This window comes from Phoca vitulina, unplaced genomic scaffold (genome assembly GCF_004348235.1).
Source record: "Phoca vitulina isolate PV1807 unplaced genomic scaffold, GSC_HSeal_1.0 scaffold26, whole genome shotgun sequence".
NCBI classification, from domain to species: Eukaryota; Metazoa; Chordata; class Mammalia; order Carnivora; family Phocidae; genus Phoca; species Phoca vitulina.
This window is the reverse complement of record NW_022589729.1, coordinates 21,145,591-21,256,897: the sequence shown is the minus strand read 5'-3', so window position 1 is coordinate 21,256,897 and position 111,307 is coordinate 21,145,591. Positions and strand designations below refer to the sequence as shown.

Sequence of the window (111,307 nt, the reverse complement as noted above, 5' to 3'; positions counted from 1 at the left end):
GGGGCTCGATCCCAGGACCCTGGGACCATGACCTGAGCCGAAGGCAGACGCTTAACGACTGAGCCACCCAGGCGCCCCCCTCAAATTTTAAATTTTAGTTAACATATTTCATACTAAAATCCACTTAACTTTTAGATATTGCATAGAAATTTGGTTTTTTTAAAGATTTTATTTATTTGACAGTGAGAGACACAGCGAGAGAGGGAACACAAGCAGGGGGAGTGGGAGAGGGAGAAGCAGCCTCCAGGGAGCCCAATGCGGGCTCCATCCCAGGACTCTGGGATCATGACCTGAGCCGAAGGCAGATGTTTAATGACTGAGCCACCCAGGCGCCCCTAGATATTGCACAGAAATGTTTTTAATACAGAAGACATTAACTCATTTGATGGGGCAGAAAAAAAAAAGAAACATGAATAAAGTTAAATATCATACAATCCAGGGCAGTGATGACCCCAGCATGATTCTCAGAAAAATGATTTTCTCCAACAAATACTCTACCTGTAAGAGCACTCTGGAACTGTGGGTGAAACCAAAAGACTTCAGTGTTTCTATTTATCCCAGGTTGGTGTGTGGAATTGAATGGGAAAATTTCCCGGAGGCAGAACTCAGCCAAATTTTGAGAGGGGGTAACAGGAGGTGACTCTCCAGAAATCTCTGTGTGTGTGTGTGTGTAGTAATATTCAGTCTGGAGTTCTGTGATTTTTATTTTTTTAAAAGATTTTATTTATTTGATAGAGAGGGAGCGCACAAGCTGGAGAGAGCGGCAGAGGGAGAAGCAGACATGGAGTTTCAATCCCAGGACGCTAGGATCATGACCTGAGCCAAAGGCAGATACTTCACCGACTGAGCCACCCAGGCGCCCCTGGAGTTCTGTGATTTTTAAAATGTAATAATAATCATTTCTTATTTGGAAAGAAAAAATTATACAATCCACCTAATATCTTAGGTTTAAATTAAAAATAAAAAACCCTCGTCTCCATTCTGACTGGTGTCTCCAAAAGGCCAGTGAAGGCCAACTCCTCCAGGAAGCTGATTAAGCGGACTGTAATTACTTACTCCCCATGCAATGAACAAAACAATAAATAAAACGGAGTCAAATAAAACTCTTAAATACAACAGAATGAGGAGGAGGGTGGAGAAGGACTTCCTATCTATAATTTTACACTCTAGAGGGGAGTCATTTTAATGTTTCCAGGACCATATCTGGCATATAAAAGAAATTCACAAAGTCACAAATAATAATCTCAGAATTTTATCAGATTCCAAGAACTAATGAATATCATGGGGACTTCATCTTTTCACATTCTTCTATCCCCTAATTTGTCTGAAAATGATTTCCCTTCTCAGATTCAAAGGGAGTAATAATTTTAGGGGTGCCTGGCTGGCTCAGAAGAGCGTGAGACTCAATCTTGGGGTCGTGAGTTTGAGCCCCACATTGGGTATAGAGATTATTTAAATAAATAAAACTTTAAAAAAACAGGGGCACCTGGGTGGCTCAGTCGTTAAGCGTCTGCCTTTGGCTCAGGTCATGGTCCCAGGGTCCTGGGATTGAGCCCTGCATTGGGCTCCCTGCTCTGTGGGAAGTCTGCTTCTCCCTCTCCCACTCCCCCTGCTTGTGTTCCTGTTCTCGCTGTCTCTCTCTTCGTTAAATAAATAAAATCTTTAAAAAAAGAAAAAAAAAGACTTTAAAAAAACAAAAAACAGAAGAAGTAATCATTTTAGCCACCAGAAGCGACTAGCCCTCCTTTCTCAGTGAAGGACCTGTCACACAACTTCACGTCCCAGGTAAGTTAGTCTGAGCGTTTTTTTCATTCCTCTAATAGAGAAGATGGTTCTTCTGATTAGTCTGCCCAATGTCCAAACTGCCTCCTTCTCCAGCCACTTCCCCTTACACTTTTAGTGAATCCAAAAAGAAGCAGGAGATGGTATACGCAGAGATGTGCTTGCTTTCTGGAATGTGAAGCATGAGTGGCTCAGAACTAGAAATCATACAAGGGTAGGATGTCTTTTCTTCCCAGGGAGTGAACATGGGCTTTAAAGCTACCCATCACTGGAGCACTTTGCTGGTTCAGCCGGCAAAGCATGTGACTTTCAATCTTGGGGACGGGAGTTGGAGCCCCCAGTCGGGGATAGAGTTTACTTCGAAGAAAAAAAAAAAACTTAAACCAAAAATAAAGCTACCCGTCATCGAGGGGATGGAAAACAAGTCAGTTGAAACACTTTCTAAATAATTAACCCTGGCCCTTTAATATCCCTGTGTCCATTAAAACCCTCCATAAATTAAGGCTGTATCACAGATCTGCCCTTGGGATGTGCCCTAGCTGTGGGAGGAAAGCACCAGAAGCCAGAGCAGAGGACATCTGGGGAAGAAGCTCTAGGATTGATATACTCTTTGCTTGGGTGTCCCAGGGCCATCTGCCACCCTCCTCTCACCAGTCTTCGGTGCAAACCTGGAGCAAAATCTTGTAAACTGCAGGCTCATTGACTCATTCATGTACTCATCAATCCAGTGGACAAAATTTTACCACCACTAAGGATATTGTCTGCCAGGCCCCCTGGTAGGGCTTGGCAATGTGGAAGTGAGTATCAAAGGAGTTCAGAGCCTAGTTAGGGAAGACAGGTGGGGAAATAAGCAGCCACAATGCAGGGAGTAAGACATGCGCACCCACAGAAGAGTGTATGGTGCATGGGGGCCGGAAAAAGCCACCGACTCAACAGGGTAGGAGGGCAAGAAATAACGGCAGGCTTCCCTGATGCGAGACCCTTCAGCTGCCTTCAGAGGAAGGGCTGGTTGTCCAGGTGGGCGATGAAGGGAAAGGCACTCCAGGCAGAGACAACAGTAGTAGGTTAAAGATACTGCACTCAGTGAAGATCTTCAAAGTCCGAGTCAGAAAGCCGTGACCTTGGGCACATTTCTTAACCTCTCTCTAAAGCCTCAATTTCTTTTTCTGTTAAGAGACTTTATCGCCTACCTTAAGGCCTTGTTGTGAAGATTAAATAATGTAATGTTTATAAGCACTGGGGAGGGCCTTAATGAAAGGTAGCGACTATTATTCTGCTTAGGGAAATGGAACTCGGTCCATGGGGGCTACAGAGTGAGGGTGCCTTTGGGGATTCATGAAAGATCAGAGGGGCAAAAGTAACATCATCATGGGTCCTGTAGATCAGGCTATTTGGATTTTCTTCAGAAGGCAACAGAAACCATGAAGGAACACAAGAAGAGCTGGATCAGTTTTATGTTTTGGAAAAACCACTCACACAGGGAGTTGGTTTAGAGGTCCTGTAAGGTCCCTTCCCCTGCTGGTTTCTCAAAAGAGGCTGTATGTGTCCTGCTTACAAGTTTGGCTTTGGGAGCCCAGTTGCCGGGATTCAAATCTCAACTCACCTCTCACATGCCCTTAGGATTAACTGAGGTGATCCAGTTCCTGGTACGGCGCCAGACACCCTAGAAAGTACTCAGTAGTAATTATGGGTCTGGCAATAGGAGGCAACAAGAGGAGTCTCCTTGTTTGCCCCAGAGCACTTAAGTAACTCCCAGGGAAATTCAGTAAGTCTAGAAGCCATGGGCTACCTGCCAGCCAGCTCAGGCTCAACCTACAGCATGGCTAGGGGAAGGTTCTAAAGGACTGAGCACCCCGAGCCACACTCTGGCTCCCTAGGGCACCGTATCACGTACCAGCTCCTGTCGGGACTGAAGAGGGCTCTGTGTGCATGCAGCTAAGCCCCACAAGCAACACAGGCCTGCTGGGTCTTTTATGTGGGCTAGGAGCCACTGACCACAGCTTCCCGTCCCACAAGGGCGGCTGACCTCGGGCCCGGTCCTCTTCCCGGTCAGGCCAGTCACCTGGAGGCTTTCCATACTTGTGCTTATGCAACTTTCATCACTAAAGGTCTTGGTTTTCTTGTACTGACTTGATCTTGTTGCCAGGAACACAATGAATCTGCCTGGCCTCAGTCGCAACTGAGGGGACTTGGCAAATGGCAGGCGGAGGTGCTGGGGAAGAGCTGAGGAGAGCCACTACGCAGCCCCAGGAGCTCCTGAGGGCGGGGTCCCTGCACACAGGGCTGTATGCCCGCACCGAGGCAGCAGATACTGGGGTATTAATGAGGCAGCTGAACACCCAAACCAGTTTAGGAAAGAGAAGAGTATTCACTCACTTCTCTAAAAATAAGGCTTCTATAAGCCTCAGCCTACTGGTGGTGGGAAGAAAACCTACAGCATTTAAGGGCAGCAGAAGGTTTGCTGGGGAATTTTTAGGAATGGCTGATTGCTTTGGAGAGCCAAAGGCTAGACTCAAGGGTACTCAGAGGCCTTCCATCTTGTTTTTATGGGTCCAGACCCTAGAAGCAGACTGTCTGGGTATGAATCCTGGCTCCTCTATATACCAGCTAGATGGCCTTCAGTCTTAACCCAAGTTCCAGTTTCTCATCTGTAAAATGGGTATGATAGTACCAAACTCACTGGGATGTTGTAAAGACTAAATGAGTTCATATATGCAAAGCACTCAGAAGAGTGCCTGGCACATACGAAGGGTTGTGTTGGCTTTTTAAATTATTATTATTATTATTATTAAGATTATTTATTTGACAGAGAGAGAGAGGCACAAACGAGAGAGGGAACACAGTAGGGGGGAGTGGGAGAGGGAGAAGCAGGCCTCCCGCTGAGCAGGGAGCCCAATGCGGGGCTCGATCCCAAGACCCTGGGATCCTGACCTGAGCTGAAGGGAGGCTTAACGACTGAGCCACCCAGGCGCCCCTGTTGGCTTTTATTATTTCTCATCATTGTACATGGCATTTCTTTGCCCAAAATGCCTTCTTCCTCAGGTTGCCCTAGACATACATCTTGTTCTGGTCACACTGTGAATCCTTGCAGGTGCTAAGCAAACTCACGGGACCATTTCCCTTCTTCTCCACTCACACAAGCAGAGAGTTTGTATCCAAGCGTCCCACTCTGAGGCAAGACCTGTTCCTACTCAGACGCTGAACAATTTGCTATCCCTGTCTGACTCACCTTCGGTGGTGCTTTAGGTAGCTGCTGTCAAACCAAACTTAGGGGGTGGGGGAGGGAGGATTGATGTCCCTGGGGATCTTGTAAACCAGTCTTAATTTTTTTATTTTTTAAAGAGTTTATTTGTCAGAGAGAGAGAGAGCACAAGTGGGGGAGGGGGGCGACAGGCAGAGGGAGAAGCAGACTCCCCACTGAGCAAGAAGCTGGATGTGGGACTTGATCCCAGGACCCCAGGATCATGACCTGAGTCGAAGGCAGACGCTTAATCGACTGAGCCACCCAGGCGTCCCAACCAGTCTTAATTTTAAATGTGCTAAGCCCTCATCCTCAGCAAGGCCACATGGCCAGTTTGGCAGGGACATAGTTCAAGTGTCAAATTTTCACTTTTCTGAAGCCTTGCTCTCCTCGGTTTCCATCACAACTGTGCATGCCCACTAGAGAAGAAACTTTGTTCACATAGATCCCTTGTACGCTAAACTTGGAGCTCCTTGGGTGCAGTGATCATATTCTATCCATCCCAAGTCTATAAACTTAGTGCAGGGCTAAGAATATAGGAGGCACTCAATAGCCAGCAGCTTAGGAATTTGCTCTGCCTTAGGTGGACCGAGGACTCAAAGCCTGGGCTTCGATCTTAAGTTTACAACTCGATCTCTTCCTAAACAGCGAGTTAGACAAAGAACTGAACTTTGTAAAGGGGTTAGCACTGCATTAGTCTGCGTCTGAAGGCAGGTTACAGAGAAGCAAAGACATGGAGAATGATCTTGGGTGTCTAAGCCTACCACCGCCTCCCCTCCCAGTGGGCTCCATACCAGCGCTGGGAATCAGGGAGGAAAGGAGCGCAATCCTGGTCCTCTGCTGCCCTCTCGTGTTGCTTACTAAGTAAGGGATGTTCTTGCAGGCTTGTCCTGAAGGTCCTGGCAAACACCCCCTTTCCTCTCCAGTTTCTCATGCTGCCCCACCCCATGGCTGCAGCGTATTAGAAGATTAATACTAGAAGCAAGAGAACTGCAACTGTCATTAGTTCAGACTAGGAAACAGACCACTATCTTCCTGGGCAAAAAGGCCGTAGCCTTACCCTTTAGGAACCCTGAATATCCCTCCTTCAAAGGATATGGCAGCTGTGGAGCAAGAGAAACACTGATGCGCTCCCTATTTCAAATTCTAAAGCTAACAATTAAGGGCACAATTTTGCATCAAACTCCAGTCACCCACCCATACCCAGAGGTAAATTTTACTTCGTATGTTAGCAGGTTTAAACAATAGATGTAAAGCCCCTAAGAATACTATCTGGCAGTTTGTGGTATATAAGCATTTTAAAAAGAACTTAGGAATGTGGTAGAGGTCACAGCACAATGCAAAAAGCCATGTATTAACAGGATATGGGTTTGAGGTCTGGCTCAGCAACTGGCTTCAAGCCTCATACAAATTCTATCCGTCGGGCGCCTGGATGGCTGTCGGTTAAGCGGCTGCCTCAGCTCCAGTCATGATCCCAGGGTCCTAGGATCGAGCTCCACATTGGGCTCCTTGCTCAGTGGGGAGCCTGCTTCTCCCTCTCCCTGCCGCTCTGCCTACTTGTGCTCGGTCAAATAAAATTTTTTTTAAAAAATTCTATCCGTATTCTAGCTCAGTTCAAGTCCTACACCCCGAACACCAACTTCCTCCGTACTCGGTCTATCACCATCCGGCAAAGATAATGATCAGCTCCTACATCTGCTTGCCTGAGGACCCAGACACTATGGATTCATAGAAAGCCCTCCATTATACATGTCGGTTTTGTTATGGTCCCCTCTCCCAATGAGGGTGGCCCTGAGGGAAGAAACTAACAGGTTTCCAGTCAGCTCACCTTAGCCCTCTGATCAGGGCCAGCCTTTCTCTGGGGTCGTCCCTTATATCGTAATCCCTGCACCGAGAGCCTTTGTTCTAATCTCTACCTCTCCCATTTTCTCTTGGACTTACAAACCTATTCAAAAACCAAAGTCAGGGAAGGTAGTGTGCAATAAAGGCCTGGAGCTTTATTAACTCCTAACAATATTAAAGATAGCCTAATTTGTTTCCCTCCTGGTCAATCTAAACAGGACAAACCTACATCAACATTGGCAGGAAGATCCGTGGCATTTATGGAAACCAAGTAGTGCCCTCTGGTGGCCAAGCCTGGAGTGACAGCCAGAGTTGCCTCTAGTAGTGGCTCCAGGGACATGTACCCGTGCAAAGAAGGGGACGCCGGACAGCTTCCATATCCAGCCATGCTTACTCCTTCTTCAAACTCTCCTCTGCTTTGCTTTCTGGACATCACTTCCCCTGGATTCAGTAAGAAGCCCCACTCTAAGCTGTTCATTCCCTCAAAGAATTTCTTCAGGTGGGGTGACAGGGGACTGGGACAGCGATGAAGAGAGCATGAACACAGGCTGGACACTCACATCCACCATGACCCCTGCTCGATCATCTTCCAAGGCATACATGACAAGGCTGAGAGGCCTGTGCCCACGATCTGCCTCCTCTCATCAAACTGCCTGAGGACACACAGAGGTATCTGGTAGCGCCAGCACTTTTATGGAACACACGTTATGGACCATGTGTTCTCACTCACGGTCTGTCGGGAAAAGGAAACTTGTTGAGAGCATTTTGCCCATTTGGGGGTGGCCACTTCAATGCTAGTGATGGCTGCTGGATTTCATGTCATCTCTAGAAAATAAAAGCCCCACACAATCAGAGCCACAATAAAACAAATGGCCCACTGGTGACTACGCCCCTAGGTCATATTTGCACACTCCTGCCCTACTGTTTGGAGACAAGAGGAAGGTGGGGGCTGAGGCAGAGAGTGAAGCAGGGTCACCAATGCCAGGGGCCAATATGCTGAATCCTTTGTGACTCAAAGAGCCCTGGACTAGGAACCAACAAACCACACTGAGGGATTGGTTCTTCCCAGATCAGTCTCCTCACATTCCAAAGTCCACCTGTCCTAGGACTGGCTCTCTCTTTAGTTTTCACACCTATGAAATTAGGGATACTTGCTACCTACACCTTGAAACGTCACCCTGAGGAAGAGTGACCATGACAGATAATCCCTTAGCGTTAAAGGAACAAAATTCTCAGTGTGCCGTAACTGGTCAGTGGATAGGGACAGCTCCTGAGGCTACAGCTCATCTTTAATAGCAGCCTTCTCCCAACAGCTTATAAAGTCTTGCAAGGGGGCACCTGGGTGGCTCAGTCAGTACAGCATGTGACTCTCGATCTCAAGGTTGTGAGTTTGAGTCCGATGTTGGGTGTAGAAGTGACTTTAAAAAAAAAAAAACCCTAGATTGAGTTGCTTATAAAACTTGCTATTAAATTAGATACAGGTGAAACTACAGACTGGAGAAAATGAGTAAATAATCTAGAATTCTGAAGTCCAATTCCTTCACAATGTCTAAATTCTTTATTCATTTTAAAAGAATTCCAAGCTAGTGTGCCTGGCTGGCTCACTCAGTAGAGCATACGACTCTTGTTCTTGGGGTATGGAGTTCAAGCCCCATGTTGGGGGTAGAGTTTACTTAAAAAAAAAAAAAAGTCCAGGGGTGCCTGGGTGGCTCAGTCGTTAAGCATCTGCCTTCAGCTCAGGTCATGATCCCGGGGTCCTGGGATCGAGTCCCACATCAGGCTCCCTGCTCAGCTGGAAGCCTGCTTCTCCCTCTCCCATTCCCCCTGCTTGTGTTCCTGCTCTCACTACCTCTCTCTGTGAAATAAATAAATAAAATCTTAAAAAAATAAAGTAAAAATAAAATCCACGCTTCAATTCAAAAAAAAAAAAAAAAGCATCTGCCTTCAGCTCAGGTCATGATCCCGGGCTCCTGGGATTGAGCCCCGCATCGGGCTCCCTGCTCGGCGGGAAGCCTGCTTCTCCCTCTCCCACTCCCCCTGCTTGTGTTCCCTCTCTCGCTGTGTCTCTGTCAAATAAATAAATAAAATCTTTAAAAAGAAAAAAAAGTCCAAGCTGAAAATCATAGATCATACATTGGATTATTGTGAATGAAGGTCCTTGCCTTCTAACTGTAATTTTCCTCAATTTTAGAGTTTACTAACTGAGCATACATGACAGGCTACTTAAATGTACAACTTTTTCATACTCAACTGACTTGTTAATTAAACGTCAAACTACCTGTCCCGATGATGTGTAAAAGGGGCTTTCTTTTGTTTAAATTCCTGCTAAAATTATGGTCAGTGAGAAACTGCTGGCACGGGGACAACAGGAGTCAGCGCTTGAAACTGCACTCCTCTCCGACTTTTTTTTTTTAATTTTTGGAGAGGGTGTCTTTGGGCATTTATCTTCGAAAAAATAACTTTTGTTTCCTCAGAAAGTCAACTTTTAATTTCTCGATTTTTCCATCCAAGGGGAAACAGAAAGAATAGTCCTTTGGCCTCCACTCACCTGGAACAGATCAAATGACATCACAATTCCATCCCTCGATGGCAATGCAGCAGGTTACCCTGAAAATAAAAGACATATCCAAACTCACCATGTCCCAGCCCTTCATCCTATACAACTAACCCAGAACCAGAACAGGGAGTTGGATGACCTGTTGTTGGCTGGTTTTACACATTCCATTCAACTGACAAAAATGTAAAGATGTACTCCTATGTAAACACAGTCATGAAACATGAAAACTTTACATAAATTTGGAAGACGTGAAATATACACTTTACAAATTGATTCTTTATACTTTCAAAATGGATTTACAACAGCATTACTTTACACAAGTTCCTACTTTATACAATGTTTTGTTTAGGCAGCTTTTCAATAACATTTCTATTACAAGTTACACATGGAACCTCTCAGGAAGTTGGGAGGCTTGAGGAGCCACATGCAAGGGACTGATGACAGGGGCAAAAGGTGTGAGGCCATCACTCTGGTGCTCAACTAGGAGCTGAGAAAGGACTCCAACTCTCATATGGAGCTAAATCAAGGCACTGGGATCCTCACTGTTTTCCTCAGCTCTTCTTCCCAACAGGCAAACTTTCATCAGAAGAGGACTGTGTTTTCTACATCAATATGGCAAAGAAACCTTTTAATACAGGCTGACGCCTATCATAGACTAGCACAGTCAGGTACTGAATGGTGATGATTAGGTAATGACTCTTGAAATATTTGTTGTTCAATTCTATCTCCTGTTACAGGTATATAGCATCTATAATCCATTCCAGTCTGTGTTACATGGCAGGAAATCCAGGCAGGATTGAGCCCAGAACACCCATGGGCACTAAATATCAATCAGTGCCTGATCCAAGCCAGAGGCAGGTCTTAATAGACTGCCAAATACCCAGCAAGATTATAAATGAAAAAAAACAGAAGACGCAGAAACCCATTACAAAAGGGCCTTCAGAGTTCAACAAAAGGTACAAGGCAACACCAAGTTTTACCCCCTTCCTGGTAGGCATCCACTTTGTTCTCAGGGTTATCTTACACAAACACCCAAAGGGTCATGTTAATTTTAATAGCAAATTAAGTGAATCCCAGATACTTCTGCCAAAACAAAAGACCTAAAGTCTGAAGATCTTTATATATCATTTTTAAAAGCTCTGTATGGCAGAATGAAGCAGGGATTCTCAGGCTTTTACCAACCTCCACCACCACGGACGGTATCTCTGGCTTTAGGCTAACCAGATAGAAAAGGGAGTTCCACCTCCCAGGATGCTGAAATGAAATTGTAAAGAAGTCCATCTCCTTTACAGCTGATCAAATTACACAATCTTTCTCCAGCCTAGAGCCTACATAAGAAACAAGCCCTTTCTTAATTCTGCATAAGAAATCTTCTAGAGTCTGATCTGAAAGAAGGAAAAACAAAAACACAAGAGCCACTGGCATGAGGCAGGGGCACTCAACCACCCTCTAGTGCCGACTTCACTAGGCTCCTTCACCCTTCTGGCTCAGACTCCAACTAACAGTCCTTCCTTCTCACACCTCATGCAGCTGCAGGATTACTGAGATGAAGCATCAGTTTGTGTGTTTTCTCTTCTTTCTCCAGGTGCAGAAGTTTCTCTGGGACACAGGCCGGCTTCACAGCTAACACACAGTAAACAAGGTTTTTAGATAACATCACTTTGTAGTCGATCTGGGTACTTAACAGAAGGGATCAATTAGAAGGTAGATGCACCTTTGTTCATTTGCTGTGTTAGTGCACAAGGTAGGAGGAAAACCAGAGGAGACCTGCAAGACACCACCCAGGCTTTGTCATTCACCAGCAGTATCACTGGGCAGGTGACGCTTTCTCCAACTTCAATATCATCATATGTAAACACATCAGTGGCCCTCTCATGGGGGAGGGGGTGGCAAAAACATATCTTCTTGCCCTTCCCCCACTAACTCAGAGAGGCAGAGAATCCACCTCACCGGGAATGCTGTCGTCAGGGACTGTGGACAACCCATACGTGAGGAAGAACACGAGGAGGGGGCACAGGAGGTGCATACCAGATGGGCAAAAGCTCTCTAAAGGCAAAGGCTTTATTTCAGCTGCAGTGTCCCCTTTCAGTTATATTCTCAATGGAACTGGGACAGATGGCATCCTGTCCCAATGTCAGGGGGTTCTAAGAATTTGGGTGCTTAAAAAAGGCCAAACCACTATTATTCCAGATTGTACTCTGGAGACTCTTCTTCTCTTTTGGCCCCGGAACCCCCATCAGACAAGGAGAGACATCACAACAACTGTGGGAAAGCTGCAGACAATTACAAGTCATTCTTAAAGAGATTTAATTATTTGAATTGCATCAAAGGGGATATAGTACATTTAAATCTCTGCTACATCACAAACTGCTGTTTTTGTTGTTTTGTTTTATTAAAGACCCACTAGTTCTACCCATCTCCAGGTTTATGGCTACAGAATGGGGGGAAAATAAGTATTACCAACAGAAGAGGAAAAACCAAGCAAGAGTCTGTTCTGTTCACCAGAAGGTCTTCTCCACTGCAGAACAGAGCCCTTTAAAAAAGAAAGGAGGGGAAAGGCTGTGGACTATCGACAACCAGTAACAACAGCTAGAGTTAGAAAGCGACAGGAAGAAGTCACGGAGGCAGAGCCTGCCTGTTCACAAGCTGTCCCTCGACCCACACTTTCCTAGCCGTCCGCAAAGATCCATCTTCCTTAAATTTCCTTTTGACATCTTAACCCTAAACAAAGTTTCCCTGTTAATTCCAATATAATAGAGACACCATTTCCACAGGAGGACTGATTTGAGGATTGGAATGATTTGCCACCATTCTGAAAAGCTTATTTAAAAACAGCATGGCTTTAAAGATAAGTTCTATTCCGTGAAGAAGACTGGGTGGGGTTATTAGTAGAGATGGGAGGCATACGGCCCACCAAACAGAGCAGGATACAGAAGAACAATCCACTGCTACTGTAGCCTAGCTGGGCAGAGGCAAAAGCAAGCAACCCCCCCGTCTCGCTCTTCCAAGCCCACAAGGTAGAGGGGCATAAGAAGCTGTAGTCTAATGGCTCTAAATAACCAGCATTTAGTGTTAAATTAGGACCAAGGATTTATTCCACAATATAAACTGCAACAATTTGATACAAGCTACCAAAAAAATAGTAGGAGAGGAAGGGAGGGGCAGGGGAAAAGCGAAAATACAGCCGTGGCAATTACTTACAGAGCAGTCTCTTTTCTACATCACTAGTTCATCAGTGACACTAGAAACTAGACATTTGTGTTCTGTACATCAACCAAATGCTAAAGCACCAACACACTGTTTGGAAGTTTGTTTTGTTTTGTTTTAATTCCAGCCACTGAAACCAACACAGAAGTTATTGCTTTGATAAATAAACCTAGTCTACCAGGAAAAAGAAAAGTGGATAAAGAAACAAACAAAAACCCCAAAAGTGAAAAACTTAAGTTCCCCAATATGGTAACAGAGTAAACAAGAGAGAAATTCCTCAAATGAGGATTTACTGGAATTTCTGGTGCCCTTCTGGGCACTGAAACTGAGTTGGACTCGTAAGCCGGTAAATCCCAGACAGAGGTAAGATTTTAATGCTGTACATGGAAAGGTGCAAAAGCTCCGATGCCTTCCAAACTGGTGGAAACCCCTGCGGAAAAACCAGTCAGCATTTCAAACCTCAACAACCACAAACAGCTCTTAAGGAAAAAAATACAAAAAGTGTCAAAAATTTTTTTAGTTGTTTTTTCTTTTTTTCAAAGAGTTCTGGAAAAATGATCCCGTAAGGAATAGAAATAGCACCGTTTACAGGCTGGTTTGAATACCAGTCCTGCAGCTTTGCTGAGAAATTGAAGAAATCTTCTTGGTTGGAGTCCTGAATTACATTAAGTGGTTGGGGGTGGGGGGTGTTTATGTTTGTGTTTTTTATTTTCGGCTTGGTGCGTCCTTCACAGTACAGCGCACACAGATGTAGTCTTCCTTCTCGGCCATCTCTGGAGAAACACCAACACAGACCTGGTGAAACCACTGATTGCAGCTGCCATCACACTGGACCCAGTCCACCTGGTTACAAAGAGCAGGGAGACGGGGTTTTCAGAGGAAAAAATGTGATTCAAAATTGGGCAGGCCAGCCTCAAGATATTCAGGCCGTGTGCCACTACTGGCCACTGTCCCACCACCGGGACCTCGGGCACAACAGCTACGCCACATGAGTGCAGCTGGCCCACCAGCCAAAGCAACCAAGTCAAAGCCATTCTTCAAGTCGTGACTGCTTTGGGGTTAAGACAGCGCCGCCCTGTGGTAAGTAAGCAAAAGGGCATTACATCAGCATCCCTCCCACCTTCTTAGCGCCGGGACGGTGAAAGCTGGAAGAGCAGGAAGAGGAAAAAGGGAAGAATAAGAGTTTCTTCAAGAAAAGGGAGAAGACCCAGGAACGATGGTTAAGAGCAGAGATATCAGTGGGGGAGGGCTGAGCAATCCATTCAGATCAGCTCAAAGCAGATAAGCAGAAGAGAAAGACCCAGCGAGATGAGGTGTAGTTTACAGGGTTTCTGAGTTAAGGGAAAGCACGTCCTCTATGGCCCAAACCTCACTGACCTCATCTCCTTCTGGCTGCAGGCAGCTCACAGCTGGGCAGATGGCATCTTCATCCTCAGAGTCCTCCTGTTCGGAATAGGATGTGTCTGAGGGCAGGGAATGAGTTTCGGCAGAACGGACTAATTCATAGCTACGCTCTCTCTCTAACTTGAAACTGTTCATGTCCTTGGAGTGGCTCAGTTTGATTTTCTTCTTTTTGGGGGTCCGCATTTTTTTAACTCGATCCCACCGATCACTGGAGAGGCCTTCTCTTTCCAGGCGTCTCTTCAGTTTTCTCTCAAGACTGTTGATTCCATCTCGCTTCCCGCGGCAGCACTCATTCTGGGTGGAGGATAGGCAAAGTCAATTTTAGCCGACAGTTTTGCCTGTTACTCAAACTAGTGAAGTATTAGCTGTATGAGAGTTCGGATGATCTCTCATCAACATTTTAAAAATCCTGCAACCCGGGGCGCCTGGCTGGCTCAGTTGGAGAAGAGCGTGCGACTTGACCTCGGGGTGAGCTCGAGCCCCACATCAGGTGTAGAGAAGACTTATTAAAAAAAAAAAAATACTGGGGCGCCTGGGTGGCTCAGTCGTTAAGCATCTGCCTTCGGCACAGGTCATGATCCCAGGGTCCTGGGATCGAGCCCCACATCGGGCTCCCTGCTCAGCGGGAAGCCTGCTTCTCCCTCTGCCACTCCCCCTGCTTGTGTTCCCTCTCTCGCTATGTCTCTCTCTTCAAATAAATAAATAAAATCTTTAAAAAAAAAAAAAATACTGCCTCCTCACACCACTGCCACCACACGCCCTCATGTCCTCTGGGACACCCTGCTTGAGTTAAGCTAACCCAACTGTTAGTGCTGTCAAAAGAGATAGTGGAAAAAGGAAATGTTAAAGACATGATTAGCTTTCAAACTGGCACCAGAAGATGCGGAGATGCCTACATTCTCCTCTTCACCAACTACAGGAGTACAAGACTACCATGTAGTTTCTACCTAGGTGTGTATGCTTATCCTTTGACCTACAGACTTCTAAGGAACCGTGCTAATACCTTCCTTCTTTAAGGACATACATCCCCACCCCATACAGAAATAAGGTTCATTAATTGAACATAACCAATAATGGTGCTACACTACTATTTGGTATCACAATGAAAAATAAAATTCTAGGGGCGCCTGAGTGGCTCAGTTGGTTGAGCATCTGACTCTCGGTTTCGGCTCAGGTCATGATCTCAGGGTCATGGGATCGAGCTCCATGCTCAGTGGGGAGTCTGCTCTTCCTCTCCCTCTGCCCCTCACTCTACATTCTCTCTCTCAAATAAATAAATATTTTTTTAATTTAAAAATATTAAAAAAATAAAATTCTAAATGGTATTTGATAGTGAGATTCTTCCCTATCCTGACTATATTCTCAGGACTTTTGAATGTTATAGGTCAGTTAGCTTACTAAGAGAAAGTAGCAGCATCTTTAAGCTAAGACACAGAACACACATGGTATCTATCCCCTTCAAGTAAGTCAGCACTCAAAACAGGCACCCTCAGTCTGATGACCCAGTCCTCACACCAGCTGTCCTGTTAGGGTTAGAGCAATTAAAGCATTTGTTAAACGTTAACTCCAAGATGTTCTTTAGGTTTTGAAAGCTTTATACCAAAAGGCCTTCCCAACTATAATTAGATTTTCATCTCTACAGTATTTCTCTTACAAAAAAATAATCCTGCTTCTAGCTATTATCACTTTGGAATGATGAAAAGCACCATGCTAAAAGGAAAAAAAAATTCACGGTCACTTAAAAAACAGCACCGAACTCCAGGATGTGAGCCCAAAGTGATGCCTAGCACCCCTCTGCTCATTGACAGTCCTAGGAATGGGGTTGTGAATTAGACAGTTTGCATCCTTTTCATGATCGAACACAGCATCTCATTCACCGAACTATTTAGATGGAATGACCTAAAAATCATGCTCCCCACCCTAGACTATATTCCCCAGCTGCCTGTCAGACACTCACCTTCTCACTGCTGGGTCTAGCTGGTGAACTTCGGTCAGTTTGCTGAGCAGGGGTTGGCTTTGCAAGTAAAGTCTGGTAAAGTTCCTGAATTTCAGGAAGGGATACCTGGAGCAACTGGGCTTCCATCAACAGTTCATTCACTTCTGGACTAATACCTGTTAAAGACCACACCAAAGTGTAATGATAATAGAGCGTGTTTCACATGGACATTGAGACCTGCAAGCACAGCAGGACCACCCCTCATACCCCTCATACCACTGCCACCCTCGCCTTGTAAAATTATATTAGGTTCACGTAATGTGTCTAAAGCCATGATATAATACGAGCCCAAACTAAGATTTTCTCAGGCTTCTGATTATTAGGGAAGTACTAAGTCTACACTGAATCCCCTCTTCACTTAATTATTGCTAACACAGAAGAGGTCGTGCATCTGCCTTGATAGCTTCTGCTTTCAATAGAAAGCACAGAACAGGCCAAGATGTGGGCAATCTGGGTGGACTGAGTAGCTCCAACCCCATTACCAAACACATAGTGGGAGGGCATGACTAAGGATTAGGACTCCCACCACGGCTCCAGGCAGAACTCCTGGGGCAGTTAAGTATACGTAAGCACAGCTGACCCTTGAATAACGTGGGAGTTGGGGGTGCTGAATCCCTAAAACAGTGGAAAATCCATGGGTTACTTTTAACTCCCCCCAAAAACTTAAGTGCTAATAGCCTACTGTTGACCGGAAGCCTTACCAATAACATGAACAGCTGATTAACATATTTTGTATGCTTATGTATTATATACTATTCCTAGAATAAAGTAAGCTAAAGAGAAGAGACTGTTAAAATCATAAGGAAGAGAAAATACACATTTACTGTACTGTATTTATCGAGAAAACCTGTGTATAAGTGGACCTGTGTAGTTTGAGTCAACATAGAAAAAAGGAGGTAGGTTTCAAGTATAGATTATCTCTAAGATCCCAAAGAAGCCCATGACTTAGCATCTGACTGAAATGGCTGGTATTTTAAAGTCAGTTGGCATGGGATTAGCCCTTTCATCCCTGAAAGCAATGTATTAAAGCCTTTTCCTATTTGCTTTGCATTTATAAACCTTCAAGCATGATCCTCCTCCTACCTTGCAAATTCTTAGTAACCCATATCCGACATTTGAGGATAAAGTCTTTTCATGTATCTGAACAACAAAAACCTACTGCAAGATTACTCTTTACTACCCAGCCCTCCTCCTCCTCCTCAACGTAATAAATACAAACCATGGAGGGGGATACAACTTCGGCCAGTGGAGAAGGGAGAGTGTACGTATGAGGCTCTGCTGTCCCAGTCATCAGGCAAGGAAAAGGACGTTGTGCCGGTAGGCTGAGACACCTAATGGAAGGAAAACATTTTATAGGAAGGCTTTTTCAGATTAAAAATTCTCCCACCAGTCCAAGGAAAGTAGTTTGGGTTATCAAGCAGGCAAACAAGAAAGAAGGACTTCAATTCCCAACTGAAAGAAGTCTCCAAGTATTTTAGATTTAGCCAAATCAACTCATATCCACCAAGCCTTTAGTCTTCCTGGTTTTACTTGGACTGATTCCACAGAGGTCAAGAGCACCGTTGGGAAATAAGGTATTTTCTTTGCATGAGAACAGATCTTACAGCCTTTTTATACCCTATGTAATTCTCCTAATGAAGGTTATAACACAATGAACACAGACATGTGCCCCTTTGAGCAAACTGACTGAGGAACTGTCAGATCTCATGCATGTCCACCTTCCTCCCTTCCTTAGTGTTTATTAAAAAGTGCTAGGAGAAACACTCCTTTGACTCTGAACTAGTAAATAAGTAACAGTTGTGTCCCCTCCTTTTGTCAATAAAGGTGAACTTCTAGCCTATCTTGTGTAAAGAACATAAATGTCTCCCCTGTAGGCTACCCAAATGACGACAACTCACCCTATGCAACTAAAATTTAATTCATTTGCTAAGACCCAGACACTGACTGTATTTCACAAGCCTGGAAAGAAATGTAAAAGAAAACAAGGATACAAATATGATGGAAATCAATTTTTTGTCTTTTATCTTTGATCAGCTGAACACTTAACTCCTAATTCACTGTCTGTGTTAGGAGCTGCGAGATCTCAGCTAGAGAACTCTGTACGAGATCTGAAAATCAGGTCACACTCATATCAAGACTGAATACTGCCCTCTGATTGTACTTTTCTGATATTTTCACATTCTTTTCCTGCAGTCACCTTCTACGGAAGAAGACAAAAAACTCTGCCCATCCCAGGGATGGTCAGAAGAATCTTGCTTTTATAGCAGAAAGATCATGGATGGTATGAAACCCACTGCCTTTCCTCTGAAGCAACACAGTACTCAGACACTTCAGAACTTATTCTTTCCTCAAGGGGCAGTAAGAGACACAAGGCAGAAAGCACTTTCCCCTCTAGTCAGTGACTTACATGAGAGGAAGCAGGGGAAAAAAAGCAGTCAAATAAAAATTCTAAAACTTCATACATATTAAATATGTGTCTGGAATTCATACACATAAATGGGAAAACTATACGTATCTATGAAAAGGTGAAATCTGCTCTCCAGAAGCAGACTGCCTGAGAGACACCTTCGGAGTGCCAGGAACAGAGAAAACGAAAACAACACGGTAGGGACACAGAGCCCTCGAAGCGGGGAGCTTAAAAGTGAGCGCTGGTACCAGTCAAGCCATCACCAGAAACAGCAACAGTACCAGAGCGGAAGGTGCCGGGGAAAGGGACAGAGCTCGGCAGATTCCAGTAACCGGCAAAGAAAAGTCCAGACTCACCTTGTTTGTCTCAGACACCTGTCCTGCTGAAGCTTGCCATCTGCTATACCATAGTCCTGAGCCCACTCGATCTTGCACAGATTTGAGAGTCCCTGATGAAAGCAGCTGCTGGGCTCTGTGTTGCCAGTTCACGGTTCTTTCGATCATGTATCGAAGTGCATCTCCCTCAGGAAGGCGAACTCGGATACGCTGCAGGGAAGCCAGCAGGGGCAGAATTTTCTCTAATGGAGGTTTCTCTGACCTCCGACAATGGGGACAAAGCCAGATGCGGGGGCCTTGTGAAATACTGGGTACCGCCACACAGCTAGTGTGGAAAGCATCTCTGCAGAGTTCACACTGGATCATGGGGGCAGCTGGGGCCTTCTGACATAGGCAGACTTTCAGCTCCACATCTTGGACAGGTGACAGCAACTTCCCTTCATTGGCTAGTCTGAGAGACTGCAAGGCTTCCATTTCCCTTAGCCGAGCTTCCCCAAGTGTTGCCATCTAAAAAGGATTTAACAATCAAGGACAATGTCAGAGAGAATTCAGCCCTCTCCTAAATCTCAAGGGTCTCAGAGTAGATGATCTACATTTAAATCCTGGCTCCGTCTCACTGAGTTATATGAATGGCCCTGGGCAGCACGTTCCACTGTGGCTAAATGTTCACATGTATAAAATGGAGTTAATAGTACAGCCTACCTCCCAGGGCTGCAGTGATGATTACCTGAGAGCCCTGTGCCAGAGCACGCTCTGCCGGGCACACAGTGAACAATGTGAGCAATTACTGAGCACATACTACTTCTTAAAGTCCAACTTTCTTGCACATTTACTTCTCTTAAAAGATACAGGCTTTTCACATTCTACGTGCACTAATTCCTGGGGTTCTCCATGTTTTCGTAGTTCCATTAGCTTCTGTGTTCTTTTAGAGAGGTACTTTGGATAGAAAAGTCTCTAAAGCAGCCACTACACGATGGTAGTTTATGCCTCTTACTATCTTTAACATTAAGGCCTTATACGTGGGCTGGACACAGTAGATAATGAAACTGGATACCTCATGAGATAATTAAACAGAAAGCACTTTACCAGACTTTTCTTACACACACGTGTGCACGCACATGTGCATGCTTTATATAAAATAAGCTCATTAGGGCACAGACAAAAGCAAGCTGCTTTTCTGCAAAGTGGCAGGTTCTTTCCTCTCTAAACGAGAGCCATGTCCCACGAAAGTGGGGAGTTCAGTTAACCTGTATTAAGAGACTTGAAAATAACACATAAACAGAACCAACTTCACAGTAAAAAGCTGAAGTGACATTGAACATATTCCTGAACAATATTTACAAGACGTCCATTAAGTGGAACCTTTACATGAACGGACTAAGCATCTACTATACAAGGTATCCAATATATAAACAGGTCCAGGCATTACAGATCTATTCATTATGCACCATGAAATAAAAGCTATCTAAATGTGATAAACTAAAATCACTGGCTAAGTCGAGAGTTAACCACTACCACCTTGAAACTTAATACCCAGTTTCCCCAGTGAAAGGCTGGACCACCGAAGTCCTTCTCCAGCACTTCACTGATATAGAAATACAGATAAATGCGGGAGGGGGGAAGTGTAGATTTTTAAAACTGAGTTCTCCCCTCTAGAAACAAAAGCTACAAGCTGCAGGAACCACTCCTTTCCCCAATTCTATTCCCAAATCCTTAAAATGTTAATCTGTCACAGTTAAAACCATTCCCAGTTACCACACCCACCCACCATCAGACCTGTGATGATTCACCAGATGAGGTGCCCTGAGTCTTAAGGCCAGAATGAACTCTCCATTCTCTCTTTTTGGAATGGGAAAGAAAATGTATGAATGATTAAGGAAGAAACAAAAAGATCTAGAAGTAAATTAGGTAACAAACCTTTGGTATATTTTTTAAAAATCCACTTATTTCTGTAGACAAAAACAGTGTACAGGCAGTATATATGGGTTATGTGATAACAAGGTGCCTTCCTAGAACTCACAAATGGAGAGCAAACAGCTTATCTTGAAATCAACAGGTAATGTATGAGTTTTCTTAAGTCAGGGATTCATACACTAGATGGGCAGAGACTAGACTGAAAGATATAGCATGCAAAGTTCAAAACAGACAGTGGCTTTACAAAAATAGACCACAGAAGTAACAGTGGAAAGCAGCTCCTTAAAAAAACCAGAATGATGCTCAAGCAGCACAATCTGATTAGAAACTGACTCAATATACAAATATGCCCTAAGGAAGTATGTGTCAAAATACATAAATCAAGGCAATCCCATGTCAGTCACCATAGAAGTCAGGTAGCTACAAAGGAACGGACTGGGAAGAAGATGCCCTGACCAGAGATTAATCCCATCTAGTCCAGTCCTTGGAGCTGGGTTAGTCCAACTCTACAGTGAGCAACACTCTGTGCCACTTAAAGCACCCAGGTGGGACTACATCCAACTAAAAAGCTTTTGCTCAACAAAGGAAACCAATGAAATTAAAAGATGACCTACAGAATAGAAGAAAGTACTGGCAAAGCACACACCTGATAAGGGGTTAATATCCAAAATAGATAAAGAACACATACAACTTAATAGCAAAAAACAAACATAGGCAGAGGATAGGACTATTTTTCTAAAGAAGACATACAAAGACGACACAGGTACATGAAAAGATGGTCAACCACGAACTGCAAATCAAAATCACAATGCAAGATCACCTCACACCTAGCAGAATGGCTATTATCAAAAATGCCAAGAAGTAACACATGTTGGTGAGGATGTGGAAAAAAAGGGAACCCTGTGCACTGTTGGTGGGAATGTAAATCAGTACAGTCACTCTGGAAAACAATATGGAGGCTCCTCAAAAAATTAAAAATAGAAATACCAAATGATCCAGCAATTCCACTTCTGGGTATTTATCTGAAGAAAGAAAAACACTAACTTATTAAAAAGCTACCTGCACCCGCCATGTTCACTGCAACATTATTTACAGTAGCCAAGACATGGAAGCAACTTAAGTGTCCATCAGTGGATGAATGGATAAAAAGAAGATGTGGTGTATGTACATACAATAGAATATTATTCAGCCATTAAAAAAAAAAAAGGAAATCTCGCCACTTGCAACAATATAGATGGATTGTAATTGCGTTGGGCTAAGTGAAATAAGTCAAAGACAAATATTGTATGAATCCAAAAAAAAAAAAAACAAAAAACCCCCAAACCCACAGTTACAGAGAACAAATCAATGGCTGCCAGAGGCAGGGGGTAGGGAGTGGGCTAACTGGGTAAAGGCAGTCTAAAGGTACAAACTTCCTGTTATAAGTCCTGAGGATGTAAGGTATAGCATGTTGACTATAGTTAATACTGTACCGTATTGTATACTTGGACACGGCTAAGAGTAGATTTTTAAAGTTCTCACCATAAGAAAATGTTTGTAACTATGTGCGGTGATGGATGTTAACTAGACTTATTGTGGTGATCAATCAAATCACTATGCTGTACACTTGAAACTAACATGTTATATGCCAATTATAGCTCAATAAAAGAAAAAAATCTAAGCATCCAAATTACCTATCTTCTTTTGTTCTAATACTGTGGGGCTCACTGACCATGAGTTAGACTCTGCTTCAGCTTCTTATGATGATACCAGCTTTGAATCAACAGTGCTTACTAAATGAAGTCAGACTCAAAGGTATCCAATACACTTTTAAGTGTATTTTTTAAGCACGTGTGTTTGTGTATTTATTTATTTTACTTACTTACTTAGTAAGCTCTATGCCCAACGTGGGGCTTGAACTCACAACCCTGAGATCAAGAGTCACACGCTCCACCCACTGAGCCAGCCAGGCACCCCTTATGTGTATTTCCTGTTGTAAATTAGTAAGTTGGCAGTACAGTTTCACTTATCTGTTAACCTTGATATCTGCAGTCAGCATCGCGGGATGAACCCACAGGCAATTACAAGACGGAGTCTGCAGAACTCAGACTGGGAGGCCCTCCATGTACCTGCTGCACCTCTATGTATCTTCTACTCAAAACGTTTACATCTGACAATTTTCAGAAAGTCTTTTTGGTAAAACGGAGTACTCTTAAGGTTATCCTTTTACATACCTTACCAATATCCCTGTGAACAAGAAAGGGTTAGAAATCATCCCCCCTAAGCAACAGAGAAAGAAGAAAAAGCCCCACTACGTACAGCTGAAGCAGTCTCCTTGCTTTCACTTAAAGCTCTCTCCAGGTCACTCAGACTCTCTAGTTTGGTGCTTTTCTTCTTTCCACTTGGCAAGGGCTCCTTGAACTTTCTCTGCTTCCTCTTCAATCCCCAAAGGCCAATGTCACATCGAGGACACAGCACCTAATGTGGGGCAAAGCACAACTACCGGTAAGATGGATTTCAGATAAAGCCTTAGGAAGCCCCACAGTAAAAGCCTAAGCAGTGGGAAGGATGTAAATTTTCTCTGTCACATGCCACTCTAAAGCCAGAAAACTCTTCTCTGTAAAGGGAAGGAGGGAGGGAATGAATTTCACAAAACACTGACTTTGATTATAGATTGGATGAGACAGTAAGTTCAATGTGATATATACCAATTCCAGTCATAATGTACTACCAGTATCAGCTTACAAAAAATACACAAAGTGCAACTCTAGCACTTTACGAGAGGTGGAGAAGACCATTTACCAGGCTTATTAAATGCAAATGGTGCAGCATGGCCAAGGTTAAAAAAAAGTCCAATTTCAACCCAGACTGAGGAACTTCAATGAGAAAAATGTTCTTCTTTAGATATTGAATGCTATCCCTAAATGTATCCAGGTAACACTTAAAGGTTATTTCACTGGCAGTTTAGAAGAATTTCCCTGGCTCTACTGAAAAAAATAACTCCCAGAATGTAGATCAGTCAGCGACGCCACCTTTGTGAGGGAAGGGACTGCATGTTCTACAAGCTAAGAGATCCTAAGGTCTTGTAGATGGGCTGGTTGCAAACTTACCTCTAAGAGAGAATATGGAGAATTCTCAGTCAAGAATGTATTAGCAGCACATTCCTTCCAAGCCTGAACCTCAGCTACTAGTAATTCCAGTCTTGGTAAAGAATTCAGATGTACTGGGATAGATCGGCCTCGGGTAACAAGTTCTATGAGCGTGTCTAACACTGGCACGCGTCCTCCAACCTAACGAGTCAAGAAAAATTGTAGCAACTTAGAAAAAAAGAGTACTTCTCTGCAAAGTGGGAAAAGCACAATTCAGAGTAGACCTACTCCATTATTTCAACATGTTAATTTCATAGAGATGGACAAAATTTGCCAGCTGACCAATGGTAGTGGGGGTGTGGGTGACATGTCTTCCTTCACTTAACAAATACTTTAAAAGAACCTAGTTTGTGCTAGTCCCCAAGGATACAACTATGAACAGGACATACACTGTGATCTCTTTGTTGACTTTTTATGCCCTTCTAAATTCACTTGTCATCTTGATCCCTATAGATGAAAAAAATTAAAGAGAAATGTAGATCTGCAATAACTGAGAAGGTTTTCACACTGACTTATGTTAACAAAAGCAACAATATTTTACTCCAACCCACCCAATGATGAAGTAACTCAGTATAAATTATTCAGAAAACTAAAATGAGGAAAAAGTCCCACTGGTTCTCAAACTTTCATATGCATTAAGAATAATCTGGAACGCTTATTTAAACAAGTTTCCTGGGCCCCACCCCCAGATATTCTGATTCAGGTCACCAGGGAAGAATCCATGAATTTACATTTCTTAACAAGTTTCCAGATGATGCTGATGCTTTTGGTACTGGGATCACATTTAAGGTGTTATTTATTTATCTGAGTGAGAGAGAGAGTGAGCACAAGCAGGGAGAGGGGCAGAGGGGCAGAGAGGAGCAGACTCCCCACTGGGCAGGGAGCCCAATGCAGGGCTCTATCCCAGGATCCTGGGATCATGACCTGAGCCAAAGGCAGAGGCTTAACCAACTGAGCCACCCAGGCGCCCCTGGCACCACATTTTGAGAATGAGAGACCCAAACTGGAAGAAGAATAAAAACATTAGGTTGGGTGTGGGGAGCACTGGTGTCCCTCTAACACAATGGTAAATCTTAGCTTCACTAAGCAGGTCATCAAAATGTGTCTCCTGATGTGAAGCCATACAAAGTATATAGTATCACCTGATATTTTGTTATTATTCTAAGTAAAAAATATTTAACTTCAATCCATCAACTCTTTGAAACTAACTTCCAATTTAGAGGGAACACCGAAGATAGAACATACCACAAGGAAATAACCAGACAAATCCAGAAGGTAGAACTTACCACGGGGTAACTATTCTAGACAGTGACATGAAAGAAAGTAGGGTAGGGAAGAAAACACCACAAGATTCAAAGAAACTTAAAGACATATGTCAATAAGGTACAACATGTGGTGGTGGACTAGATAAACAACCAGAAGGGAAATTTTTGGGAAAATTGGGGAAAACTGAATATAGACTAGGAACTTGATGTTTCACTCCTTTGGTATTTATTCTTTTTTTTTTTTTTTTTTTTTAAAGATTTTATTTATTTGAGAGAGAGAGAGAGCACATGAGAGGGGGGAGGGTCAGAGGGAGAAGCAGGCTTCCCGTCAAGCAGGGAGCCTGATGTGGGACTCGATCCCGGGACTCCAGGATCATGACCTGAGCCGAAGGCAGTCGCTTAACCAACTGAGCCACCCAGGCGCCCCTTTGGTATTTATTCTTACAGGATTGGAACTGTAAGTGTGTAAATGTTCTGCGAGACACTTAAAGTGACTCACAAAATACATGCTGTCTTTAATATTTAATTTAGAAATAAATGGAATGCTACCTATGTGTAAAGCAGAATACTGAGTAACATTGTAAAATACATAATCCACTAAATATGAAGAGGCTCCTTGTTGTTAGTCACATCTCTCCATTAGTCCTTAAGTATATGATGCAAGTAAAGGCCAGGCTATTATTTCAGGAATGGAGCAAAACTTGCTTTTTGTCCTTGTGGGCACTATTGAAAACACAGTACTAAGTAGTATACACATTACAAAATATAAATAGAGCAAGCCTACCCAGAAATATGTCCTCTTTCTGACTTCACATGCTCATCTCTCCTTATTGCAATGATCTCACCTTGCCTTTCTGGCTGCCACCAATCATAAGTAAAAAGGGGGACTGCGATTAAAACTAATCAACTATAGTTCCAACCATCATTAACAAGAGCCTGCATCTAAAACTCCCATTAAGGAAGTTTATGTACACAGTAAATACTTCCCTTGGTTTTTTCTTTGGCTAGCTGGGGTCACCCCTTAATTAAGTAATAATATTTATCAAACAACAGCATATTCTCTCTTCCCTCTTAACTAGAATTGATGACCAGATGTTTTGTTGCAAACATTTGGCTAAATCTGCCTGGTTTGGCATTTCTTGTTAGCAAAATTAATCAATTAGCACGACTTAAAATTAGACAAATATTCAGAAAACCAGATAGTATTTTTTATTCTTAGAATCTGATGGCTTCAACAAAACAGAACTTGAGACTCAAGAATGAGATAAATTTTTAAAAACCTAGCACATTAAATAATTCAAAGATCTTTTTTTCTCAATAGGTCCATAAGACCTACTGATTTACAAAGATTACGAAGATAAAGGAAGACACTCCCCACCAACCACTTTTCAAATGAAGTTATCCAGCTGCAATTGTGTAAATCACAGAATGCCTTTTGTCTGTACCTTAATAATGCTACAAGTGAATTTAACTGTTTTTTATTTAATTTCTTTTTAAAGATTTTATTTAGTTATTTGACAGAGAGGGGGAGAGAGAGAGAGAGAGCACAAGCAGGGGAGGAACAGAGGGAGAGGGAGAAGCACACTCCCCGCTGAGCAGGGAGCCCAACGCGGGGCTCAATCCCAGGACCCAGGGATCATGAACTAAGTCAAAGGCAGGTGCTCAACCGACTGAGCCACCCAGGAGCCCCTGAATCTAACTCTTTTTTAACGTATAGGCAAGTCATTAAATATGACATCAAACATAGCACCATATATACTTAGTGCTAATTACTTTGGAACTTGTTAAGTTTCATTTCTTTTGTAGGGGTAGGGAGGCACTTTAAGTCACTACTTGGTGAGGGGCACCTGGGTGGCTCAGTTGGTTAAACAACTGCCTTTGGCTCAGGTCATGATTCTGGAGTCCCAGGACCAAGTCCTGCATCAGGATCCCTGCTCAGCAGGGAGTCCATTCTCCCTCTGACCCTCTGTCTCATGCTCTCTCTCTTTCTTATTCTCTCTCTCACAAATAAATAAATAAAATCTTTAAATTAAAAAAAAAAAGTCACTACTTGGTGAAAAATTCTAGGCCCCGGCCTACTTTCGCCTTATAATCATATAACCAGATTCATTAAATCTGCTACTCTTGATTGTCTGTACTTGAAGTTGTTAAAAAGCCAACAAGAGACAACTGTACTCAAAGATCAGAAACTACCTTTCCCCCACAACTTCCATTTTTAGCTTTCGCTTCGATCCTTTTTTTTTTAAGATTTTATTTATTTATTTGACAGAGAGAAGAGAGCGCACGCACAAGTAGGCAGAGCGGCAGGCAGAGGGAGAGGGAGGGAGAAGCAGGCTCTCCGCTGAGCAGGGAGCCCAACGCAGGGCTCAATCCCAGGACCCTGGGACCATGACCAAGCTGAAGGTAGCCACTTAACTGACTGAGCCACTCAGGCGCCCATACTTTATCTTCAATCCTTAACCAAGTACTCAAGTTTGTTAAGAGGATCCCAAGCTCCCAGAAAAAGTTGGTTGAATTATCTAAACTTTATTGAGCCAACTGGTCAGGACAATAGATGGGTAAGTACATTTACATAAGGTTGAATAAAATTATTAATCTGGTCAACCTAAAAGACTGAATCTGTATGGTGAAATCCAACATAGTACCCTTTATTAAATTACTACTCTTCATAGATGCACTTATACACTCAAGACATTTTTTTCTTTTTTCTTTTCTTTATTTATTTGACAGAGAAAGAGAGCACAAGCAGGGAGAGGGAGAAGCAGGCTCCCCGCTGAGCAGAGAGCCTGATGCGGGGCTCCATCCCAGGGCCCTGGGATCATGACCTGAGCCAAAGGCAGATGCTTAACCGACTGAGGCACCCAGGCGCCCCGAGACATTTTTTTCTTAAACCAACCTGCAGGGCCTCCACATCCTGAAGCCAGTCCCTGGCTCTCTGCACTGAGTCTTTCAGAGCTGCACCATTTGGCAGATATGCGGGGATCTCCTCAATTTCCTTAACTGCTGTAGCAAGGCTGTTCAATGAATGCCGAGGTCTACAAAAATGAAATGTAAGAACTACTTAACATTTTATATGGTGGTTCATTTTTCTTAAGGTTCACTAAATAAGCTAGAAAAACCATTTCAAAAGAAATTCAGTATAGCAAATAAATTTTTTTCAAACGTCAATAACTACTAGATACCAAATTGAGTTTCAAATGTCTGCATAAAACTTAAGAGCATCTAAGATAAAGGAAATGACCCAGTGAAACATTTAAGTTTTACTTATCCCTGATTTTATGCTGCTATAACCACAAACTTTTCATTTGCATTAGGTAACTTAATGATAATTTACTTGTTGAACTACATACACTGTCAAGATTCCTATCGTTTCACTAAGAAAATTTAAATTCTCTAGGGTATCAACATACCAAAAGCATAGGATCAAAAAATATGCTCTCTGCTCAATGACCACTATTTTAGGATTACAAAAGAATGTTGTAACCATGTATTTTTTTCTTGTACTTTATGTTATCAACTGGACCAATGAAGATCTGTTAGACAGAAAGCAAAATTAGGGAGGGGCTGATCTTTCTCCCCTCAGATGGTTTACTTGAGTCCAATCAAATCTCTCTAACACAGGCAAGGTGTCCTGAATTACTAAGGAACAGCAAAAATGTACATTCCTATTCCTATTAGTAATTACTGGCACTATCTTCATTTTACAGAACGGTGTCAGTAAGACTCCTTGGGAACTTATTTATTAACTGTGGGTTTAAATAGTTTTTCACTTTTTTGTAAAACTTTTTCTTCTCTCAAAGATGGTATCATTGGGGTCCAAAGAAATTTCATTAAAACAACTCTAGAAAAGGCAATTCCATTTGAATCATTCCTTTCTCAATCAGTAAAGAAAGAAGAAAATTAATACTCTTTTACTCAAGTTCCAAAGCAGCCCCAAACATCTCAACTATTTCTACATGTTTTCTACATGTACAACTGCAGCTTTTGAACATCGGTCACATGCCAATCGCTGTGCTCTACTGCTCTAAGATGAACATATTACCCAACCTTCCCCGAGAGAGAGGTGAGTTTGCTTTTTTACCTGGCCTTGAGAAGACTCTTGGCTTTGTCATCCCAGTGCTCTGACACTGTAAGCAGTTCCTGAAGCCGGGCCATTGCTTTCTCCACTGCTGAATATGGGGCCAGACCCACCCCTAGGTCTATGAGACGTCTCATATCATCTAATGTAAGGGAGCTGGGGTCTAGGCAAGCTTGCTGCACCTCTTCTAGCCAACGGGCCTGCTCCAGACGGATACGCATCTCAGCAAGCTGTGGAAGTTCAACATCAAATTCAAAGCTGACATCTAGCAAGTCTTGCAGCTCTGCAGCACTGGGCATTTCCTCAGAGAGCAATTTCTGGCTATGCTGTTGGAAATCCTCTACACGATTCAAGAGATCCTAAAAAAACACAGGTTGTTGTATCAAAATAGTAATTTCAGTAATTGGATTCTTTAGAATCTTCAATACATATTCAATGTGACTCTTCCATCTCATAGGATTTTAGCAATAGTATGGGCAAATGAGGTAATATATAAGCCAAATGACAGCTAAAAGAAGTGACTATAACAGACCTTTTACCAACTGCAAGGAGTAGCAGGTGGTTACTTTTAAGGTAAAAATTTCCAACTTTATCTCTCCTTTGTAGGCCTGTTATAATCTCTTTATACACACACACACACACACACCACTCAGTGGATTATTAAAAACATCTGCAAATAAATGTACAAATTAACCACCCAAGATGACTTAATCACGTCAACTGAATTTATTTACAAACTAGAGGATTACCAAAGTACTTCCCCACACACCCCTAAGTGTTACCTTTAGCAAAGGTGTTTGACTAAGGACACACGGAAGCGCATACAGCTGTGTCACAAACTGTCGGAGCTCATTCACTGTCAACTGATTTTGGGATTTTCCTCCACCAGATCGGTATCTATAAAGACAAAGTCCCAAAGAAGCCATGAGAATATGATATATTCACCATTCTCAGATTCAATGTCACAGGAATACTGAACAGAAGGAAAAACTACTCACAACAGGTTCCCAAGTTTAGTCACCAAAGAGTCCAAACTCAAACGGAAGTACATACCTAGTTTGCCTTTTGCCATTAAGCAGCTGCTGTGCAACAGAAGCACACTTCTCTGCATCCTGTGTGACTAAGCGAAGGTGACGCAAAAGATCATTGTCTGGGAATTTCTTCATTTCAGATTCTTCAATTAAAGCCTTAAAGCTGACAAGGCCTAGGAATAAAGAAAAGGTCATTTTTTCTGTGATCATTATGTTTATTAGGAGTGGTATGAAATACAAAAGGAGAGTTTGCTTTTATATTTGCAATGTTTTAGATCATTAATAAATTTGTTCATTTAAGGGATGGATGCCTGGGTGGCTCAGTTGGTTAAGCGTCTGCCTTCGGCTCAGGTCATGATTCCAAGGTCCTGGGATCGAGTCCCGCATCAGGCTCCTTGCTCAGCGGGGAGCCTGCTTCTCCCTCTCTCTCTGCTGCTCCCCCTGCTTGTGCTCTCTCTCTCTAACAAATAAATAAATAAAATCTTAAATTTGCTCATTTAATTTTTATTTTTTGGCTAAGGGTAGAGTGTTTTATTTTTATTTTTTAAGTTTTATTTTATTTTTAAATAATTTCTATACCCAATGTGGGGCTCGAACTCATGACCCTAAGATCAAGAGTCGCATGCTCTTCCAACTGAGCCAGCCAGGAGCCCCTTTAGAGTGTTTTAAACACAAGTGCCTAGAGCTGCTCTTCAGTGTGGAAATGTTTCCGGGGCACCTGGGTGGCTCTGTCGTTAAGCGTCTGCCTTCGGCTTAAGTCATGATCCCAGGGTCCTGGGATTGAGCCCTGCATCGGGCTCCCTGCTCAGCAGGAAGCCTGCTTCTCCCTCTCCCACTCTCCCTGCTTTTGTTCCCTCTCTTGCGGTCTCTCTCTCTGTCAAATAAATAAATAATTTTTAAAAATCTTTAAAAAAAAATATTTAAAAAAATGTGGAAATGTTTCAGAGATGGAAAACAATGGACTTGTCAAAACAAGGCAAATGTAGATCTCTTATTGTTGCAGAGACCAGTCCTTTCTCCTGCACTTTGTAAGTGATGGGAAAGGAAGTTGTGACTTTCAAGGTAATAACAAGAGACAGAAACTGTGACTTTGATTAGCACTGAAAAGTGATAAACCAGAAACTCCTAATTTAATAACATGCTTCCTTTGTGTTGGGCGTTGGTGGATTATATTAATTTTAAAAAACATTTAAAAAATGTTTTTCTAAGGTTCCATATAAAACGTGAAATTTTTGTTTCTGAGACAAGAGGTGTAAAGGTTATTCCATTTCCTAACAATATGATCTTTGTTAAAAACATGATCTTGTACAATTCATCTATCAAGATTTTCCTCTAAGGGCATCTGCCTAATCCACTCATGGCTTTAAAACTTTCTCTGCTTACACTCCATAAACCTGGTTAAACAGGGGAACTAAACAAGGACAAAGTCAGGTTATTTCAAGTAATCTGTTCATTGATAACTATGGTGGCTACATTACAATCAGTCCCAATTTGCCAATCAGCAAGCCACATTTTGTATAACACATACTTTTCTTTTTGTTAATCTTTGCCTCCAAAGCTTCATTCACATTCAGGGCCCATTCATTGTAAGATTCTGCTCGAAGCTTCAGTGCATTCATCATGGGGTAGAGATCATCCAGAGTGTATCTATACCTGGAAACAGAATAGCAGACTTAGTTTTGAGATATCTGGGTTTGGAGAAAATCTTACATTTTATATTCAGTATTTCAATCCTAGAACAGAAAGGTCACTGAGCTTTCATTAAGGATTTAGGGTTTTCCATAGAAAAAGACCATTCTTCCTACTCACCTCAGTTTATATTTATAAGGAGGACAGGAACACAATTCTTTTACATGATGGAGGCAAACAAGCAGGCCAGGTTTACAAGAACAGGAGATGGCAGACATGAAGCATGTGGTTTTACATTTTATACACTGACGCTCATCATCTGGCAACAGCTCAAAATCCATTCTTTCCGAATCAATTACTCCCTAGAATAAAGTGTACTTTAGAGATCTCCAAAGGATAATATAATCCACCAACCCCTAACACAAACACGCAATAGTTGAGTTTTAAAATTAAAAAAAAAAGGGGAGTAGGGGCAGCCTTACCAAAATAGAAGTGCATGATTTGAAATACGTAAAAGTAACAATGACCTAGCAAATATGGGCCAGGTAAACTACCTCACTTGTTTGGGGAAGAACCTCTTTTTGGACAAGGTAGATCCTTATGTTTGGCCATTCTGATCAGAGTATGAAAACATTTATTAATAGGACTGTAAACTATTGAGATTTGCTCTTTATTCTACTCCAAATTGGCTCTACCCATAGTTTGGGTATAGATGAAAGGAGTAAGGGTGCCTGGGTGGCTCAGTCTTTAAGCGTCTGCCTTCGGCTCAGGTCATGATCCCAGGGTGCTGGGATCGAGTCCTGCATCGGGCTACCTGCTCGGCAGGAAGCCTGCTTCTCCCTCTCCCACTCCCCCTGCTTGTGTTCCTGCTCTTGCTATCTCTCTGTCAAATAAATAAATAAAATCTTTAAAAAAAAAAAAAAAAGAAAGGAGTAAAAGAAATGTATATACTTTCTACTTCAGAGGAAATATTATACAGGATGTCAGAGTAATACCGGTAGCTAGAGAATCCATAAAAAGAACAAAAGTAAATAAAAAGGAAAGAAGATGAAAAGACTATCATGAAAGGATTATTGATGGGAAGATGCTGAATAGTCAATTAGCTTTCACATGCAAAGTTACCTAAAGGGATATTATTTATCTGAAAATGTTAGAAATATATACAAGACACTAAAGCCATAATAAATCATTTCCTAATTGAAACAGTGTCAAGAAAAATGAGGTCTTAAAAAGTAAATTTCAACTGCAGTTTGTAACACCTAGAGAGCCCTCCCTACAATATACCTTTTGTCACTGAAAGATCAAGCTCTGACCACCTTTTCTCCTTATCCAAAACTGGATCCAAATCCAACCATGAGAATGCCAGAATCTGATTAAGTCAATTTATGAACCATCTGTTTTATTCTGACCACTTCACTTCCTGCTGATTACATGGACCAACAAAGACAGAGGAGAGTAAGAAAACCACTAATGAATGAATTTTGGTTTTAAACCGGAACTGATCAGGGATGCCTGGGTGGCTCAGTTGGTTAAGCCTCTGCCTTTGGCTCAGGTCATGGTCCCAGGGTTCTGGGATCGACTCCTGCATCGGGCTCCTTGCTCAGAGGGGAGCCTACCTCTCCCTCTCCCTCTCCCTGCCGCTCCCCCTACTTGTGCTCTCTCACTCTGACAAAAATCTAAAAATAAATAAATAAATACACTGGAACTGATCATTAAAAAGGACTTCGAGATAAAAATGGTTGCAATTTTTACTTAAAATGAGATTAAGGACCAACTTTATGGATCTTAGTTGAGAATGAATCATATACAGTTCGCCCAATTTTAATTTGTCAGTTTCCATATCTGGAAAAAAAATGTAAATTCTCAAAGTTCCACAAATTGAGTTACCATTATTTATTTATTTATTTTTAAAGATTTTGTTTATTTATTTGACAGAGAGAGACACAGCGAGAGAGGGAACACAAGCAGGGGGAGTAGGAGAGGGAGAAGCAGGCTTCCCACGGAGCAGGGAGCCCAATGTGGGGCTCGATCCCAGGACCCTGGGATCATGACCTAAGCCGAAGGCAGACGCTTAACGACTGAGCCACTGAGTTACCATTATTGATGTAAGACCTTAGTAAGGCACTTAAACCCTCTGGGCATTGTTTTCCCTAACTGTAAAATATCAGGGGAAGGTGAATAAGCTTGCTGTTGGTCCATAACAGGCTTCAGAGAGCCAACATTCAAGGATTCTATCTAAAAAGTCACATAAAAAAAAAAAAGTTAATGTGACTCTATTTGCAGATACCACTGTCCCAAAACAATCTAAAAAAGGCCAATAGAACAACTGAGTTTAGCAAGGCTGCAGGATATAAAAAGTCAATATACAGAAATCAATCATATTTATAAATACTAGCAATAAACCGTTTGAAATAAAAAAATTTTAAGGTATCATTTATAATAATATCAAAAACCAAAGTACATCATTTTAAACCCAAGAAAATATGTGTAAGATCTGTGTGCTGCAATCTACAAAATAATGAAAGAACTCAAGAAGACCTAAATAAATGGTTCATATACTATGTCCATGAATTGGAAGACTTAACATTGTTAAGATATCAATTCTCCCAACTATATTCATGGATTTAATGGCATCCCAATGAAATCCTAGCAAGATTTTTGGTAGAAATCTATAAGCCAATTCTCAAATTCATATGGAAAGCAAAGGAACTAAAATAGCCAAACCAATTTTTAAAATGAACAAAGCTGGAGGACTCACACTACCTCATTTCAAGACTTATTACAAAGTTAGAGTAATCAAAACCATATGGTTAAGAGCAAGAGAATAAATGCATAGGTTAAGAGAATAAAACAAAGTCTAGCAATAGACCCATATATATACATGTGGTGAACTGATTTCAAAACAAAGGTGCCAGGGCATTTCAATGGAAAAAGAATATTATTCTCAAGAAATGGTGCTGGAACAATGAGAAATCCATATGCAAAAAAAGTAATTTCAACCCACACCTTGCACCATAAATAAAAATTACCTGAGATGGATTAAAGATTTACATGTAAAACCTAAAACTAAAAATTCTAGATGACTAACAGGAGAAGGTCTTTGTGACTTTGGGTTAAGTAAGATTTCTTAAGGACATAAAGACAAAGGGGTGGCTTAGTCGGTCAAACATCTGACTCGTCAGTTCAGGTTGTGATCTCAGGGTGGTGAGATCCAGGCCCACCTCAGCGGCGAGTCTGCTTCAGATTCTCTCCCTTTCCCTCTGCCCTCCCCCTCCCACAAAAAAGATGTGTAAAAGAAACTGCTTAATTGAACTTCATCAAAATAAGAAACTTCTGCTATTAGAAAGACAGTGCTCTGAGACTGAAAAAATAAGCCACTGACTGGAAAAAATATTTGCAGAACACTTATCTGATAAAGGACTGGTATACAGAATGAATAGAAATCTCACAATAATCCAATAAAAAAGGGGGTGGGGGAAAATATCTGCACAGATAGTTCACCAAAGAGATACATGTACAAAGAGTAAATATGTACATACATGATAGGATGTTCAGTAAATGAGTGGCCATTAGAGAAAATTAAAACCACAATGAGATATTAACACACATCTATCAGAATGGATCTTAAAAGAAATTAGCCTAAGAAAAGACTTTTAAAATGGAATTAACATGTGTAAGAATTTTACTAAGTAATACCCAGAGACATGCAATTGGGATTCCAGAAACCTTACCAATTTACGGACAGTTTCTCTTAAAGCCTTCTCATCCTCAATCATAATGGCCATGTCTTTCTGAACAGTTGAAGCCACTACGACATCTAGTACATCAGCCTTGGAAGCCATCTTGCAAATCATCTCGTCATGGGAAAATACACAATAGCGGTGAAGCAAGCGATAATGCTCCACACACTGTCGGCCTAATGGTAGCTGTGTCAAAAGACAGAGGATAATACGTGACATTCACCTTTCTCCTTCCTATTTCCAAAGACTCCTGACCATTATCAAATTACCAAAGATCATATTCTGGGTCATAATACATATATCAACCCTATAGCCAGATTCTAAGAGGTCTTGGGCCTTTTTTAATCTTTGCATCTCAAGGATCTGGCATATTAGGTACCTTAATTAAAAGGCAGTTTAAAAAACCCAATGTACGGTGGGTGGTGCCTGGCTGGCTCAGTCAAAAGAGCATGCAACTCTTGATCTTGGGATTGTGAGTTCCAGCCCCACAATGCGTGTGGAGATTAATTAAATAAATAAAGACATTTTTTAAAAACCCAATATATTAACAATGTATTAATGTCCAGAACAACGTACAATCTAAATGGACATGTGAATTTATACATTTCCTGAAACAACTATGCTGAACTGGTGTGGTTAAACCTACTTCAGGGAACAATGATGCTCCAAACTACATAATGGAAAATAATTTTAGATACAGGTAGTACTATTACTTAGTAAAGCACTGAAACAAGGTTATAATTCATTAGATTTAACATCACACACTTAAACTAAATCTTTTTATGTAAATGAAAAGTATTAATACTAATATAAAAATTCTACTTTACAACTAAAACCAAATACATCATTAAAAATTGCTGTGTTGTAGATAATTTAAGCTAGTGTTGTGTAGTCTTAAGATAGAACTCTTTGTTATGAGTTTGCAACAATACTGAATTTTGCCCAAAATGTAAATCAACACTCATTTATTCATCAAGTCAAACTTTTACAGAAGAAAAACTTATCAGCTGAACCGAGCAGTGTGCTTAGTTAGTATAGGCTTGATTTACAGTGTGGTGCCAAGTGCTTTATCCCACTGTAGATGGTAAACAATTTGTAGACCAGCCATTTGAGGAGCAACAGATTTAAGCAACCACACATGAAAGCTTTTAAAGTATTATATGCCATTTCTGCAGGAAAACAATACATTTGAAAAGGCTCACTAAGTCATAATTACATACCCAATCAACAGTGCAGAAGTTAACAGCCTCAGCAAAATTAAAACCTTGATTAAAACCACTGTGGTAGGCTCTTGGAAATGTAATCACAAACTCCCCAGCACACTGATTAGTTCGGTAAACCTAAAGAGACAGAAATTGGGGATCTTTAGTGACATTCATGAAAGACAATCTGGACACAGACTATCAGATGATTCTCCAGAAAGAGAAGCTTTCTTCCAATTAAAAGTGAGCTAACAAAAAAGAATTACGGTAAAATAATCAGAGAGCTACTCAATTCTGCCACAAGATGGAGTAGCATCCCAGATTATGAGGGTTGATTAGTATCTGAAAACATGTGGCTTTTACTACAAAAATTTATCTATACTCAGGATTAGGACACATCTAAATATAACTATAATTAAGAATATTCTAATATTATTATACCAAAACAGCATCTCCTACCAACAATTAATGAAATTCCACTGTTCTTCAAGTACGTCATCCCATAAAGAGATCTTGATTTAGGCCTCAAACTTCCCTCCCTCTAACAAGTCCCCTTTTCCCACCACCCGCTCAAAAAACATCTGTAGTAAGGCAGCAATCTCTTGGATATTAGCCTTAGCAACATTTTCCTGGATATGTCTTAGGCAAGGGAAACAAGCAAAAATAAACTACTGGGACTACAGCAAGCTAAAAAGCTGTTGAACAGCAAAGGAAACCATCAATAAAAATGAAAAGACAAAAAAAAAGAAAAGGCAAGCTACTGAATGGGAGAAGACATTTGCAAATGATACATCCAATAGGGGATTAATATCCAGAATAAAGAACTCCTACAACCCAACACCAAATAAATAAATAAATAAATAATCCAATTAAAAAACAGACCTGAATAGACATGTTGCCAAAGAAGATAAACAGATGGCCAACAGGTACATGAAAAGATGCTCAACATCACTAATCATCAGGAAAATGCAAATCAAAACCACAGTGAGAGATCATCTCACATTAGAATGGCTAATATCAAAAAGACAAATAAGTCTTGGCGAGAATATGGAGAAAAGGGAACCTTTGTACACTGCTGGTGGGAATGTAAATCGGTGCAGCCACTGTGGAAATACGTGCACCCCTGTGTTCAATGCAGCAATATTTACAACAGCCAAGATACGGAAGTAACGTTAAGTGTCCACTGATAGATGAATGAATAAAGATGTGGTATAAATACGGAACGGAATATTACTCGGCCATTAAAAAAAGAAAGAAAGAAAGAAATCTTGCCATTCACAACAACATGGATGGACCCAGAGAGTGATTATATTATGCTAAGTGAAATATGGCAAAGAAAAATACCATGATTTCTAAGTGGAATCTACCACAACAAAACAAATAAACAAAACCAGAAACAGAGTAATAAACATAGAGAACAAACTGGTGGTTGCCAGAGGGGAGGGGGTGGGGGCATGGGCAGAAGGGGATTAAGGGGTACAAACTTCCAGTTATAAAAAAAATAATAAAAATAAGTAAGTCTCAAGGACAAAAGTAGAGCATAGGGAATATAATCATAATAACTCTGTATGGTGACAGATGGTAACTACACTTACTGTGGTGAGCATTTCGCAATGTATAGAATTGTCAAATCACTATGGTGTACAACTGAAACTAATGATATATGTCAACTATATTTCAATGAAGTTTTAATTTAAAAAAACTATACTGCTCTAGGCACACAAATCCTCAGACTGAACTTATGAAATAAGAAAATTAAATATCTTTTCAATATATCTCTCTCCATCAGTGGTTGTCCAAAATGTAGTTCCCGGACTACCAGTATCAACACCAACTGGGAACTTGTTGAAAATGCAAATTCTCGAGCACCACCCAGACCAACAGAACAAGAAACTCTGGGGGTGAAGATCGGCCACATGTGTTGTAACCTGCCATTCAGGGTTCAGATATAGTCAGAAGTTTGAAGACCACTACCCACACCACATGAGCACAATCCCTTCTACTGGAGTACTCCCTCCACCCCAAATCTGCCAAAAATATTCCTTATCAGAGCTCCAAGTTTTAGTTCAAACGGTCATTACGGGTCCTTTCTAATTCTCCACAGAGTTAATGGGTCAGTCTCCTAGTTGATACCACTGTCAAACCACACCACCGTGCCATTATCTGTATAAACATTCTCTGCCTTTCCCCTTAAACTATGAGTCCCCAAATGCACAGGTTCACTCATCTCTGTGGTCCAGAATCAAGCCCCAAAGGTTCCTCAATTTAATAACTGAGAACCATGGCCAGAGGTCCCATTTAGGGCAAGTTACTTACAACAAATCAGAAACATCAATCAATATGAGGGGGAAAAAAAATCAATGTGGAAAATACCAATGAGGAGATGGTGGCATTTTTGTATTTACTAGTCATTATTTTCTAAGCTATTGTCCATGAATAATTTATTATCCCTCAAAGAAAAATCCTTTCCATCTGCCCCCATTTACTAGCCTATGAACCCCAAAGCATGAAATTTAGGTCACAGCAACATTAGGTATTCACTTTAGCACAGTAAATGTATCATTTAAATTTGACTTAGCTAACTAAGATGGACCCCTCAACTTCATACATTTCAGTCTGGCCTCCCAAAATACCTTCAGAGCATTCTCCAACAGGAAGCCAGTATACAAGTAAGTGTCACTTTGTATAGCAACCTCCCAGGCAACATCACCAACAGCACCTTTCAGTCTAGATACCCTTAAATCCAAGCTGAAGAGCCTGAAATTAATTTTCTCTTTAGGAGCACCTGGATGCCTCAGTTGGTTAAGCGGCTGCCTTTGGCTCAGGTCATGATCTCAGGGTCCTGGGATGGAGCCCCCCATGTTGGGGCTCCCCACTCACTGGGGAATCTGCTTCTCCCTCTCCCTCGGCTCCCCCCCCCCCACTTGTGCGCTCTCTCTCTCTCTCAAATAAATAAATAAAATCTTAAAAGTAAAAAATAAATAAATAAATAAGCAAGCTTAATTAGGGGTGGAGGTATAATATAACCAATATCTACTAAGCATGTAAATCATTTCAGTTTATCATTCAAAATTAAGTTCATGTAGATTCCATAAATTATTTTTTAAGTATGGACAGAGTATGAAGGATTCTGACACTAGAGTTTAGATCTAATTGTAACAGAACCTAGACATTTTCATAGTAATTTATACAGACAAATAACATTAAGGTTTTTGTTTTGTTGCATTGAAAGATTGAAGTTATAAGGAAAAATTATAGTTTAGAAAGCCTAAATTAGACACTGAAAAAAAGAAAAGAAAGCATCACACATATTATTTGCAAAATATGGCTGCTTAGCAACCTAGTTATTAGCTGCAACAAATTAGTTTTTATGGTGTCTTGAGGATTCAGTCCTACTGGCTTATTGCAATACAGTATCAAATTCCACCTAACAGCTGTTTCTGCTATCCAGTTATGGTATGGAACACACATAACTAAAATCAACTTCATAAAAAACTGAGTAAACAGGGAAGAGAAGTGGTGAATTAAGCCTGAATACAAGAGGATTGACCCAGAACATACAGGCACTTCATGAGTCATCAGGGTATTGGGGTTCATGATGGTCACAAGCTGATGGAGAAGATCTGGCTGGGACACAAAGAGCTCTGGAGCTAGTTTCTTCATTACATTTTCTAGCTGCTCGGCAGCATACCCTGGGACTCCATACCAGGTTTTTGGCTCACCCCTGGAAAGAGATTGTAAAAATAAATCAATCTCAAGAAATACATAAACATGAAATTTCATTAGAAAAAAATCAGTCTGCAACACTAACACAAAATGGTTAACAAGTCATATTTTTCAGACCCTGCTTTGTAAGATTATGCTACAAAGGAATGTTCAAACTGAATTAAGTGTCATTAGAAATGTGATCTGAACATAGGTGATGCATTCTCCCCCTTTAAGTATGGAGTTTAAATACGAGACTTTCCATCTGAGGTCCCCCCTCCTCCCTCCCATTTTTATCTGACTTTTTAGAAAATGTAAATATCTAGAGTTTTTAAGAATATAAGACATCATGTTAGCTACAGGATATGTGGTTACCACAATTTCTTATAGCAACTGACAAGGAATGGCAACTCTCCATCTTCCTTTTCCCTTGTCCATTCTGACAGGCGAGGTTAAATCAAACACTAATAAGGCAATTAGCATTTCTAAAGAGCTCTTATTCTTCAAAGCACTTTAAACTGTCAACCAATTAATCTGTAACATCCCTGTGAGGTATGGTAAATATAATCCTCATTTTACAGCTGGGAGCAATTGCCTAGGGAGGCAGAACTGATGCTCCACATGTATTTCCCAACTCTCTCTTTCTTGTGGTATCATCCTCAAATTCCTTGTGTGGGGATTTAAGTGAGTTACAGATCTTCAAATATTTCTGTACTTAGAAAAGCAAAGGAAATGGACGGGGTAAAAACAGATGTGAAAGAAGAAATGGCTTTGGCTAAAGAGTTTAAAAAGTAAAAAAGTCTGAATATCTGCACCCTGCCTCCATGCACTCATGCACGGATGAAGCCCATTCTACTACGTGTAACGATGCCAAAATGCAGCACAATAAACCAGAAGCTGGCAATCCCAAGGTCCTGGAGGACACTCTGGGACCTATATTCCCCTACTCTTCCAAAAGGTATCTGGGCTGCCACTGCCACAGAATGGGATTTCTCCATAATAAAAGCAATGTTCAGTGCTTTTTAATCTTTCCATGAGTAAAGGCTTCTTTCACTAACAGCTGTCTATCCCCTCCCCAGAAACATGTTATACTTGAAAAATAGTGTGTGTGCAATTGTAGGGGATTTATGGATTTCCTAGGATCCTTAAGAACCAGTGCCTTAACTTGTTAAGATGCCTGATTCAACAGTAGTGAAAAAACAGTTTGTTACTCTTTAGACACATTTAAAAAGTTTCCAGCCCAGCTTGCATACTATTCATAGGTTATGTGGAACTTCTTACCAGTGCAGGTAGTTAATTGAATAGCTCCAGTGGTCTTCAATATGCCAACAGAATGAAGAAAAGCACATTCCCACGTACAACCAAGGAAGTTTCATGCCACATATATCAGCAGTAATGTGAGCAAGGACGGACTGCTCCATCACCGGCATATTGTTCAAATTCCAGCCACTATCAAGATACTCCTAGAAAGGAAACAAAAAAGGTATAAAGATTTAGCTACACATGCTAACATTTTAGATTCTCGATGTTTCAAAAAGCTGGCTGAAAACAGTCTCCTTCAAAATGAGAGGGTTGGGGTCAGAGAAAAGGAGAGACCACTATGCTAACTTCTTAGATGCCCATAGATTACTTCTGCTCAGTTTTGAGCTTTATACAAATAGATTCATATAGTATATACTTTTGTATCTCTATAGTTACCCCCTTGTGTTGGCTATAGAGAAAATATACAGTATGAGTCCATTTATATCAAGTTCAAAAACAGGCAAACTAATCTATGGTGTTATAAGTCAGGAAAGTGGTTGTCCTGGGGGTGGTAGTAGTGGTTGTCTTGAGACAGGGAAGGTAGTGAAATAGGGAGGACAAAGGGCGAACTTCTGGGGTAAGGTCTGGTAATAACTGGTTATGTCTTAATTCTTGTCCTAGTGCTGGTTACATGGGTGTATTCAGTTTGTGAAAATTCATCAAGGTATGCATATGATTATGTACTTTTCTATGTATATGTTAGATTTCAAAAAGATCTAAAAAAAAATCTGACTTCCTACTAGGATAGGAACAGAAACCTTCCTAGAAGTTTGCTATTATGGAAAATAATAGACTCATAAACACTAAAATTCAAAGATAAATTTAGGTCTGGTCCCAATCCCTCAAATTTTCTTCAGAAGGTAATACCACAGTTATAGAATGAAGGCAAAGGGAGGTTAAGTAATCTCCCCGTATCATCACAATGTAGTTGAACAGCTGGGACTAGAATTCTTCTGAGGGCTCTACTTTTCTTGAAATCATTAAAAATCTGGTAATCAGGAGTGCCTGGGTGGCTCATTCAGGTAAGTGTCCGACTCTTGGTTTTGACTCAGGTCATGATCTCAGGGTCCTGGGATCCTGACAAGAGCCCTGTGTCAGGCTTCCTGATCAGCGGGGAGTCTGCTTATCTCTCTCCCTCTGCCTCTCTCCCCTGCTCGTGCTCGCTCACCCTCTCTCTCAAATAAATAAAATTTTAAAAAAATCTGGTAATCAAAACTGTGCTGAAAGTAACCATAAATTATTTCAAGCCAACCAAATAGAATTTTAATTAATAATTCAAGTTCAGGGGCGCCTGGGTGGCTCAGTCTTTAAGCGTCTGCCTTTGGCTCAGGTCATGATCCCAGGGTCCTGGGATCGAGCCCCGCACTGGGCTCCCTGCTCCGCGGGAAGCCTGCCTCTCCCTCTCCCACTCCCCCTGCTTGTGCTCCCTTTCTCGCTGTGGCTCTGTCAAATAAAGAAATAAAATCTTTAAAAAAAAATAGTAATAATAATTCAAGTTCCAACTACATATAGGTTTGCAGTAAGGCTATTACTCCTGTACTACGCCCTTTAGATAAGGATATGCTGAACTATTAGCTTTAAACACAGGTCTCTGCTTGAGACAGAAGTGCCTCACAGAGCCTACCTCCTCCTCAGGTGAAAGTTTGATTTTCCCATCTCGGACAGGGAAGCCACTGCCAAATTCTTTTGAGGCAATATCGGCTCCATATTCTACTGTGACATCCTCTTCAATAGTGCTTACCAGTCGCCAAAATTCTTTCTCAACTAGTTCTGTGGGAACCATCTGGAAACAAAACAACGAGGAAGACAAAAAACTGAATTTTCAGACACTCACAAACTGCCCATGACCAATCTGAAGACATTAGCTAAGTGACGGGAATCACAGGACAACACCCTAAGGAAAATTATATCCATAATGTTCCACAATTGATCCCAGGCAGTTTAGACATGTATATTATTTTCTAAAAGCAATTTTATAACTAAAAAAGTAAGTACTGATTAAGAATTCATGTTCCTCTATCACCGACCTGGCCACTACACTAAAAGGAAGTCAAGGAAAAAGCAAAATTCTGACAACCAAAACCTGGAGATGTTTTTGTGTGTGAGAAATGTAAATATATAACTTGGTTGACCATTATACAGTAACAGCTGTGTTTGAATGACACTTCATCCATCGAGATGTGTTCAAACACATTACCTGAGTCCATCCTTTCACTCTTTGCACTAGACCCGGCTAAGAATAACGCAGGCAACCATGATGAAAAAGACAGTGCAAAATATGAACACAAAGAGCAATTACTTTGCAGCAGCATGCAGTAGTACAGCGAGTCACCAGACTGCGTGTCTAGATCTGTTAATCTGATGCAAGTCTAGAGAAAGGTAACTTAAATGCCTTAAATATGCACACCACCAGGACTGGATAAGCAAACATACCGGGAAATCATACAATGGATGAGGGGGTCAAAAGAACTGAAATTCAAATGGAGTATAACTTGAATTTAAGCCTCTTAAGTAAGCAAACATTTTAAGTAACTTAACAGCTTATGCTAGTGCTATCAGGGAAAAACAAGTTCACACATACATTGCTGGGTTCCCATAAATGATGCAGCCATTAAAGTGGGGGAAAAAATGGGTAAATACTCTCATCTGACCTCAGTAAGCACTCCGAGAAAATAATCCAACTAAAGAGGTCTACATGTGTGAAATGTCTGCCTTAGCACTTCGTTGGCAAGTGAGAAAAAACACAGCTTACATGTCCAGAATTAGGGCAGAAAACCATTTAATTCTGGTGGACTCACTTGACAGAATGTTAAATGCTGAATTAAATAGCCTTATGCTTCTAAGAGCATAAAGGAGAATTTAAAATGAACTCATCCTAAAGTTTACGATACTAACTTGCAACAATATATAAATGTGTTCTCAATGCATAGCATGATGACTGGCACATAGGAGTCAGTCAATAAACTGTGAAGTTTTCTTTAAATTACATTTGTTGAACTGAAAGCATTCCTGATGATTTCCTTTATTAACATCCTGCTATTGCTGCTGTATGATTTGTGTGGAAAAGGTCATCTTTAGAGAAATCACAAGTGAAAAATCAGAATGCATTTTAACATATTGTGGAATTTCGATACCATTAAACAAATTAAAGGGTTCACTGTGTATGATAATGTTTATCAAAAAAAAGTGCCAAGTGAAACTGTCTTCAGATTCTAAAAGTTATTAAAATCCCAAATCAAAGCAGTACATATGTACATACGTGGACTGGCATGTTGAAATAATCAGATTTGAACGCATCTGCCATTTCCCCAAAAGTACGGAGGGTATAGTCCCTGGCTGCTTGTTCAAAGCCAAATGCTTCTTGTGGCTTACTACACTCCTGCCAAAAAGAAAAAAAAAAAAAAAAAAGTAAAAAGAATATTTTTATTTATAGATACATAGTTATATTTTATTGATATTATTTTTAAAAAACAGATTAGTAAAATTACATATGCAGTGTTTAAAATACAAAACTGTCTGGATGGATATACATCAAAATAACTTGTCTAGCAATTATGAAATCATAACTCTGTTAAGTCATTCAGTCTAAGAATTTTTGCAAAGAACATGCAATGCTTTTTTAAATAAAAAAAAATTTACGTGTAGTTAAAAAATTTTTTTCTGCCTCTTAGCTCCTTGCATAGCTGTGGGCCTCACTGCCAAGACCTCCTTCCCAGTCAGGTCCAGCCCACTTTTTTTCATGAGCCTCACTGTCGTACCAATTGCTAATCTAAAACCCAAAAGCAAACAAAAAATATGCTGAAGGAAATTTTCTAATGCTATCTCTGCCATTAATTCTTACCTGAGCCAAACACTTAGGACACCTCCAGTCTCCCTTGGGAACATCATGGAGAGGGGGAATAAGGCAAAAGGTGTGGTAACTGTCATCACAGCCGTCACACAGGAGAAGCCGGTCTTCATCATTCCCACTGCCACATAAGAGGCAGACATACAGATCCACCTGCAGCAGTGAAAACAGGTACAGGACCAGGAGCGTGAGCTACATTCGATTTTGTTAAACTCTAAGAACGAAATGGACAGAGGCATAATCTAGTCTTTCCATCCTTCAAATGAAAATGAATAACCCCCCCATAAGAGGTATTTTATTTTATTTTTTTAAAGATTTTATTTATTTATTTGACAGAGAGAGAGACATACAGTGAGAGAGGGAACACAAGCAGGGGGAGTGGGAGAGGGAGAAGCAGGCTCCCCGCTGAGCAGGGAGCCCGACACGGGGCTCAATCCCAGGACCCCAAGATCATGACCTGAGCTGAAGGCAGACGTTTAACGACTGAGCCACCCAGGTGCCCCAAGAGGTATTTTAAATAAAAACGCTTCACCTTTTAGAAGAGATAACTTTACAATGCTTAATGCATTCCCAATACTAAAGTCTAATCTCAAAACCTTTTCAGCTGTTTCTGTGTGTGTGTTTAAAGATTTCTTTATTTAGGGGTGCCTGGGTGGCTGAGTCAGTTAGCGTCCAACTCTCGATTTTGGCTCAGGCCATGATCCCAGATCTCATGCCCCAATCTCTTTTAAAAGAAAAAAAAAAAAAAAAATATATATATATATATATATATATATATATATATGTTTGTTGGTTTATTTATTTATTTATTTATTTGAGAGAGAGAGAGTAGGCACGTGCACATACACAGGAGGGGCAGAGGGAGAAGAGAGAAAATTCCCAGCAGACTCCGGCTGAGCGGGTGGCCAGAAGTGGGGCTCCATCCCACAGCCCATGAGATCACGACCTGGGCCAAAATCAAGAGTCGGACACTCAACTGAGTGTGCTGCCCAGGCGCCCCTCAGCTATGTGTTTTAAAGTTTGTTACTAAGATATTTAGCTTCTAGTAGCTTAGAGAATGATAATCTTCTGGAAGAAGAACATGTTTGGTAATAAATTACCAGCTTAACCAAAAGTAGAACTTACAAAGAAAAAAATCAATTTTGCCATGTTTAAAAGGAAAGAAAAGTGTTTAAGTTCATTAACCACATTAAATTACTTTATACTCTAATTAAGGACTCATGGTTAAGAAGTTCCCCAAACACAGTGATAAAAATACATAGTTACTACCTGTTAATGGGCTGAACTCTGTTCCCCCAAAATTCGTATCTTGATGTCTTAACCCCCAGTACCTCAGAATGTGACTATATTTGGAACCAGGGACTTTAAAGAGATTAATTAAGGTAAAATGAGATCATAATGAGTGGGCTCTAATTCACTATGACTAGTATTCAAGAAGAAGAGATGAGGACATAGACAGGTACAGAGGAGCCACGTGAAGACAGTGAGGAGACAACCATCTATAAGCCAAGGAGAGAGGCCTCAGAAAAAAACCAACCCTACAGACACCTTGATCTTAGACTTCCAGCCTCCAGAACCATGAGAAAATAAATTCTGTTATTTAGGCCAGTTAGTCTGTGATACTTTGTTACAGCAGCCCTTGCAAACTAATACATTACCCAATAATATGGAAAGCTAAGAATTCAACTAATCAGGGAATCTCACTTCTTCTGTTGTAGCAAATAAAAACCTGGGTTCTGATCATTTTCTGATTGTATTTGGTGGTGGGGGAGAAGTGTTCTTTATGAAAAGAACACTTAATTGGAATAATTTCAAATTCCACAATAAAAAGCACTGTTGTCAAGCTATTCACTGAGCTCTCAGAAGGGGACAGAGAAGAAAAGCAACCAGATCCTCTGTAATCTCCTCAAGCTTTATTTTTAAGTTTCCATTTGAGTAAATGGCTGCCTAGTCCTCCAACTTTTGTTGGGTCCTCAGTTCCTCTCCACCCAACTCCTTTCCTTTTCTTTCCTTCCTTTTCCTACCTTCCTTTTCCTTCCCTGTTGTAAGGTTGGAAAACATCAACCTGATTTTTGATCTAGCTCTCAACTCACCTGGAGGTGATCTAGTGATTTATGAACATTTCATATATAATCCAACTCACCATTATTTGTCTCTAAACTGCATGTACTCCAAAAAATGGCTGTGAATGCCCCCCATATGTTACTATTACCTTCATAATGCATTTGTGTATTTCCTCAATTAGAAATTGATACTATGAATGGACATGAAAAGTTCTTTTAACTGTGACACTCTAAGCTAGCAGTCTTAAGTAAGGCACAAAAGTGGTAAAAGTGTTTAAACATGGCAACTCACAGCATTGGTGGTTTTTTTAGATCGGCTCTTGGGTTTTTCCTTCTCGCTTTCTACAATGTACTCTTTCTTCTCAATGGGTTCTTGCTTGACGATGCCTTTCATTTCTTTCTCTGTTAAGAGGCAATCAGAGTTAGCGCTTCACGTACTACACTTGGCTCACCTTGCTCCCTCACCTCTCACCTCTCCCTCCCCCAAGCTACACACAGGACACAAACACAATTTCCTTGTTTCTTTTCAATGCAGGAGCAGCAGCACCCAGTGTTACCATGTTCAAGGGCTAGGTGCTGACTGCTTACGGTAAAATGCAAACTCTCACACCATTTACATGTGGGCACTTCTGGATATGGGTACTTCTGGATATGTTGCTCAGGTTTGTAGGCTTTTAAAATAGGAGCTGAATATACAGTCTTCTTAACATGTTACCGAGACATGATATATAGTGATGAAAGCAGGTTCCTCCTGATCTTAACTGTAAGAGACTAACAATTCACCAACTGTATTCCTCCACATTATAGAGTATTCCTCCATAACCCATGATTACTTACTGCCCCAACTTCCTGGTTCCAAAGACTGAGAATTTCGGCTAAAACAGTAACTATCAATATGGTAGGTAGGTGCTGTGCTAAATGCTCTCCATAGATTATCTAACCTTTTGCAACAAATCCATTTCAAAGATAAGAAAACGGACACTAAAATAAATCAAGAAATATCTAAGGTCATACAACTACTTAGTGGTTAGGCCAGGATTCAGATTCAGATCTATATTTTTAAAAATCCACCTACTTTCCACTACATTGTGCTGCCTTTCCACTAAACTCACCAACCACTAAGAAGAACCAATTTTAATAACTTCTTCATTTGTATGTGCCTGCCCACATAGGATTTAGGACTTCTCTTTTTAGAGTCCTGAACAGGTTTACCTCTCAGTGACTGACATCAAGCAATGGCCAGCCAAGCAATTATCAACTAAAATTCAGATTCAGAAACCATGTCTGCCTGCCATGCCTGAAATAAACTTAACAGATATCCAGTCAAAGGCACCTATGCTACTCATAAAACACTTCTTTTCAATGAATGCCATTTAACCAAATTTCAGAATAGCACTTAGTGACAGTTGAGAAAAACTCAATCATATTTCTAATATGCATATCTGTTTACTTCTACTGGTCACTAACTATGAGAACAGGGACATTAACATATTAAGATTTTATTTCAAGATCCAACCCACTGACTAGTATTCAATAGTTGCTATAACGTTTCCTTAAAAAATGAATACTTATTTTTACTAATTTACTTTTACGTCTTTCCTACCCATGGATAAACATTTTCTTACCATTTTCACATTTTGGAGTTGGACAGCCCATCCGTCGTCTCAGGTTATGAGTTCTGGCTTCTGCTGTCTCTTCTGGTTCTATTTTAATATTCATGGCCTTTAAAAAAGTTGTCATATACATAAATATTTCCTCTTAAAAAAGAAATCTTCTAAAATGCAACTGAAATCTCAAGGTGACTATAATCTTATAAATTGTCTTATAAATAGACATTCAAAACATGCTTCTCTCTCCCCACAGAGGCAAGATCTACCCTTAAAATTACTATTATTTAAGGAAAGGAAAAAATCTTAGAATACTCTTAGAAAAAATCTTAGATACTCTTCTATCTCCACAGGTCAAAAAAATAGGGAAGAACCAAAGGATCAGGAACAAATTAGGGGAAGTGTCATTACCCCACTGGGAACAGATCTGATTTTCCTCCTAGAAGCTTCCCAGTTCTCATCTATTCACCTTATGCTTGATTCAGTCATCACTAAGCCAAATCCTTAGCAGTTATATAAATATCATAATTTCGTTAGCCTAGAAGAGTTTGCTGGTTTTTTCCAAAGTTGGCTCACATTTATAGAAAACTCAGCTTCCATAATAATTTTCCATTAATTCTTCTATTAAAAACTGTTATTATAAGCTACTCTTTTTTTTTTTTTTTTTTTAAAGATTTTATTTATTTATTTGAGAGAGAGAATGAGAGAGAGAGAGCATGAGAGGGGGAGGGCCAGAGGGAGAAGTAGACTCCCCGCTGAGCAGGGAACCCGATGTGGGACTCGATCCCGGGACTCCAGGATCATGACCTGAGCCGAAGGCAGTCGCTTAACCAACTGAGCCACCCAGGCGCCCCTATAAGCTACTCTTCTAACATCACTAAATTATTAAGGATTCTCCTATCATTAAGTCAGCCTCAATTTTCAATGTTTCTCAAAGTGGTAATACTTATTGATAAAGCAAACAACTTTGGGAAGTGTTTATGGAACTACACTTGATCATTTTTGCCCTTGTTCATTCATATGTATTCAGGATGTCCATTGCTGACAAAATTTCTCCCAGGATGCTATCACCACCCTGTGTGTCTCTCATCAAGGCAAACCTAGGCACCCACAGCACCAGGGCATGTCTTATACATTTAAAGATCAAGATGTGCTCAAACAAGAATTTTTTACACTAATGAAATCCAAGCATGCTTATGGGCTTCGAATAACCGTATTTTCCTATTCTGAGGCAATCTTAATTCAGAAAAATGGAGTCACTAAATTTTTTCCTCTCTAACTTACCTAAGTTAAAAATAATCCCCTTACTTATTTTTATTTTTATTTTTTTTTAAGATTTTATTTATTTATTTGACAGAGAGATAGAGAGCACAAGTAGGCAGAGAGGCAGGTGGAGGGAGAGGGAGAAGCAGGCTCCCTGCCAAGCAGGGAGCCCAATGTGGGACTTGATCCCAGGACCCCAGGATCATGACCTGAGCCAAAGGCAGCTGCTTAACCGACTGAGCCACCCAGGCGCCCGTAAAAATAATCCCCTTATTTATATCCATTTCCTCAGAAAACAAAATAGCTATTTTCTTTTTCATCTTGACCAATAATTACTAATAACCAGAGACTGATTTAGATACCTGATTAATGCAATGAGGCTTCCCAGTTCTAAGATGTTCCTAATACATTATCACTGATTCCTAACACTTATATGTCCATCAAGCTAGGCAAGAACCCCAAACCTTCACATCTCTGTATGGAAACAAGGCAACCAGGAAAATACACTTTTCCCTTTCCCAAGGGAAACCTCTCAGAGCAGAAAAATCTTGAAGCAAACTGTCTTTCTCATCCGTTCACTTCTCCTGATCATCCCTCATGTTCTTTCATTTCATCTTATATATTCAATGCCTCCACCCCCATGCTGCCTAATTATTTTCTGTCTTAGCATAAATGTCTCCCATAGATTCCATACTCCTTTTCAGGAACTCTGAGAAAAACAGCTTTCACTATCCTCTAACCTCTCTGTTCAAGAAGAAAAAAAAAAAAGTTCCCAGTTCTCTATTCCCTAGCCTCAACCCCCAATAAACACTGCCTAACTTCATGAGGGTAACAGGCAAACCAAACACCATCACAATGAACGCCTATTCTTCCTAACTCTGTTAATGAAGCAGCTGTCTGTCCAGGCAGCATAAACCTAGAAAGAATTCTTCAATCCCTTACTCCTTTGACAGTAGAGTCTCCCCAAACGTAAAAGCTAGAATATAAAAGCATCCTTCTCTGAAGTTAACAAGGTTCAAAACTATGAAGAGCACACACACGAGAGAAATCCAGTGTCAGACTGACAGTGGTCCAAGTGCTCAAGAATTCTGTCTCGTCAACCTCATGAGGCTCTCACCTCTGCTCTCATGCGTTTTGCTCGTCGGGCTGGGGGGCATGTTTCTGAGGGCTGCACAGACTGCCTCTGCGGAATATCGTGAGGTTTGTACTCCTTGTCCTTTGTGTCTGTGCTCAGGTTTGGCTTCTGCAAACACTAGAAATAAAACACAATTTATTAATCAATTTCCCTTCCTTTTTTAAGAATTTCAATGTATTTTGTAAGGTATATTTTACAGTTATTTACATAGATACATAAAAGGTCTGCAATTTTTAAGATCTAAATAAACACAAGTCTGCAGTTACCAATCATATACACACACACATATAAGAGTCTAAAAAAATCAGTGGCAGTATCATAGCCAATGACGTTTATTCGAGGCGCGATTATTGCTAATTGAAAAAATTTTTAGCAGGTGAATGGTGTTGCTTCAATTCATTTAACTGTACGTGACATCAGGTTACACGAGGCCACAGCAGGCTCAAGGCACTCCCCATGAGCCACTTGCAATTATCCCTGCTTGCGACTGTCAATTAATTGAAGGCTCAAACTGTTAGACAGGATCCTTTTAAGTTTCCAAAGTAACTTTCCATATTGAGAATATTTGATTTTTTATAGTGTTTAGAGTCATAAAATACGGAAACCAATAGGTTTTCTACGTTTTAGAATCCTGAAGTTTCAAATATAACTAGCAATGTTCTGTGATCAAAGATATCATCTGAATTGAGAAAACAGGTAATTTGACTGAAGTGTTCTCCCTTATTAGTGCTTTCACTTACTTCAACATATTCCTACAAGGTCTAACTCACAAGACAAAGGCTAATAGGTAGCCCACAGCAATAACTTCCAGTTCTGATCAGATAAGAGTTTCTTCTTGCTTTGATTATTTTTTAGTTTGATTCTAGGCTTGCTGATAGAGGGTATTTAATGCCAACACAACAAAACACGGTAACATCAAAATATTACCACTGAATCTAATATGAATTTCAAGTAAGTAACACTTCTTCGTAATAGGACCCACGAGTATCACAAGAAGCATTTTTAAAAGCAGGTTTGAAGTTATAACCACTTCAGGTATGATATATCATCTATGCTAGAGTAAGACACAGTAAAATAATACCCTTCTAGAACTCCTGGCTCTCCGGGTACCATTACTACTATATAGTCTCACTATTGGCTCCTTCCTCCTAACATTCGCAGAAAGAATTCAGAGAATTGGGGGGGGGGGGGGACAAGAATAACAAAAGCAGAGTAAACATCTACCAAAATCTATTTCTAACATTTAAAAAATAGAATACACTATAAAAAAACTGATACAGATTACTTGATATTTTAAACAAGTAAATAAATCTACAACTGGTACAACAACCTATATATATTAAATATTCTGCTCATTTTAATTAAACTCATACATTGATTTGTCTGGAAATGTTAACAAAATTAGTATGGAATACCACCCTCCATTCTGTAACAAGTCCTCAAATTAAGCATTTAGAGTATATTTAATGAAAGCATGCTGATGGCATGCTGATGGGAATAAAATCTATCATCTAAATTAACCTCTTTATGTTTTTTATAAACTTTCTATTTGAGACCTAAAAGTATGTGTGATCATGTAGATACGAACTGAACTAAATCAAGGAAATTTTATAAAGTGGATGGTCAGATATTCAGAGATTAGGAGCACCTGGCTGGCTCAGTCAGTTAAGCATCGTCTTGGTTTCAGCTCAGGTCATGATCTCAGGGTCATGAGATTGAACCCCACGAGGGGTCCTGCGCTCAGCAGGGAGTCTGTTTCTCTCCCTCTCCCCCTACCCCCGGCTCGTGCTCACTTACTCTCTCTCTCCCTAAAATAAATAAATCTTTTTTTTTTAAGGAAATTCAGAGACTATATATGTGGTCCCTATCTCTCACTAAGTCTAAGTAGTTCCACAAACTATGGTCTGCTTTGTTCTACAAGGACTTTAGAGATCTAAGGTAAAACCAAGCTCAGAAACTTTTAGAATATACATGAAGAGCTTTATTATTTGTTTAAGATTTTATTTATTTATTTGACAGAGAGAGAGAGAGAGCACAAGCAGGGGGAGAGGAGAAGCAGGCTCCCCACTGAGCAGGGAGCCCGAGGTGGGACTCAATCCCAGGACCCTGGGATCGTGACCTGAACCGAAGGCAGACGCTCAACCAACTGCGCCACCGAGGCGCCCCTTTTTAAGATTTTATTTGAGAGAGTGAGCAAGAGAGAGCACAAGCCGGGGGAGGGGCACAGAGAGAGGGACAAGCAGACTCCCTGCTGAGCAGGGAGCCTAATGCGGGACTCAATCCCAGGACCCTGGGATCATGACCTGAGCCAAAGGCAGATGTTTAACCGACTGAGCCACCCAGGTGCCCAAAAAAGCTTTATTATTTTGTTCCAAACCACAATTCCAAACACGTAACTTATGTGTTTGCTTTGTATCCACTCCTAGTACATGCAGACTAATTTTAACCTTTGAGAAAGTGGGATTGAGAGGTGACTGATTCCACAGCATGAGGACACCATCTTACAGACAGAGCAATCCGCTGAGGCACTCAGAAAACACAGGAATACAAGAGGGGCACATGGGTGGCACAGTCGGTTCAGCGTCCAACTCTTGCTTTTGGCTCAGGTTGTGATCTCAGGGTCGTGAGATCAAGCCTGGCACTGGGCTCCACACTCAGGGCAGAGTCTTAGAGTTTCTCTCTCCCTCTCCCTCCCCCACTGCTCTTTCTCTAAAATAAATAAACCTTAAAAAAAAAAAAGAAAAGCAGAAGAAAACACGGGACTACAGGAGTGGGGCCTCTGTCCCACTGCACCAGTACATCTCTGCTCAACTTTTCTTGTTTCCCAAAACCTACTCTAGGCTTCGGTTCACCCTTTTGCAACAATTCCTTTGTTGGCCATCACTTTTTTTCTTAATATTAAGACTTTATTTTTTTAGAGAAGTTTTAGGTTTACAGCATAGCTGAGATGAAGGTGGAGATTTACTATACACCCTGGACCCCCACATGCACAGCCTCCCCCATTGTCACCATCCCCCACCAGAGTAGTGATACATTTGTTACAAGTGATAAACCTACGAAGTCTATGGGTGACATTAGGATTCACTTGTGGTGTACATTCTATGGGTTTGGACAAATATATAATGCCATGTAAGATATTTTCACTGCTCTAACAATCCTCTGCTCTGAATATCACACCCCCCGTCCCCGCTCTCCCTCCTGCCCCAAAACCCCTGGCAACCACTGATCTTTTTTACTGTTTCTACAGTTTTGCCTTTTCTAGAATACTAAGTTTGGAATCACACAGTATAAGTAGCCTTCTCATGTTGGTTCTTTCACTTAGTGATATACATTTAAGGCTCCTCTCCTTGTCTTATCATGGCTTGAGACCTCTTTTTTCTTTTTTTACATCTCTTTTCTTTTTAATGCCTAATAATACTCCATTGTCTGGATATACCACCATTCATTTATCCATTTACCTATTGAAGGACAGCTTGGTTGCATTCAAGTCTTGGCAATTAAGAGCAATAAAGTTGCTAAAAAACATCTGTGTGCAGGTTCTGTGTGGACATGTTTTCAACTCCTTTGTGTAAATACCAAGGAACATGACTGCTGGATTGTACGGTAACAAAGTATGTTTAGTTTTCTAAGAAATGGCCAAGTGTCTTCCAGAGTAGCTGTGTCATTTTGCATTCCGGCCAGCAATGAATGAAAACTTCTGTTGTCCTTGCCAGACTTTGTGCTGTCAGTGTTCTGAATTTGGCCATTCTAATAGGTGTGTGGTAGTATTGCATTTCCACTCTTCTAAAATATATGTATTCTAGTTATCCTTTCTCTAAGAATTATTTTCAAAAATCAGAAATGAGCCAAAAATTAGGTACAAAAACTGGCCATCATGGTATAATAAATATAACATTCAACAATGAAGAAATCAAGGTCTGGCTATAAAAATGGAATGCCAGAGTCATTCAACTAGACCTTCAAAAATATTCAAGGACATGGCAAATGCTCATGATATATTAAGCAGAGAAAAGGCAGGTTATAATACTGTAAATGAATAATACAATCCCAGTGTGTACATATATGCATAAAAATAGCCTTGAAAGAAAAAACAGGTGAGAGGATTAAGAGTGATTTTATTTTCATCACACTTTCCTTTGTTTTTAAGCTTTCTGCAATGAATACCTATCAGTGCCTAGAACATACTTGACCCACAACGGGCCCCTCAAGAAGTATTTATCTGAGTTGTAAATGTAATGTTTGTAAAAGGTATCTTTAAATACCTATTCCTTTCAGATTACAATTGAATAAATGCTCACATGCTTTCCAACTATGAAACTTACACTACCTAAATATATAGATATTTTTTAAAATGTTGCAATCCATAAAGCAGGTAGACTCTTTCCTCTTACTCACTGTGACTTCCACACTGAAACAGAAAGGTTAACAAGGAGAAAATCTACTATAGGCAACTGTATGTAGATCTGACTATAAAACAGAGGCATAAAGGTTCCACACACAACCGTCTAAATAATTTCATCCCTGGGGTCATTAAACATTCATACATGTATATTTAAAAATGACAACTTTCTGAATATTAGACTGGTCATGTTCTTTTAAGCTGAAAAGAAAGCTCCCCTGGAATCAAGAAGGGAGAAGGGGTAGAAAAATGTGATGCTATAAAAATCTACAGGATTTGAGCATTACAGATGGTATGTCTATAATATCAAGACAGAGTTTTGATTAGTAGTTTACCCTCTGAAACTATGTTATTATCTTTCTACTTCGCTATAGCACAGTAACAATTCTTAAAATTATAGGGCTCACGGCTCTTGCCTTAGAATAACTCAAAGGGTGTAAACGGATTACGACATTATTCTTTCCATCAGGGTCTTGAAATAAGTAGGAAGATTTTATAATACGGTTTTACTTTAATTACAACAAAAGTTCCTATTTGAATAAGTTGGCAGATACCATCTTTATAAGGAAACAAACATGGCTACACAGAAACTATTAGAAGAGGGATCCATTAGCTATCTAGCATTATTAAGTCCCCTACCTTTCACCCATATCAGCGTTCTATCTGAAAATCTCCCTGGAAATCTCAGCTGCAAGAACAGGTAAGCAAGTTATTTCACAGGTCGTACTTTCATGTGACAACTAAGAATATGCTCTCCATAATATGTGAATGCAAAAGCATGAACCATAACAAGATAATAATCAACTTGTCATTTAAGGAAGACATAGCTTTAGTGAAGTTAAATACAGACTTCAGTTTAGGCTAATAGCAAAAGGCTATTTCCTCCACAACCTTATTCAATCCAAAAACAAACTTCTAAGTACAGCTGTTCTCAAAACAAAATGACACAAACATCGGAGGAAAAATTCACAAAACAGAGTCTTCTCAACAATGTCGTCCACACAGAATTATTATTATTTTTTAAAGATTTTATCTATTTATTTGACAGAGGGAGACACAGCGAGAGAGGGAACACAAGCAGGGGGAGTGGGAGAGGGAGAAGCAGGCTTCCCACGGAGCAGGGAGCCCACCGCAGGGCTCGATCCCAGGATCTGGGATCATGACCTGAGCCGAAGGCAGACGCCTAACGACTGAGCCACCCAGGCTCCCCCACACAGAATTAATTAAGGCCTCTTCATTCACCCTGAAAGACAACACACCAATAAGCTGTGAAATAAACAGGTTAAAGTTGTCCTCAATACTCACCCTCAAACTGTCTCCTGACAGGAACAAGTTGTAGGGATTGAGGATGCGTTCATAATGCCCTCTGATATGCGAACCCACAGCTTTGCCAGGAGCAAATCCCATCTTGGTGGCAATTTTGGTCCATTTCCTATCCTTGCAAACAACTGCAAATCCACCTTCTTCTGCAACTAACTGTTAATAGCAAAAGAAATTAGAAACGTCTATATGGAAATCACTTCTAATTCCCTCATACCTAGGTATGACTCCAAGAACAAATGTTCTTGGCTGTGTATTTTTTAAAAATACATCTCCCAAGTCAAATGAAAACATATATGCACTGCTAATTTCAAGCTAGAAAATTGATCGCTTTTGACAATGTAATTCATAAACATTTGTACCCCCAAAAGCTACTTCTCAGTTCCCCAGAACAATCAAGATTTTCAGGGAGGAAGAACTAGATCAACAATTAAATCTCAAACAAAGAACGAGCCCTAGCACTTGGTCCAACACAGTGACCCTCAAAATCTCCATAAACTAAGGAGGAGGAGAGATGGCACCATTTTGGGGGAAAGAATGTAGGCTTTACACTGAAGTGAACCTGAATTTCAGATACTGAATTATGACTCAGCCTTTAGAGCTTGGTCAATTTTCTCCCTAAGCCCCAGTTGTTTTAACCGTAATAAAACAGAAAGGAGTACCCTATAGAAATATTGTTAAGTTTTAAAATGACACACACAAAAGGTGGCAGCAAAATATTTCACAAGATAAGGCTTTCAGACCTGACAAGTAGAGCCCAATCATTGCTAAAGTGAATGGAGAATTTCACTTTACATATTTCAAACAATAAGTTTCTTTTTAAGATGAGGAAGATCAAATTCATGCTGGCAGAAAGGCACTAAAGTGAGGGAGATGGCCGTTAGCCTCTTACCTTATTGAGCTGAAACAAATCCAAGATCTTCCTCTCCACATGTGGAATTTTCAGAGTACTTCCCTGTAACTCCCAGTACTTTGCAATCTGGTCCAAGAAATTCAGTTTTACTCGAGTTTGAGCCTGAATGACAAAGAAATGAATTTTAATCTCACCTAGCTTATTTTAAAACCCCTTCTATTACCTATGTGTGTGGTATTTTCACTCTTAGAATATTACAGTAAGGGGCGCCTGGGTGGCTCAGTCAGTTGAGCATCCGACTTTTCCTTTCAGCTCAGGTCATGATCGCAGGGTCGTGAGATCAAACCCTGCATGGGGCTCTGCACTCAGTGCAGAGTCTGCTTGAGATTCTCTCCCTCTGCCCCTCCCACTCATGCTCTCCTTCTCTAAAATAAATAAAATCTTAAAAAAAAAAAAAAAGAATATTTAAGTGAAATATCACTTTCAAATTCAAAAGAGAAACTGCCAAAAAATATACAAAATAAAGCTGGTTAAATAATTATACATTAACTCAACAAAAATTTAATTCAGCCCCTACCATGTGTCAAGCAAGGAGTTAAACACTCAGTAAGCCTTTCCTTAAGTAGGCACTCTGAAAACGCCTTCACTTACAGAGTACTATAAGCACAATTTTGTTATTGGTTAAAATTATATGACAAGTAAGCTTCTATATGCCCCTCTTGGTCTTTTTACAATTGGGGTATTTTAAAGGTCTGTTCTTTCCAAGCGCAAATTTTCTTATTTTCTCAAACACAAATTCCAAAACAGATTTACAACAGTGATTCCATTATCAATTTTAATGAGTCCTGATAAGATAACAGAAAACCAGGAGATACTTTCTTAATTAAATGTTATTCCCTTAACAGATTATTACTGTTGTCTATAAGTCATTAAAAAAATTCTGTCATTTTTCTTTCCCCTCCTTGAAAATTAAGTTTAAGTCAGACAGTTTTAGGAGTTTTATCTTGCTCAAGAGCAAAACTGAGATTAATGTTCAGATGTTCCCAAACACAGTCTAAGACCTCAAAGTACCCATTTCCTATCTTTCAAGCTCAACTTGAAAACACAGACACTAGATACTACTACCACCAATGTCCAAAGAATCCCAGTGGACATGTGTTCCACTTAAGTTAAAAATGTCTGGTTTTGTATAGAAAAGCAAAACATGATTCAATGTTAAAATCAGGTTAGCGAAACGTTAATGTAAACATTACTTCTAGGTTATCAATACCCAAGCCTTATTCACCCTGTACTTTAGGGTTTCAGTAGCAAAGGGATTGAAGAAACATCACCTCTTCTCTAAAGAATACCCAAGTATTCCTCACCCCTCCTTAGGAAATTAAAGTGTGTTATTAAATCTAAGTGAAGATGTGTATTTGGAAGAAAATTAGAGCTGGAAATCTTTTCCAATAGATGGTTCTCAAAGCACATTCCTTTCAAGACCTAAATTCTTGTGGTTGTTACCTAAATTTAGAAGGATTTAAATGAATTAAGAGGCCAACAATGATTGACAAAAATCAGTGTTTTTAATGCTATCTGGCTTGCTACAAAGGCCTCACTGCCATTTGTTTTACCATGATTATCAATGACTGGCCATATTTTAGCTTCACTAAAACCACTAGATTTGTGACAGAGATTCTTCGAAGAAAGTCCCTCTGGAATACAGTCCACCAGAACAACAGTTAAGATATTACCTCCAATTCATTCAGCCTCTGGATACGTGGGGTAAAATGAAGTTTGTCAACATCACATGCAAATGGTGGCTGCCAATCCTAAGGGAGAAGCAAAGGCTTTGATTAGAAGAATTTATAATTCTGACATTTTAAAAATTCTGTTAAAACCCCAGTTAAGTAAAACACACTATCTCTAACCAGTCAAATAAAATAGAACATGGGTAATAGTTTCTTAACCTTTTCCCACCAGAACAGCAGAATATGTATGATTACCCTTCCCCATATAAATGATGCATCCTGTGCACACCCTTTTCACACCCTTTCAAATGAGTAAAGTCACTTAACCTCAAGCTGTTGAAAAACCCCTGACTTTAAAGTTTGTTTATTTTTAGTAATCTCTTACACCCAGCGTAGGGCTCGAACTCACGACCCCAAGATTAAGAGTCACACGCTCTTCGGACTGAGCCAGCCAGGCACCCCCCAAAAAATCAATGACTTTGAAAGAGATTTTGATTCCTCTACTCCATATAAGTTATCTTTTTACAAAATAGCTATTTAACGGGGCGCCTGAGTGGCTCAGTCGTTAAGCGTCTGCCTTCGGCTCAGGTCATGATCCCAGGGTCCTGGGATTGAGCCCCGCACTGGGCTCCCTGCTCAGCGGGAAGCCTGCTTCTCCCTCTCCCACTCCCACTCCCCCTACTTGTGTTCCTTCTCTCGCTTTGTCTCTGTCAAATAAATAAATAAAATCTTTAAAAAAAAAAATAGCTATTTAACATCAAAACATCCATAAACTATATTTTTATATGTAACCTCCTAGTTACCTTAATTTTTATTATAAAATTAAAGATAAGTCTGGGGGTGGTGGTGAAGACTGCCATTCAAGACTAATTTTAAAGAATTATCCTTAACATATCTACTGCTACAGATTCTTAGAAGAACTGCAATCATGAGGAAATAATCAGACAAGGAAAATATTATGCTACCTATAAGTAGAAAAAACTGCAAACAACTTAAATGTCTACAATAGGCGGGTGCCTGGGTGGCTCAGTTGGTTAAGCGACTGCCTTCAGCTCAGGTCATGATCCTGGAGTCCCGGGATCGAGTCCCGCATCGGGCTCCCTGCTCAGCAGGGAGTCCGCTTCTCCCTCTGACCCTCCCCCCTTTCATGCTCTCTCTCTGTCTCATTCTTTCTCTCTCAAATAAATAAATAAAATCTTTGAAAAAAAAAAAAAATGTCTACAATAGGAGAATAGTTAAAGGAATAAAAATTATGCTGTTATTAATGGGTACAGAGTTTCAGTTTGGAATAATGAAAAAGTTCTGGAGATGGATTAGTGTTAATGGTTATGAATGTACTTAATGTCATTGAATTGTACCCTTAAAATTATTACAATGGTAAGTTCTGTATTATACATATTATAATATTTTAACAAATTAAAAAAAGCAAAAAGACAAAAAATTATGCTGTGGTACAGCTCTATTTATTGACATTGAAAGATGTTCCCTATATTCGTTAAGGAGGAAAAGAAAAACAGGCTTTGCAACATAAAAATAAAACACTGGAAAGATATACAGCAAAACAGTTAACAGTGGTTGTCTTTGGTGGTAGGATTATAGGTGATTTTCTTTTACTTCCTTAGCCATTTGAAATACAATCTTAAATATATTACATACATTAAATAACATCTATTACATATTAAGTTACTTCAGATTAAGAAAATACAAGGAAGTTCACAGTCTTTTTACCCAACTTCATACCCAGAAGTTTGTTCTAAGAAAATAATTCACCCAGAATCAACAAAATACATGCATGAAATTAACTGCAGCATAATGTTAGAAAGATATGATTGATATTATAACAACACTGAATATTATACAGCATTTTAAAATTCTAGATTTATGAAGAACTCATACCAATAAATAAGAAAATATAGAAAAACGGACAAATTGTGTTAGTAGTTAGCAAGAAAAAATGGCTAGCTGTAAGAAGACTGGTGTCCAACTTCATTCAAAATTCAAGAAATACACAAGATCCCCTTGTTTTTACCTACCAGGTTAGCAATGATTTAAAATATACACACCACCAGTATTAGCAATATGGGAGGAAATGTGGACCCTGATGATTAGTACACTGTTTTTGGAGGTCAATTAGAAAGCATCAAATTTTTAAAGGTCTACTGACCCAGCAATTCCTTGGGTGACAATTTACAAATATCTGTTACCACTCACAAAGAAAAAAGGAAATTTATTGCAGAATTGTTTTAATTTAAAACCTTAATATTGGGGCACCTGGCTGGCTCAGTGGGTGGAACATGAGGCTTTTGATCTCAGGGTTTAAATTCAAGCCCCACATGGGGTGTAGAGATTACTTTAAAAAAATAATAAAATCTTAAAAAGAAAACCTTAGTATCTATCAGTGAATAGTAAGGTAAATAAATGTTGACACATCTGTAAATAGCAATAAAATACTCTGCAGCTGTAATAAAGAAAAAAAATCTACATGTTCTAAATATAGAAAGACAGCCAAGATTGAATGAGTAAAAAAAACTAAAATACAGGGACGCCTGGGTCGCTCAGTCATTGAGCATCTGCCTTCGGCTCAGGTCATGATCCCAGGATCCTGGGATCAAGTCCCACATCAGGCTCCTTGCTCAGTGAGGAGCCTGCTTCTCCCTCTCCCTCTGCTGCTTGCCCTACTTGTGCTCTCTCTCTCTGACAAATAAATAAATAAAAATCTTTAAAAAAAAAAAAATACTAAAATACGTAAAATCATGCAAACAGTATTACATGTATGTAAATTTTAAAGACTTTCATAATAGAAAAGAGATTACTGTTATTTCAAATCTATATTATTAGAATTTTTATTACTATTGATTGCTTTTAGTTTAAAAGTAAAACAAGGTCTGGGGCGCCTGGCTGGCTAGGTCCATGGAGCATGCAATTCTTGATCTTTGGGTCGTTAGTTCAGGCCCCACGCTGGGCATAGAGCTTACTTAAAAAAAGTAAAACAAGGTTTTGTTTTAGTGATAGGGAGACTTCAGTAAAAGTGCCCACCAGCAATGCCTGATAAACTATTATGTTAAAAAGATTACATTTTACCACAATTTATTTTTTTTTTTTTAATTTTTTAAAGATTTTTTACTTTTTTATCTGACAGAGAGAGACACAGCAAGAGAGGGAACACAAGCAGGGGGAGTGGGAGAGGGAGAAGCAGGCTTCCCGCTGAGCAGGCAGCCCGATGCGGGCCTCGATCCCAGGACCCTGGGATCATGACCTGAGCCGAAGGCAGACGCTTAACGACTGAGCCACCCAGGCGCCCCCACAATTTATTTTAATAAGAAAAAAAATGCAGATTACAAATTGGTACAAAGCTATTTACTACCAAAAAGAAGAAACAAAAAAAAAAAGGGAAAAAAATAAGGCTTTCAAGAAAACAGTAAAACAACTATTTTATGTTGTCATACTGCCTCTTCCACAAAGACTATGGTTCCTGTTTCAATGTCAGTTGTCAATTAAACAAATACTATACTTTGTTAATTAACTTAAAAATAACTGCCTACTCCATCCTGGGTCAGAAAGATGAAAGTGATTTATTTTTGTTTAGCTTGATAACTAAAGATAAGGAAAGCAATGTGTTTAATTGTACAGAACACAATGTAGTGGAAGAAAATCACATTGCTCAGTATTCTATCACAGGCTAACAGAAGACTTTCTGTTGCTCAGAGCTTTGCTCTCTAATACTTCATAAAAGCTGTAGGCTTTCTGAAATGAACTGATCTGGGTTGAAGGTTAGACCAAAAATGTATCAAAGATAATGTGTAAGAATATACAAGTAAATGATTAACATACTGTCCACATGGCCTGAGAATTTTATAAACTAAGACTTATGGGTAATGTATGACATCCCCTGGTTAATCAAGTAGGCATTTTTCTTTTCCAAACAGGCCTTCTAATCCCAAAACACAATGAATAGAGAAACTAATTTCATCTCATCTATATATTAAAGTTTTATATATTACAGTGAGCTATGTCTTTGTATGTATGTATGTATATGTATGTATTATATAATTTATGCTTATTTCATACTGCTTTTTCAAATAAAATGAATCCTAAAAATAAAGCATCAAGAGGAAAACAGTACATATCTATCACTAAGGAAGTTCACACAGTAGCTATGCTAAAAACGAAAACTCTTTCAGAAGATCAATCCTCCATTAAACACAGATCGCTGAAAACGGGCACCTCTTCTAGTTACAAAGAATGAGGGAAAATGGAGTAAATGCCATTTAGTTTCAAGACTTTCATTGTCAGCTGAAAGCTTTACTCCAATAAAAGAATTACATATTATTTGCAATGCTCACTGAAATATTAGAATTAAGATATCCTTGGCTGAGTCTGGCCTCGATGGGCTGTAACTTTTACATGAGAGAAAAAAGCCATCAGAGGAGGAAAGAGACCATTAAATAATAGTGTGATAATTTTGGGTTTGACACTTAGGTATCTAAATGGGATACTATACAATCCAGCCAAAACTTTTAGCCTCTAACAATAAAATGGTTCATAAATCATTTTTCTAACATAAAAACAGTATTTCCATACTAACTAGGTGTTGTAACAGTTCATAGATTGCAAGGCATCCCATATAAATTCCCTGCTAAGATTCACTCACTTTTAAAACTTTAAAATGGCTTTTAGAGGTACCTGGGTGGCTCAGTTAAGGGAGCAACTCTTGATTTAGGCTCAGGTCATGATCTCAGGATCATGGGATCGAGCCCCCTGTTGGGCTCCATGCTCAGCACAGAGTCTGCTTGAGTTTCTCTCTCCCTCCTCCTCTGCCCCTCCCTCCTTCTCTCTCTCTCACACTGAAATATATAAATTTTTTTAAAAAATAAAATAAAACAGCTTTTATTTTAAGCCTTCATTTTCAAAGTCTTATTTATTATTTATTATTATTTAACTATTATTTAAAAGTTCAATTATTATTAGATTTTATTTATTTGACAGAGAGAGAGACAGCGAGAGAGGGAACACAGCAGGGGGAGTGGGAGAAGGAGAAGCTGGCTTCCCACGGAGCAGGGAGCCCGATGCGGGGCTCGATCCCAGGACCCTGGGATCATGACCTGAGCCGAAGGCAGACGCTTAATGACTGAGCCGCCCCAAAGTTCAGTATTTTCCTAAGCCCTAAAAAAATATATTCCTTGGGAAGGCAATTAAGTAGGAAGTTGAAGCTTCAAAATCCTCAGAGGCCTGGGAAACATCAAGCAAACATTTTCCTTAGTCCCAGCACTAACTGAGCAACAACTTACAGTACATTTAACTGAGAGAAATGTGCAATAACATTGACCAGTGGGAGAATAACTTTCATAGGATGCTAAGGATTTTTCAAAAACTCCATGAAAATTCACTCTGTAAATGATCCACAATTAGCATCCACATATCAGAATATTCTTAATCTTTCTAAATACAGAGAAGCTATCACCATTTTGAAATCTAATACTCAGCAAAGAGAGAAAGTACTCTACAAAAGCTATTCCAAAAGTTGGTTCTCAGACTCCTGCAGACAAAACTAATTTTTAAAAAATCAATGTCAAAAGCTCATTCTGGTTAGTTTAAAAAAATAACATTAACTAAGGACCGATGTATTTTTTAATTGCGTTATGTTCTATTAAAGCCAGTCATCACAAAATAAATGACTCAAAGAAATTTTAATCCAATGCAGCAGAGCTAAACTTTGCTTTTGAATCCAGAGTCTTACTGTTTCTAGGTTATCAGTTTCTAGGTTATCAACACATTACCACGAAACTATGGTGCAAAATTTTAAGGAACCAAACAAAGAATTTATCTTAGTATTTTAAGGCAAGTCAGAATTTTCAGTTGAGTATGCCAAGATTTATCAACCTGAATAAAGATTTTTTTTTAAGAGCTATTTATTTGAAAGAGAGTTCAGTGGGGGGGGGGGGGGGTAGTGAGGGGGAAGGACAGAAGGAGAGGGAGACAGAGAATCCCAAGCAGGCACCACATGCAGAATGCAGCATGGAGCCCGACACAGGGCTCAATCCCACATCCCTGAGGCCATGACCCAAGCGGAAATCCAGAGTCAGATGCTTAACCAACTGAGCTACCCAGGCACCCTTCAACCTTAATAAAGATTTAGGTAACACACATATGAGGTACAATTTAAAAGACGACTTTTTCGGGGTGCCTAGGTGGCTCAGTCATTAAGCCTCTGTCTTCAGCTTGGGTCATGATCCCAGGGTCCTGGGATCAAGCCCTGCATTGGGTTCCCGGGCTCCCTGCTCTGCAGCAAGCCTGCTTCTCCCTCTCCCACTCCCCCCGCTTGTGTTCCCTCTCTCTCTGTCTCTCTCTGTCAAAAAAAAAAAAAAAAGACTACTTTTTCATCATGTTAATAGTTTTATGTCAATATGATATCCTTAAGACACCTGCACAAATCTAAGAGGTAGAACTGGGCACACCATAATCATTATAAATCCCCATTTAGAAATTAAAAGACAAGCAGAGTTACTATTTATGAGTCCCTCAGTGGAGTCCAATGACCACTCACTGATGGGCGCCTACCAGGAAAGTTCTGTAATACAAAGGACTTCAGTGTCTTCCCAACAGAAATAAAATGATCTGCTAACTTCTCCCTTTCTTCTTAATTCCCTCAAGGTAGGCCTGGCACCAAGCAGCTTTAATTAGCCACCCATTTGTTCAAAGTCTGTTTAAGATCTCCCATCCTTAGTGAGCCACTAGTAAGAAAACAAACAAAAACACTGAGAATTTTCTTTTTAGACTTTAGAATCACACTTTCTTTCCTTAAATCAGAGGTTCTTACATTGTACAGAATTGAGTGTATGTGGATTTTTGGGGTACTGTTCACAGCTTTCACCAGGGTTTCAATGGGGTCTGTAACCTTAAAAAAAAAAAAAGTCCTGGGAGTATGCTTCGCTTTCAAAAATTTTTGTACCTTGAAGTTCTTATCTGATTACCCCAAACTACTTTTTTCAGTCCCTTCTTGTATTTAACCAAGACATGATAATGGATAAGACACTTGGCTCCTCAGAATGTCAAGAGGTTGTATATATAGTACAGGACACAAAGAGCAATGCACTTAAAAGTCAGAAGACCTGGATTTGCATTTTGGTTCTTTAACCACCACTTGAAGGATCTTTTCTATTTGAAATGTACAAACAATAGCCACCTTCAGGACTATGGTGAAAATTAAAATTACAAATATAAAGGATTGTTTACTGTAAAATAAAAATAGCAAGTATTATACTTACATTAAGTTCTGACCACTGAAATATAATTTCTTCTAGCAAAAGTCACTGCAGCCTTAACTTTCAAGGAGCATCAGACCTCTAAGCTTTGTCTTTAAGGACTCTATCCTTCCAGCCTACCTCTAGTTGGCACCAGAGCAATTTCAACACAGGTTAAAGGGCTCCCTTGTATTTCCACACCCCCCTGCCCCCTGTTATTTCTCCAATGCTCATTTTTAAAGCACAATGACATCATTTCTCTTATTCTTGTAGAGTAAAAGAGATGTTAAAGAGGATACACTCTGGTGTCACACTGCCTGGGTTCAAATCCTGACTGTGTGGCTTTGTACTAATCTCCCTGTAGATTAGGTGCATGGATAAAGGGGAAACTGTGAGGTTTAATACATGTAATAGCCTTCAGACAGGTCCTGGCATTTACAAAGTAAATGGTCAAAAATGTTAGTCATGAGGAAATGTTTATGTTGCCAAGCCTTAGTTCCCAGGAAGCCCAATGCAACCTTGTTTTGTTTTATGATTGGTTATGTTTAACACAATGGTTTCAAGTCTCTAATCTTCAATATATAATGAAGTTGTTATAATATTCAAGGCCCATTAATCTGATTTTTTTGCTGTATTTTTTTCAGCTTTATTGAGATATATGCAACCTTTCTTTTTTTTTTTAAGATTTTATTTATTTATTTATTTGAGAGAGAGAGAGAACGCACAAGCAGGGGACGGGGAGGGCAGAGGGAGAGGGAAAAGCAGGCTCCCCACTGAGCAGGGAACCCAACACAGGGCTCGATCCCAGGACCCTGAGATCATGACCTGAGCCGAAGGCAGACGCTTAACCGACTGAGCCACCCAGGTACCCTTATGCAACCCTGCTTCTTAAAGGAGAATATACTGTCAGGTTTCCATGCTTAAAGAGCTTTTTCTAAGATTGTTTTAGGTATGTAATTCAAGGGTAGAGGCACTTAATGGATCTGCTAAGAGAGGAGCTGCTAGGGTGGCAGTAGAATTCAATTCCTTTAACACTGTAGTGGGCAAGTCTATGTATGGTTCCACAATATTAATGTTTCATATTAACAAAGCCATTTCCTGTATGTCCACTATATAAAACGTCCTAACTGCATATTTTCTTACTGGGGAAAAACTAAGCAACAGAATAGGTTTAAAATAATTTTCCCTAATGCAAAAGTAATGCTCATTACTGAAATATCAGAGAACACATATAAAGAAGAAAAAAATTAGCCATAATCCCAAAGAAAACCTACTACATTCTGGCACACGTTTCCAGTATTTTCTAAAATGCTTATCTTCATAATTTTCAAAAAATTTTACTAATCAGGGGTGCCTGAGTGGCTCAGTAATTAAGCGTCTGCTTTCGGCCCAGGGTCCTAGGATCCAGCCCCACGTCGCGTCGGACTCCCTGCTTGGCGGGGGGCCTGCTTCTCCCTCTCACACTCCCCCTGCTTGTGTTCCCTGTCTCTCTCTGTCAAATAAATAAATAAAATCTTTTAAAAGATTTTTTTAATAATCATAATTTAAAAATACATATATTTCCTTTTACTTACACTTCACTTATACCTTATTTTTACTTATGCTGTGAACGTTTAATATTTCATTATATTGATACTTTTTAAAATTTATTATTGGACATTTAGGTTATTTCCTTTACTTTCCAATGTTAATCATTATAAATAAAATACCCAGGGGCACCTGGGTGGCTCAGTCAGTTAAGCTTCTGACTTGATCTCAGCTCATGTCTTGATCTGGGGTCATGAGTTCAAGCCCCACATTGGTTTCCACACTGGGCATGGAGCCTACTTAAAAAAAAAAAAAAAAAAAAGTCCATACCTTGGTGCCTGGGTGGCTCAGTCGGTTAAGCCTCCGACTCTTGATTTCAGCTCAGGTCATAATCTCAGGGTCGTGGGATCGAGCCCTGCAGTGGGCTCCACACTCAGTGGAAAGCCTGCTTGATTTCTCTTTCTCTGCCTACTCCCCTCAAATAAATAATCTTAAAAAGAAAAAATTCCATACCTTTTAGAAGTTTGTTTTAGCCTCACTCAATGGTCATATTTTACACACTGCAGATACAGGAAAAAATAAATCAACTTGACCACAGTGATCATAGTAGCTTAAGACTCTTTTAAGAATGACAGTTTATGGGCACCTGGGTGGCGCAGTCCATTAAGCGAACCTCCAGCTCTCAGCGGGGAGTCTGCTTGAAGATTCTCTCCCTCTGCCCCTCCCCCTGGGTGCGCGCACTCTCTCTCTCTAGAATATATAAATCTTTAAAAAAAAATGAATGACAGCTGGGGAGCCTGGGTGGCTCAGTCAGTTAAGCATCTGCCTTCAGCTCAGGTCATGATCCGAGGGTCCTGGGATCAAGTCCCGCATCAGGCTCCATGCTCAGCGTGGAGCCTGCTTCTCCCTCTCCCTCTGCCTCTCCTGGCTTGCGCGCTCTCTCTCTCAAATAAATAAAATCTTAAAAAAAAAAAAAGAATGACAGCTTATTCTGGCTCTACAGATAGATACCAGCTACATATAAGTGTAAAAATTATTTTTAAGGAGGAATTTAAAATTAAAACTACCTTCACAGAACAGTACTAAGGATATTCAATAAATGTTACTGAACAAGTAAAAAAAATTCTAGTCACAAAAGTTATTGTTAAACGTCTCTACAAAACTAAAGATAAAAAGTATAAAGTCAAAAAGTCTGACTAGTAAAAATGTGCCAATGAAGAAAACTTGATGACAAGACTTTGTAAACAAAGAGAAGACTTTCGTAAAAATACATCATGCTCCTTACTGAGATATGGGTAAATCTATCAAGTGAGGTGAGGCTCAGGTTGTGGCACAGGGTTTACGTTATTTATGGTGATACAAAAATTCTCAGTTTTAAGTCCTCCATAGACAAGATTGCAAGAATAGATGTCCCCTTCAAAAAAAAAGTCACGGGTGGGACGCCTGGGTGGCTCAGTTGGTTGAGCGTCCTCAGCTCAGGTCATGATCTCAGGGTCCTGGGATCGAGCCCCGCATTGGGCTCCCTGCTCGGCGGGGAGCCTGCTTCCCCTTCTACCTGCTCTGTCTGCCGCTGCCCCTGCTTGTGCACGCTCTCTGACAAATGAAATCTTAAAAAAAAAAAATCAGGGGTGCATGGCTGGCTCAGTCAATGCAGCATGTGACTCTTGATCTCAGGCTTGTGAGTTTGAGCCCCCCACTGGGTGTAGAGATTACTGAAAAATGAAATCTTAAAAATAAACAAAAAATTTTAAAAAGATCAGTTTTCCATATATCCAGTCTCACCATGAGAAAAACAACATAAATTCCAATAATGGGATATCCTATAAAATTCCCAGTCAGTACTCCTCAAAACTGTCAAGTTCATCAGAAATAAAGTCTGAGAAACTGCAACAACTAAAAAAAGCCTAGGGCACCTGGGTGGCTCAGCTGGTTAAGTGACTGCCTTCGGCTCAGGTCATGATCCTGGAGTCCTGGGATCGAGTCCTGCATCGGGCTCCCTGCTCAGCGGGGAGTCTGCTTCTCCCTCTGACCCTCTTCCCTCTTGTGCTCTCTGTCTCTCATTCTCTCTTTCTCAAATAAATAAATAAAATCTATTAAAAAAAAATAAAAAAAATTTTAAAAAGCCTAAAGAGATACGACAGCTAAATATAATGTGTATCCTGGATGAGATCCTGGAACAAAAGAGGGATATTAGCTAAAAACTAAGGAAATATGAATAAAATGCATGGACTTTAGTTAATAACAGTATCAGTTTATTAATTATAGCAAATATGTCATACTAATGTAAGACGTTTATAAAAGGGGAAACTAGGTGAAGGAATATACGGGAACTCTATCTTCATAATTTTTCTATAAATCTAACAGTTCTTAAAAATACTAAGTAAATTTAAAAAATTACTTGGATCAATTTTTATGTTTTGTGTTCCAAACTTCTGACCCCAAAAGACAGCACTCAAGAAACAAAATACATGGTGGTGCCAGGCTGGCTCAGTCAGTGGAACATGCAACTCTTGATCTCGGAGTTGTGAGTTCAAATCCCACTTTGGATGTAGAGATTACTTAAAAATGAAATCTTTAAGGGGCGCCTGGGTGGCTCAATTGTTAAGCGTCTGCCTTCAGTTCAGGTCATGATCCCAGGGTACTGGGATCGAGCCCCGCATCGGGCTCCCTGCTCCGCGGGAAGCCTGCTTCTCCTCTCCCACTCCCCCTGCTTGTGTTCCCTCTCTCACTGTGTCTCTCTGTCAAATAAATAAATAGAAGCTTTAAAAATAAAATCTTTAAGAAAAGAAGCAAAAACAGGGACACCTGGGTGGCTCAGTCGGTTAAGTATATGCCTTTGACTCAGGTCATGATCTCCAGGTCCTGGGATCGAGTCCTGTACTGGGCTCATTGCTCAGCCGGCGTCGGCTTCTCCCTCTCCCTCTGCCCTTCCCCCCAACTCATGTGTGCATGCTTGTGCGCACATACACACTCTCTCTCTCAAATAAATAAATTCTTTAAAAAAAAATGCAAAAACATAATCATATCTGTTTATTATAAATGTTGTAAAACTAATAAAATGACAAAATTAGACAAAAAGGCCCACTTTCTTACATTTTAGTTGCTATTGGTTATATGGGAAAGCTTATTGTTTTCCCTTTAGGAAACACTTTTAAATTTTCATTTCACTTCACAAAAGCACAAATAAAGTTCTTACCAAACCCTCTACTGGTTTTGGAACGTCTTCTGCAATCAATGTATCTCTTACACATGCATAGATCCTAGATTTATTTCTATTGAGTCAGGCCTTTGCAGAACTAAGTTTCTCTTCTTATGACTACAACTCTCAAATTTTTGGTCTTAGGACCCCTTTATTTTTTATTTTTTTCAAGATTTTATTCATTTGTCAGAGAGAAAGAGAGAGAGCATGGCAGGCAGAGGGAGAAGCAGGCTCCCCACTGAGCAAGGAGCTTGATGTGGGACTCGATCCCAGGACTCTGGGATCATGACCTGAGCTGTAGGCAGATGCTTAACTGACTGAGCCATCCAGTCGTCCCGTGGACCTCTGTAAAAACTCTTGGGGGCCTGGGTGGCTCAGTCGTTAAGTGTCTGCCTTTGGCTCAGGTCATGATCCCGGGGTCCTGGGATCAAGCCCCGCGTCAGGCTCCTTGCTCAGTGGGAAGCCTGCTTCTCCCTCTCCCACTCCCCCTGCTTGTGTTCCCTCTCTCACAGTGTCTCTCTCTGTCAAATACATAAAATCTTTGGGCGCCTGGGTGGCTCAGTCGTTAAGCGTCTGCCTTCAGCTCAGGTCATGATCCCAGGGTCCTGGGATCAAGCCCCACATCGGGCTCCCTGCTCTGCGGGAAGCCTGCTTCTCCCTCTCCCACTCTCCCTGCTTGTGTTCCTGCTCTCGCTGTGTCTCTCTGTCAAATAAATAAATAAAATCTTTAAAAAAAAAAAAAATACATAAAATCTTTAAAAAATAATAATAAAAATACAAAAATAAAAACTCTTAAAATTGAGGCCTTCAAAGAGCTTTAGTCTATATAGTTTGTATCTATTCACTTTGATCACAACAGAAATTTAAACTATTTTATGGCCACCTGGCTGGCTCAGTTGGAAGAGCATGTGACTCTTGATCTTGGGGTCCAGAGTTTGAGCCCTACTTTGGGTGTAGAGATTACTTAAATAAATAAAAACTTAAAAAATAAAAATTTTTAAATCAATTCATTTAATCATAAGCAAAAAATAAAAGAATGGCATTGTTTTATATTGCATATATTTTGCAAATCTTTTTAATGTCTGGCTAAATAGAAATAAACTGGAGTTTCATATCTTCTTCTATAGTCAATCAGCTGTAGTATATTATTTGGTTTAAAGTATATCAAGAAAATCTGGTTACATATATTTAGTTGAAAAGAGGAAGTTCCCTTGGACTTGCTGAAGAGGTCTTGTGAACCCTCCAAGAGTCAGTCCTCAACCCAAACCCTGGAAACAACTCTTAATAATCCTAATCCCTATAGAATTCCCAACCAATCTGTCCTTCCAAGGAAATCTATCCAGGTTTTAAAAGCAGCCCCATTAAGTGTTTTCTCTATTCGCTAACAATGATTTCTTGACCTATTTGAGTAATGCCAACATTTTTAGAAAAAGTATACCAATGTCAACCCAGTATTCCCTAAAAGCCCTACCACCAAAAAGATCCAGAAACTACCAAAATAATCATATCTGCAAACATACAGGGACGATTAACAGTGGTACTAAAGGGGCACCTGAGTGGCTCTGTTGGTTAAGCGTCTGCCTTCGGCTCAGGTCATGATTCTGGGGTCCTAGGATGCAGCCCCGAGTTGGGCTCCCTGCTCAGTAGGGGAGTTTGCTTCTCACTCTGTCCCTCCCCTAGCTCATGCTCTTTCTTGCTCATTCTCAAATGAAAAAAAAAAACAGTTGTACTAAAACATTAAGGACCTTTGTTAAAATTGTAATGCCTATATAACTGGCAGGGCCTCGTAAAAGCCATCAGTTTTCAGTTTTACAGACACCTTATTTAAAAGAATATTAAGTGTCCAAAGCACTGTTTCTATAGAGGATCATCTTTTAGTAAATGAAAATACAGTGGTAAAAAAGGGACATGCCATGATACTTTTTAAGCATCAGTCCCAATAAGGTCCCCTTTCACTTATTTTTTATTTTATTTATTCGGGAGAGAGAGAGATAGGAGAGAGAGCACGAGGTGGGGCGGAGGGGCAGAGGGAGAGGGAGAAGTGGACTCACCACTGAGCAGGGAGTCCACCACAGGACTCAATCCTGGGACCCAGGGATCATGACTCGAACCGAAGGCAGATGCTTAACCAACTGAGCCACCCAGGCGCCCCTCTCTTTCACTTTTAATAAAACTTGGTAACAATATCTGTATTTGCAGGACCTCTAAATGACTTAAATTTATTATTGTCAAAACCATGTGAAAATACCACAGAAATGGTCCTCCCAAAACTTCAAAAAGATGGTTTCCTTTCCAGGCCACTTTATAGGAACAAGCTAAGTACCATCTTGTTTGTAAGCAATAAGAGTAAGGGAAAATAAGATCACATGAAGACCTTACTCCTTCTTTCAAAATGTCCCCAACAGATGTCTACCAAAGTTACCTACTGAAGTGATTCATACAAATTCTTAGCATATCCCCCAAAGTCTTATCTATATGCCTCTATATGGAAGCATCCTTTTAAAAATCACCCAGAAGGATCATAAGAAAGCTAAATCCCTAGTATAAATCATCTTCCACTCAAATGGGTTGACATCATGATAGGTCAATCATGAAAATTTAAGAAGAAAGCATTATTTCCTTCAGATCATTCATAGACATCTCATGACACAAAAGTCACCAAATGAAACCAGAAGAAATTTCAGATTCTTCCCCCCTACAGCAATTATAACTGGCGCAAATATTACTTCAATATGCCCCCAAGCCATGTTACAAGGAAGGAGCTACACTGCCAGAGTCTCTCCCCCAAGGAAATTTACTAAGTAGTTTTGATTCTGTTTTCTTTCATAAGTAGGATCCCAGTGAGGAAAAGGCAATCTCTGACAGAAATCTGAGGCTACCAAGGTTAAGAAAAGATGATATCCTTCAGAGAAAGGTTCCAGAAATGATTTGTCAGGGGAAGGGGTTGAGGAAAAAGGTTGGCCCCTCAGCAACACCCAAACCCACCTGGGCACCAAGGGCAGGAAAAGGTAAACAGCCCACACCGTAACTTTAAGGCCTCACTGAATCTGTAAACACATGTTCTACGACTTTAGTACTTTATAAACTGGACACTCCGAGATTCAAAATCAAGGTCACAAAAGGGACAGTAGTGACACTAAAAATCGGCCTGAGTCTCTGAGAAGATACTAAAAGACTACAAAATCTTTGTTTTGCTTGATGTTCCATTTGAAGACACATTTGGCAATTGTACTAAAAAAAAGAAACATAAATAGTAAGCCATTCATTTCACAGATGCAAATATTTAACAGCTATTTAGTCCTGCTACAATTAACTGCAAGCCTAATGTTAAAAGTGGAAATAATTTTAGAACCTGTATGATCCCTAACAGCCATATTTGAAGTAAAAGACTGAAGCCTGGACTTGAATAGGAATCGCTAGGAAGCTGCTCCATTCATCCCACTGCCAGATCACTTAATATTTATATAAGGGCAACATGCAATTCTACTCAGTATACTATAATTCTGACCATGTTTCAAGGCTAGATAGATCTCCTATGTGAAAGAGAAAAGGACGCACTAACACACAGGCATGCTCAACTTACAATGGTAGATAAATAGGTCTTATCTCCAAAGGTCTTAAATTTATCCTATGATAGATCTCAAACCATGCTCTGTTATTATTGTAGAGACAGCACCATCAACTGCCTTATTTATTTCACATTTATTGCCACATTTAATAATAATTTGATTTAAAAGATAACCCACTTTAACCTAAAATATGCAGAAATTGCAGCCTGATAAAACTGGTCCCCATTTGAACGGCTGCCTGGTATCAAAGGGGCAAACTCTATAAAAACTCTTCTATTATCTACTTTCCCAGGTTTTAAATAAAGGATTTTGCAGCTGTGTCTAGAGTTGAGACTTAAGAAAATCATTACCATAAGATCATAAAACTCTTAAATACTGACTCTCAACAAACCTGCTTTTCCCCTAGCACTTTTCCTGAAGCCCACAACTAGATCCTCTTCCTTCTGTAAATGTTGAGGTTTCTGGAGGTTCTGTTAGATTCTCATTCTCATTCTCCACCCCTACTTCCTCCCCTAACCTTGCCCTAATCCAAAGCCCTCCCACATATCCCAGGCAGCCTCCTTTCTCTATACTCTATCTACCTCCACATCCCCAACCCTAGTATCTTCAACCATACTATATACAGTTTCCATTACTTGCACACATCACACCATATAATCCAGTTGCAGATCTTTCTCAGCAGTAAGACTTCGAATTCCTTTAAATCAAAGCTGTTTAATTCATTTCTAAAACCTTAAAAATCTTAACACAATGCCTGGCACTTATTGATACATCAATAAATGTACTGAACTGGGGTGCCTGGGTGGCTCAGTTGGTTAAGTGTACAATCTTTGTTTAGGTTCAGGTCATGGTCTCAGGATCATGTCGGGCTCTGCTCAGCTCAGTGTGGAGTCAGCTTGTCCCTCTCCCTCCCCATCTGGCCCTCCCCTCACTCGTGCTCTTCTCTCTAAAAATGAATAAATAAAAATCTTTAAATGTACTGAACTGAACCCACAACCAAACCCAAAGACCCAATTCATTTCTTCATTCACCAGAGCTGACAAAAAGGATTCCCTAGTTTCTGGTAGCAGAGTTGAGAAATTCTGCTAATTCAAAGTCAACAGATAGAGAATTCCTTATATTAACAGCTGCCTAAACCTCATCAGGAAACTATCTAAAACCAATTCTTAAACCTAGATGGGTTTTAAAATGACCAGAGGAGGGCGGCTGGGTGGTTCAGTGGTTAAGCATCTGCCTTTGGCTCAGGTCATGATCCCAGGGTCCTGGGATCGAGTCCTGTGTCAGGCTCCCTGCTCAGCGGGCTGTCTGCTTCTCCCTCTGCCACCGCCCCCCATTCTCTCCCTCTCTCACTCAAAAATAAGTAAAATCTTTAATAAATAAATAAATAAATAAATATGACCAGAAGAGCTTCCTACAATTCAAACAAGAGGGCATCCCATGAGATTTCAATTCAGTTCTGGGGTGGAGCCCAAGATGATTTTGATGGGAGGTAGGGCTACATACAGGGGGCCTAAGGCTTAATGGATACTCTTCCACTGAATCTGGGTGGTCACTGAAATTGATGAGCCAGGAGTTTCCATACAAATGAGCCAAGCAACCAATAGTATATGAAATGCAAAGCTCATACATATTAATAAACTAAAAAAATGAGGATTAAAAAAAAGAATGGGGATATAAGATTTATTTAAATTTTCATAAATAAATTTTAGAGACAAACAGATGAAGCAAAATGGTTATCTTAGTATTATTTGATATCATTACTAATTTTGATTTCCCTTCAGTTGTGTTTGGATGGTGAGAAGGAAGCTAGGGAAAACCACTCTTCTTCCCAAAAAGCCTGTGAGGGGAGATGAGAAGTGGCTAATGTGTGGGATTTATTAAGGGAGCCACTGTGTATAAGAAGGAAGAACAGTGAACTTGGAAATAAAACCATGTTTGAAATTCTCTAATCTGTCCTTTAAAAGCTGTGTCACCTTAGGGGGCGCGCCTGGGTGGCTCAGTCCATCGACCATCTGACTCTTGATTTCGGCTTAGGTCATGTTCTCAGGGTCTTGAGATTGAGCCCAGCATTGGGCTCGACGCTCAGCTGGGAATCTGCTGAGTTTCTCCCTCGCCCTCTGCCCCTACCCCACTTGCACATGCTCACTCTCTCTCAAATAAATAAATCTTAAAAAAAAAAAAAAAGCTTTGTCACCTTAGACAAGTCACTTAACTTCTCTCAGCAGTTTCCTTATCTATAAAACTGTCATACCTTAGCAGCAAGAACTAAGTAACAAAAATGTTTTTTGCTGAGCCCATCAGAAAAAAAAGGGTAGCTGATACCAGAATAGAAAATGTATAAGCAAAAGAATACAAATAGATATTAAAACAATAACAAATAATAAAAGACTCATAATTTTCCATCAACTGTCTCATGTAATCACAACTGTATTGTTACTATGGACATATGAGGTAATATAAATAGTGGTTAAGTGCACTAACTCTAGGTTCCAATCCTTACTCCACCACATAATAGGTGACTTTGAGCAAGTTTACCCACCTCTTTTAGGCCTCACTATGTAAAGCAGGGCCAGCATTATCCCCATGTTATAGGCAAGTTTAATGGAATAAAAAACTCTGAAAATAGTCATGACCCTTTTAAAGCTAACACCTCAAGGATAACACATAAACAATAGAACACACACCAGAAGGCAAATGTTTTGATTCCTACTCTAGTATTCTTTCCATGAATCTGTTCTCTTCAAGTTTTCATTTCCTAGCTAACTAATGCCAACCTCCAAAAAAAAATTACCTTGGATCTTAAGTCAAATTCTAAACTCAGTTCCTCTCAAAAAAATCTTGATAGGCAATTATTATATAAGTCAAAGATATATTTTATAAATGGAAGAGGAGAAAAGCCACAAGATCAGCAGTGAAAAAAAAGTGGTGAGAGAAAGGAACCCAGTAGAATGGACTGCCATGAAGTCCAATTTTTAAAAACCCTAAACCCACACCCTACACAAATCCCTGAAGCCAACCTCCTGCTGGAAAATCTGGTGGCTTTTCTCAATTTATCCAAAATACATCATACCACTGGATAAGAGCCTCTCTGAGAGAAGAAAAAGCTTGAAATACTTAAAATTTTACAAAATGGAAATTATACTCCTAAGACTCTCTTCGTAGACCTCTCTCATCTCCACTCCCTGTCCCACAACTAAGATACCATAATACAAATCCTAAGAGATACTGCTCTCCCCATCTCTTCCCTCCAAGTTAAAGACTAGCAAAGATGAGACATTACCATCTGGTTTAAATATCACCAAATGATGAGCTGGTACAACCACACAGAAAATTGGGAGGATCTTGCCTTAAAGACCTTGTAACTGCATGGGTTTGATAAGGATTTGTTCTTTGTTTCTGGAGCGATGAGATTAGAGTAAAATGGTAACGTTTCAGTATCTAGTCTAGAGTATGTATGCCACATACGAATATGTGCTTAATAAAAGCTCTAACCAAGTGTTCAACACACACTAAGTTTTCGACTTTACTTCTCTGAACATTATAATCTGGTCAAGCCAGTGAGATGGCAAGAATTAGCACAGGAATGCACAAAAATCTGCCTAAGGTCACATAAAGAGCATAGCTCGGAAGAGAAATCTTAGGCGAGGTACATGCTCCCAACTAAAATACTCAACATTTAAGACTTAAAAGTTCTTTATACACCATTGGAGAGTGTTTTTAATACATCTAGAAAGCAATACTGAGTAAACTGCTTGATTCAAGATAAAAAAAAAAAACAAAAAAAAAAACAGGGGCACCTGGGTGGTGCAGTCCGTTGAGCCTCCGACTCTTGCTTTAGGCTCAGGTGGTGACCTCAGGGTCATGGGATCGAGCCCCGCAAGTGGCTCCACACTCAGCACAGTGTACACTCAGTGCAGAGTCTGCTTGAGATTTTCTCTCCCTGTCCCTCTGCCCCTCCCACACTTGTGCTCTCTCTCTCTTAAAACAAACAACAACAACAACAAAAAACCCACTAGTGGAAACAGTACATATGGGTCTATGTAAGAGGCAATGTTTTTTGCTTTTTTAAGGACTTTATTTATTTGACAGAGAGAGAGAGACAGTGAGAGAGGGAACATAGCAGGGGGAGTGGGAGAGGGAGAAGCAGGCTTCCTGCTGAGCAGGGAGCCCGATGAGGGGCTCGATCCCAGGACCCTGGGATCATGACCTGAGCTGAAGGCAGACGCTTAACGACAGAGCCACCCAGGTGCCCCTGTAAGAGGCAATGCTATGAGGTCATATAACAAGATATATTTGGACAAAAAACTGGGGAATTCAGGTTTGTATGGGAGTTCTCATCAGCTTTATTATTATTTTTTTTAAGTTTGCCTAATTGTTACTAAAGAATAACATACTATCTGGCTCTGTCCTGAGGATCAAAATAAACATTATCCCTGCCACCTTTTACTTTTCTCCCCACTTTACAAGAAGAATTGTGGAATATTATATTAAAGGCTCAATCTACTGACTCAATATACTAACTCAATTTCCTACCTAGCAAGAATTGGGGTTATTCAAATTGTTAGGTAAGATATAATGCCCTCCATGTGCAGGGCTTCAACAGCATCACAGCCATTTCATACTAGGAGAAATTTAAGTAATTCCAAACATTTCTTTTTTTTTTTTTTTTTTTAAAGATTTTATTTATTTATTCATGAGAGACAGAGAGAGAGAGAGGCAGAGGGAGAAGCAGGCTCCCAAGGAGCAGGGAGCCTGATGCGGGACTCGATCCCAGGACCCTGGGATCATGACCTGAGCCGAAGGCAGACACTCAACCATCTGAGCCACCCAGGCGCCCAATTTCAAACATTTCTTAACACAAAGCTCACCTAATACAAACTCTTGCCTGAATAGGCACACTACACAAGACACACATAACATATGCACCTGCAAATTTTCTGAAATAGTTTATAACAGCTCTACTTGAAAAAAGATTTTAATCTCACTAATTTTTTATATAATTTTTAAAAATATCTAGGAATAGACAAGCTTCATCTAGACCAACAGAAGAATTACATTCTGTATATTGTAGTTCTGATGCTGAGCTTTTGACTTTTCAAGTTTCACTTTTTAAAAATCCCCTCACTGTAGGGGAAAAGGGGGGATACATATTTGGCACTAACCCTTGTCTCACTAAATCTGTCCCCAGACTCTTCTTAGCAGTGAACAAATAAAGCTTTAGGATTTAAGCTCCTTGCAATCCATCAATTAATTAATCTGGACAGCAGCCCTAGGTCAGTGTCAGATCCCCTTATAGCAGATGAGAAGGCATACATTGGAGAAAAATGACATTGTCCAAGGTCATGACAAAATTAGACTCAGAACTCTACCCACTTACGCTCTAAAATCTAGAAACACCCGACTCCTTCCTTTTACATAATAAAGGAACAGACTTTAGGGGTGCCTGGGTGGCTCAGCTGGTTAAGTGTATGCCTTCAGTTCGGGTCATGGTCCTGGAGTCCTGGGATCAAGCCCCACTTGGGCTCCTTGCTCAGTGGGGAGTCTGCTTCTCCCTCTCCCTCTACTCCTCCCCGCTGCTCGTGCTCTCTCTCACTCACTCTCTCTTTCAAATAAAATCTTTAAAAAAAATAAAGGAACAGACTTTTAAAAAATAATCCACATACACTCCCCTTGATAAAGCTTATTTTTATTTATTTTTATTATTTTTTTTTATTATTTTTAATATTTTATTTATTTATTTGAGAGAGAGAGAATGAGAGAGAGCGAGTACATGAGAGGGGGGAGGGTCAGAGGGAGAAGCAGACTCCCTGCCGAGCAGGGAGCCCGATGCGGGACTCGATCCAGGGACTCCAGGATCATGACCTGAGCCGAAGGCAGTCGCTTAACCAACTGAGCCACCCAGGCGCCCTATTTTTATTTATTTTTAAAGATTTTATTTATTTATTTGACAGAGAGAGACACAGCGAGAGGGAACACAAGCAGTAGGAGTGGGAGAGGGAGAAGCAGGCTCCCTGCAGAGTAGGGAGTCCCACGCAGGGCTCGATCCCAGGACCCCAAAATCATGACCTGAGCCAAAGGCAGACGCCTAACGACTGAGCCACCCAGGCACCCCGTTAAAGCTTATTTCTACCCATGCAAAATATTCCTTAAATTTTACATCTATTGTAAAATAACACATTACCAAGTGAAATGGAATCAACCCGTTCTAAAAAACCATTCATTATGTGATCTTCTGCCTGGTGTTTCACTAGTTTCCTATCTGAGAAATTAAGTTATTCTTTTGGTGGGGAAAGCAATTAGATTTTAAGGGGTTATTGACAAAATATTTTTCAATGACCTGATTTTTAAACTGCTCTTTTTAAACTTTTGACACGACAGAAATGTTTATCAGCAATTCTGATGAAACAGAAACTGCACCATCAAGGCAAAGGCCAAACTACCACTCTTCACAGAAAAGTGAACCTAACAACCTAACCAACAACTCATTAGACCCCTTTGATTCTCATTTCCTTAAAACTCCTTTTCTAGAAGGAATTTCAGATTCTCTTCCCCTACAGCAATTGTAATTGGTGCAAATAGTACTTTAACATGCCTATCCCAAGCCATGTTACAAGGAAGGAGCTATACCGCCACAGTTGGCCCCCCAAGGGAGAGAACAGTTGAGATAGCCTGGCAGACAGGGAAATGGACAAAGAGAGTATGGAATGATGCTTGCAGAGAATACCCTCCAACCACCACCACCAAACTTCCGGGTGCCAAGAGTTGGCCTGAAGACGGTCAAATTTCTGCACAGTTGCCAGTAATGTGTAATAAAGCAACAAAGCCACTGATTAAAATTGAGAAATACAGGGGTGCCTGCTGGCTCAGTCAGGGGAGCGTGAGAGTCTTGATCTCTGGGCTGTAGGTTCGAGTCCTACATTGGATACAGAGATTACTTAAAAATAAAATCTTAAAAATGAGAAATACAATCCCCATTCTAATTGGGTAAAGTGACCATCACTCACTAAAGGCTAGATAGAAATCCCATTCCTAACTGCACAAATGTCACTCACACCCTTTAGAAGACAAAAGCTAAGCAAAACTGTTCTCTACAACTGAAGGTCACTAGCTTACTCTCAATCCCAACACTGCTAATCTGCTTTCTGCTCCTCTATATCCAGGAAAATAGCTAAAGGGACTACATTCTCTATGCTTTTGTGTATGCTTAAGTATTTTCATAATAAAAAAATTTTACTTTACACACTGGAAGTGACAGCCCTGGCAGAGCAAAGTAATCTTTCTGTCCAGAAAGAAAGTTTACATGATAAAAAAAGAAGAAAAAAAAAAAAAAGATAAACAGATGGGATGACTCTAGATCATGTCTAAAGGTATAAGGCAATGATAGACACTTTAAGAGGAATGGTCTACAATGAAAGATCTGAATGTTTAAAAAAAAAAAAAAGGATTTATAAGAATGCATTTAGTCAAATTCCACATCTTTGTTCCAAACATCAAACATTATGGAACAGAAATGTCTCAGTGCCCCGGCAGCAGATTTTCCTCATTAGTCTGGTTCATAAACTTGGGGGTTATAAAAAACACATTCACCATAGAAATCATCTAATAGTTAATGACATAAAAAGCAGCATTTTCGGAAGAATTTTTAGAGGTGTACGAAGGTAGCATCTCATTTAATTTTTTTCTTTAATCCCATGCTAAGACACAGCAGTTAACAAAAAAGTCCTTGTTATGCTGCATACAATTCTCATGTCTCAAACAAGTTTCTCACAAATTAGATTTTAAAAATCCAGTTATAAGTTTCTCAAACTTTTTTTTTTTTTTTTTTAAGATTTTATTTATTTATTTGAGAGAGAGAGAATGAGAGAGAGCATGAGAGGGAGGAGGGTCAGAGGGAGAAGCAGACTCCCTGCCGAGCAGGGAGCCCAATGTGGGACTCGATCCCGGGACTCCAGGATCATGACCTGAGCCGAAGGCAGTTGCCCAACCAACTGAGCCACCCAGGCGCCCTCAAACTTTATTTTTTTTAAAGATTTTATTTATTGGGGCGCCTGGGTGGCTCAGTTGTTAGGCATCTGCCTTCGGCTCAGGTTATGATCTCAGGGTCCTGGGTTCGAGCCCCACACTGGGCTCCCTGTTTGGCGGTAAACCTGCTTCTCCCTCTCCCACTCCCCCTGCTTGTGTTCCCGCTCTCGCTGTGTCTCTCTCTCTGTCAAATAAATAAATAAAATCTTTATTTATTTGACAGAGAGAGGGCACAAGCAGGGGGAGCAGCAAAGGGAGAGAGGGAAGCAGGCTCCCTGATGTGGGCCTCCATCCCAGGACCTGAGATCATGACCTGAGCCGAAGACAACTGCTTAGCCAACTGAGCCACCCAGGCGCCCCTCTCAAACTTTAATATAAAGCAAAATAGAAGAAGCCCAAGTGTTAATGGCTTTCCCAAAGTACCATTCTACCCACCCACTTACCCCAAAGGGACTCATCAGTTTGCCTCTGGTGATGCCTCTTCAAGTGACCCAAACTTAAAATTTCAGAATGGAAAGTACAGACAACCCTTTAATTCCCAACATTTATTCCACTTAATTTTTTTTTTTTTTTTGAGGTTGGCAAAAAAAAAAAAGTTTTTTTGAGGTTGTTCTGCACTTAAAACAGGTGTATTAGCATAATCTCCAGAGAATATCTAATTCTCTCAGCAAGGAAAAATCACCACTAACTCAACACAAATCAAGCTCAAAGGTCTGTACAATGAGTAAAGCAAGGATATTCTAGGTTCCTGGTTTTTTAAACTTATATACGGCCTTTGGAAAGAGGTACACAAGTAGGCTTCCTGGAACCTAAATCCAGGAACCTAATTAGCACTTTCACTTGGCGGGGGGGGGGCATGAGTTCTCTCTTTATCCTTTTCTATAGCCAAACTTTAATGTGGTCCAATTAAGACAAGAAGTTACAAAAGTCTAGAAAAATACCCATTTACAGCACATAAACCAGACTCAATTTTTTTTTTTTTATCCAACAGTTTATAATGATATTTTTTTCCCTTCTAAAAGAAAATTCTCTCACTGGAAGATTTCTATCTGCATATTAAAGTCTCCTAAACATCCTGAACTTTGTTGTTGTCCCCCAAATTAAGCAAATAAGTTCTGCTGATCTATCAAACATAAATACTCTTAAATTTAGGCCAACACATTATAAAGAAAATTAAGTACCTTAGAGACAAAGATTGAAATTGAGGGCTAATAAATTTTCCCTAATTTTTTCTTATCAGTATATCTCAATAATGAAAGAATTCAAATCCCAGCTTTAACACAACATTAACACTTTCCAAAGGCAATTCTCAATTCATTTTACTCTTTAAAGAGGTTTAGGTTGCATGTTAAAAAACAAATCCTATAATCACTGGTAGGGAAATTTTTCCAGTGGGGGTATGAATCTTAAGCTGAGCTGCCTCATGTATTTATAATATCACTCACATTCTATTCTAAAAGCCTATTAATTTTGTTGATTAGTTCACTAGAAGTTACAACTAGGTGGATAGGTTCAGCTCCCCATGTGACCAATTTACAATTTACCACTGGCAAAGTCAAATTCAGCTAAACACCCATTCAAGAACTAGTAACAAATGAAGTTTGTTTTTATGTTAAGGCAGACACTTTCAAACTATAACTGTAGGACTTAATCCAGTCTCCTACTAAGTGAGGAAAAAAAAGTTTTCCTTCCGACCAGGATAGTCCTAAATTTGTCTTAAAAGTGGGTACAGGGTTTCTTTTGGGAGTGATGAAAATGTTCTAACATTGATTGTGGTGATGGTTTTACAGCTCTGAAACTACTTAAAACTACTATGCGTAACATTTTAAATTGATGAATTATATGGTATATGAATTATATCTCAATAAAGCTGTTATTTTTTTTAAAGTAATTATAAGTTCTTCTTTCACTCAAGGACGTTTCTATTAATAAGCCTTTTCTCCAAATGGTAAGGGGTCTAAGGTGGCTAAAGAATCACAACCGGAGAAAAATTCCGAGACACCAAAGGAACTGCGAAAACAAGAGAGAGAGTTAGGCCAAAGTCAATCAAACCTAAAATTAGGGAGATTGATAGGCTGGAATGAGAGTAAATGAGCTCCATATCATTAACACCTCTAACCATACAAAGAAATGTGTATTTAAGTTCCTCCCTGTTCCTAATGGTAGAACCAGCAGGCTCACTCAAAGATGCTGACTGTATTAAAACACTTGGAAGTTTTACACTTTACCTATAAAGATGAAGGAATCAAACTAATGACCCACAGGAAGTTAAAGTTGAAAAAATGTGTCTATTGTGCCATCTGGGGTTTGATTTAAATCCCTGATTTTTGGACACTGCCAAAGAAATATGTGGAATCTGCCTATCTATGGCCAAATGTTAGACATCTGAGGGCAACAAAAAAAGTTATAAAAGCCATCAAATATATTCCAATCAAACTTGGGAGACTCAAAAAAGTATTCACTGAGCAGCCAACTATTTTTTGCCTAATAATTACACTCCTAAAATTAATCACTTCCAAATACCACAAAGCAACATGGAAAATGCGTCCTTAAAAAGACATCTAAGTACATCAAGAAGGAAATGAAAATGTGCATTTTAAACGTAGCAAAACCAGAAGTCAGATTAATTGTAAATTTAAAAAAATTTAAATCCCAGGAAATAAGCCTGGTTATCCTACATACTTGATATAATTTGAAAAAGATTTATTTCCCTCTTTAAAACTCAGGATTTAACAGTTTTCTTAATTTATTACCTTTTATCACATTTACCTTACTATAATTTCACAAATTTCTGTGAACCCCAAGTTTTCAGAAGCAAAACAGTTTAGGACCCTCACAGAAAGCAGCTATAAACTGAAACTATGTAAGTAACATTAATTAAAGATACAAAAGGAAACAGAAATGCTTTATAATTCTTCCCCTAATCTCCCAGCGACAAATACCAACAGACCCAATCTCTATTTTAATACAGCCTCTTGTATTCCAAAAAATTAGAGAACAAAAATCATCTAGAAACACAGGCATTATATAGCTATACTATGGACAATATTTCATACCTCTTGGGTTTTTTGTTGCTTTATTTCAACTATATGAAACCACTTGTTCACAGCTTCTAAAACAGAACAGTTTCTAAAACAAAGACTGTTTACATCCCTTAAGATACCTTTGTTCCAACAAGACCCTTCTTCAAGAGCTACAACTTATGGAAAGATTTCCCTTTTTGTGGTTATATCAACAACAAACTCTTTCCATTTGGCACAAGAGTTTGTTAAACAAAGGATGAAGAAAGCCCCCCTCACACAAAGAAGGTCTCCAAAACAGAGCATTGGTTATGTTTGTAGATTATCCTCTTTAACACCCTTTCTCAGGCTGTAGAATGTACTACTCTCTCAATACAAAATGGTGGCCATCATGTCTGTCTGGCATTCAGAATGGGAAAAGGCAATATGATCACACATTTTGCAACACTTACCATTAATATCCTAGCCAAGATGAAGAAATGGGTAGCCAAACCTAACCAGAGCCAACACTATCTTTCTGGGAAAGGGCCCTATAAAAGGCACAGAATAATAAAGGGTTTACCCCAGCCCTGGTATACCACAATACCAACATGGAGGACAACTCTCACTCCCAGGAACCCGACTCCACACATTTTGATTACCAAGAACTTAATCAAGTTGCCTAATTTCTGAATAAAATCTCATTTATGCAAATGAACAATACTCACATTCACCCTTCCTGGCATTTGACATAAAACTAAACTGCTAAATGTTTGAAGCATGATCTATTCTTCCAAGAATTAAAACCTTAGCTCTAATAAGCTCCGGCTACAACTTCTGCAGGCCTCTTTGCACTCTAGAAGAAATGTACTTCCCTTAAGCAACAAGAATCAACCTTATCCACTTTTTGAAAGAAATGATTCTATTTTCAAACATTTCCCCCATACTAGCTGACCAGTTATTTTCTGAAGCATAGGTTTCATCTCCATCTTCAAACTTGTCCAAGAAAAACCAAAATGTGGTGTCTGTGTTTTAATTTTGGGGGGAAAGAGATGAGAGACCGGAGAAAGAAGACATATAGAGAGATCTCCCTCAAAACTCTTTTCCAAACCAGAATGATTACACACAGAACCCCTGCAACTCCAAATGTCATTACAAAGAGCAAGCTTAAGAAAGAAAGGGATTGGGGGGGGGGGGGGATCTTCCCCCAACGGGGGGGGGGGTGGGGGTGGGGGGGGGGGCGAGGAGGACAGTGGGGAGAAGATTCTTAAACTGTAGGAAAAGCAGTTAAACGTCCTTCCCAACGGTCCCAGCCCGTCCAACCGTCCTTTAGGCCAACTCGGACTCGGACCATCCGCAAGGTGGGCAAAAAAACAGGGGTGTAGGCGCGCACCCAGTTCCGGGTGGGGGTGGGGGTGGGGGACAGGGAAGGGCTGGCCGGGCTCTGCTCAGCGAACGTTGGAGCCGTTAGGGATGACTTCAGCAACACCCCACCCCTCACACACACACACACGCAGCCCCCAGGCCCGAGGCGCTTTTACACACGGCTCGGAGGGCTGAAGTGGGGCTGCATTTCAGCCTCCGCGGGTTGGGGGGCGCGGGAAGTGCGCGTGAAGCCTTCGGAGGTCTTCTAGTCTGACAAGTCCCCCTACTGCACGGCCTCGCCCCCACCCCACCAACACAGCCCAGACCTCCCCGGGGAGCCGAGCGGCCGGGCCCCAAGTCGGGTGTGCGCGCGGCCGGGCGCGCGGGCGGGCACCGGGCCCTCCACAGCCGGTCCTGCCCCCCACCGCCCCCAAGCGCCCCCACACACACTTACGCCCCCCACAACACCACCTCGGCTCCGGGGCCGGCCCCGCGGCTCCTCCCCGCCCCCCGGCAGCGCTGGACGCCCCCTCCTCGAGCCCGGCCCGGGAGACAGCAGGAGGCCCGGGGCCCGGGGGGCAGGGGGGTGTCCCCGCCTGCAGGGTGGGGCGCCCAGGTGAGGGCCGCTCCGGGCCGACGCCGCCACCACACAAAGGACCAGGGGCTCCCGCCGCCATATTGAAAACTTTCCTCCGCGCACGACAACTCGCAAGTCCCCCACCCCCACCCAGCACACACCCCCGCACCCCGGGGAAGGAGGCGAGCCCCAGCCCGCGGAGCCGCGCCGAGCCCGGCGCCCGCCCTCCTCGCCCGCGACGCCGCCGGCCTCCGGCAGGAAGCACTCCCGCGCCCACCCCGGCCGCCACTCCATCCGGAACCGAACCCGAACCCCGGGCCGGGCCGCACACCGGTCCGCCCAGGCCGCGCGTCGCCCGGGCCCTCGGGGTGGCACCACCGAAGCGCCCGCTCTCCCACGCTCATCTCCCACCCTGGAAAAGCCCCGTCCTCCTCCCCCGGCCTCAACTCCGACCCTGGGGCAGCCCCAAACTTGACGCGGCCTCCGGGGCGACCCCGCTCCCCGCCCCCCGTGCTTCGGGCCTCCCCAACCCGCGAGTCCTCTCTCCCTCCCCCAGCCGCGAGCAGGATCCGGGGTGCCGGCGTGACTCACCGGCGGCGGCCGCACCTTACAGATCCCAGTCTGCTCGGCTATGGGCCGGATCTTGTGGATGAAAGCGAAGGGGTCCGCGAACTCTTCCCAGCTGGGCTCAAAGACCGGGCACTCGGGGGGAGGCAGGAACTCGCCCAGGGGGCCCGGGCCCCCGAGAGGCAGCGCCGGGCGCGGGCCCGGGGACAGCGCGGTGGCCGGCTCCATCACCGCGGGTCGGGGACGGGCGAGGACGGGGTGGGCTCCGGGACCGCGGCGGCGGGCTGCGCTGGGTCCGAGACGTGTGCAGACGCGGATCTGGCGACAGCAAGTCCGACTTGTACTAGCAACGGCAGCACCTTGGGCTTTTTCAGCCTTCCTCCGACGACGTCTTGCCGCTAACCCACGCCGTGCGCCTCCGCCGCCACGGCGAGGAAAAAGAGTCCCACCCCCACCCCCACTCACCCCCCGCGCCAAGCTCTCGGCCCCGCCCCCGAATCGGGCGGGGCCGGGGCCTTCAGCCTGAGGATGGAGTTGATCCTTACGGTCCAGTTGAGCCAATATTTATTGACCATTTACTACGTGCCAGAGTCCCTTCCCTCAAGAAGTTAATACTCTGGTGGAGAAGATCAGACACATGAATGGACTATTTCAATCATGTCAGTACACTGTGGTGGATGCCATGATAGAAGTACATACACTTAGTAAAACCTGGGGAGGGGCAGAAGGTATTTGGCATAATGGAGAAGGATTTTCTAGGTAGGGGGAACGGTTTGAGAGTAAGAACAAAATGGAGGTGAGAAAACAATAGTTACAATGTTAATAATAAGCCAACACTTGAGGACTTGCATATCCTGGGCACTGTTCTAAGTGCTTTGCATGATTAATCATTTAATCTACACAACAACCCTCTGAGGCTGATACTCTTATTTCCATTTTACAAATGGAAAGTGAGGCACAGGTTAAAAGCAGTTTGCCCAAATTCATACAGCTAACAAGTGATAGAGACTATCTTTTGCAAAGAGGGGTGTTGCAGGGAAAAGTGATCCTTGAGCAATATAAGAACGAGGTGGTTGTGAGTGAAGCAAAAGACTTTAAAAATAATCTAGATGAGAAACGATGGTGCCTAAATTAAGGCAGTGGTACTATTCATTAGGAAGAAGGGATGCAAATGTAGGAGATAAAATTAGGATTCAGTGATAAACTGGAGAGGGACAGTAAGGTATGGAGGATGATTCAGGCGTCTAAGGTACATGCCTGAATGGTTGCTTGGCCCATTGGCATTGCTGCAAAATCCCCCTAGATTATATACATGAGAAATCAGTATGAGGAGGGAGATAATGTGTTCGCTTCTGGATACGTTCGGAATTATCTTGAGTTTGAGGTTTCTTTGGTACAGTTGGAAATATTTAACAGGCTGAATAGTATAAATCTGAAGAGGAGAGATCAAAAGTGGAGATGTAAATCTGGAGCTTTTGGCATATGAGTGATAGCCATTATTTATCTAATGCTTACTGTGTGTAAAGCACTGTTGTGCTCATTGAATCTACCATCCTGTTGGGTAGGTACTGCTAGTATGTTCATTTTGCAGAGGAAGCAATGGAGGCACAGAGAGGTTAAGTAACTTTGAGAGATATGAACACTTTTGGGATGGGGGGGCAGGATGAGTGCCTAGTGTCCTGCCCAGAAAAGGGGAGAGAGGAAATTCAACAAGTAGGACCTCAACACCAAAAAGATCTCTCTTACCCAAAAAGCAGCCAAACCCATGAAAGTACTGTTTGGGTCAACATTAGTCCTAGCTCTGCTTTCAGATTCACCTAGAGGAAAGAAGTCTCTCTTATCCTCAAGGAATCTTCAATTTAAAAAGAGGGGAGGGGAGAAGCTTCCCCTTCAATGAACTCTTCCCAGAGGTACTTGGCCCCAAAAGAGTTCAAAAAGTCCTTACAGAACGTACTGCTTTTCTTAGCTCTCTAGGGTTTCGAACCTAGGTGAGCCTGTTTGTCTCCCCGTTGCAACAGAGACTTAAGCCAAGGGGCAGCCGGCATCCTACTGGAGAAAAAGTCATCACTGTAAGATAGATACGAGATATAGTAAGTTATAATAAAATGTTAATGGTAGAACCTAAACGGTGGGTCTAGAGGAATTTGCTGCAGAATTCTTTTAACTTTGCTGAATATTTGAAAATTTTTCATAATAAAATGTTGGGGGAGAAAAATCATTGTTGCTCTTTGCCGTGGGAGTATATGCTTTTGAGGGTCTTGCTGCAGTTGATTTCCTGTCATGTGCTCTTTCCTGGGAGAGCGTTAAGACTATTTTCACACTTAACACTGGCATTCTTCAACCCGGATAGGTGTAACTTTGGGAAAAATTCTAGACATATATCAGTAATGACTAATACTTAACTGAGGTGCATTGGAAGAACCAGCCTAGGAAAAGCTTTCCCAATCCTCGGCCGTGTACTAGGACTCCCTCACGCTCCCAACTCCCAAGCTCTCTCCATTTCCGGTAGTGACCCTAAGTGATGAGATTCTGTTGCTCCCAGATCTGGCAGCAGCTGTTTGGCTCCCCACGGACCCGATGTGACGTTGAGGGAGGGGGCGGTTGCCAGGGTAGTGAGGGGAACCTAGGGACCCAGAGGGCTCTCCGGGAAGGCGACAACTCCCCCCCCCGCCCGCAGAAGACGCTTCCCTTGCCCTTTATGATGTGTGTTTACATGGGCGGAGGGATCCCTCCCCAGCTGACAGCCACACCGCGGCCGGCTCTTCTTTTTTTAAAGAGCCTAGCCACAGGCGGTGATTGGCCGCGGCCGGGGCCGCATCAGCCTCCGGGGGCGGGGCCCAGGCCGCATTGTCTCGTCTGGGGCTGGCCGGACGCCCCAGAGGCCGGACCTGGGCAACCCCGGCCCGAAGGTCCCTGGGCTGGAGCTCCCAGAGACCTGGGTACGAGGCCTGGGCGGGGTCCGGTGTGGCTTCCCGGGGGAGAGCGGGGTTGGAGCCCGGGCGGCCGAAGCGGAACCAAGCCCCGCTCGGAGTGCCACGTCTCCAGGAACCCCCTCCTTACTCTTGGACAACACTCCGCCCCACCCGGGCCTCCGTCCCCCAAACCACCCCTATTCGTGCAGCCCCAGGTCCTTTGGACACATTCCTAAGGGTCTCCATCCTCAGCCGGCTCCCTCGGTCCCCAGGCCTCACTCCCCGAACCTGCGCGATCCTACCCCGCCCCCCGGCCTGCGCCCCAGATCTGCAGCCTTCGCCCCTAGATCCGCCCGCCTGGTGATGAGGCTCTCCCCGCGTTCCTTCCGGTCGTCTCTATGGGACGACCGCGCTCCAGGATTGCAAACTGGGGGAGCGACTTTCTCCCTCCCCCACCGCCCCCCCCCGCCGCCAGTCCCCCGCGCATTGCCGGGGGACGGGGCTCCGGAATGAGGGGCAGGCCCGACTCCCCAGCAGCCAGGGAGGGGGCGGCGGCCCGCGCAGCACGTAGCGCACGTGTAGGGGCCGCTCTCCACCCCCTCCGCCGCCCGCCGCCTCCGACCACTTGCCAGGGCTCCCGGTGTCGGCGGTGCGCCCGCCTTCCGCCCCGACCTCCGGTGTCTGCGCCCTCCAAGTACTGCACCCCTTCGACCACCACCCTTCCCTTCCCAGCCCTGGTGATCCTCTCCTCTTTCTCCTTTCCCCCGATTACCCCACTGCACGGGCCTTTCCCCTCAGCCTCTTCACATTCCGTCTAAGCGCCTCCGCCAATTCAGTGCCATCCACCACCACCCCTCCCACCACTTTGGGTGTCCTGGAATGTTTGGTGTCAGATGTCCCCTGTGGAAACCCACAAATCCTGAGATCTCGAGAGGAGCTGCAGCCTCTTTGGCCTGTTTTATTTATTTGGTGTACTCCCTCGGCGTCTTGTTACTACTCTCTCCTACTGCACTCCTAACTCGGTATTTGTCTTTAACACTGTCCTCTTCCCCTACACGTGGCTCTCCTCCAGACTGGAAGCCGCTGGAGGGAAGGAGTAATGGTCTCTAGCCCTGGCACCAGGCACGCGGTAGAAACTCCACAAGTATTTGTTGAAGGGGAAGGGAAAAGGCCTTGAGCGTCTGTGGCTCCGACGGGCTGAGGATGCAGCTTTGGACTGGAGAGGAGAAGAATCTGGCTGCCCAGGTGAAGCAGGAAAAGATCTCACAATAGATCAGTATGTGCGGGATGGGGGCCCACATAGTGGGATAAATCCATCTTCCCCCATTCCCTGCCCTGTACATTTCCCTGGAATCAGCAACCCCTTCTCCTCTACTGGACTTGTCTCTCGTGTGGGGCTTCTTTGCTCTCTACTCTTCCCTACCCCCAGCTATGGGGGCTGTCTCTGCATCAGCTCACCCCGTGACAAGGGTCGCATCTCTGGGCTTCTTTCCCCCCGGGGAAGCTGGGTCTGGATCCTGGGGAGACACCTGATAACTAAATACCTCTTCCCCCTCCCCACCTCCTTTTCCTGTCCAGTCCTGGGATCCCTTCTCTGCTGACTCAGCCCATGGGGATCCAGGGTTCAGGGCTTTGGTTGACCCTCGTCGGGGCCCCCTCCCCAGGGAGGCTCCAACAGACACTGGCAAGTGGGGCAGTTCCCACGGTGTGGCCAGCCCTGCCTGTAGGGCTGGGGAGGGGCAGAGGTATCCGCGCTACAGCTTCAGGGTGTTTCCTCCCTTTCTGGTTGGACCACTTCAGAGGCCCTGGACTCCTGTGGAACAACCTTGTGCTGAGGAGAGAAGCGGAGAGGCAGAGAGGGAGACTCATGTTTCCTCTTCATCCTGCAGCGCCACTGCCCCCAACTCAGGTCTCTGGACGGAGGCGTCCCCCTCAGCACACTGTATGGCCTTGGATAGTTGGAATGTTTGGAATTCTCTATATCCGGGATGAAAGTCTTCCAACAGGAAGAAAATGACTTCTACAAGAATGATGTCGGAACTTCAGGGAGCACCATCAAATCTACCATGCTCATTTGAAATGCACAGTGTTCCGCCAAATCCGGTTGAGTGACCAGCGCAGGGTCAGACACACACACTAAATGCTAAAGGCTAATTCCCTTTCTTCTCTCCCCTGGCAGGAAGTGGTGAAATGTGACCAACTAGAAATACTGTGCTAGCATGAATGAGACAGGGCCAGCGGCTGGGAGTAATTCACAATCTCTCACACATATCAACAGGGTGAAGTAGGTGGCTATTAGCGGCACTGCTTTTCGGGGGGGGGAGTTGAGACCCAGAAAGGTTAATGAGCCAGTGTCACACAGATAATAACAGAGCCAGGACTGGAATGGTGATCCTAGAGCCTGTGATCTTCTCCAAACACCAAGCTGATTTCTCTAGAGCTTATGAACGGGAACACAGACTCTCACCACCAGCCGCCCCTTCACCTGCCAACATGCTTCCATTCTCTCCCCGGGCTTCACACTTCGGCTGTGATCTCCAGGACCTTTGTTTCTATCCCAAGAGTTTCACAAAACAATGCAAGTGTCACAAAACAGTACTTGCCCTCACACAGTGACGTGCTTCCACGCTGATTGAGACCCATGAGGCTGGTTGTATAACCCATTAATGGATTGTGACCCTCCATTTGAAAAAGGGTGTTCTGCGGTTCATTTTTTCCTGCTCTTTGGGCAGCTTTCAAGATGATACAGATCAAGCAGTGAGTTTTCTCTACTCATACCCATCTAATCTTGAATTTTGGCCACTGCCCCTTCCCCCAACCCCACCCCACGTCTTCTGTAAGTCCTCCAGAACATTGTCCACATCGTATTCCAAATCGGTCATCATCTCTTCCCTCTTCAGTTTGTTTTTCATTATTTATCATTCACTTGTCTGCAACCTTCTATTCATCTTCTTCCTACCCCTGCCCATGAGACTTCAACCCCAGGGATGATTTTATGCCTCATCTTTTTAGCACCTTATCCCGAAAGGGTGCCCAGTATAAGACCGCGATCTAGCATAGTCTTCCAGTCTCCCAAGACCTGACTTGGAGCAGTGGCCAAAGACTCACATGCCTTGAGGGGGGCAGAAGTAACAGGTGATCACCCGTCAGGCTAGGGTGGCAACAAGTTGCAATTTTCAAGAGAAGCCAAAAGACTAGGTTTTTATACAAGCTCCCCTCATGTTTAAATATTTAATCTTCGGGGGCGCCTGGGTGGCTCAGTTGGCGAAGCAGCTGCCTTCGGCTCAGGTCATGATCCTGGGGTCCTGGGATCGAGCCCCGCGTCGGGTTCCCTGCTCAGCGGGAAGCCTGCTTCTCCCTCTCCCACTCCCCCTGCTTGTGCTTTCTCTCTCGCTGTGCCTCTCTCTGTCAAATAAATGAATAAAATCTTTAAAAATGATAATAAATAAGGGGCGCCTGGGTGGCTCAGATGGTTAAGCGTCTGCCTTCGGCTCAGGTCATGATCCCAGTGTCCTGGGATTGAGCCCCGCATCGCTTCTCCCTCTCCCTCTACTGTTCCCCCTGCTTGTGTTCTCTCACTCTCTTTATCAAATAAATAAATAAAATCTTTAAAAAATAATAATAATAATAAATATTTAATCTTCAAACGGATTTTTAAAAAACAGTGTGTGGGCCAATCAAATGAGCTTGTGATCACTGTGTGCTGTGCGGGGCCACCTGCCCTGGAGATGCCAGTGGAATGATGAACTTCAGACCTTCAGAAAGAACAAAGGTTGCCAAGGGAGCACTCACTGAGGCACCCAGAGAGAAATGCTGGAATGGAGGTGGGCTCCTGCCCCATCCCTACCCTGTGGGTCAGGTTCACGTTCCCAGGCTTAGAGAACTCTGACTTCCAGCCAAGGCCGAGCCCACACCCAGCACGTACCTTGGCAGCAGGCACGGTGTCGGTGTCATAGATGACCTACCCATAACTGCAGTGCTAATGAGGGACCTGGTGTCAGTGCTTTTCAATATTTATTTTCCCCCTCCCCTCCATTTTTTGCCTCCTCTAAAGCCCTCAGAGAAGTGGAAATCAAATGACAAGATATGGAAAGGTCCTCAAAGTGCTGTGCATCAGTGTAAGAATCTAAAAGTAAAATTGGGGTGAAGGTTTAGGAATTAAAGTAAGATGGCTCTCCCAAATGTGAGGGAAAAGAAGACCAACCATGTTGGGGCGCCTGGGTGGCTCAGTTGGTTAAGCATCCAACTCTTGATTTTGGCTCTGGTCATGATCTCGGTTGTGAGATCGAGCCCCGCCTCGGGCTCTGCACTGGGCATGGAGCCTGCTTAGGATTCTCTCTGCCCCTCCCTCACTCTATAAATAAATACATGACAGTCATGGTTGAAAACGGTAGGTGTTCCTTATAATAAACAAGCTAACATTTACTGAATGCCAGCTATGTGCTAGGCATTTTTTGTGTGAATGATTTCTTAAAATCCTCATAAGAACTCTTAAGAATAGGTGTGACTATCTTCATTTTCTAGATGAGGAATTGGGGTTCAGAGAGGCTGAGTCATTTAGCTAAGGTTACACAGCCAATAAGTTTAGCAGAACCAGATTCTGCCAGGCTGTCTGAGTCCAGAACCTGCGCTCTTACCCATCAGGCATACATTGCCCTTCTCTGGCATACTGCACAGTCCTGGCACCTAGCACAGTGTTTATTGAAGAAATACATGATCATTCACCATTATCACACAATGCCTGATAATTAGTGAGCTAATAAATACTTGTGGAGCATGTTCTCCAGGCCAACTACCAGGCAAAGCACTGTAAACATAGCATTGAATAAAACAAAGTCCCTGCCCTTTAAGGGCTTATGCTTTAGTTCAGTGGATAGAGACAGACAATAAACACCTACAGGTAAGATGGCTTCTGGCACAAATCAATGCTAAAGAAAACAGAACACATGATAGAGTGATGGGAGGTTGGGTGGGAGGGGTGGTGAGTAGGTACCTAGGCAAAGTGACCTGAGGCAGGAAGAAGAACATCTGGGCTCAGATTTGAATGTTGGGAAGAAGACGGCTCTTTGAAATTCTACAGAGAATAGCTCCAAGAAGAAGAGTACCATATACGGAGACAAAAAGCTTGGACTATCCAAGGGATGACACCCCTCCCCCCAAAAAAGCCAGTGGGTAGGGGGAGATGCAGTCAAAGAGGCAGGCAGAGGGCTAGACCAGACAGGATCTTATAGGCCATGGTCCGGAGTTTGGATTTTGGAGTTTGGATTTCATCTTACTTTCAACAGCAAGCCTTTGGAGAACTGTAGACCAGGAAGGGATAGCATTTGATTTACAATTTTAAAAGGTCTCTCTGGGGGCGCTTGGGTAGCTCAGTCAGTTAAGTGTCCAACTCTTGATTTCGGCTCAGGTCATGATCTCAGGGTGGTGGGATCAAGCCCTAAGTCAGGCTCCCGGCTCAGCGGGGACTCTGCTTGGGATTTTCTCTCCCTTTCCCTCTGCTCCCTGCCACCCGCCACACACTTTCTCTCTCTAAAATAAGTAAATCTTTAAAAAATAAAGAAATAAGTAAAAGGTCTCTCTGCCACATGGAGAATAGACTGCAGGAGAACAGGGGTGGAGGTGAGGAGCCAATTAGAAGGTGGTTACAATAGTCCAGACAGGCATTGCGGTGGCCCAGACTCATGTTGTAGCCATAGAGGTGGGTGAGTAAAGGTCATGCTGGGGATACATTTTGAAGAAAAAGGTAACACAACTAACTAGATTGAATGTAGAGTGTTAAAGAGAGAGGCATCAAGGATGACTTGTCGATTCTTCCCCTGAGTAAATGGGCAAAGGGTGGTACTGTTGACTGAGATGGGGAAAACTTGGGGAGGAAGAGATTGGAGAGGTACGTCAAATCTGTGGTTCTGTTTTGGCTCTGTTAAAGCTGAGATACCTCTTATTCATCCAAATGGAGATGTTCAATAGTCAGGTATCTGGAGCTCAGAATAAGGGGTCAGAGCTGCAGATAAGATCAGCCCCGGGTTATCAGTGTGTGCGTATATATATGTATATACCCACAGGCTTATATATGTTTAAGCCTGTAGATATGGAATAATGTGTACACATCTATAAATATATATACATGTACTGTATATATGTATATAGTTACACACACATACATATATAATATATCAAACTTAAAGCCATGGGACTGGGTAAGAACACCTAGGGAGAGCGTGTAGGAAGAAGAGAGCCAAGGACAGAGCCCTAGGACACTCCTAACATTGACAAATTGGGAAGAGGATGAGCCAGGAAGGAAACAGACAGAACAATCAGTGTGGCAAGAATGATATCAGGGAAGAAAGTGTTTCAAGGAGGAGGCAGTAGTCAACCATGTCAAAAGTTGTAGAGAGGGGGCATCTGGGTGGCTCAGTCGTTAAGCGTCTGCCTTTGGCTCAGGTCATGATCCCAGGGTCCTGGGATGGAGCCCCACATTGGGCTCCCTGCTCAGCAGGAGGCCTGCCTCTCCCTCTCCCACTCCCCTGCTTGTGTTCCTGCTCTCGCTATCTCTCTCTCTGTCAAATAAATAAATAAAATATAAAAAAAAAAAAAGTTGCAGAGAGGTTGAATAAGAGGAAAGAAAACATCACGAAGTGGGGCAACATAATAGAGGCAAGGCTTTCAAGGAGTTTTGCTGCGTTAGGGTTGCAAAGGAATGGGCAGGATTCAGAGAGACCATGAATTTAGAGCGGGATTTTGCTTTTTGCCTTCTTTCCCACCAGGACAGAGTGGAGCTCCTTGTCAAGATGTCGGGAATGGTCCAGCAGAGAGGGAGAAAGAGAGTAATGCAGAAGAGAAAGAGGGTCGTTGCAGGGGTGAAGCACCTGAGGCGGTGAGAGGGGGTGGGAGTCAGGGCACAACCACTGGAAGAGGGGCGTATGGTATTCAGGTTCAGGGAAGTGGACGGCATGGCGGCGGGGAGTTTGATAGTTCTTGGCATCTCTGTTCTCTTAAAAGATGCCGATGCTGGTCTTTGGAATGAATACTAGCTCCCAGTTCTGAAGCGCGCACCTGCGCCCTAGTAAGTCCTGTACCTGCCCTGATAGTGGGGCAGTAGGTGGAGGGGGAACAGGAGTAACATCACAGAGGGGGCTTAGCTCAAAGCTAAAAGACTTGCTTTGCTGGCCTCACCCTCTCTGTCATTGCGCCTGGAGTGACTGGTCCCTGCACCCCAGCTCTCTCTTCCTCTCTCTCCTGCCTCTTCCAGAAGCCTGTGGAACTCAGAGGGCGGTCCTCCGGCCGTGACTGGTAAGTGACCCAGGAGGGGCAGAGGAGAACGGAGCTATGGCTGTGGCAATAAACTCTGTCAGCTGTCACTGGAAAGCCTTTTAATCCGGATACGTATCCTTGTATTTACGTTCTGGAGAAAAGAAGCCGATCTCTTTGACATCAAGTGGTTTGTATCTGAATCATCTAAGTGACTCGAAGTCCTGGCTTAAGGAAACCAGGTAAGAAAAGTTTACTCTGTGAAGCCTTCCTACCATGTATAAGTTTTACCCTTAAACTCTTACCAAAAAGCTAAATAGTTAAGGGAGAGAAGCACGTTAACCTCTGTGGAAATCCTGCACTGGCAAGGATCCAGAAAACAGGGAGATTCGAGAATATTACAGCCTCAGGAACACAGAAATTGCCGACTACCATTTCTTTTCTTTTGTGTACTGAACATAGAGGGAAAGAATCAAGAGCAGGTGATGAGGCATATTAGAGCCTTTCCTCTGATCATTTAGAAACAATCAGGGAAACACATTCTCACTGGAGAAAAGACACTGAAACAGAGGAAGAAAGCGGTAGACAAGTGCTTTTGAGGTTGAATTAGCCTGAAGTCCAAAGCCCAACATTTACAAAAGAATTCTTTTTTCACTCTAACAGAATCATATTCTGATCAAGGTATGTGAGTAAGATTAAAGATGGGAATAAATTAAGGATATCCTTTATTAAAAGGTAAGAAAGGCACCAAATTGCCTAGCATTTAGCAATACTTCAAGTTCAGCTATTTTAATAAACTGACTGTTTTTTAAAATAGCAAGGGTAGGTGGTAGCATTTGTTTTCCAAGATTAAAGGGCCTCATCACTGAAGCCCCAGCTGACCTTCCTCATTTCGAGAAGGGAAAACTTTGGGAAAGTTGAATCTCCAAACAAACCTATAAAGAGAAGGCACCAGAATTCGCAGGACAGGTGACATTCTTTCTTTAGTCAGGGAATAAGGCTATTATATTCCATCAGGTTCCCAGCTCAGATAAAAAGGCAGGCTTTGGAAATAAGTTAACAATGAGGAGGAGGAAGGATAGAATATGGGGGATTGTGTGGGGGAAAGCTTCCAGAGGACGAAGAAGTTCTAGGCATGGACAAATGGAGAGAGTGCCCAGCTGCTGTCCATGTTGACTTTTTGCTATAGGAACCACACCCTACAGACACCATGCGGTGTTCCATCAGGCGCTGCTTCATAACGTCAGTGGGCATCGGATTCCTGTGGCTCCTCATCACTTTGAAAATCCCCGAGGAAATTGAAGATGATCAAAACGTGATGGCTATCAAAGGCCAGGTAGCAACCCTTGCTCTCCGTGTGGGAATTGAGGATGTAGCGTGGGAATGGTGTGAACAGGTAGTTTCTCAAAGCACCTGTACCTTTTCACCTGAGAGCAGGAAGCTCCAAAGGGAGTTGGGATATGAACTTGGACCCCTCGGTCCATAAAGAAGCTGCTCCCCCACCCCCAATATTTGTTAAGGTAAGGAAGAGAGCAAATAGAGCTGGAGCCCTCCACACTTTGGCCAGTGGTCAGACATCCTGAGAATGTGCTGGGTTCTCTCTGGGGAGGGTGATCCATTCCCTCTCTTTCCTGGAAAAGCTTATGAGAAGCCTCTAGGGGCTAAACCCTATTCTTTTTATGAAAGGAGGTACATGTTTTGCCTTTTGTCAATGCTCTAGGAGGACAATTATGACAAAAGGAAAGACCCGAGACCACTAGAAGACTGGCAGAATCTTACCTTCGAATATTTTAAAACAATTCAGCAGAGAAGAAAGAGTGAGTTCCAAGGAGGAGAATGGGGGATCCTAGGGAAAGTAGGAACATCAAGAGAAGTGAGGTAGTTAGGAAGGAAAGAAAGAAGGGAGAGAGAAAAGGCAGGACTGTGCCCAGGAATATTTGAATCTGGCAGACAATTCTCTCCCCTCCATGACATTTATATATCAGGAATGAAGAAGAAGAAGGGAAAAGATAATTGTTACAGGAAGGCAGAATCGTTGGATTAGAGAACATTTGGGTTAGAAGGGGCCTTAGAGTCATAGTCCAAACCCCTCAGTTTTGTGGATCAGGATCTAAGCTCAGGAGTGAAGGGACTTGCCCAAGGTCACACAATCCGTGGCAGAACTGGGACAGGAACCTGGGGTTCCCGACTTATGAAGAACTGCTTTTCCTTTCACCTAAAGGTGAGCTTTGGGAAGATGAACTGGATAAAACAAAAAGAATGATAATATCTATAATATTAGCTAATACTTACTGAGCACCTAAACCATGTGCTACAAAATTCTGGCTCAAAGAAGACACAAAGGGACCCACGGGGACCCAGTATCACCTAGCTTAGTGCTTCTCAAACTTAAACGTGCATATTAAGTTCTTGGTGATACTGTTAAAGTGCAGATTCTGTTTATCTAGGAACCCAGATTCTGCATTTCTAATAAGCTTCCAGATGAGACTGATGTTACTGGACTAAGGACCACATTCTGAGTAGCAACAATCTAAGCATCCCCTCTACCAAAAGAGAGCATAGAATAGAAATAGGAGAGGAAAGAAAGAAACAGAGTAGGTCCCAAAGAGCATCCCAACCCCTAGCCCTCTGACCACCTTTACCACCAACCCAGTATACACTGACAATTGTCCCTCTTTGGCCTCTCCTTAGCATGGCTGACAGTGGGCATCTCCTCAGTGCCACAACCAGATCAAAGAAGCCTCTTGTACACACTGGTCTCTCTGTTCCGTGCTTCCTCTAAGATTCAGCAGAAACGTCTCACAGTGCTGGTCCACCTGGCACATTCTGACCTCACCGGGCTCAGAGAAACAGTTCTCCATATTTCAACCCTCTTCAGCCCACAGATCTTGGCAGGGCAGTTGCTACTGATCCATGCTCCACCTGATGCCTACCCCTCCGTGGATGACATGAGGAACGAGGCCCATCATGGGGAATTCTACTCTAAGCAGAATATAGATCACGCCTTCCTCATGAGCTTTGTCACAGGGCTCTCTGAATACTTCCTGTTACTGGAGGACAATGTCTTTTCTGCCCCCAACTTTATCACCCACATTCATTGGAAGGTGAACACCATGAGGTCCAACCCATGGGTGCTACTGGAGTTCTCTAATATGGGCATCCTTGGCAAACTCTTCCACAGCAAAGACCTCCCACTCCTGGCCCATTTCTTACTCCTTTTCTACAAGGAGAAGCCCCTTGACAGGCTGATCCCCCACTTCCGTACCCTCCTAGCTCAGAAAAACCCAATCATCTGCAGACCTTTCCTTTTCTACCACAGGTTCTCCTACCACATCTCTAATGACACCCAGAAGGCCACACCAGTTCAGAAAAAGAACCCCTATGTTCCTGACAACCCACCTGGAGCCATTTTCACGGATATGAAGGTTTTTGATGTTCATTTCCCCTGGGAAGCCTACACCCTGGACGAGTCATTCTTCTGGACCCACAATGTTAGTGCAGGGAACCACCTGACAGTCATTTTGAACCATCCGGCGAACTTGAGCAAAGTGCAAGTATTGACAGGCACCATCGTGGATGGAAAGTACGCCCTGAAGAAGGGGCAAGTGGAGCTGGGCTACGACCCTGAGGGAATGCCTCAATACTGTACCAGCTTCACCTTGCTGGGCCATCTCTTCGAAGGGCAGATGAATCAGGAGATATTTCTGAAAAGGATGGGGCACAATGTGAGCTGCGTAAGGCTGGTGGTGAAGGCTGATCAGGTTGGCGGTCTTATAATCAGGCATATTTACCTCTGGGAGCAAAATACCAAAGATATGGAAGCAGCTCAGAGTTGGAGGTAAATCAGTAAGGGTGTAAAAAATTAAAGTCTTGAAGCCATTCCATTCCAGCCTATCTGACTGACATAGGGGCGATGCCAGGGAATGAGGGGCAGAGAGAGAAGACTCTGTGGTTCCTTTGGTGCCACGATGATGTCAAGAGACTGGTTCCTTCCTTTTTCTACCCAGACAAGTGATTCTTATAGGATATCTTTTTCTGGGAGCAGATATAGCTTAGCCCAACTTGGAGAAAGGCCTTGGTCAATCCCAGAATGGTTAGATTTTTGGGATGCTGAGATCAGCACAGAGTGTGTAAATATACACACTCCTATTTTGACACATAGTCAGAGGTGGGGGGAGTGTAATGTGGTAGTAGGAGGGTAAATGGGGAAATCCTGGGGTGTCCCTAAAATTGATATAAGAAGCCAAGAAAGTGACTCTCATTAGAAGTCAAATTCTCTGAAATTCAGGAAAGCGGCAGATGGACTGATAGCAATAAAACTAGGCCCTTAACTCTATCCTTTTAAGCTGTTTCATAGTGCCCATCTATTTTATCCTTTCCTCACAAACTTGGACATAAGTAGTTTGTAATTAAAACTTCACTTTCTCGTCAGCAATTCACTCCTTAACTCCCCCACTGGCTTCTACATCCACAATACTACTGAAACTCTTCCCTATTTGTAGTGACAAAAATAGTCAAAACCCAGTTGCATTTTTTCAGAGCTCATTCCCCTAAACTCTGCAGCAATACACAATACTAACTAGCGTTCCTTCTTGAAACAGCCTTCTTCCTTGACTTCTGGGATTCATTCATTCCTCAGATACTTATTGAGTGCCTACTATGTGCCAGGCACACAAAAAAAGCCCCTGTCAGGGTTAAGTACATGGTCTTTTGGAAGCACAGACCTGCTCTTCCTAAAATATTCTTGGGGGCTTAGGAAAGGCCTCTTGGAAAATATGGTATCTAAGCCTAGACCTGACAGATAATTAGAGAAGATATCCAGGTAATGTGGGAAGAAGGTCGGGGAGCTTTTTCCAGTAAAAGAAACAGCATGCCAAGAAGTAGGCCAGAGGTGAGAAAGGACATGGCTCATTTAGGAAAACACAAATCATTTAGTGGGACAGGAGATGGAGTGCAAGCTGGAGAAGGGATGGGGCAGAAGATGAAGCCACAGGACTGAGAGAGGACCAGCTTGAGAAGGGTCACAGACAATTCAATGGGTGAAAGAATAGTCTTTTCAACAAATGGTGTTGGAACAACTGTATATCTACATGCAAAAGAATGAAGTTAGACCCCTACCTCACACCATATAAAAAATTGACCCCCAGATGGATCACAGACCTAAATGTAAGAATAAAAACTAAAAATCTTAGAGGAAGATATAAGGCGTAAATCACTCCGACCTTGGATTAGGCAGCGGTATATCAGGATATGTCACCAACAGCATCAGCAATCAAAGAATAGATCATTGGACTTTATCAAAATCAAAAACTTTTGTACTTCACAGGACACCATCAAGACAGTGAAATGACAACACACAGGATGGAAGAAAATATTTGCAAATCGTATATCTGATAAGAGACTGGCATTCAGAATATTATAAAGAACTCTTACACTCAATAGTAAAAACACAATCCATTAAAGATGGGCAAAGGATTTGAATAGAGATTTCTCCAAAGAAGATGTACAAATGGCCACTAAGCACATTAGAAGATGCTCATCATTAGTCACCAGGGTATTGCAAGTCAAAACCACAATGAGATACCACTTAACACCCACTAGGAAGGCTCTAATTAAAAAAAAACATGGAAAAATAAGTGTTGGTGAGGATTTAGAGAAATTGGGACCCACATCCGTTGCTGGTGGGGTTGTGAAACGGTACAGCCACTTTGAGAAAGTGTTTAGCAGTTCCTCAAAATGTTCAACAGATTACCGTGTGATCCAGCAATTCCACTCCTAGGTCTATACTCAGGAAAATGAAACTTACATCCATGCTAAGACGAATGTTCATAGCAGTATCATAATGACCAAAAAGTGAAAACAATCTACATGTCCAACTGATGAAAGGATATGCAGAATGAAGTATATATCCATACAATGAAACAGTAGTTGGCCATAAAAAGGAATGGAGTACTGATATATGCTACAGCATTTATGAACCATTATGCTACATGAAAGAAATCAGTCACAAAAGGCCACATATCATAGGATTCCATATGTAGGAAATGTCCAGACTAAGCAAATCCATAGAAACTGAAGTAGATTAATAGCCAGGGCTGAGGAAAAGGGAAATGGAAAATGACTTCTAGGGGCCCCTGGGTGGCTCAGTCGGTTAAGCGCCCAGTGCTTGATTTCAGCTCAGGTCATGATCTCAAGGTGGTGAGATGGAGCCCCACATTGGGCTCTCTGCTCAGCAGGGAGTCTGCTTGGGATTCTTTCCCTCTCCCTTTCCCTCTGCCCCTCCCCCCACTCGCACACTCTCACTCTCTCTCTCAAATTAATAAGTCTTCTTTTTTTTAAAAGATTTTATTTATTTGACAGAGAGAGACACAGTGAGAGAGGGAACACAAGCAGGGGGAGTGGGAGAGGGAGAAGCAGGCTTCCCGCGGAGCAGGGAGACCCATGCGGGGCTCGATCCCGGGACCCTGGGATAATGACCTGAGCCGACGGCAGACTCTTAACGACTGAGCCACCCAGGCAACCCTCAAATTAATAAATCTTAAAAAAGGGACGCCTGGGTGGCTCAGTCGGTTGAGCGTCTGCCTTCGGCTCAGGTCACGATCCCAGGGTCCTGGGATCGAGTCCCGCATCGGGCTCCCTGCTCCGCGGGGAGCCTGCTTCTCCCTCTGCCTCTGTCTCTCTCTCTCTCTGTCTCTCATGAATAAATAAATAAAATCTTTAAAATAAATAAATAAATAAAGTATTAAAAAAAATAAATCTTAAAAAAAAAAAAAAGAAAGAAAATGACTTCTAATGGGTATGGGTGTCTTTTACAGTGATGAAAATGTCCTAAAATTAGGGGCACCTGGCTAGCTCAATCGGTAGAGTGTGCAACTCTTGATCTTAAGGTTATAAGTTCGGGGCGCCTGGGTGGCTCAGTTGGTTAAGCATCTGCCTTCAGCTCCAGCCATGATCCCAGGGCCCTGGGGATCAAGTCTCACATGGGGCTCTTTGCTCAGCGGGGAGCCTGCTTCTCCCTCTGCCTGCTCCCTCTGCTTGTGCTCTCTCTCTCTCTGACAAATAAATTAAAAAAAAAAAAAGAAAAGAAAATGTTCTAAAATTGATTGTGGTAATGGTTGCACAACTCTGTGAATATACTAAAAACTATTGAATTGTGTACTTTAAAATGTGAACTTGGGGCGCCCAGGTGGCTCAGTCAGTTAAGCATCTGACTCTTGATTTCAGCTCAGGTCATGATCTCAGGGTTGTGGGATCGAGTCCCTGCATTGGGCTCCATGCTGAGCATAGAGCTTGCTTGAGATTTTCTCTCTCCCTCTCCCTCTGCCCCAACCCTTGCTTGTGCTCTCTCTCTCTCTCTCAAAAAAAAAAAAAAAAAAAAAAAGTGAATTTTATGGTATGTGAGTTAAATCTCCATAAAGCAGTTATTTAAAAAAAACAACAACTGTAGAAGTACATGAAGGGGTTTCGGCTACACTGATGGCAAGAGGGAATGAAGGAAGAGTTTTAAGCAGGAGAGCAAAATGACCTGTGCTGTGCTTTGGAAAGATTGCTACTGCTGTGCAGACTACTCTGAAGGGGGTCAAAATGGAGAATCTAGTTAGAATTAAACAAGGAAATACGGACAGGTGTCCATCTCAGCACCTGGCATATAATAGATACTTAATAAATAAATGACACTTCCCACTTCCCTTTTCTTTCTCCCCTCTTCCCTTCTCTTTCCCACCTTTCTTCCACAAATCCTACACCAGTCTATATTTCCACATGCCTCTCTGATTGGCGATCCCTGTCATTGACACTGTTTCCTCTGCCCATCCCTAAACATGGGAATATTCCAAGGCCCTTTACTCTTCATCATCTATATCTTCTTTCTCCAATTTCTCAATCATGCTCAGAGTCGCCCGAAGGAGCTTTCAGGTGCTACCTAAGTCAGCAGCATCCTCTGAGGTCTCCAATGGGAGCCTCAGTGTCTTCTCTCCAGCCGATGATGGGTACCCTCCACCTGGCTCTTCCACTGTCATCTCGAGCTCAACATGTCTAAAACCAAATTCTTTAGCTTGCTCCAAAAGCCGGTACACCCCTCCAAAGACGTCTATTTCTGGCCATGGTTACCTTACATACATAAACTCAAAATCTTAAAACAGTGTTTTAAAAAAGTGGTCTATGAACCACTTGCATCAGAATCACCTGGAATGGCTTGTTTAAAAAGCTTTTACCAAATCTTGCACCTTCTCCACCCAAAGTGCTTCAACCTCTGTGGTTTTCTATTTTCATGTCCACCCCAGTGTAGACCTATCACTTCGGCTCACGTTCAAACTTTTCCACAGAGTGACCTCTACGAGCCAAGGAGCATTCCATGTCGGGTCCTGGGCACCAGGGTAAGAGGTAAGAGGCTGCAGACTCTGGCTTAAAGAGCTCTTGCTCTAGTGTGAGGGACAACTAAAATACAGCATTCAGGGGGCACAGTGCCCAGTGGAGCGAGGGACTGACTGTGCCTGGAATCTTTAGGGAGAGTTTCACAGAGGAGGTGGCAGGCAAACGGATGAGGTATTTCTCAGGCAGGGAAGTGGAGGGAAGGGTATTCCAGGCAGAAAGTGTAAGTGAGTAAGTCAAGGAAGGGGACTAAGATCTTATCAGGGCACCTTCTCCTTGGACAGTGGCTGGGCCTTATTCCCGTGTCACGGGGACCCTGAGGTAACATAGGTGGGTGAAGCAAAGCCTGGGCTAAGAACCCAGTAATAACGCTGTTGTCCTAACTGGCAGTTGTCCTCAGCCTCGGTGTCTGGGAGACGGTGGAAAGTGGTGAGGGGCTCTGTAGCCTGGGGCTCTGTAGCCCCATGTGAAGGGCTGCTCAGCTTTCCTGGATGGGTGCCCTGTAGGCATGTGGGCCCTGTGTTGCCAGATCTGGCGATTTCTCAGGAGAAGATGGAAGTCCCAATTTTTATGTTAGACTGCTCAATTTTTTATTTTTATTTTTTTTAAGGTTTTAAAGTAAGCTCTACACCCAATGTGGGGCTCGAACTCATGACCCTGAGATCGGGAGTTTCATGTTCTACCGACTAAGCCCCTAGACCTCTCAATTTTTAAAATGCTGGTAACTAATTCAAAAGATATAAAAACACAATTTTATTTTTATTATTATTTGTTAAAGATTTTATTTATTTATTTGACAGAGAGAAAAAAAGAGCACAAGCAGGGGGAGCGGCAGGCAGAGGGAGAGGGAGAAGCAGGCTCCCCGCTGAGCAGGGAGCCCGATGTGGGGCTCGAGCCCAGGACCCTGGGATCATGACCTGAGCCGAGGGCAGACGCTTCACCGACTGAGCCCCCCAGGCGCCCCTAAAAACACAATTTTAGAACACAACGAGCGATGACCCCGCTCCGCTCTGGGGAGGCTTTCCCAGGTTACAGCACCCTTGATTAGGTTACGACGTTCTTGGATACTCTCTGGCAATCATTTTCACTTCTGAAGCACTAATCACTTAGATGGATTCTCAGGACACACCCTCATCTTATCAGTAACGCGAACCATCTTTGAGCACGGATTAGTCTGCAGAGATGGCGGAATGGATCTGTTCCATTCATTAGCTCCACTTTCAGAGGCTGACGTCGTCCTCCTATTGACGCCCCCACCCTATTTGGGGCTTAATGTCCTCCTGAAGAACCGAGCCATTTAGGATAAGCCATCTAATGATTTACAATGAGTGTTATAATTCAAAAGGAAGCCCTGTCCCTATGGATTAGGGTATCCAAATGTTGAAGAACCGAAAGGGATTGCTACAGTTTAGGATCTAGGGTGTAGCGCAGGCCAGGTCCTGGCTGGGTGTGACTGAACGAAGCTGCAATGTGGGTCAAAGTCACAGACCCCAGCGTGGGCGTGCCAGCTCCCCGAGACTGGCCTCCTTCCCATGTGCTGGGTTGTGGGGTCTTACGTTGAAGTAGCTGAATGGTAAAGGTAAATGATGAGGTGAGTCATTATGGGGTTGGCAGATGAAATGCAGTTAGGACAGAAAGCAACCCACATCACTGGGGAATGATTACAGGGGCTCTGGTGATGAGTACTGAGAATGATGTGCTTCCTCAGACCTCTTTTTAAAGAGAAGTCCCGGCGAAGGTTTGGAGGGTGCGGGCCTTGTGGCTGCCATGTGTCTGATTGAGCCTTATAGGCCTACCTTCCCCACCACCTCCTTCTCTGGAACATTCTTTGTCTCTCTCTCTTTTTTTTTTTAATTTTTAAAGATTTTTATTTATTTATTTGAGAGAGAGAGAGAGAAAGAGAAAGCAAGTGCAGGGGGAGGGGCCGAGGGAGAAGCAGACTCCCAGCTGAGCAGGGAGCCTGAGATGATCGTGACCTGAGCCAAAGGTGCTTAACCGACTGAGCCACCCAGGTGCCCCGCATTGTCTCTTAAAGTGGATGCTCTGCTCCCTGTTTCAAGTGAGGGTTAGGGCAGGGGAAGCCAAGAAAGTCACTGATCAAAGTTGCCTTAATTTTCCGTGGGGGGAAATGAACTCTAAGGAGATCAGCCTTGGCTATGAGAAAGCAAGATGCTTCTCTGAGCCCAAATTCTGCTCTTCCTCTCCAACTCCTTGCTGGGGCTTTTTGGGATCGGTGAGAGGCAGAGCTTTAGGTCAGATTTTGAGTTCATTCTAGGCCCCAGTCCCTTCCTAAATACATCCCTCCAAGTCTTCTTTCCATGTCCTGCTAACCTTACTCTGGCCTCTCACAAGCCAGAACCCCTCTTACAAAAAGTTAAAGGAACTGGGATTTTGTGTGAGAGGAAGATGAGGGGTGACATTTAAAAAAACATTTTTTTAAGTAATCTCTACATGATCATGGGGCTTGAACTCATGACCCCGAGATCAAGAGGTCCATGCTCTCGGACTGAGCCAGCCAGGTGCCCTGAGGGGTGACATTCTTAAGGAAAGGAAATGTTGCTTTAAGAGGATGTTTTGGAGGGTTGAAAAAAGTAAGGAGGCTTCTTAAAAAGGAGGTTTTATGGGGAGGCCTGGGTAGCTCAGTAGGTTAAGCGTCAGCTCAGGTCATGATCCCAGGGTCCTGAAATTGAGTCCTACATCGGGCTCTTCACTCAGCTTGGAGCCTGTTTCTCCCTCTGCGCCCCCCCCGCCCACCCATGCTGGCTCTCTCTCTCTGACAAATACATAAATAAAATCTTAAAAAAAAAAAAAAAAAAGGAGGTCTTAGGGTGGGTGGTTACATCTGCGGCTTTTAGAGTCAGCCTAACAGGGTCCAAAGCTCAGCTGTCGTTTCCTGGCAGAACAACTTTGGGAAGTTACTTTATCCTCCAGACCTGAGTTTTCTCATTAGGTACAATGGGGATAATAAAGAGCAGGGCTGTGAGGATTAAGGGTGAGAAATACATGAAGCACTTAGAATATTGTAGGTACTTAGTAAGCGCTGGGTGAGCATTAGGCGTTGCTAGAATTACCCAAAGAAAAAAAGGGCAAAAAGATTCTGTAGTTCCCATCAAGTGTGCCTTGGCTCCCTGTCGCCCACACACTCCCCACCCAGTCTGGAATCCCTCCCTCCTTTTCTGCATGGCTAACCCGTGCCTCTTTGGCAAGATCCAGCTCGGCGGCCCTTTCAAAGAACTCCCAGGGCAACTTGAGTTGGATTTGTCTGGACAGTGAGTTCCTGCTTAACCTCCAAATCCATTGCCCAAACTCTGTGGGTGTTTGTTGAATGAGTGAATAATCCCCTTGCTTTTTAAAGTCACTTTAGTTCATAAATCTCATAGGAAGGAATACCTTATCTGGTTTAATCTTCAGAAGCACAACTGTAGGAGCGATCTCCCTTTTACGGATTAAAATATATAAATATAAATGAGAGAGACAGATGACCTGGGGTTTGCAGGGGTCCCACAGCATTGCCACAACCCAGACCCTGGCTGAGGCCCTTGGGGTAGGAGTGCAGCCAAAGGTGGCCGTGCTGGGGCGGTCCCCCCTCCCCTGGGCCTGAGGGACAAGGCTGCCAAGAAACTTCATAGACGTCACCACCCAGCTGCCTGCAGCACCCAGCCCTTCCCCCGATGGTGATTCCTGTGGGTCCTGGCCCTCTCAGCCCACGGCCCCTAAGCCCCCCCCCCC

General features: G+C 42.1%; 2 protein-coding genes across 3 annotated transcripts; one reads left to right on the top strand and one right to left on the bottom strand.

Annotated features, from left to right (window-relative positions):
* Window positions 1-8,931: 8,931 nt before the first annotated feature.
* On the bottom strand, window positions 8,932-89,440 carry KDM5B (lysine demethylase 5B). 2 transcript variants are annotated; one of them, XM_032422111.1, is made up of 27 exons: window positions 89,073-89,440; window positions 59,986-60,063; window positions 58,292-58,414; window positions 57,385-57,555; window positions 51,663-51,797; window positions 49,301-49,397; window positions 47,968-48,077; window positions 45,607-45,765; window positions 45,025-45,144; window positions 43,390-43,548; window positions 41,745-41,926; window positions 40,320-40,482; window positions 36,777-36,896; window positions 35,548-35,742; window positions 31,997-32,178; window positions 31,716-31,840; window positions 30,210-30,360; window positions 29,939-30,053; window positions 29,160-29,515; window positions 27,975-28,113; window positions 23,775-23,954; window positions 22,984-23,142; window positions 18,793-19,278; window positions 17,249-17,360; window positions 15,991-16,145; window positions 14,007-14,327; window positions 8,932-9,472 (listed from the first exon to the last, which is right to left on the bottom strand). In XM_032422111.1, exons 1-27 carry the CDS (start codon window positions 89,274-89,276, stop codon window positions 9,434-9,436), a joined length of 4,536 nt encoding a protein of 1,511 aa, XP_032278002.1. In that variant the 5' UTR covers window positions 89,277-89,440; the 3' UTR covers window positions 8,932-9,433. The 2 variants fall into 2 exon arrangements, with proteins under 2 accessions (XP_032278002.1, XP_032278001.1); XM_032422110.1 differs by lacking the exon at window positions 8,932-9,472 and adding an exon at window positions 9,679-13,472.
* Window positions 89,441-100,418: 10,978 nt separating this feature from the next.
* LOC116643367 (alpha-1,3-mannosyl-glycoprotein 4-beta-N-acetylglucosaminyltransferase-like protein MGAT4E) lies at window positions 100,419-103,050 on the top strand. Its single transcript, XM_032422076.1, has 3 exons — window positions 100,419-100,604; window positions 100,929-101,025; window positions 101,900-103,050. The coding sequence occupies exons 1-3, from the start codon at window positions 100,419-100,421 to the stop codon at window positions 103,048-103,050; spliced, it is 1,434 nt and encodes a 477-aa protein (XP_032277967.1).
* The last annotated feature ends 8,257 nt before the right edge of the window (window positions 103,051-111,307 follow it).

Bases quoted from the DNA above. Each gene is read 5' to 3' on its own strand.
- LOC116643367 (XM_032422076.1), top strand. From the start codon at position 100,419: ATGCGGTGTTCCATCAGGCGCTGCTTCATAACGTCAGTGGGCATCGGA. The intron at 100,605-100,928 runs GTAGTTTCTCAA...TCAATGCTCTAG, and splicing joins CGTGGGAATGGTGTGAACAG to GAGGACAATTATGACAAAAG. The intron at 101,026-101,899 runs GTGAGTTCCAAG...GCCTCTCCTTAG, and splicing joins AATTCAGCAGAGAAGAAAGA to CATGGCTGACAGTGGGCATC.
- KDM5B (XM_032422110.1), bottom strand. From the start codon at position 89,276: ATGGAGCCGGCCACCGCGCTGTCCCCGGGCCCGCGCCCGGCGCTGCCT. The intron at 60,064-89,072 runs GTGAGTCACGCC...CTTCTCCCTTAG, and splicing joins GTAAGGTGCGGCCGCCGCCG to GATTGGCAGCCACCATTTGC. The intron at 48,078-49,300 runs GTAAGAAAATGT...GCCTCTTAACAG, and splicing joins AACTCCAAAATGTGAAAATG to AGAAAGAAATGAAAGGCATC.